The sequence below is a fragment of the Heteronotia binoei genome, chromosome 4 (genome assembly GCF_032191835.1).
Source record: "Heteronotia binoei isolate CCM8104 ecotype False Entrance Well chromosome 4, APGP_CSIRO_Hbin_v1, whole genome shotgun sequence".
Classification (NCBI taxonomy): Eukaryota; Metazoa; Chordata; class Lepidosauria; order Squamata; family Gekkonidae; genus Heteronotia; species Heteronotia binoei.
The window spans coordinates 39264374-39408552 of record NC_083226.1 but is presented as its reverse complement, the minus strand read 5'-3'; the positions used below and the strand labels follow the sequence as shown (position 1 = coordinate 39408552).

At 43.8% G+C, this 144179-nt stretch overlaps 1 protein-coding gene across 1 annotated transcript; it reads right to left on the bottom strand.

Annotated features, from left to right (window-relative positions):
* Nucleotides 1-39448: 39448 nt before the first annotated feature.
* On the bottom strand, nucleotides 39449-119590 carry SUSD1 (sushi domain containing 1). Its single transcript, XM_060237144.1, has 17 exons — nucleotides 119439-119590; nucleotides 111905-112036; nucleotides 109541-109696; nucleotides 107276-107428; nucleotides 98566-98745; nucleotides 95227-95406; nucleotides 92495-92575; nucleotides 89968-90144; nucleotides 79709-79800; nucleotides 79015-79201; nucleotides 73934-74031; nucleotides 68603-68789; nucleotides 61407-61500; nucleotides 54589-54871; nucleotides 49037-49076; nucleotides 44088-44181; nucleotides 39449-39864 (listed from the first exon to the last, which is right to left on the bottom strand). The coding sequence occupies exons 1-17, from the start codon at nucleotides 119548-119550 to the stop codon at nucleotides 39735-39737; spliced, it is 2376 nt and encodes a 791-aa protein (XP_060093127.1). The 5' UTR covers nucleotides 119551-119590; the 3' UTR covers nucleotides 39449-39734.
* Between the last annotated feature and the right edge of the window lie 24589 nt (nucleotides 119591-144179).

The window sequence follows — 144179 nt, the reverse complement described above, 5'->3', positions numbered from 1 at the left end:
TCGGGTCACAAGAAAAGCCAAAGCTAGCCCCGCCCCCAGCAAAGCTAACCCCACCCCCAGCAAAGCATAACCTCTGTTCTGCTTCTTTCCTTCCCCGATCTCTGTTGTGCAGAGAAAAGTTAGCCTTGAAGACTGGCATAGGCTGCAAAGCCTGAGCTGTGTTTGGCTTCCTTCCTTCCCCCATCTCTGTGTTGTGCACAGAGAAGCTGGACTGCCTCTCCTTCCTTCTCCCCCCTCCCAGTGTTTAAGAGAAAAGCTGGAGTCCACTGGCACTTTAGACCCATGAAGTGTTCTTCAAGGTATGAGCTTTCATGTGCCCTGCAGTATGCTCTTTTGGGGAGATTTCCCCGGGAGGCCTGGGCGGCAAAGAAGGGTGTGTGTGTTTTTTTCAGCCGGGAGGGGCGGGGAGTGAGCATTCCAGTAGCTATTTTTTTTAACCAAATGACCCCTGGGCATAATTGTTGCTGGCTGGGGTCATCTGATGGTGAGAAAGGCTTTTTTTTCCTCCTCCCACCCCCTTTCTTTCTTTCCCTGCAAGTGATGCTTTGTCTGTATTCTTGGTGCTAGGAGGAGGGAAGCAACAGTGGGAGGGCTTTTAGTGTCCTGGCCCACTGGTGGACATTCTGGTGCTTTTTGGGCATTGTATGAGAGAATTTTGGACTAGATAGTCCACTGGCCTGATCCAACATAGCTCCTCTTATGTTCATTCTTTCCATGTCTTCTTTTCCTCTCCTTCCATTTTATGCTTTCCCTTTCTTTCTTTCTTACCTTCCATTTTTACTGGATGAAAATTTTCTGTTCATCATACTGCTGTTGCAGACATAGGAGCTCTGCCAATGAAAAGTTGGCACCCCCAGTTGTAGCCCGCTGGCCTTTCTATGAGATTTCTGTGTGAGTGAGTGAGAGTGAGAGGTGTGGGGCAGAGAGATTATTGGAGATGACTGCAATATAACTCAACAGCACTGGAAGTGGTGGTACTATGAACTTGGCACCATTTTACTGGTTCTGCTTTTAACAGCTGTCTGACACCAAAATTAAACTCCTCCTATAGATATTAAAAAGGATGAAAGAAGTTCACTGGCTAAATATCTGCACAACAGGTTTCTTTTAAAGGCATGGGAAACATAGCCGGTAAAAAGCTGCAAGCCCCTCGTAAATATCTTTTTTTGGATAACTGCAGAAAAGCTTGTATGAACATCATATAACTTGAAATTAATTCATTCATTGCAGTACAATTCTCTGATACCTTTCACTGCAATTTCCCAGTGTTTTAGCAAAAAAAAAAAAGTATGAGAAATAGCTGTCAAAGATTTTCTTGAAACCAAGCAAGCTTGGTTATAGTTTGAATCAGGGTTCCAGTAGTAGCAGCTGAAGGAAGGGCCTACTAAATGTTTCAGCATATTTTGAGGTAGAGCAGCTGCCAGGGCCCAGTGTGGGTGATACACAGTGCTGTCATTCCTGATGACAATGGCAACAGCACTCCCAACTGCATACACTTGCCAGTGCTATTGAGGAAGGGGGTGTAGGTGGTGCAGGGAATTGAACTTGGGCATTAGGAGTGCTTGCAAGCTGGAGAAGAACACACAAACACATAGGTGCATGCAGGGGTGGGAGTGGAAAGAAAGGACCGCCCACTTTCCACCCCATTTTGGCTCAGCATGAGTTTCAGAAAAATTTTTCTGGAAATGAAGTTACTTCAGAAGAAGAGGCAGGTTCGGGGGCGTGCCCTGGAAGTGACATCACAGGAAAAGGTGGAGTTTTGGTTCAGTGTGCCCCGGAAGTGACATCACTCAGCCCTTGACACCACAGGAAATGACATAATTCCTGCCTCCAGGCTCCATCCCCAAAGTCTCTTGGCTCCACCCCCAAATTTTAGTGGGCCACAAAGGAGAAGTGTAAAAATAACTGGGCCACAGGAAAGAAAAGTTTGGGAAACCCTATTCTAGTCCTTCCAGGGACAAATGCAATTTCTGTGTCTAGTCCTTCCAGGTCCCTTGTCTAGTCCTTCCAGGGACAAATGCAACTTTATTCTCTGGTAATATACACTGGTTATATTTTTTCCCTCCACTATTGCAAGTGACAATAGTGATGAATGCAATAGATTTATTGCAGGACAGTTGTTAAACCCTATGTTGCTGGGGCCAATGCAGTCACCTTCAGAAGAATTGAACTCTGTGTACGTAAAACCCTTCCCTTTTTATTTTTCTTCCCTCCTTGTTATCTCATACAAGGAGTTTAATGGAATGTCATTTTACATTACTAACACACATCTCTCTTCTTTGATACAGTGTATTCCCCCCATACACCTTTTTTTGACAGACAACAGCATATCATAGACAATAGGGCCTCCTGGGTCATGGGTAATGTAACTGAATGCAAATGAAAGGATTTTTTGAACATGTTTTAATCTGGGTACCAAGCAGCCTTGGGATATGATGGAATGTCAGTTGAGCCTCTTAAAGCCATAGAAGATAATTTGTGGCAGACCATGGAACTGGACATCAAGAACTTTAGCTGCTGCTGAACCACTGGGAATGGAATATACAAAAGTGTCATGTGAGAGCCAGTGAATGTTGTCATTAGAGTATGGAACTAGGATCTGGGAGACTCGGGTTCAAATTCCCGCTTTCCCCCGGGTGACTTTGGGCCAGTCACTCTCTCACACCCAACCTAGCCTACATCACCTAGCCTACAACCTAGCCTACAACCTAGCCTCTCCCCCGGGTGACTTTGGGCCAGTCACTCTCTCACACCCAACCTAGCCTACATCACAGGGTTAGTGTAAGGATGAAATGGAGTGGGGCAGAATAACACTGTAAGTTGCTTAGGGCTCCCGCTGAGGAGAAAAGTGGAGTATTTTATATTCTAATGGTCACCTGTAGCCCAATCTGCGGGTATCTAAATCTGTAGATCAGGGCCACAATGACAAAGCACAGACTTTCTGCAAACTTGGGGGGGCTCCCCAGGTTTCCAGGGAAATCTGAAAACATTAAAAACAACACATTGGGGTCTTAAATCCCCCCCCCCCCCCGTTTCAATATCACTGTTCTCTTCCATCAAGGCAGTATGTGCAGCACCCACTTCTCACCACTGGATCAGTCTCTCCCCCACCATCACGGAGCCACTTCCGTAAACCAGGAGGCCCTTCATAGCTATTAGGCCCACTGTGGCTCCTGACCTCCTTGCTGCTGAGCCCACCTCCCCCCAACATTGTTGCTAGGATATCTGCCCCCCCCTCCATCACTGCTGCCCCCCATTGGCTCTGTCCCCTCCTCTACAATTTCCTTGCAGGTCCCCACTTGTCAATATTTATTTATTTATCTATCAGATTTATATCCTGCCCTCCCCTGACAGGCTCAGGGTGGCTGATTCTTTCTGTTTCAATATATCTAATTCTTGTCAAGTCCAAAGTTGTGGACACTTAAATCCAGAGACTGGAGCCATGAACAGATGGTGCAGATCTTTCTGCAAACCTGAAAAATGCCTCAGGATTGCTGAGCAGGGGGGGATACATCAGGGTGGGGGTAAAACCTCCCCTAATAATAGAAGCAGAGCCTGTAGATTTAATAAACAAATGCCCTCAGTGGCCAATGCTAGGTAACCAGCATTACCAGCCTTTGATTGTTTCTGTCAATAAAGGGCAAAGGGGGAGGGGTCAGGGCCCTTTCAAGAGCTGTTTTGGCCCTGAGGAAGAACTTATCAGGGCCAGGGCCGGCAGCAGCTATTAGACAACTTAGGACCATGAAACTTGCATGACTCACACATGATTGGCTGCCAGGGAAAGGAAGGAGGGAAAGCTGAAGATGAGGGTGCAGATAAAGGCAAGTTGGCTTCTGGATTGGAAGGAAAAGTGGAACAACGGAGGAGGCTATGGAGAAAAGGGAAAGAAGAAATATTGGGGGCGGAGAAAATGAGATACCTTCCACAAATCCTTATGGGTCCCCCACTTGTAAATAACTAAATAAATATAATGAATAATGATAGAGCAAATGGGGAAAGGATGCTTAACTGGCCACTCCTTTTCTTTTACCCTCCCACCTACCCCTCCTGGCTCATGGGCCTGTTGTTGCAACTTCATGGGAGAAGAAGGGAGGGTCTGCAGTTAGGGCCGGCCATGCCACTAGGCAAACTAGGTGATTGCCGACCTTCTGGGTGTGCCAAATTGGGCACCCCCTTCCCGTGACAGTGATGTTAGCAGTGCAAGGAGGGGGGGAGGTGCCAGAAGTTAGCCTTGCCTAAGGTGCCAGACAGTCTAGGGCTGGCCCTGGCTGCAGGAGACAAGCAGTGGTCAGGGGAAGAGCCAAGCACTCATCCCCTCTCTTTACTTTGCAAATCAGCACACTCTTCCCTCTGAGATCTACAAATTTGCCTCCTGATTGAGTCCCTTTTTGCAGACTGCAAGTTTTAGCCTTAAAGTTTCTGAGTCTATACTGTTGTCACTCTGGAAGGTCTTTCGAAGGAGAGGGTACATGTGTCTTGGATTTAATTCTATCAGTTAGAATTGTGGAAAGTAAAAATCTGCTTAGAGATGTTGGGGTGCACGTTGCAGACCTGCTGTATTCTTTCACTGGCATGCCCCTTCCACACTTTGCAATGGGCTGGGATGGTGACGGGGAAGGTTCTTTGCTCACAGAATAGAACTCTCTTCTCTGTGGATTCAGACCTGGAGAACTCTTCCCCCTGTTAACTGAAAGCATTTTGTTTCCAAGTGGATTGTAGATGCATCTGGTGTTTGCCTGATATTTCCCACTGTGCTTGAGCCACTAATCCTTTCTCATGACTCAGACAACCGACTCATGGCCAGCGTCACACATTACTGCTGCCCTCTTCAATTAACAAAAGATGTTATTTAGTGGGCAATTGAAGGCACCACCTGGGAGTTGTGATTACAAAAGAAAAATGTTATTCTATACATGTAAAGAGTGATCGATCTAATTCTCAGCTCCAGGAGAAAACAAAACCTCCTTTTATCTGTAAAAAAAGACTCAATCTGAAAGTAAAGTAGCACAATTCAGGCAAATTATGTCCTGGGGACATGGATTCTAATGACCAATCGACACATTACAAAGTTTTCAAGTTTGCTGGGGGATGACAAGAGAACTTTGTATCAGATGTGCAATGTGAGGTTTGTGGCTCCTAGATGTATGCCAGCCATTTTCTGCTTGCAGTTGTAGAATGTGGGAAAGAATCCGTTTCTGTATTCCCCACCCCCATGCCATTTTTGCACCCTCCAGTAACCCCCTGAAGCAACTATTGATTCTGTTGCAAAAAAACCCCTACATAAATATGTCCAGGAGGCACAAATCTGCCATCACACATCTGATAAAAAGTCCCCAACAAACCTGAGGTCTTTTTATCATTAAGATCAGACGCTTTTAAAAAATTAGCAAGATTAGGCTGGATCCAATCAACCAAGAACAGAGTGGCACCAATTCCGCAGTTGCTGTTGCTCCACTCCCGGACTTCTGCTTTTGTCAGATCAAGCGACTGATTTCCCACCAGTTGCTGCATGGATGCATTTTGACTTGTGGCTCCCTCCAGTTCTCCCCACACCTTCCCAATCTCTAAAAACAAGATTGGGAAGGAGCAGGGAGAACTGGAGGGAGCTGCAGGTCAAAATGCGCCCGTGCAGCAACTTGTGGGAAATCAGTTGTTTGATCCAACCAAAACAAAAGCCCGGGGGCAGAGCAATAGATGCAACCTTTCACCAGACCACACATTATTTTAAGGTTCCCCCGGTCCTCAAGAGAATTATTTTTAAGGTGGTGCAAGAGAGGCTGCAGTGGGAAGGAGCATGGATTTGTTTTGTAAACTCAGTTGATTGGATCAAATGCAACATCTGGAAGTGCAGGAAGACATTGAGCAGAATAACAATTTCTCTCCTTTCTCCTTCAACGGTGCTTGTTATGATTTTATGGTTTTGGTTAAACATTGGGAGTAGTAAAAAATTCCGGAGTGAAGGTTGAATGGTTCCATATTTTCCCCTAGTATTTTTATGGTGGAATAAAAAAATCTAAATATAGCTTTAAAAAAATCTCTTCCATGTCTTTCCAACACAGTTTAACAAGCAAGATAAGGATACTGCAAGTACTAATAATTTCTTGAGACACAGTGTCCCTCATATCTGCCTAAAGTCCTTGTTATTTGGAAGACCTTATTGTTTGATATCTCTCAATGAAAGGCATAACAGCTGTTGCTCTCCTCCAGTTCTGATCAACCTGCTGCAAGAGCTGAGCAGCAAATCAAGAGGGCAAGGCCAGACTGCAAAGCCGATACCCCCACTGTAGAAAATATCTGTACATTATTGTGCTGATAATCAAGAAATTCTTGAGAGATAAGACTGGTGGAATCTTTTCATTTCATTTCCTCCACCCCACGTCAACATTAAAACCATTGTAATTCACTCGGTATTAGTTTTAAAAGCACAAGGCCAGGTTCTCGGCTGTGTATGCATCAACTGTGTATGCATCCAGAAAAGGGCAACTAGAATGATTAAAGGGTTGAAACACTTTCCCTATGAAGAAAGGTTAAAATGCTTGGGGCTCTTTAGCTTGGAGAAACGTCAACTGCGGGGTGATATGATAGAGGTTTACAAGATAATGCATGGGATGGAGAAAGTAGAGAAAGAAGTCCTTTTCTCCCTTTCTCACAATACAAGAACTTTTGGGCATTCAATGAAATTGCTGAGCAGTCAGGTTAAAATGGATAAAAGGAAGTACTTCTTCACCCAAAGGGTGATTAACATGTGGAATTCACTGCCACAGGAGGTGGAGGCGGCTACACGCATAGACAGCTTCAAGAGGGGGTTAGATAAAAATATGGAGCAGAGGTCCATCAGTGGCTGTTAGCCACAGTGTGTATATATGTGTGTGTATATATATACATACATACATATATAATTTTTTTTGGCCACTGTGTGACACAGAGTGTTGGACTGGATGGGCCATTGGCCTGATCCACCATGGCTTCTCTTATGTTCTTATGTCCTTAACTCCAGTGCTCATTTCAACGGTTGTGACGCTTTTGCACATGTTCTTGAGACAGAAATAGCAAGAACACTATCTGAACTCACAAAGCTATATCCTCAACACCCTCAACCAACAATGTATTATTTTTAATGGTAAGGTACCTTTTTGTGCATTTGCTTTCGGGATGTTTTACAAGACAAGAAAAGAAAAATAAGCAGTGATATTGTTTGACTGCTTTCCTCATGCAGGGACCAAACAACAGATTACAGGAGAATGCTCAGCTGCTAAAGTCAATGACAAGAGTTTACATGCCTTTCATAAGTATTAAACTATCAGGAAAACACGTCTCTCCTCTGTTTCCTTGATAACCACTGAAATGAACAGAACATGCGACATTTCATCCCTGAACTCAAGATTGCCTTTCTTGTGCTTTGCTTCAATGGTTGCTGAACCTGTGTGAAAACTGGAGAGACCAAGGAAATACTATGTACAATAATACATTGTTTCTGTCCAGTCAACACAAACTAGCAGTCACCAGATCCCAACTTGCGATTCTTTTAATCTGCTAAAAAACATTTCCATGATTTTGCAAACTAATTCACTGCCCACTCTCTCTATATGTAGGACTACTTTCAATTCTATCCTATTGTATGATGAAGTGTGCTTCTAGCACATGAAAGCTTACATTCTGAATAAAACTTTGTTGGTTTTAAAGGTGCTACTTGACTCCTGCTTTGTTCTACTGCTTCAGACCAATAGGGCTGCCTGCCTGGATTTATGTGCAATCATGTCAGGTTAGTAATCTTATTTAAATAAATGTTACAGAGCAAATGTTGGGGAGAGGGTGAAGGTCTTTTCCCTGCCCCATTAAAATCTAGTAAGGAGCGTAAAGGCTTCTTGGCTAGCCAATGAGGAAGTCCCCAACGCAGATTCCTTCCCCTGTTTAAGCACATCTCTGAAAACTTCCAGCTTTCAGGGTGAAGGGTCAAAACACAAGTAAACTTTGTTTTTCTAAACAGCTGACCATTTGCATCACAAGTACAGCTTTTGTGTCTCTGCTACACTTTTCCAGCCAACACCCCCCAAGTCACGTTTGGCATTAAAACTTTATAATTATTTGGTACTTGTGGCTCATTAGCAGCTGTCATTGAAATGTAATACTATACCAATCAGCAACTATACTGTGCTATTCAACAAACTTCAGTTGCATGCTTCCGGTGGGTAAGCATTTTACAAAATGTTGCTGGCTGTCTCCCAGTTCAATGATAGCAAGAAACATCGGGAATGGCAGCTGAGCTATCTAAAACATCGCTTTTATTAGTTCACACCTGTCCTCCTCCTAGCCTTTGACCCTGTGTAAATGTCAATATCCTTTGCCCAAGTTTCTGATCAGCAGTATACTTTGTAAGTCCTGGTTGTCTGAATAAGAACTTTTAGTACATTGCCATTTTATAGCTGATTCTATGGTCTCTGGCTTATGGTTCTTACAGCAGCAATCAGCAACTAGCAGTCCCAGGCCAAAGCTGACCCACTCCTATTCCTGAGCCCTGAATCACAGTGGCAGGAATCTAGCAATACAGCTACCACCAGTTGTTTTTGAGACACCATAAGGCCTCCGGAGGTTTGGGAGTGGTGGCAGTATGGTGGGCATGACTGAGGAAGGCATGGAGAGTACCCTGTTCATGGGAAGGGCAGGCTAGAAATCCAATAAATCAAATCAAATCAATCCCAAAAGGAGTACAATTGTTTCTGCCCAGGCAAGAATGTTGAAATGGGACTTGTCTGCAGCTCACTTAGGGTTAGAATAGGATCTCCAAGCTTTGATCATCTCCTCAGAAGTAGACTTCTTGGGAAATTACTGGCTGGGCCCTATGGTGTCTATGAAAGAGGAGTCTGTTGTAATATGCTTTATTTAGACTGTGTATACTTTGCGGGGAGGGGGGGGCAGGAAACAGAGACACTAACAATGGCTATTTTAAGTGATGCATAAAACAGGCCCATAGCTAACCAGGGGCCCATGGGGCCTGTCCCCCTGACAGTTTTGGGGGCCTCTCACCCCCATCCCAGGGCCACTCCTTTCCCCCTCTCTCCTGCACAATTTAAATAATGCATGAGGGGCGGTGGGTGCTCCTGCAAGCCCCTCCCATGTGATTTAAATCACACAAGACAGAGACAGACAGCCCCTGACTCTCCAGCTTCCTATTCTCATCCCACTGCCCCTCCCCCATGGCCCCCTCATGGCCCCCTCCCCATAGTCCCTAGCTACAGGGCTGGTGAAAAAGCAGTTCAAGCCTGGTGAATGTAGTTGTTGATACTTCCACACAGATGTTTTACAATCACAGTTTCTTTCAAAAAGACCAACATACATATACTCCAACTTTGAAACATGTTTACTAGACCCTGGTAGGTATGTACCAAGGTAGAAAATCCACACACTGCCCCGCTCAGAATAAACTGAAATTACATTTGTTCCATATGCACAGTCACGGTGGCAGGGATGTAACGTAGCAGTAGTTGTTTTTGAGGCACCATAAACCCTCCACTGGCATGGAAGTGGTGGTAGCTCAACTGCCTCTACACACCATGGCTGGTTTGTTCAGCACTTTTAAGTGTTTTGCTTAATTTGGCACAAAGAGAGCTGTTCCTAAACTGAGACACTACCTAATAAAAGACTAGAGCTGAATCAAATAATCAGGTGAAGAGACAATAACTTCACATTTGCACATGTGCCTTACATTTCTATGCTGCCTTCTGAGTAAACTGGCACACAAGATAGTATACAAAAGATGCAATTAAAAACCAACCTTCTCTCAAAGTTTTCTTTCTATATTGGACAGTAGTATTCTGTATTACTTTTACACAGGATAGTTAGCCCAATGTCTGTCCCAGGCAAATTAGTCCAAACTGTATATTTCTAAACTGTCTATTAGGAATATAGAAGAACAAAGCTTCTTGAGGGAAAATCAGCTTGGCTTCTGAAAAAGAAAGTCCTGCCTTACCAGCATTTTAGAGTTGTTTGAGAAGTGTTCAAACATGTAGATAATGGTGACCTGGCAAACATTTTCACTTGGACTTTCAAAAGGCTTTTGACAAGGTACCTCAACCAAAGACTCCTGAGGAAACTTAGCAATTATAGGATAAAAGGATGGGTTCTCATCTTTAAAAATTGGCTAAACAGGAAGCAGCTCTCTCAATGCAGACAGGCCCAGTGCATGCGGTTCTGGATTTGAGGCAGAACCCCAATGCGTATCCACCCACCCCTAACCCCGGGAACAAACTAAATGTGCATGCGCAAAGTGTGCACATGGCATGATGTCACCTAGAGGTGATGTCATCGCACCAGGCACTCGGCAAAACCCTCTGCCCAGTGTGCTGTGAGTTTGGAGTGCACTGGGCAGGGGAAGCTGTGTTCTTTCTGGACTTTGAGGGATGAGGGGAGCTCGGCACCTTCCCCTGCCCAGCATGATCTGAGTTCAGAGTGCACTGGGCAAAGGAAGCCACATTTTTTCTCTGCTCTGAGGGATCAGGGGAGCTTCTCTGACCTCTCAAAGCCGAGAAAGGCTCAGGGACAGCGGGAGCAGGTACAGGGAGGGGGTGCCTGCCCCCGCCTCTGCTGCGAGCTGGTGCCCCAGGCAGTTGCCTAGTTTGCCGACTCCCATGTGCTGGCCCTGAATGCAATGGGGTCTCACAAGGATTGGTATTGGGGCCAGTACTATTTAATTTGTTCATAAACGATCTGGGACGAAGGGTGAGCAGTGTAACACTCAAGTCTACAGATGATACAAAATTATTCAGGATGGTGAAAACCAAGGCTGACTGTGAAGAGTTCCAGGAAGATATCCAAAAAGTTGGTGAAAGAACAACAATGGACAATGAAATTCAATGTAAGTAAGTGTAAAGTGATGCATACTGGAACAAAAACTCCCAATTTTAAATAGCATATATTTAAAGTTGGGAGTTTTGGGGAGTTGGGTTAAATATATGCTAATAGGGTCTGAGCTTGCTGAGACAGAGAAAAGGGACCTTGGGTCCTAATGGATAGATCAATGAAGGTGTCAACCCAGGGTTCTGCAGCAGTGAAAAAGGCAAGCTCTATGCTGGCAATTATTAGGAAACAGACTGAAAATAAAACAGCTGATCCCATAATGCCCCTATATAAATCCATGGTGCAGCCTCATTGGGAGTACTGATCACAGTTCTGGTCACCATAGCTCAGAGCTGAAAAAAGGGCAGAAGAGGGCAACCAGGATGATTGTTGGAGTATGTTTCCTATAAGGGAAGGTTGAAGAATCTGAGTGTTTAGTTTGAGAAAAAAAGACAATTAAGGGGGGGACATAATACAGGCTTTTAAAATTATGCATGGGGTAATGACAGTGGATGGAGAGAACTTTTTCTTCCTTTCTAAAATAATAGAACTGAGAGGCACCCAATGAAGTTGAAGGAAAGTAAATTCTGAACAAACAAAAGGAAATACTTCTTCAACCAGTGGAATTTGCAAGAAGATGTCATGATGGCCCCAAGCACAGACAGCTTTAATAGAGGATTAGACGGATCTATGGAGGATACATAATCTATCAGCAGCTACTAGTCATGGTGACCATAAGGAACCTCCACATCCAGAGGCAATAAACCTCTGAATGCCGGTGGGAGGCAATGCTAGCAGAAGACCTTCTGGGCCCTGTTGCTGGCCTTCCAGGGAAACTGGTTGGGCTCTGTATGAGAGACAGTGTTGAACTAGATGGACCACTGGTCTAATCCCAAAAGGCTTTTCTTGTGTTCTTATAAGTGATCTCATTCTCTCAGAAATAGTTCCCAGAACTGACTTTCCAAAAAAGGCCATTTTTATATGAGGGGGCATGCATTAGTAATACTTCCCATCTGTAGTCTGAAATGGTACAGTCCATTCTATCATGTTATTCCACTGCATAGATTCAGCCACAGATAGAGCTATAGCTAATGGGAGAGGAATGAATAAGTGTGACAGTTTCAGGTTGCTTTAGGAGCCACAAAGGAGCAAAAAGTGACACATCTCCTTTGCACAAATAGTGGCTCTAATCTGATTTTGGGAGCTCTGCTCTCCCCTTGCACACTGATCTACGGTAATTCCTTGAAATAAAAATGGATCCCAAAATCAACATGTCCCTGTACCTCCTCCCTTATGCACCAACTATTGCATGCAGCTGAACTATCATGCTGCTACACTAAAAACTGGGAAGTATTCCATAACAAAAAATAAAATGTGGGTGAGTTGTGGTCTGGTTGTATGAACAAAGCTGTGCTAAATAACAAGCTGGGGAGAGAAACCTTTTAAAAGGTGCCCCCTCCACCTCTTCTGCTTAATCAGCTCAGAAAGAAGCAACTGCAGCTCTTAGTAAAAAACAACCTGCCAAATAGAGTTGCATGCAGAAGCTCCTGAGGGATCAATTGTTCATTACTGTGAAATGTGCCATCTTGAAATCTTTGGAAACAAAAGGCATCTGTCACATGGACTTTGCACAGGCAACCTCACTGCAAAGCTTAGTAACTCTAATTTTGTAAACCCAACCAATATATATACTTAACATTTACCAATTTCCACCCAAGTTGTTCTCTGCATAGTGAATTCCTGTGGACTAAGAACAAAAAGAACAAAAGGTTCGGTATGCAATTTTATAACAATAGCCAGAATAATAGGAAATGCTTTACCTGGTACAAAAGAATGGCTGATGATAGTGCAAGAAACAGATAACGCTGACAGCTTTTACAACAGGATGAAGTTGTCTTGATGGATTTTTGATATATCATGCAATATGATAAGGTCAATATTTATTTTTGCATTCTTAATGTTTAAAGAAATTAGTATTTATTTGTTTGTGACTTTTGTTTTATTTCTTATGAATCAAATTTTAAAAAAATAAAAGGAGCAAAGATTATTCCAGTACAACTTCTTGTAATCCAGCAAAGTTACGGGTACCCTTAGAATCCTCTAAGATTGTTACATTCATACAGGTTTTCCTCAGCAATGGTGTCACTATAGTCTTACAACTTCCCCACAGAGATCAAACTTAAAACTTCAAATTTCAGAATGTTCTGCTCTTGAGCCATATAATGTTCAGTAATGATCCAGGCATCTTGAACTAATGTAGGATATTGAGAACCTTAATTTAACGTTTTTGGAATCTTTTAAGTAACTTGGGTTGTGTGGAAGCAGCTTCACGTTTTTTAAAAAAAACTTCCAGATTGAAACAGGAATACTGTTCTAAATTAACTTCAGAACTTGACCATAATCTCCCCATCTGAATTGAGAATTTAAGGATGAATTCAGAGAATGAACTTTCACATCACTTTTGCCACTTAAACATTCAAAACCTTTTTCCATTCCTCAACTAAAGGCACAATTATACAAAGAACTTAACATGTATAGGTTATTTATGCCTACAGACCACAACAGCTAGAAATAAATGTCATTAAGGCATGAGAAAACAGTTGTTTCAAGACAACTAGAAAGCTGAGGACTTTTCTGTAGCAGGAACTCCTTTGCATATTAGGCCACACCTCCAATGTAGCCAATCCTCCAAGAGTTTACAGTAGGCCTTGTAAGTAGAGCCCTGTAAGATCTTGGAAGATTAGCTACATAAGAGGGGTGTGGCCTAATATGCAAGGGAATTCCTGCCTATGATTGCAACACAGGTGCAGTGATGAAATGGCAGTGGAGTACATAGGGAAACCAGAGAGACACTGGACTTCCTTCTCTAGTTAAGTTGTGAAAACCCAGAAGTGGCCCTTTGCTTTGGGGAAGAAATACTTCAGATGAGGAGGAAGTGAACACAGGGAAACGTGTTTGTGGACACCATGGTGCCCAAAGACACTTCACTGGGATTACTAGTCTGGAATATTCCATGATGTAGAACCATGACCTACATAATTAACAAACACATTCCCGCAGAGCACTGGCACCCATCACATGAAGACATCTGACTGGCCCTAAAGTTATCTAAGAGTCAAACATAAAAATGACTCTGCTTTTGCCATACTTCCAACACAGCTAGATTTTTACTATAATTAAGGTGCTGAGAGGAGGAGTTTTTTTAAAACTCAGGAACCTGAGAATCAGAGCCCACTGCCTTTCCCACAACTACAGGAAAGCTAGTCCTACTAAACCTCAAGTGAGAGCTGTCCTTTAAGTGGCCATTTCAGTGGATGCATATGACTAGGAGACCCAATCAGAGCAGGACTGTAGCTATATGACCTCTGCCTCTGGAAGGATCCAGCTGAATGTGCCATCTGCTTCCTGGAGCTACTGCTTGACCTGACACCCTCCTTGCTTACAACTCTGCTCTTTTGGCCCTGCTCTTTGAATCAAGCTTTCCGCCCAGTGAGGCTGGTTTAGTCAGATTCAGTTCTGGTTGATCCCTACACTATGGGTTTAAAGCCAAGTGCAGCATTTGTATGGGAGCAAGGACTTTAACTCATGACACGTGAGTTTCACAGAGCCCTTCTCCACGCTAAAATCCTGCTCCTGGTCCTCTCCTCTTAACTAGGAGCAGGATTTCAAAGAGCATTTCAGCCTGATGCAGGAGGGAGGAGCTGTAAAACTCGTGCTCCATGGGTGAAAGTGTTCACACCCAAACACCGGATACCACTCCAGGCTCTCAAGGTGTGATAGTCAGAATACATGGCATGGGTTCCATATCATCTTCATAGGGAGGAGACAGCAGAAAGCCATATTTTGCTGGGTGAACTTGGTTGTGTAAATCAGGGATGTCAAATATGTGGCCTTGGGGACGAATCAGGCCCCCAGAGGACTCCTATCAGACCCCCGAGCAACTGGCTGTCATCTGCATCCTTCTCCCTCTCTCTTGCTTCCTTCGGCATCATAGCTTGCTTTGCCAGGCTTGCTTTGCCAGACTTGCTCAATCACACAGGAGCTACAGAACAAAAGCTCCATTTCTCCATTGGCTGAAGTTCTTGTCTTAGGGAGTTAGGGCGAGGGAGGAGAGGTAACCTGTTTTGCCAGGCTCTCTCAATCACACAGCAAAGCTACTGAGCCAAGCTTCTCTTCCTTCTGTTGGCTGAGGCTCTGCCCCCTCCTGGTCCCCTGGGGAAAGAAGGAAAGAGCCAGAGTTTCCTTTGCCCAGTTCCCTGAATTGCACAGGAAAGATACAAAGAAAGCACCATTAAGACCAACAAGTGCTAATGTTTTAGGCATGTTTTATTTTAAGGTTGTTTTTTAAAAAAATCTTTAATTGTGTTTGTCTGTGTCCTCTATAAAGTTGATATCTCTGCTACCTGGCATTACATTTTATGACACACATGGCCTGGCCCAACAAGGTCTCATTTATGTCAGATCCAGCCCTCATAACAAATGAGTTTGACACCCCTGGAAATCTTCAGCTGAGGTGCTAAGAAACACTGAGGGGATCCAAACAGAAACTAGCACATATTGTGTGTTAAGCGCAGCTGAAAGCCCCTGCAGTCTTTTCAGTAACTGCAGATACCTTGAGAACAGAAAATCAAACTCTCTTTGAAAATAAGAGTGACCTTGCTAGAAAAGTTGCAGGATATTCTGTTCTTGATAAGCACAGCTTCAGCAAGAAGTTCTTGTTTTGAAGCTGGCTGTAGGACATTGCTTTTGTACCAAGGGCAAATTTTCAAAAGAAATGTGCTTGAGATCCTCTGTAAGAAAGGTTCTTTCATCAATAGTTTGGGGAAAAGACATTTTGATAGCCAGAAGCTGTGAACAAGACTTCTCTCATGTCACTTTCAATTGCAGCTTGGCTTTCACAATGAGGTTATATTTTAGCATGCCAAAAATAACCCTTCTGGGCAAGTACAAACAACAAAAACAAAAGGGTACAGCAAAATCTCAGTCAATTAAATGGAGGATTCTTAGGTTATCAAGCCAGCAGTTTTACACAGGATTGATGCTGGTCTCTATATGCATTCCAACCAGTCCAAATAACACAGCAGGGGATTCACTAAGTTTGTGGAAGTGGGTCAGTTTGAATGACAGAGGTACAAAACCCCATGCAGATATGAACCTCTGCCCCCTGGTACTTTCAGTATAACAGCAAACCAAAATGGCACATAGACGCTGCCTCACAGTGCCATCCTAAGCAAAGATACACCTTTCCTAGCCCACTGGCTCCAATGGACTTAAAAGGGTGTAAACTCTGCTTACCACTAGTTCAAAGCAGCTCACTAAAGACCACCTACATAAATAAATGAGCCATGTTGTAAAAGCCAAAAAGCAAGAACAAAATCCATGCAATATCTTTTATTAAGACCAACCCAAAGATACTTGTTATTTTCACATTCAGCCCATGTTTCTCACTGGGACTTAAGACGGATTACAGCTATGATAAAAAAAGACTTTCAATCACTCTGTAAATGGATTATAAAATATGACCAAAACAGTCAGCAGATTACAACGATATGATTACAACATTTGAGCATAACTGCAAAGACTCCTAGTAAAACAAAATAATACATTTGGGCTGAGGTTGTAGAACAAGAGAAAAATAATAAAGAATACATAACAGCGTGCTAGCTTTTGAGTTCTCCAGCAGTCTTCATCAGGCCAGATGTTGCACACTATTAAGTGTCATTGGGTTGGCCCTAATAAAAGGTATTACATGGATTGTGTTCTTGGTGCCTACATAAATGCCCAAGGATCTTAATTGTAAAATAATCCTTCATAAACCAGAAAGGCTATTGGAGCTAGAGGGCTTGAGATCATTACTTGCTCTGCTTTCTGCATCAGTGTATTAGGTCCTTGGGACTAACTCTGGTGAAACAGCTGCAGGCTGTGCTCTTGGGCCAACATTTATTCTGAGCATTTAAATAAGATGACAAAAAAGGCATCAATGCCCTTGATAGGCAGCTGAGGGACTGCTTGAACATCCCTATGATCAGGGCTTTTCTGTAACAGGAACTCCTTTGCATATTAGGCCACACCTCCTATGTAGCCAATCCTCCAAGAGCTTACAGTAGGCCCTGTAAGTGGAGCTCTGTAAGATTTTAGAGGATTGGTGACATAAGAGGGGTGTGGCCTAATATGCAAAGGAGTTCCTGCCTATGACTGCAACACAGGTGCAGTGATGAAATGGCAATGGAGTACACAGGGAAACCAGAGAGACACTGGAGGTTTGGAGTGGGTGAAAAGTAGAACAGAGCTGGGTAACTGTCTGCTTGTCTAGATCAGGATACTCATCCAAGTTTCTATACCACATAAATCTGCTATATCAGTGTTTCCCATTTGCAGGGTTGTGACCTGGTACCGGGCCACAGAAGCCTCACTACCAGGTCACAAGAAAAGCCAAAGCTTGCCCCGCCCCCAACAAGGCTAGCCCCACCCCCAGCAAAGCATGACCTCTGCTCTGCTTCCTTCCTTCCTCTGTCTCTCTGTTGTGCAAAGAAAAGCTAGCCTTGAAGACTGACACAGGATGCAAAGCCTGTGCTCCATTTGGTTTCCTTCTTTCCCTCATCTCTGTGTTGTGCAGAGAGGAGCTGGGCTGCCTCTCCTTCCTTCTCCCCCCCCCCACCTCCCAGTGTTTAAGAGAAAAGCCCACTGGCACTTTAGACCCATGAAGTGTTCTTCAAGGTATGAGCTTTCATGTGCCTTGCAGTATGCTCTTTTGGGGAGATTTCCCCAGGAGGCCTGGATGGCAAAGAAGGGTGTGTGCGTGTTTTTCAGCTGGGAGGGGCAGGGAGTGAGCATTCCAGTAGCTATTTGTTTTACCAAACGACCCCTGGGCAGAATTATTGCTGGTTGGGGTCATCTGATGGTGAGAAGGGCTTTTTTCTCTCCCCCCCCTTTCTTTCTTTCCCTGCAAGTGATGCTTTGTCTGTATTCTTGGTGCTGGGAGGGGGGAAGCAACAGTTGGAGGGCTTCTAGTGCCCTGGTCCACTGGTGGACATTCTGGTGCTTTTTGGGCATTGTATGAGAGAATTGGAAGGGAAGGAGATCGAGACGAGATAGCGCTCGACCACCTTCCAGCCTGCGTCCCATCCCGATGGTGACAGGTAGGGGGGCAAGGCGAGATTACTCGCCTCCGTCACTGGTGTTATGTAATGCCAGGTCCATTAATAATAAGACCTCTATCCTTCGGGAATTCCTGCTCGAACAGGACACGGACCTGGCATGCGTGACCGAGACCTGGGTCCGCGATGGGGAGACCGTAGCTCTCTCCCAGATCGCGCCCCCGGGATACTCGGTCTTTCACCAGTCGCGGACTAGCGGGCGGGGGGGAGGGGTGGCCCTGTTCATTCGAGAGGTTTACTCCTTCCGGGCCCTCCCGGCTCCGGAGATCAAGGGCATTGAATGTGCCGGCCTGGCGTGGGATGTTGGGGAGGGGTTGGCGATCTGGCTGGTGTACCGACCGCCTAACGCACCGGCCAGCGCCTTACTATCACTGATGGAGGCTGCAACAGGGTGGGCATTGAGGCACCCGAGACTTTTGATTCTGGGTGACTTCAATGTCCATGCCGATGACGTGACCTCCAATCAGGCGATGGACCTAGTGTCTTCCATGGCGACACTAGGACTCTCCCAAGTAGTTACGACACCCACTCACCAGGCCGGTCACATGTTAGACTTGATCTTCGCGTCGGGAGTTTTAGTGGACGATCTTGCTTCTATAGCGGTGCCATGGTCGGATCACTATGCCCTCAAGGCTCGTGTGGACGTCCCACCCCAACCCCGTTTGGGCGGCGAGCTTATTTTAGCTCGCCCGCGGAGCCTGATGGACCCGGAACGGTTCCTGACGGCTCTGCGGGATCCCTGCCCCCCTGGCGATTCCCTCGATGACCTGGTGGAGTCCTGGAATAATAGGCTCACCGGAGCCATCGACGAGATCGCGCCTAGGCGTCCTCTGCGCCCTCGCGCAAGGCCGACACCCTGGTATAACCAGGGGCTGCGTCGGCTGAAACGGGGACTCAGACGACTAGAGAGGCAATGGCGGCGTACTCGAGACGAAGCGACTCGAACATCTTATAGAGAGGTTATGAAGTCCTATGAGATGGCAGTCAAGGCCGCAAAGAAAACTTACTTTGCGGCGGAGATTGCGTCCGCAATTTCGCGCCCGGCACAACTGTTCAATACAATCCAGACCCTTACAACGCTGCCACAGGGCAGACCAAATTTTAATGAATTGGAAATTGGCTGTGAGGCTTTTGCGGATTTTTTTGCGGATAAAATCGCATCGCTCCGTTCCGACTTTCCTGCCATATTAGATACAGTTAGCGAACCTGAGGCTCCGTGCCTGTCTTCGGATCGCGTCCTGGACGGCTTCGGCGCGCTCAGCCTGGAAGAAGTTGACAGGATCCTCCTATCTGCACGCCCAACAACTTGTAAATTGGACCCATGCCCCTCCTGGCTTATTAAGACCTGCCGGAGGGAGCTAAGATATCCTATACGGGATATCATAAATAGATCCCTACTGGAGGGGCATTTTCCATCAGCGCTCAGAGAGGCGGTGGTCCGTCCCCTCTTGAAGAAAACATCGTTAGATCCGACCGAATTGGCACACTATCGGCCGGTATCGAATTTGCCCTTTTTGGGCAAACTTATCGAGAGGGCAGTGGCGTTGCAGCTACAGAGCTTCCTGGAGGACGCTTCTATCCTTGACCCCTACCAGTCTGGTTTTCGCCCGGGCCACGGGACGGAGACGGTGCTGGTCGCCCTGGTGGATGACCTTCAGCGGCATCTGGATCAAGGCGGCTCGGCAGTGCTGATGTTGTTGGACCTATCGGCAGCGTTCGATATGGTCGACCATCGGCTTCTGGCGCGCCGCCTTGCCGACGCAGGGATTCAGGGGTTGGCCTTGCAATGGTTTTCCTCTTTCCTTGACGGTCGGGGACAAAGGGTGGCGATTGGGGAGGAACTGTCCCGGAGACACACGCTTGATTGCGGGGTGCCTCAAGGGGCGGTGCTCTCCCCGATGTTATTTAACATCTACATGCGCCCCCTTGCCCAGATTGCCCGAGGGTACGGGCTTGGGTGTCACCAATATGCTGATGACACCCAGCTCTATCTGCTTATGGATGGCCGGCCCGCCTGCGCCCCAGAAAATTTGGACCGAGCGTTACAGGCAGTGGCTAGGTGGTTTAGGCTGAGCGGGCTGAAGCTGAATCCGGCGAAGACAGAGGTCCTGTGCCTTGGTCGCTGCGGCCCGGGAAGGGAAATCCCCCTGCCAGTTTTTGACGGCGCGCCACTAACAGCGTCGGGCAGGGTTAAGAGCCTGGGGGTGCTGTTGGAGCCTTCACTGACAATGGAGGCCCAGATAGCAGCCACTGCCAAGTCCGCGTTTTTTCACCTTCGGCGGGCGAAGCAGTTGGCCCCCTTCCTGGAACGTGACGACCTGGCAACAGTGATTCATGCTACGGTCACCTCGAGGTTAGACTACTGTAATGCCCTCTACATGGGGCTACCCTTGTGCCGGACCCGGAAACTGCAGTTGGTGCAGAACGCTGCTGCCCGGCTGTTATTAGGGCTCCCAAGACGGGAGCACATTCGGCCGGGGCTCCGGGATCTGCACTGGCTGCCAGTAATATTCCGAGTCCGGTACAAGGTGTTGGTTATTACCTTTAAAGCCCTATATGGCCTAGGACCTGTCTACCTTAGGGACCGTCTTTCCCCACACGTTCCCCAGAGAGTACTACGCTCGGGTTCACAAAACCTGTTGATAGTCCCCGGGCCAAAGGAGGCCCGTCTAAAATCCACCAGGGATCGGGCCTTCTCAGTAACGGCACCTTATTGGTGGAACCAGCTGCCGGAGGAGGTGCGGGCCCTGCGGGACCTAGGGCAGTTCCGCAGGGCCTGTAAGACAGCCCTCTTCCGGCAGGCCTATAATACTGACTGACAAGGAAATCTTTTGGATGGAACAAAATGCATCTGTAGACCGCCGGTTTTTATCTATCTTGCTTTTATTAATTTATGGTTTTAATTTTACTTGTAAGTTTTAAATTGTAGTATTTGTATTATCATGTTGTAAGCCGCCCTGAGACACTTCGGTGCGAAGGGCGGGGTATAAATCCCAATATAAATAAATAAAATAAATAAATAATTTTGGACTGGATAGTCCACTGGCCTGATCCAACATAGCTCCTCTTATGTTCTTTCTTTCCATGTCTTCTTTTCCTCTCCTTCCATTTCATTCTTTCCCTTTCTTTCTTTCCTTCCATTTTTACTGGAGGAAACTTTTCTGTTCATCATACTGCTGCTGCAGACATAGGAGCTCTGCCAATAAAAAGTTGGCACCCCCAGTTGTAGCCCGCTGGCCTCTCTATGAGATTTCTGTGTGAGTGAGTGAGAGTGAGAGGTGTGGGGCAGAGAGATTATTGGAGATTACTGCAGTATATCTCAACAGCACTGGAAGTGATGGTACTATGAACTTGGCACCATTTTACTGGTCCTGCTTTTAACAGCTGTCTGACACCAAAATAAAACTCCTCCTGTAGATATTAAAAAGGATGAAAGAAGGCCCCTCATAAATATCCTTTTTGGGATAACTACAGAAAAGCTTGTACAAACTTCATATAACTAGAAATTAATTCATTAATTGCAGTACAATTCTCTGATACCTTTCACTGCAATTTCCCAGTGTTTCAGCCAAAGAAAAGTATGAAAAATAGCTGTTGAAAGATTTTCTTGAAATCAAGCAAGCTTGGTTATAGCTTGAGTCAGGGTTTCAGTAGTAGCAGTTGAAGGAAGGGCCTACTAAATGTTTCAGCATATTTTGAGGTAGAGAAGCTGTCAGGGCCCAGTGTGGGTGATACACGGTGCTGTCATTCCTGATGGCAATGGCAACAGCACTCCTAACTGCATACACTGGCCAGAGCTGTTGAGGAAGGGGTGTGTAGGTGGTGCAGGCAATTGAACACGGGCATTAGGAGTGCATTTAGGTAGGAAAAATCCAATGCATGGTATAGGATGGGGGAGACTTGTCTTAGCAGTAGTATGTGGGGAAAGGATCTAGGGGTCTTATTGGATGATATGCTGAACATGAGTCAACAGTGTGATGCGGTGGCTAAAAAGGCAAATGCAATTTTGGGCTGTGTCAACAGAAGTATAGTGTCCAGATCACTTTACACTGCTCTGGTAAGACCTCACCTGGAGTATTGTGTTCAGTTTGGGACACCACATTTTAAGAAGGCTATAGACAAGCTGGAACGGGTCCAGAGGAGGGCGATGAAGATGGTGAGGGGCCTGGAGACCAAGTCCTATGAGGAAAGCTTGAAGAAGCTGGGGATGTTTAGCCTGGAGAGGAGGCGGCTGAGAGGTGATATGATCACCATCTTCAAGTACTTGAAGGGCTGTCCAACCTTTTTTATCCCAGAGCCCCCCAGCGGCCCCAGAACCAGCGGCCACCCCTGTGAAGCACCTCCTCCCCCCTGTTTCCTCCTCCCTCCTCTGCCCCACCCCCTGCAGCCTTGCCGCCCACCCCCACGCAGCCTCACCACCTCCTGTTTTTACCACTTTAAGGCCAGGGAAGGTGAAGCGCCTTCCAGACTGACCTCTCCCCCCCACCGCAGATCCAATCAGCCGGGAAAACTACAGCAGCGCAGCTGTTTCAGCAGTCACTCACCACTGCTGCTGTGGTTTTCCCTGCTGATTGGATCAGCTGATCAGCAGGGGGTGGGGGAGGTCAGCCTGGAAAGCGCTTCATGGCACCTTCCCCAGCCTTAAAGTGGTATAAATGGGGGATGGCGAGACTGTGCATGGGGACGACGAGGGTACGTGGGGAGGGGAGGCAGGCAGCTGTGCAGCCCACCTGGAAACAGGCCATGGACCAGTACCGGTATGCGGCCCGGGGGTTGGGTACCCCTGATATAGAGGATGGTGTGGAATTGTTTTCTGTGGGCCCAGAAGATAGAACCAGAACCAATGGGTTGAAATTAAATCAAAAGAGTTTCCGGATCAACATTAGAAAGAACTTCCTGGCCGTTAGAGTGATTCCTCAGTGGAACAGGCTTCCTTGGGAGGTGGTGGGCTCTCCTTCCTTGGAGGTTTTTAAACAGAGACTAGATGGCCATCTGACAGCAATGCGGATCCTGTGAATTTAGGGGGACGTGTTTGTGAGTTTCTTGCATTGTGCAGGAGGTTGGACTAGATGACCCTGGAGGTCCCTTTCAACCCGCAGGACTGTCTTTTTCCATATGTGCCCAGGAGGTCGTTACGTTCAGCCTCCCAACATCTGTTAGCCGTCCCCGGCCCAAAAGATGCCCGCCTCACCTCAACTAGGGCCAGGACTGGAAAGCCCTGGTGGAATCAGCTTCCTATTGAGATCCAGGCCCTACCTGGTTTATTAGCCTTCCGTAGGGCCTGTAAAACCGAGCTGTTCCACCAGGCTTTTAGCTGAGGCTGCAGGAATCTATTTTTGATCTGGTTGGCCTCCCTGGCCAAAACTGTCATCTGTGCTAGGAACTGGAATAAAATTGCCATCCCTATGGGATATCATGTTGTGAGATGGCTAGGCTGGTTAATATGTGATGTCACGGTAATCTGAGTGCTGTTGAGTTGTCTGTTTTAAAATGTTTTTATTGTATTTTATTGTTTTATTATATGTTGTACTCCGCCCTGAGCCCTACAGGGAATGGGCAGAATAGAAATTTACTAAATAAATATAAATAAATGATTCTATGATCACATTTTCCCCCAGGTACATCCCCCTAGTTAGGTCACAGAGGAGCCACTGGGAAATCTGTGGGGACCTGGTTTTGATTGACAATGTGGTGGGCAAGGAAAAGGCTTTGGCCATCCCACCCTCACTATTTTTGAAACCTGAAATAGCTGAGGTTGCCAGAAGAAAAAAACGTCCTGTCCCTTTAAATGACATGAGGGATGATTACAGACTGGTACTTTGGGCTGACTTAGAGACATCTTAGAAATCGACCCAAAAATCCTTCCACACTGGATGGGCCATTGGCCTGATCCAACATGGCTTCTCTTATGTTCACACACAAACATCTGCTGCCCATCCCCATCCTATCCTCCTGCAGTCTCAGAGCAGCTCAAAAAGCTACCAGTGTCAAAGTGGTAGCAAATATTGCAGCCACACAGCAGTCGCCTCCTCGACATCTGGAAGCGGAAGTGTGCAAGTGAGGTGCCTTGGTGGTGTGAAACTGCCAAGCTACCCCAAGCTGTTTCTGGCTTTTGTGGGGGGCGGGATAAAACCTTGCCAGAGCGCTTGAGCGCATGACCGCACCAGTGCTTGACTCTTCGGGGGAGAGAAAGAGCAATCCAGCTTCTGAGGCACCTCCTCATCTGAATGCACCAAGTTGCCTTGCAAATGGGATGGGGCCGCCTCGTCAGGGAGCATGTGAAGGCTTCAGGGAGGCTCTTTTTGGGCCGGCCTGATTTGGAATGCCTCTGATGCGCCCCTAAATACCTGTCTGTTAGCAGCCTTAATGTGTGGAAATGGGCTGCTGAAGCTTCTCATGGCATAAAGGTAAATAAAATAATATCCCATTGAGCCTCAGTTAGCCTCAATCCCTTTTTTCCCCAGACAGTTGGCAACCCAAAAACTGTCCTATAGAGCCACTGTTTGTCCCTTTGGGAGGTGCATGGGTACTGATATGGCAGAACTAGTTGGGTCAAGAGGTGGAATCCATACACCTAGACATAATGCTGAAGGGTCAAAGGTACAGCCAACAGAAGAGACAGATATCCAGGGTCTACAGTTCAGTCTCTCTCCCCACCCCCCTCTCCATTACTTGAAAATAAAATCATCTGTGTTCTCCCTCAGTTTGTTTCTATGCTTAATAGAAAGTGATTTTTTTTAATCTTTCAAAGGTTTAAATAATTTGAGCTCAGAATAAGGACTATCTCAATCCCTATACATTCTCCTGAGCTCTGAGATTGTCTGAGGGGATATTTTTTTACTTGTTTTGTTTAGGAAACATATATGCTGCCTTTCTAGAATCCTGTTCAGTAGTGCTGTGAGAACCTACAGTGGTGAAAGTATGTCTTGTGGGGACCCACACAAAGGAATTTTGGGTACCCACTACTTACAGATTTTGGAACTCCCTTCTCTGGAATTACACCTGACGCTTTCTTTTAAAAGCCTTCTAAACGGCAATGGAAGACTTGAAAATATCAGGAGGCCTGTTAAAATTAGGATCTTACCCAGGATTTAAAATTCTACCATTTGAACTTCTATTGTCTTATGTTTTCACTTTTATTGACATTATGATTATATTTGTGTAGTACTGTCATTGTGAGTCCTCTTGAGGATTTTAATGGAAAGGAATTTAAAAAAAAAATCTAAATAATTAAACGAATGGTGGGGGTATTGCTAAGACTTTTCTGTCAGGTTTTCATTTTAGAAGAGAGATAAGATGCTCCCAGTAGAGTAGTGCCCTTCATAGGTCTTTCATCACAGACTCCTCTCAGAGAGCCTTCAGGGTAGATTTAAAAAAATACCTGTAGACCAGCGTCTTTGTTCCTGTGGTACCAATCAGATAGAAGATATTGCTCATGGTATTCTATCCTGTCCATTCTATGGGCCCATTCGAAATAAACTGCTGAATCAATTTCTCACAAAGTTTAAATCAGAAGAGGAATGTATTAAATTTTTATTGGCTGATGCCATTCCAGATGTTACCCTTAAGGTGGCTACTTTCATCTTTTTAGCAACAAAAATAAGGAAGAAGATAACCACAACCATCCATACAAGAATTTTAGCCACGTTATAGTCTTATTCTGTCACATTGTTTTATTATTTGTTTTAAATCTTGTTCATAATTCTGTATTTTACTATGTTTTTAAAAAAATGTTTTAACTTTTATGGCTAGAAGTAAACTGTTTACTTTGGGGAGTTTGCTAGGTTGCTGTGGCCCATGGCTACAACAATAAAATACTTTGAACTTTGGCATAGCAGTCAGGAATGTGAACTCTAAACTGGGAGAACCAGGTTTGATTCCCCACTCCTTCACATGCACCTGCTGTTGTGACCCTGAGTCAGTCACAATTTCTCTCAGAGCTGCTCTACTCAAGAACAGTTCTCTCAGAGTTCTCTCAGCCCCACCTACCTCACAGGGTGTTTGTTGTGGGGAGCAGAAGGGAAAGGAGATTGTAAGCCACTCTGAGACTCCAAGTGAAGGGCAGGGTATAAATTCAATCTCTTTCCTTCTTCACTCAGATCATCTGGATTCACAGAGTGCCATAATATGGGAAGAGTTTTATGACAAATGCCTATTATTCTTCCACTTGAATTTCAAAACAACCTGACTTAAATACATTCTGATGGGAGGGTGAAGTCCTATTCTTCTTTGAGAATCATCTTTCAGATCATGTTCTTGATCAGCTTATTCTGGTCAGGGAGTCAGTGGTCCCGCTTATATCTGCCACAAGTTTTTCAAGCATGGTCCACTAATACCTTCTGGGCCAAGGACTATCTTGCTGTATGTCCAACATGCTGCTTTGTAATCAGGGCTGGCCCTAGGGTGCCAGCCTTCTGGGAGTGCTGAATTGGGCACCCTCATGTGACATAGTGACGCTATGGGGGGGGGCGGAAGTTAGCCTTGTCTGGGATGCCAGACAGTCTAGGGCTGGCCCTGTTTGTGATAAGGGTTGCCAAGTCCCTCCAGGCCACCAGTGAGGGATGGAGAGGAGGCCATCCAGCTGTGCCAGATCCAGGTTGGGAAATTTCTGGGGATTTGAGGTTGGAGGATGGCAAGGACAGAGACCTCAGTGGGGATCAGTGCCCTAGATTCCAACCTCCAAAGCATTCATTTTCTCTAGGGGAACTGATATTTGCAATCTGGAAAGGAGCTGTAATTTCAGGGGATCCCCAGGCCCCACCTGGAGGCTTGCATCTCTATGATCTAAAGATGTTGTAACCTGCCTTCCTTCACGTATTTATGTTTCTGTAGAAAGATACGTTTTGTTGGTTTATTGCATCTGCTTATTTTTGCCTTATGCTTAAGCCTGAACCACTTCTTTTATCTTTTCAATAAAGCCTGTTGCTTTTATTGGTGTGTTCTACTGCATGTATAAGAGTCCAAACCCAGTCTCGTTCACACTATCAGAAGTGAACTTGTACCAGGGTCCGGGGACAGGGGAATCAGTCATTCTTGCAAGGACACAGTGGGTTGGGAAACCCCCATCTTTGATGCTCACTGTAGCTCTGGGGCGTATGGGCAGAGTAGAGGCAAGACACTGGGGTGGGTGGAGGGGTTCCCCAGACCTGGAGTCAAAGGCAAAGAGATAAGAGCAAGCCAGGGCATTTTGTATGGGACTATCATCCCATCCTGAGTATATAGCACAACATCCTGATGCAGGACCCCTGGAGGGAGGCAAGCCCACTTACATTCTGCTAATTTCTTTTTTTCCAACAGCCCCTATCTTGCATGGGTTTTGCCTATGCAGCTCCGATGATCTCCAGCATACCCTTTTTTTGATCCAAGTGGAAACTCTCTTCTGCACTAGCAGAAAAGCTAGTTGGAATGGATGAGGGCTAACAAAATGAAACTTAATCCCAACAAAATGGAGGTGCTACTGGTGGGGTGAAGGTCTGAACCAGGAAATGAGATATCTCCTGTTCTTTATGGGGTTACGCTCCCTCTAAAGGAGAAAGTTGGTAGCCTGGGGGTGCTGCTCTTCCTCGACCCAGGCCTCCTATTAGATAACCAAGTATCCAACAGTAGCAAGGAGAATCTTTCATCAGCTTTGGCTGGGGAGCCAGCTGTGGCTCTTCCTGGCAATAAAGGTCTTATCACTATAGCGCATACCTTAGTAACATCTAGATTAGATTACTGCAGTGCCCTCTATGTGGGGCTGCCCTTGAAAACTAACATGAAGCTACAGTTGCTACAGAATGCTGAGGACAAAGTGTTGACTGGAATGGGTTTCCTGAAGTAGATTATTTGGTGTGTAGAGACAGCTGGTGAAGTCTTCCAGGAGACCCTTCACAAAGGGAGAGATGACAGTAGTAGTATCCTAGATTCTCTGGGAGATAAATACAAAATTCTCTCTGCTTCTATTGATTATTTTAGGTGAAGGAGGTCTCCACCTCCTTTGGGATATTGTAACTCCACAGCAATGTCATTTGATCATTCATATTTAGAAGTTAACCAAATTTTATCCTTTCAAGAATTAAAGTGAAGTCCTATATGCAGAAATTAATTATTGTAGCCTAAGTTCACTGAAATCAATGGGCTCAAACGAGTAACTCTGCATAAGATTGCAATACAATTATTCTCCTTTTGTCATCATAGCTTTCATCTTTATCGGTTAATTAAGCCTTTTGCCTTTTGGACATTATTTTTGGCACTTAGTTGCAACATCTGAGAAAAGCTATTGCATCTTGGGAGCAGGGGAGATTTTCTTTCACAAAGTGGATCTTTTTCATTTTCATCAAATTTAAAACATCGGAAGCATGATTTTCATACCTCTGCAAGCAGGCTAATAATAATTGGTTGAAACTGACATAGCAAGTTTTCCTCTAAATTAAGCTTAAATCTAAATTAAGTATGACCAATGAGGACATTAGCTTTGATCAAACTGACTGGGCAATTTCAGGCTACTGCATGAGGGGGAAGCCAAGAAAGATGTTATCAGTAGATGAAAGTAGGGTTGCCAATCCCCAGTTGGGGGCAGGGGATTCCCTCCACTTCAGAGTCATCAGAAAGCAGGGGGGAGAGGAATGTCTGCTGAGCAGTCCATTATACCCTGTGGAGACTGGTTCACGTAGGGTATAATGGAAAATCAATCTGTGGGTATCTGGGGCTCTGGAGGGGTCTGTTTTTTTAGATAGATGCACCAAATTTTCAGCATAGCATCTGGTGTCTCTCCTCAAAACATCTCCCAAGTTTCAAAAAGATTAGACCAGGGGATCCAATTCTATGAGCCCCCAAATAAGGTGCCCCTATCCTCCAGTATTTCCAAATGGAAGGAAAACATTTAAAAGGCACACAGTCCCTTTAAATGTGAAGACCAGAACTCCCTTTGGAGTTCAATAGTGCTTGTCACAACCTTGCTCCTGACTCCACCCCCAAAGTCTCTTGGCTTCACCTCCAATGTCCCTAGATATTTCTTGAGTTGGACTTGGAAACCCTAAATGAAAGCCCTTACACCTTGGAACCTCTACAATGGAGCCAGGTCATTAACTGTTGAACCTGATGAGTCATGTTTCATGAAACATAGACAGTATTTACAATACTTGTATTTTATTTTTAACAAATTTAACAGGATTGAAAGTGTAGGCATTTTAATTACAAAAGTATATGTAGTCAATTTCCCCCCTTTTGTCCAACCTACCAGTCCATCAATCAAACAATCAGTATCATCATTCCTAACACCACACTTTGTTTTCCTCTTATTCTCTCTGGTTGTGGTGATCAGATGTGTTCTGTGTGTTCCATGCTCAGAACTCAGGGTCGAATGAGACTATTATGTCCCTGAGTCTGCAACAAGGACTTCCTGCCATTCTGGAGCACATTAACAATGCTATAAGGGGAAGGCTGATTTGGGTTGGGACTGCCACAGCACAGTGGGAGGAGAGGTTCCTCCTCCCCACCACTTTCCTGAGCTGAAATAGTTCTGGGTGCATTACATGCCATGGCACAGAGACTCCATAACCACTCATCACTTACCCAGAATAACTTTGGACACCAGCTAAGTTTGTAATGAAAGAGCTGGGGTAACTTCATATTCCATTATTTCACATAGATTGGTATATAAAGTTATTTTTTTTTTTGGTGTGAAGGAAATGATAAATAGGAATTAATTTTTATTTGAAGATATCAGACAACAGATTGCCAGTGACAATGTCCTAAAAAGGAAAACATGATAGAGTTCTTGTGAGACTTCAGTTTTTGTAAGAAAATGACACTTGGGGATGTAGCTACTGCAGACATCCAGAACAAGGCAGGCACAAGAACCCCACCAGAAAAGAATGAACTAGATCAACAATAAGAACAGTTAGTGAATTTGTTCAGATCTTATAAAACTTGCAAAGTACAGTATTGCCTTCTACAAATCTGTTTAAAATCTCTCCCCCCCCCCTTTTTTTATCCTCAGACTTGCCTTTTAATCTCTGCATTTCCTTCTGACTGGAATGTTTTTAAGCACAGTCAAGAGACCTTTAAATTGGGTGACTCTCCCAAATATCCCAGTGTGACTCTCAAATCTGTTAAAGTAATATTTTAAGACCTAGGAATGTGTGTGTCACATGCTAATTAGCCACAGAAAAAACTCACTCTGCTATACCAAATTATGGTTGTTGAACCATTTCAGTAGCTTGACACAAACCCAGTTAAGAAAGAAGGGACTTTGGATAAAAACCTTTGAAGATAAAACATTACATTCTCATTATAGCCAGAGCAGAAAGAAGGCTCTTGTAATATTACAGCAGTGTGGGCCACAGGAATTTCCCCAGGAATGTGAAGGGAAAAAGTTGGATCTCAGAAGTAAAAACAACCATCTGACTTCCATTGTAAAGTAACATTGCCTGTTATAGAATAACCATTTGTCAGTTTATACTATGTGGGACTTTACATTCCTTCAGCAGTAGTGTGAAAGTATATCTAGCCAGGTTAATATTTTGTCCTGCCAATTTGACAGTAGTCTTTATTAATGAATTTATATGCCATCCTGCTTGAGGTGGCTTTCAAGTACAGTCAATATCAATACACAGGTAACACCAAATTTCCTCTAGGAATACATGGAAAATGTCAGAACCTGATCTGTAACCTGTCAACTGACATGTACTGTACTGTAAAGTAATAAATTACTACACTCCTAAGATGCCATGGTAGGTAAGATAGCAACATGTGTCCTTTATATAGTGTGTCTGGAAATTCGAAGCACTCCTATAATAGCCCTGCGTTATCATTTCCATACTGTAGATAGGGAGTTGAAGCTTAGAGCACGGCACATTCATGCCTGAGGTAAAACTCAAAACCACTACATCAGCTCTATCATCAAGGTTTAGCTTCACATAAATGTCGGTTGGTGACCTTGGGCCAGTGGCTCTTTCTCAACCTAAGCTATCACACAGGGTTGCTGTGAGAATAAAATGGAGAGGGGGAACATTATAAGCCACTTTGGGTCCTGCTTTAGGGAAGAAAGTGGGTATAAACAAGCAAAGATAAATATTTGCATATCTCAGTATGTTAATGGAGAAAGAACATAAGTATAATTGTTTCAGATAAATAAGTAAATAGTGCATATAGAGGAAGATGGCACTAAACAGCCTCTTGGGTTGCCAAACCTATAAGGAGTTAGGTTGCCAAGCCTGATAAGGAGGAGCAGACATTCTATATTTTCTTAGTATATTTATTATATTTTCCCAACCATTTTGGGTCTCCATTTCATTGTTGGTTTTATAGATTTGTTTGAACTGCTTATGCACCTTGTTCAGTTTCTACTTGCACATTGTACAGTATCTAAGTAGTAGTAGAAGAAGACCGTAGATTTATACCCCACCCTTCTCTCTGAATCAGTCTCAGAGTGGCTTACAATCTTCTTTATCTTCTTCCCCATGCAATGGTGATATCAGACAGGGATCCTCCTCATTGTCTAGAAATGCAGGAAATGGTAAGGACATACGTTCCATGCTGTTCTTGTTGCCTACTTGCTTCTTCTCCAAAGTGTATATCCTCAAAAGCCAGTCTTGGAGCAGGAGATGCTTCAGAAAAACTTAGAAGTATCACCTATAAGTGCACATGAGGCACCTATTTGGAATTGTCACCATCATACAAGCATGCTTGACTCAGAGCTCCTAACATTCTGTGGAACTCACCTTCAGTTTGCGATTGGCCTCACTCCCATAACAGCCATTTTGTGATTGGCCTTGCCTTCCACAGCAGCCATTTTATTTGTGGCGGTGTAACTAACCAATCTCAAAATTCCAGAAGTGTTCTCAGACTCAACAAGGTTGGAGACACTTGAGCTAAAGAGCAGCCACCAGTCCCACTTCTATTCATTTATTTTATTTTATTTAAAACACTTAGTAGACCCCTTTCTCTTTTGTGAAACTCAAGGTGGCTTTAAATATAAAGAAAACTATTGTAAAAGCACAATAAAAACAAGATGAATAAAACAATTATGAAAAAGGTTAAAAAATTAAAATCTCCATTTAGGATTGCCAATAAATAAAAAGTATATCAATCCAATGCAGTCCTAAATAAAACTGGGACTTTGGGGGTGGAGCCAGGAGCAATATTGTGACAAGCATGATTGAACTCTGAAGGGAATTCTGGCCATCACATTTAAAGGGACTGCACTCCTTGTAAATGCCTTCCCTTCATTGGAGATAATGGAGGATGGGGGCATGTTCTTTTGAGGCTCATAGACTTGGACTCCCTGGTCCATTCGTTTTGAAACTTGGGGGTATCTTTGAGGAGAGGCACCAGATGCTATGCTGTAAATTTGGTGCCTCCACCTCAAAATGCAGCCCCCCCCCCATATCAATTCTCCATTATACCCTATGGACATTCAACCCCCTCCTTACTTTCTGCTCACCTTGAAGGGGGGGTGACCTCCAACCCAGGGGATTCCCTGCCCCCAGCTGGGGATTGGAAACCCTACCCTCTGGGAAGGTTGTTCTAAGCACAGCAGGCCTCATTGTGCACAAGCATTCCTTCTTGGAAAACAAAACTTGAAGGCAGTGCTGTCTCCTTCCTGTGCAGAGATGAAGACTGTAATGACCTCGCCCACTTCTATAATATTTGTCAATAATAAACCTTGTGGAGTTCTGGCACATCTCTCATTGCTTTATCCTTTCAACTGGAGTTTGGGAGCCCTTCTCATAGTGTGTGCCAAACTGGAATGAGGAGAGAGAACAGTGTTGCTTTCCATGTGTAGTTTGCTCAGAACATAACATCCCTCATCCTGAATTTCCAACGGAGTAATTTCGCTAAAGGACAGAAAACAATAGGGGGAAAGTATCATCATACTAGGATAAATGAGTGCATCTGTGCTTTCAGTGCAGTTCTTATCACTCCATCTCACTGGAGAATATAATGGAATTTGGAGGGTGGGGTGCAATACAGACTATCAGCGCTATGAAAAGCCATTAATAAAAGGCTGAAGAGATTAGGACTTGTTTGCTTAGAAAAACAGATTACTGAAGGGGGATGCAATTGAAGCACAGAAGATTATGTGTGGATTTGTAGAAGTGAATTGTGATCAGTCGATTACCTTTTGATAGAAAACAGAGGTCCCAGGCACCCTCCAACTAAGTTAATTGCTTTTAAAATCCAATTAATTTCAGAGATAAAGATGTATTTTACATGCTTTCATGGAGCACTGAAAAGGGAAACCAGCTAATAGTGAATAAATTATGAACAAATTGGGGGTGGGACCAAATTATTCAGTCAGAATTATGTTTAAACCAAAGCTTTCCCCCATCACTCATTGGATGTCTGATGTCTTTGGTGGTGATGGTGGCAAGGGCCATCAAATTGCACTCAACTTATGGTGACCTCGTAGGGTTTCCAAGACCAGAGATGAGCAGTGGTTTACCATTGCCTGCCTCTGTGTAGAGACCCTGGATGTCCTTGGTGGTCTCCCATCTAAGTACTAAGCAGGGCCAACCCTTCTTATCGTCTCAGATCTGATAAGATCAGCCTAGCCTGGGCCATCCAGATTAGGGCCTGATGTCTTTAGTGATGGATAATATGTAATATATCAATTCCCCAAATAATGCCATAGGGAGGACTTGGTTCTGCATATATTAGGGAACTCATCTAAACCCAAATATGTTCCCTCCAGTCACCCAAGGCTCCAAAGATAGCCACCATTTAGGAACCTCAGACCTAAGAGCCTATAGAGTAGGATTTTCTTGGTGACTGATAACACCTTCTTTGGGCTTTCTTAGCCACCATGTAACCTCCTTTAAAAACTTTTAAAGAATGATAAAAAAGTTACTCTGCTCCTCCCTACCTCATGTTTCCTTCATTCTTAATCATTTTATAGCACTCAGGCTGGATACTCTAAGTTTCTGACTGGCAACTATAGCTAATGTGAGTCTTAAATAAAAAAATAGAGCAAGCGCCAAAGATGCTATCTCTACCCAGTCACTGACTCACACGCATAGAAATTCAAGCACAGGCAAGAGAAACCATCAGCCTTCTTACCTGACACTATACACCTTTTTCCTTCTTCTTGCCTGAAGCATGTAAAGGTCACGCCCCACTGCTATGACACTGTGATTCTCTGTTGTACATTCATTGCCACTTCAAATGCAGCAAAGGCATTTACAGGAGCAATGGAGCATCCACATGGAACCTCCTGCCTTACTTTACCTCATTATCCCTGATGGGTGCCATTTTCCTCTCACTGGAGAGCCATTTGCCATTTTTTAAAAAGCCCCCTGGTGGCGCAGAGGTGGGTGGCAGCCATGAGGGAATAATGATTGTAAAATTGCACCCATGTGGGTGGTAAAATCCACACTTTCTCATCTGCACAGCACGCAGACTCACTTTGATTATGATCTTTCCAGGAAAAAACAGCAGCAAAGTAGTTTTGGGAAAGATTGCAGCAAAGCAAGGGGAGAACCACAAATGGATGATGACATCATGCAAATCCTCCGGAAAAAGCCTGCTCCAATTTGAGAACTAAGGTGGAGCAAAACAGTTGCATGGAAGGATCCTCAAAACCAAAAATCTTCAGTAGCTGCTCAGTTAAGAGGATGACATAAAATAATGCCTGTATTTACACTTTTGTGGGAGAAAAGAAAGCTAAGATGTATGGAAAGGGCTTGGTATTGGACTATGCCAGCAGTCAAATAAGGAGCACATCCAAAGGTATTTGGTTGAGGGCAGCTATGGTTTACATCTGGCACTCCCACTTCCACTCTTACTCCCCCGTGAGATAGCAGCACCACTCATACTTGACATCATTTTTGCGGATGACACCCAGCTCTATCTGCTAATGGATGGCCGGCCTGACTGCGTTCCAGTGAATTTAGACCGGGCACTGCAGGCCGTGGCAACTTGGCTTAGGCTGAGTGGGTTGAAGCTGAACCCGACGAAGACAGAGGTCCTTTGCGTGGGGCGCGGCGCTCTGGGAAGGGAAATACCTCTCCCGGTTTTTGACGGTGCGCCGCTGAAGGCGGCGGGCCGGGTCAGGAGCCTGGGAGTCCTACTGGAGCCTTCACTATCAATGGAGGCCCAGGTAGCGGCCACTGCCAAGTCGGCATTCTTCCACCTGAGGCGGGCAAGGCAGCTGGCTCCTTTCCTGGAGCGCCGGGACCTGGCAACAGTGATCCATGCGACGGTCACCTCAAGACTAGACTACTGCAATGCCCTCTACATGGGGCTGCCTTTGTGTCGAACCCGGAAGCTGCAGCTAGTGCAGAACGCAGTGGCCAGGCTGTTATTGGGACTCCCGAAATGGGAGCATATACAGCCGGGGCTGCGTGAACTGCACTGGCTGCCAGTTACATACCGGGTCCGATACAAAGTGCTGGTTATTACCTTTAAAGCCCTATATGGCCGAGGACCTGCCTACCTGAGGGACCGTCTCTCCCCATATGAGCCCCAAAGAGCACTGAGGTCGGCAGGGAAGAACACGCTGACTATCCCTGGGCCAAAGGAGGCGAAATTACAGAGTACACGGGCACGGGCCTTCTCTGTTATAGCCCCGTGCCTTTGGAATCAACTTCCGGAGGAGGTACGGGCCCTGCGGAGTTTGGACCAATTCCGCAGGGCCTGTAAGACCATCCTTTTCAAGTAGGCGTTTGTAGAAGTTGATAGGATGGCTGTTTAATTACCAACGATTTATCTAGTGACCCCTGCCATAATACAAGTGTACAGATAACATCAGGAAGATCACCGCCGTTTAAACTATGGAATGATCCAGACATTTGGAACTGGTTTTAGATTGTTGTTTTAAATCAATGTATAACTTAAATGTTGTTTTAAATTACCTTATATTGTATATTTTATATTGTATAATTTTATCGAACTGTTGTCAGCCGCCCTGAGCCTGCCTAGGCGGGGAGGGCGGGATATAAATAAAATTTATTATTATTATTATTATTATATCATTTTTAGGGAACTGAAATGTTTTTACTGTTTTGTAAATTCTGGTTTGATCTTTTCTGAAATGCAAATTGCTGTGAACTGCCCTGAGCCCAGCAATCAGGAAGGGCAGCCAAAAATTTAATTAAATAAAACAACATTTATATATGAACGTAAGAACTATACAGCCACAAGACTGTTTCAATAATATGAAATACTCATCAGCACAGCAAGTTAGATACTTTGGGAGTGGCTGTAGAGTTTTCCAGAGACAGCCTTAATTAGCATGCTAAACCATTTTTCCACATGACCTCTGGAGGCTGTCCTCATCTCTCTAATCATAATTCTCATTAAGTTCCACAGAAGCTAAAGTAATTTGGAATCTTTCAAGAGTACAAGCTACATGGCAATAACCTAATAATCATTCACTACAGGTGCAACTACTATTTGTTTCCAAAAAAAGATTTCTGTTTCATGAAGCAATTGAAGTAATCCCCCACCCCCCAGTTTAGACACCTATGGAAAAGCTGTAATCCCAAGGTAGTTTGATCTTGTCAGATCTTGGGAACTAAGCAGGGTTGGCTCTAGGTAGTATTCGAATGAGATATCTCCAAGGAATACCAGGGCTGTGATGTGGTGGCAGGCAGGGGCAAACCACCTCTGAACATCTCTTGCCTTGAAACACCTACAGGGTCACCACATATCAGCTGTGACTGGACAGCACTGTCCACCAGTTTGATGTAGTGGTTAGGTGTACAGACTCTAATCTGAGAGAACTGGGTTTGATTCCCCACTTCTCCACATGCAGCTGCTGTGTCCTTGGGTCAGCCACAGGTTCTCAGCAGCACTGTTCTCTCAAGAGCAGCTCTCAAGAGCCCCTGGTTTCTTCTAAAACACCTTATACTCCAGTGAGGTGGAAGAAAGATAGCATTGGCACACATGAGATGAGGCTCTGCTGTTCAAGGGGGGGAGGGGAGCTGAAAAATCCCACATGGCCTACATGATTGTAGCAATTTTACCTCTGTTCTTTCAGCATAATTTATAAGGGTTACTGTAACCGGCACTAGTTTTATTTCTCTATATTGTTTCTGCTGTTAATAAACTTGAACCCACATGGCCTGTCTAAAGTAGCTCCTTGAATCCTAATTTTCAAGTACAAGTTCAATATATTTGTTTCAGCCACAAGTCTGAGCCAAGATAGCAGACAGCACACTGCAGACATGTAGTAAACAAATGACACACAAATAAAAACTTAGAGGATAACTCTGCTGTTCTCTTTTTAAAACAACTGGCTATATATCTGCGCATTGTTAAAATTCATAGCATAATAGTCTATATGTAGCAGAATTTTTCAATGGAGCACGTTGATCATTTGTTTTTCGTCTATCAAATGAGGTTACCAAGGGGCCAATGACTGTAGAATTTAAATCAGTTGATGCCTTCGTAAATGCACCAGTTTGGGCCAAAAATGAAATTAAACTATCTCAGAGGAAAAACAGAACTGATCATTGAACAGCACAAGATCAATGAACAGCAATTATTTGAATAATAAATACTGAAAAAACCATTACGCTTGCCAAATGAGACATTTCTGCGAAAAGATACCATGAAATTGGAGTAAATTGATCATTGTTCTTAATCTCTTAGACTTCATTAATCAACTGCTGAACAAAACTGTTAACAAATACACACTGCTAAGAATCTTTAGAGGTATCATAACCATCTCCCTTAGTCTCTAAGTCTAACTCTAAGGCATGCTTAACAGCCCCAAAGAGACCTTGTGACTAGATGTATGACTATCTCTCAACAGCAGAAAAAGAATTAATGCTCTTTTCAGATACCCTCTTCTTGACGGTGGTGTGTCTGTTTGGAATGACCTGCAGACCAAATACGTAATGGAGAGATTGCCAAGTGATTAAGAGATTAGTTGTACACAGGCAGTGTATGTCCTCACTTTGGAGTTGCAAAATAGCATCATTCTAGACTGACCGTTTCAGATAGCTTTAAAAAAAATGCTGGTCTTCTCTGTCACCAAAGGAACGTCCTGACAAGAGGGAGCACTCAACCTAAACAAGTCTAAGATTGAACAAACTTTGAGTCCAGTGGTACCTTTAAGCCCAACAAAGTTTTATCCTGGGTAAAAGCTTTCATGTGCATGGTCCTTTCTTCAGATATATTGAAGCAGAAATTTCCAATCATTACAAGAGGAGGATAAGGAGGATGTTGCCAGGAAGGGTCAATTAATGTCAAGATGCATAAGTAACTGAGCAGTAACTATAGTAAAAACTGGATGAAGGTAATTGGTAAGACCTATGAATAGCAGCAAAATAGCATACAGCATAATAAAACAGTTTACAAACAAATACAAGAACTGAATGACTTTAGCATGTGCCGTGAGATAAGAAACCAATATTTCTGTTAAGCCCCGGTGGTTCCATTGTCCTGAGTGCTGTAATGACTTGCAACTCAGCAATCTCCCATCCTCGTCTTTTACTTTCAAAGGTTGGGGAGGGGAGCAAGAATATTATCAGTATGTAATACACTTTTAATACCTCTTGAAACCTCATTTCAATATAGCAAGATCACTTATTTGAAACTATTGTAAAAACAAATAGTTAAAAGCAAAAAGATGGATGCCAAGATAGATGAATAGTAGCCTCCTCCACACACACACAGGATTCCAAATGTAACAACCAAGCAACTCAAGCTGAAAGTGCTGAGATGGGACGCCAGAAATTTCTGGCAGAGCTGCTTGATCTGTGACACACAATTTCCTCTCTCTCCAGTTGCATGAACTTGAGGATAGTTCTGATGACTGAGAACACCTTCAAATGCTCCTGTTATATTCACAAATCTCTGACCAAAAGAGCTGTTTGGTCAGAACATGCAAGGCCCCTTTCTGTTTGAAACCAAATAAAGAGATCTCACCACAATGCACATAAAACAGTTTGAATATTTCTTCTCATCCACTGCCAGCAAAGCTAGCCAGATTACCTGCTTGGTGATGTTTTGTTAGCCAAGGCAAGAAAAATGTCTACTGTCAAAAATTGCCTATCGCAGGCTAGCTGCTTTTGTTCCAGGTGACTGTACATGAAAACTTTGTAATATAAAGGTAACATCCATTGAATGAAGTGGGACTTACTTATGCATATACAGACATAGGATTGCTCTGTTTGCATCCTTTGTTAGGACTGTGATATACACACACCTTCACTTCATGGTAGGGTTGCCTGCCTAGCACTGGTAAGTGGCAGCAGACTAGGGCAGCAGAGACCTGGAGAAATGACATCATGCAATGTTGTGATGTCCCTTTCAGCTGTGTAATGGGAAGTGATGTCACTGCATCATGCAGTGCTGTAGAGTTTTTCTGAAATAAGGAAAGTTTGTCCTTTTACTGTTTCTGTAGCCAGCCCCTTAGGACTATACCTTCCAGGATGTTCAAGACAATGTTGAACTAGGTTTTTTTTGTGTGCCTGCTTTTTGTCTAGTGATCTGATACAGCCTCCTGCAATGAAGGACAAGGGGAAGGATTGATGGGAAGAAGCCACTCAAACGAATACTGTATTAGCTGTAACAGTCTCTGAGATGTTAACACTAGGTGTCCACACATTTCACTGCGGACAGTTTCGGAACAAAAGAGAAAGAAATGAGGAAATAAAAACATATCATTTTGCTCCCAGCTACAAAGGCAGTGGTTGACATTCTGTGGATGGATTTGTTTGTTCTATATTCCTGGGTGAACTTGGACGGCTGGACAGTTCCAGGCCCTCTCATGTCTTCTTTCATTGTTGTCCAAGTGATTGGTAGATGTACACATCAGACACGGGAGAAAGTCTGAGTCACTGGAGAAGGTAACATAATAGTCTGCTTGGTGGTAGATAAAAGTCGAACCTCATTGGACAACATCCTTTTAGCTAGAGCAGCCTGTGATGTTTGTACTGCTGTGCTGTACAGATAAGAGCCAAATAACAGGTTAGAGGAAGGTAGTGGAAAGAGGGGGGGGGGGAATCCCCCCCCCAATTACAACTGAAATACTGTAATAGCAGAAGGGCAAAGCTATAACCCCCCTGAAAGCTGCAAGTTCTGTCACTGTAGTGTATCCAACCCTGCAGTTCTTCCAACATGATGGCATTTCTGCTTGCTGATGTGGGGGCAATGGTTTCTGCTAATCCCCCCCTTCCACTGCAGACTCTCACTTCACCCCCTATGCTGTACTAAAGGTCTATTGACCCCTCCTCTCTCTGAACAAACATTTGAGGGAGAGGGCTCAGGAGTTTACAGCAGAACTGATGTTAGGTGCTCTTACTCAGGGGGAGGTGTTATAAAATAACACATCAATAAAAATATTGTGCACAAATAATCCTTGTAAATAATTCATGCAAACAATGCAAGTGTCAAGAGATCTCACTAAAATCTTAATTAAACAAGAAAAACAAACTGCATTTACAAATCATCCCATTAAAAAGGGGGAGAGACCCTATTAATGGATGCTCAAGGGTTCAGCATAGATCTATTATCCTAAAAAACTGTGTCATAAGTTGAAACAGCACAAATATACAAACACATGAGCGAACAAGATGGTAGGGTTTTGAGCAAGTATATAATACTGTGTCATGATACATGCTGAATGAACTAAATTTTTTAATATTCTCCCCTTCCCCAAAAGAAAGCAAGAACAGAAAACCAGAGAGCTGGGCCAGAACCTCTCTCTCTCTCTCTCTTTTATGCAGGTAATTTTTTGTATTTGGGAATGCGTTAAAAAACAGCATCCCTTTCTTTATCCGCAGTTTGAAGCAGCACAGTTTAGAATTCTACCATTTTTTCCACATGGTTAAATGAGGCTTAACTGATAAGTCATCTAGTGGTATAAAATTGATTGAGAATCATATGTATATATCCCTTAAAAGTTATGATATCCTTAAAATGTTCTGAAAACTGCAGGTTGGGTCCCAAAAATGGGACAGAATTCTTTCACAACTGCAGATGGGTCATAAGTCCAGAATGGATGATGAGGAAGAAAGAGTTGAGAGAACACAGTGTTGGGCAGATTGATAGCAAATTTGAGTTTGCCTCTGCACACTCTACAAAATGCAACTGAAATACACCCTGCTCCTCAGTAACACTATGTAAGTACTAAACATAACAAAATAAAACATGAACTTGAACACTGCTAACTATTTTATTTTAGGGAAACACAATGGAGTATGAAGTTACTTGGTAAGCGAGTGCTGAAATGTGCAATAAGTATGAAAGTGGGTCCCATTTCACAAGGTTGGAAGCCTACTCTTTCACTAGATTTTACTGGAACCAGTTGAGTGTGGGTGGTCAATCAGTAGCATGAAAGTCACCAGAGGCAACAGGCAGTTGGAGGTTGTGGCAAGTTTACATGGGAAAAGGTAAATCCACTGGTCTGGCTCTGGCACAGAAACAAGAGTTGTGGTCCTGCCTCCTACTTCTACAGTGTTGTTCCTGCTTTCCAGCTCAGTAGACCAGAAACAAAATGCACCAAGGCATATGCAGTGTACTGGCACTCTAGATTTGATCTGTAGCACCCTTGCCAAAAAGAATGCCCAGCAACAAATCGGATAATGTGCACAGAAGCTCAGTCATTTAGTGTTCTAATGGGTCACTTAGATTTTTTTTCCATTCTGTTGAACAGTTACACAAATTAAGATCAGAGTTCTCAAGAGAAAGAAGCACCTGACCTCATCTGGGCCACCTTCCTGGAGAGCCAACATGACATAGGAGTTACAGTGTTGGACTACTAGGACTGTGAAGACCATGGTTCAAGCCTCCAGTTGAAACTTGAAGTACACTGGGTGATCTTTGTGACAATCACCGGTACTTCCCTGGGAGTAAGCCGCACTAAATAAAATGGAGACCTGTTTCTGTGTAGAACTGCTTTGGATTGCTCCCATTAGCCTGACCTACCCCACTATGTTGTTGTGAGGATAAAATGGAGGAGAAGATAAACATGCACATTGTTCCTTGGAGAAAAGACAGGATAAAAATGTGTTAGGCAGATTTTAATGTATACTTCAGGCCAACCAACTAACCAGAACCAGAAGTCCTTGATAAAAACAACATACTGTTCAGTTAAAACAAGTAGAAATGGTACTGCTAATAAGATACAGGCAGGGAAATCAAAGGTGCAAAGCTTTCCCTCTCCCTCCATTGATTTCCAGATACTTCCTTCACACTAAATGCATCAGTCACTTATCATCTGTACCAAGGAAAATCTTGTCCTGTCTTGAACCACAGTTAAATTTATTCATTGAATAGTCTTTTGGTACCTTAGAGCAGGCCTTATTTTGCAGCCTTCAGGGTTTTATATTTTATATTGTAACAACTACACTTTCTAATCATTGCTACCACATAAACCAATCCTAAACCCTTCACAATTGCTTGTCATTTCTTTAAAGCTCTAATAAAAAATGTTGTAGTGTATTGGTCTAACCTTGATTGCCATCACAACAAAAAACCCAATTTCTGTCACTCAACTAAATAAGCCTTCTACTTAGAATCACCAAGAGGCATCTACAATAAGTGACTGACAAAAACGCCATGAAATTTCTAGGCACCATGGCACCCTGACACCTGGGATATGTCAAGCCCTGTGGTAAAGATTAACTTCTTTATTGTGGCATAAGCTTTGGTGGATCAGAAACGACTTCACTGGATGTTGAATATGTATGATAAAATGGGCTTTGCCTCAGAAAATTTACTTCATTTAGGAAATATTTATCCCATTGTTCTGCTAAGAAGCCATCAAGGATGTCACAGCATATGCCACAATAAATTGATTAGTCTTTTAAGACACTGCAAAACTCTTTATTGTATTGGATGCAATGGACAAAATTGGCTACCCTTCTGGAATTTATCAAGTATACTGAACTCAAGAATTTGCATTTTAAAATAAAAACAAACAACAACCCTTAAAATGTATTACTCCAAAGTTTTTACCCACCTGAAGGTTTTTAATTGTTACATTTATTGTGTAACATACTGCCAGGAGGAAATTCATGTTGCTTTTCTGGCCAATTCACATTAAAAGCAAAATGCCACTTTTGGGAAGTCTGCTTTGGAATTTTCATCATGAGAATCTAATTAACATATTTGTTAAAAATAACAAATAATCCTCTTTCTTCGTAGACCCAACAAAGGTCTGTCTCACACTATGCTATTTCAAATACCAAATGAGCAGCTTAAATTAATGAGCTGTCCATAATTCCCAAGTAAAATCAATGCTTCTCGAGTAAGATGTGAGGATGGAAATGGAACCTCCATCTACATATTTCTTTGTTGGAAACATATAAAGCTGTGGCAGAGGTAGGGGATTTTAGATACTTGCATAAGTATTAACAGAATTATATGAAGACATATTTAAGTCTCCAGATAATTTTTAAATATTATGATCCATGAAAATGAAAAGACTGTTTCTCTTTCACATCTCTCAAATAGAAGCTTCAAGAAAGTTGAAAAATAAGTAATTTTCAAGAGGGCTGTTGCTGTCAGACATGCATTGCTTGACAGCAACCATTGTTCTAGACATGTTCAGCATGGTCAACTAGAACCCTCTGTAATAGGTGGCTACCAGATAGCACCAATAACATCACCGACACATATCCTCTCCAACCAGGCAGCCAATCACCAGCATCACTTTATAAAACGTTTGTAACGATTTTGACTAAGATGAAGGATGATGTAAATATAGTTTGGCTACTTTAATCAAAAAAGACAGTTCTCTTGCAAGACAAAGGGTGGGGCCAGATTGAAAGCTGGCAGAAATCATGGACTGCTGTTCACTCCACCAGCATTCAGCATGATGCTATTCAGGGGCTTTTTGGGTAGCAGGAACTCCTTTGCATATTAGGCAATACCCCAGTGATCTAGCCAATCATCCAAGAGCTTACAGGGCTCTTAGGAGGACTGGCGACATCAGGGGGTGTGTGGACTAATATGCAAAGGAATTCCTGCTACCCAAAAAAAAAGGCCTGATGCTATTGCATGTCTGTTACAGAAGCTGCAAGCTGAGCTTGGACTGTAAGTGAAACACTCACTGTGACTGCCCTTTGAATTCTACAGCTGTCATATTGCTCATTCTTTTGTAAAGACCCAACTCTAGCAGAAAGATGAAAACAGCTGGAGTTAACACTGAGCGTTACATACCGTGCTGCGAAGAATGATAGTAACAGGATGGAGCAAAGAGCAGCAACTGACCCCAACATAACAGCAGTCACATGCTGTGGCTTGGATGATACATCTGAAAGGGGGGGAAAAATTGAATAACTAAAGTGGACAGCTACCAAATTATTCCGCTTAGTCTTGTGATTCATTGTCTGGAGATGAGTGAAATTAAAAATACTAAGGAAAAACTCAAAATACGGATTTACTGCTTCATCAGGCAGCAACGGAACTGGCTAGGCAACAAACAGCCAGTGACCCAGTAAAGAAATTATATTAACAATAGGCTAGAGCTGCCTCATTCTCCTCCTGCTACAGCCTTGTGTGACCCCCAAAAAGCAACTCCTGAAGGCGCAATGAGAAATTACATTTCCCCTGGGTGTGTGCGATCAGGTCCATGCTGAGAAATGGTAATTTCAAAGCATGCACGGTACTGATTTGGATCAGGAGAGGGGGGCTTGTGCCTCCCCTCACCTGAAACTGCCCTAGGGCACTGCCATTTGCTCTGCTGAGAAATTTTAGGTATGCCCCATCAGTACAAATAATTTATTATTTATTTTATTTCATTCGATTTATATCCCGCCCTACCCCACCGAAGCGGGCTCAGGGTGGCTCACAACACAAAAATTCTAACAATAAAATTAAGAATTAAAATACATTAATAATTTACACAATAAAATAAACACAATTCATCAGCGTGCTATCCCACAGTCTTCCTTAAAATATTCAGATGCCGGTCAGTTGTATGCCAACCGGAAGAGGACTGTCTTACAGGCCTAGAATTTGCATTCTTACAAAACATATCTGCTGCTTTAAGAAGAATAAGGAGATATTGGATCTATATCCCGCCCTCCACTCTGAATCTCAGAGTAGCTCACAATCGCCTTTATCTTCCTCCCCCGCAACAAACACCCTTGAGGTAGGTGGGGCTGAGAGGGCTCTCACAGAAGGTTCCCTTTCAAGAACAACTCTCCGAGAGCTATGGCTGACCCAAGGCCATTCCAGCAGGTGCCAGTGGAGGAGTGGGAAATCAAACCCAGTTATCTCAAAGAGTCTGCACACTTCACCACTACACCGAACTGGCTCTCTATATACATTCTTGAGTGCAAGGTGAGTTGCAATTAATCTCTCCACCATACAAAGCATTTAACCTTAAAACCTCTCCATGGTGAAGGGGAACCTGAATGAAGAGGAGGTGACCACAGGGTTTTAAGAATATAAGAAGAGCCTTGCTGAGTCAGACCAGTAGTTCATCTAGTCCAGTATCCTATATCACACAGTGGTGTTGCCTCCTTGCACTGGTATTCAGTGGCTAGTAGCCACTGATAGATCTGTCTTCTATAAATCTTTCTAATCCCCTTTTAAAGCCCTTTATGCCTGTGACCATCATGACACCGTCTGGCAGCAAAATCCACATGTTAATCCTCAAGTAACAAGCTTTATGCTAAGTTTGCTCCAGAAAGGAAAGCAGTCCTTGCACTCTCTCCACAGTACTTATTCACTGATGGTGAGTGGTCTAATGGGCTGGTGGGGGGGGGCACATTAAATAGCCCTGTCTTGCAACAGACTTTTGGAGTAGATGGACAGCTGGTATTGCCTAGTTCTACAGTGCAGTGGGGGGTTGGACTAGTAATAAAACATTGATTGAAATCTGAACAAATGGCTAATCAGGACAAAATTACAATATACTTCTGGACAGATACATGCACATCTCTCCTGAGGCAAAATACTGTACAATTTATTTGAAAAAAAAACAACAACAAATGCCATCTGCATAAAAACCAGAATTTATCATAAGCATTGAGCTCCCAGACTTGGAAGTGTGCTGAGCTTGCTAATGATGCCTATTTGTAGTAATGGGGAATAAAAGCTGATAAAATGAAAAGATGCCTGAAAATCTGGTTTCTCTTGGGTACCCCCCCCCAAAAAAAGCAGGGCTACATAATGCAGTGTGGGCAGATGTAGCATTTTTCTTTATTTCTGCTGAATCTGTCTCTGGGAAGAAGCCTTTTGCCAAGAAACAGTGCTTGCATGCAACAATAACAGGGCAAATGCCAAACTACAAGCACCGTATAAGTGTCTTGTCCAGAAATATTCCTCTGTCAGTATTCCTCCCCCCACAAAAAATGGGGGAAAGACCAGTAACCAATTACTGTGTTTTCTGGCTAGTGTTCTGAGAACATCTGAAAATGGCTGATGGCTACATTATAAATTACAGGTCTAGGTGTTCCCCCATTGCCCAGCTCTTTTTCAAGTGCTGAAGCAGCCCTTCCCATGGTTGTTTTGGCACTTGAAAAGGCATGCAGGGGGCCTGTAGTTCTGTGGGTCCTAAGGGCCTTTGTGGCATTTTTGAATGCTCAGAGTTCAGAGCTAAAATAGTGGCAGCATTCATCAGAATCATTGGATGGGGCTGTGGCTCAGGGGTAGAGCATCTGCCTGGCATGCAGAAGGTCCCAGGTTCAACTCCCGGAATCTCCAGTTAAAAGGACCAGGCAGTAGGTGATGTGAAAGACCTCAACCTGAGATCCTGGAGAGCTGCTGCCAGTCTGAGTAGACAAAACTGCCTTGGAGGGACTGATGGTCTGATTCAGTATAAGGCAGCTTCTTGTGTGTCCATGTGACACAGTAATGCTTAGTTTGGCCCTGAGAATGGTGGCAACTTCAAAAGAAAAAAGCTGATTCTGCCTCCTTCTCCTGGGGTTTACTGTCCAAGCCCCCATTCTCAGAAAACTGAGAAGGCTTTACACTTTTGTCCTTCCAAAAAAACTGTGGATCTCAGTTTGACTGTGGGCTGAATTATTCAGTACGCTTTCTTTGGATAAATCCTTGGATCAGCTGGCAGGTATGTTCTGGGAGTTCAATGGTTCCAAGGTGCATGAAGACCCAATTTCTATTGGATATACAAGGAGAGGGGGCTTAACTCTTTCCACCAAGTTTTCCAGACCCAAAACAGCCCAGGACAGCTGCTGTTTGCCCCACTGGGGAAATGTACTGGCTCCCTGGTGCAACTTCAAGTAGCAAAAATTGTACAGGTGGGAAACTGAAGCTCCCTCTCCTTGCACAGTGTGCTGCCAATAAAAATTGGGTCTATATGTGTATGAGAAGCACAAAATTCCCTGACCATGGCCCAAATCCATTCAAACGATGAAGACACTTAAGTTTTCTTAAGAAGGGAGTGACAATTTTTACTAATCCCCCTCTTCCACTATAGACCCTTCATTCTGTTCCCTCCCCCAAGGGTTCACTGACCTGCAGGAAAAAAACTGGGGAGGGGGGTGTTCAATGAAGTGCAGCTAGAGGAGGGAATCAGCAAAAATAGCTGCCCCATCTCAAGAAAACTTAAGGGCACTTATGATTTCTTGATAATGATGATAATGATATTGGATTTCTATCCCGCCCTCCACTCCGAAGAGTCTCAGAGCGGCTCACAATCTCCTTTACCTTCCTCCCCCACAACAGACACCCTGTGAGGTGGGTGGGGCTGGAGAGGGCTCTCACAGCAGCTGCCCTTTCAAGGACAACCTCTGCCAGAGCTATGGCTGACCCAAGGCCATGCTAGCAGGTGCAAGTGGAGGAGTGGGGAATCAAACCCGGTTCTCCCAGATAAGAGTCTGCACACTTAACCACTATACCAAACTGGCTCTCCTCTCTTCTTGTGAAGTTGGATACAGACCTACGCTTGACAACAGCCAGTATGGTATTGTGGTTGGACTAGAATCTGGGAGACCTAGATTCAAATCCCCACTCTGCTATGGAAGCTTGTTGGGTGACCTTGGGCCAGTCACACACATCAGCTCAGCATACTGATCCATACTTAGGAAGGTCTGGAACTTATGTTTCTCAATCATCAATTCTTTTTGGTTCAGAGCAAACTTCTGCTGAAACTGGGGGAAGTTTTAAAAGCAGCTTGTGATAAGGCATTGGGTGGGCAGTTACAGTGCAATGGAGAGGGGGCAAAATTTAAATGTTCCACTGGGCAAGCATTTCATAAACATCGAAAGTCCCAAGAGCCTATCTATGTGATAGATGGGATGTAAGCCAGGTCAGGAATCCCATGACCAAACTCCCAGTCATGCATACCATCAGTGACGTGCCATCAGGAGATATACAAACAGTTGCTCAGTGTGGCTCCAAGGGCTTGAAAGTGAGGTAAAAGGGCTTCTGCCTTCTCTCCTGTGCCATTTTCCCTAGTGGAAACAGCCAAAGAAGGGTCCAGGATACACAGAGTCCAAGGAAGGGACAAACAGGCACTAGGGCAGCTGTTTCTGCTACAGAAAACAGTGCGGGGAGGGAGCGGAGAAGGCAAAATACCTTTCTGCCTTCTTGTTGCACTTGGAGCCACACCAAGTGATGGAGTATCTGAGCTGAGTTAAGTGTTCTTGTCACACTTAACATATAGAGCGTTTTCGCACTCACCTTCAGCCGGCGCGACGCCCCTCTTCACCGCGCAGGATCTGCGCGGATTTCGCACTTAAAGCCTCGGAGCGGCCGAAAGAGCCGGAAACTCCCGGTGCAAAAGCCGCGCAAACGGAAACTGCTTTTTGGCAGTTTACGTTTGCGCCGCAAAAGCGCCGGGAGTTTCCGGCTCTTCTGGCTGCTCCGCGGCTTTACGTGCGAAATCCGCACAGATCCTGCGCGGTGAAGAGGGGGGTCGCGCCGGCTGAAGGTGAGTGCGAAAACGCCCATAGTTAGGTCCTAAGAGTGTTGTTGATTTAGTAACTCAGCCAAACATATTAGCTATATTACCATCACAAACATTAGTGTAGACCTTCCAATTTGTTCTGTCCCCCCCTCATTCATCGCATTTCCAGCTCTGCCTCTTTTGTAGTGCAATGCAAAAATCAAAAGCCACAAAGTCTATTATTTTTATAGCAGGATGTAGCTAGCAATGCCACTTTTTCAATAAACTGGAAAAAACCTCCAACAACACGTACCTTTAATTTCGGCCCAGGCTATGCAGGACTGTGTTCTCACCTGAGAAACAAAAAATAAACAATCTGCAGCACTGTTTTCCTAAAAGGCTTTTAAAAGTTTTTTTTTTAAATAAACATCAGGAAATCAGATCCTAATTCTGCATAATGTTATTACTGTGTAAATCTGACCCTGGGAGAAATTTTTGCAGGTAGGAAATGTTATTGTGACCATCTGTCTTTTGCTGCAACTTATTAACGGCAGCTCAAGTCCTGTTTATTCAACAGGCAGAGCTATAATCTTCCACAGTTGATACACCAAAGGTCAAAACAGATGAGACACTGGGAGATCCAGGAACAGATTGCATCCAGCGTTTCAGAGATGTTCACCGCAGCTGGGAGGCTTGACTTGGCTTGGGGCTGTAGAAGAGAGTTTAACTCTTTGTACCTCACCGCCGTACCCTGTGGTGCAGAGTGGTAAGCTGCAGTACTGCAGTCCAAGCTCTGTTCACAACCTGAGTTCAATCTCGGTGGAAGCTGGGTTCAGGTAGCTGGCTCAAGGTTGATTCAGCCTTCCATCCTTCCAAGGTCAGTAAAATAAGTACCCAGCTCGCTGGGGGTAAAGTGTAGATGACTGGGGAAGGCAATGGCAAACCATCCTGTGAAAAGTCTGCCAAGAAAACATCATGATGTGACATCACCCCATGGGTTGGTAACAACTCAGTGTTTGCACAGGGGACTACTGTACCTACCTCACAGTTTCCTCAATCAAAATAGTTCCTCCATGGCATAGTTATTTGCTCTTAGGAGGGAAAAAAAAGATAGGTGCCAGTCTTTTTTCCTTTCTTGAGGAAAAAAACCCTCACATTCCAAAAATGTTGGGAGATTCATGATCTCAGTCTCCTTTGGTATGACTCTAAACATGCTAATGATGTACACTGCTAAGTACAGTGGCAGCGGCCAAAGTGCTACTATTGCCATCTGCACCCCAGAGCTTGGGTCTGCCCATATATATTTTTTTTTTCTTCTCAAATTGGTTTCCATTGAAATGTCAGACTCCTTGGCACATCACAAACTGTTCTGGGAATTCTTTTAACTGTCAAATGGGATTTGCTATACATAGGACACTGCTCAAAAAGAACACATCAGGAACTCCCTTGGACATCCAGAACTAATTATGCTAATCCTTGGATCCAGGCCATGCAAACATCCATACTTGGCAGGCATGTATTGGAAGAATTTTACTCTCAAGGAATTCAACTTGCTTTGATCCTTCTGCTAAATGAAGAATTTCCCTTCTGTAAGCTGGAATGGAAAAGTCTCTCACTTGGCAGATGGGAGTCTCAGGATCCACCCAATTCCACTGGCACTGGCACTGGCACAGTATCTTCGCTTTTTTTTTCCTTTGAAAGAAATTAAAGGTTACAACCAGGGCTTTTTTTTTGTAGCAGGAACTCATTTGCACATTAGGCCACACACCCCTGATATAGCCAATCCTCCAAGAGCTTATGTTGTTTACATAGGCTGATAGTATTTGGAGAAAATAATATCTGAGGCGTCTTATGTAGGTGAAAAAATACAAGTGCTGGAAGTGCAGAGCAACTACAATTGCCTACATTTTGTTCTAACTCATAGCATTCATGCTCTCCCGTCTCATTTAGGCCACATATCTAAAGAAATCTCCCCTGTAGGAAAGAAAAACTGTACGCATCATTGATTTTATTTGCAGAAAGCATTTCATCACCCAGAATGGTCTGCAAAACAAATAGTTCAGCCTGAAGGAGTTATACTTGGGTGGACTAAGAAAAACTCTTATCTTAAAAGCTGTTCTGTGTGCTAGCTACTATTTTAAAAACATGGCTCACGTTTTTTAAATACTAGTTTAGAGAACCAACGCAACTTCTTGCACAGAATGAACATAATGTGCTCCTTGTCAAAAACTGTTTGAAACACTTTAAATGGAAATCTAAAGTCTTTTGAAGCACTTTTAATTGAAAATTCCAAGCACTTCAATCGAAACACTTTAATTGAAAATTAAAGTCTTTGTGACAGGAAGATGGGCACAGAGGAATTGTAACTGAATTTCTGTAATTGTGCTAGAAGACACAAAATGTTTCAGTATGCACAACAGAATTTTTTGGTTTATATTTTGAAAGCTAGACCACCGTGACATATCACAAGTCCTTTTTGGAACTTGCTTCTGTTTCAGATTTGTCATGTGGCAAGGCAAAACTGAAATTAAGTCCAAAGGGTCCTTGACATGAGGAATTAGCTACCCAGCATTCTGGATCCGGACTTATAAAATAAGAAACAGGATAAAGAGAAGAATGAATTGGAGAATATAGTAATTTGGTGTACAAAGCCCACAGCCAGATCAGGCTTCACACATTTTTAAAAACATTCAGCCGTTCAGATTGTTCCCAGCTGTGTGCTTACTTGAGCAAACAATTAGGAATGTGTATGTTTTCCCCATTACTATTTCCTTCCTGGATTCTGAGATTTACAGTCATCTGATCTTCATGCTGAAGCAGTAGCAATGCTTTAGTGAACTGTTATTCTTCATTTTTTGGACTGGTACAGGTGTACAATACAACTAGTCACAGTTTGCAATCTGTCATTTTCCCCTTACAGATTACTGATGCAGGCCATTCAGCATAAATCTGCACTGATGTTTCTTGCAATCTTAAACACAAGCCCATTGACTCCAACTAAGATGCAACTCTTCCAACGTAAATCATGCACCAAGAAAAAAAACTTGATAGCATCACATAGGTACATTAAGATTTAGTTTTTGTCCTGTTATTTAAATAATGTGCTCATGTGCTGATACATATCAGAACCTATTTAAAACAAACAGAAAGACATAATCTGTTAGCTACAGCAAACTGTACATGTTTTTGTTGTTCAGTCGCACAGCCAAGTCCCTTTGAGACCCCATGGCCAAAGTCACGCCAGGCCCTCCTGTCTTCCACCATCCTCCAAAGTCTGCTCAAATTCGTGTTTGTTACATCAGTAACGCTGTCCAGCCATCTCATCTTTTGCCGTCCCCTTCTTCTTTTGCCTTCTGTCTTTCCCAGCATCAGGGTCTTCTCCAGTGAGTGCTCCCTTCTCATTTGGTGGCCAAAGTATTTGGGCTTCAGTTTCAGCATCTGACCTTCCGGGGAACAGTCTGCGTTGATTTCCCTTAGGACTGATTGATTTGATCTTCTTGCAGTCCAAGGGACTCTCAAGAGTCTTCTCCAGCACCACAGCTCAAAAGTATCTATTCTTCTGGGCTTGGCCTTCTTTATGGTCCAGCTCTCACAGCCATACATACTACTGGGAATACCATCGCTTTGACTATATGGACTTTTGTTGGCAGGCTGATGTCTACTTTTTATTATACTGCCCAGGTTCGCCATAGCTGTCCTCCCAAGGAGCAGATGTCTTTTAATTTCTTTTAATTTCACCATCTGCAGTGATCTTGGACCCCAGAAATGTGCCGGTTCTAAAATTCATGTTAGGAATTCTCTGAATGAAACCAGCAGACTGATGGAGGGCAACAAAGCCATGGAAAGCACAATATCTCAACAGAGCCAGTGTGTCATAGTGGTTAGAGTATCAGACTATGATCTGGGAGACCCAGTTTCAAATCCCTACTCTGCCACGGAACCTCACTGGGTGACCTTGAGCCAGTCACACACTCTTAGTCTAACCTACCTCACAAGGTTATTGTTGTTGTGAGGATAAAGTGGAGGACAGCAGAAATGTGTAAACCAAATGTCTCCATCAGAGGGAAAGGTGGAGTATAAATGAAATAAATAAATAGTTTGTGAACCAGCCAATCACAGTATTCCAACTGAGCTTTCAAAAGCAACATATACTCAACTTATTATGTGAAACCATGAACATTTCTTTCCTAGGACTACAAATTATCAAGGAATCCAAAATACAAGAGTCCCAGGAACAATTCAAAGAAAGTAGGAAGGTATTAATATGATGATAGTAGGGGACCCAAGTGGAGTCAGTTCAGAACCAATCTGTTGTATTAATAATCTATTTTGTAGCTTTTTCTTCCCCAACAGCAGCAAGAAATGCTGGTCCTAGCCTTTGAGAAATGGAAACAATAGTTGTCTTGGAATGAAGCAAATAAATTCAGAAGAAAGAACCAGACAATTACCATCCACTGTTAGTCAAATCTTCACATCTGTAAACCTAACATATTAATAAGATTTTACTTTCAGTTTTTATTTTATTAATCCTATTTCAGCATATAATGATGTGTGCCTGGATTCATGTGATGCAGATTTCCAAAACAGCTACTAAGGGTCAACCATGTGAACAGGGTGACTGACTTTAGAAGAATTAGAAAAACCTGACATTTCAAAAAAATGGAAGTTTTGGTTTAACCTCGGGACTAAACTGCCATCCTCGGCAGAGTTCTGATTTAACCTGAGTCTAAACTGTGCCATCTTGAGCAGAGTTTCACCCTTCTAAGATGGTTGAAGTCAATGGATTTAAGAAAGGTACAACTCTTTTTAGGACAGCACTGAGAGTGGGGGCTGATTTTTTTGGGGGGAGGGGATGGCCCTGAAAAAGGGCCTGCCTCCTCCCCCAATTGAATCTTCACAACTGGGCACAATTACCTTTCTCTTTTCCATTTGATGCCTGCACTGAGCAGAGAAGGAAGAAATATTTTTTCCCCACTTGTTGCTCAAGCAGCATCCTTTTATGTAGTACATTTTGCTTTTGAAGCACTCACAATCCTTATAGATGACGTATAAGACAAATGGCAGGGAGCTCAGGAAAGGCAGGAAAGACTGATTCTTTGAATTCTTCTTCTGGATCCAACCCTAAATCTTGGACTGGTTTCAAAATTAAAAGTGGGGTAAAAGTTATCTACCACAACTCATTTCAAAAGACAGTTCAGGCTAAATTAGTTAATGCTCTTAATGCATAACATCTTATTAAAACACACACAAAAAATAAAAGAAAGGACAGCTTTTAAGTTATTCTGCAACAATGCTCCTGTCTGTCAGTTATTCTGTTCCATCAAATGATGGGTGAAAACTGTTGTAACATATTTTTTAAAAGATATAGTGGGTCTCCTCAGAAGCAAATTTCTGTTAGCTTTGCAACTTAAATGGCACAAGTGTGTGTGAATGAATGGAAATGCTGGCTCAGCTATCAATTTTGCCTATCTCCCATGACCCAAGTAAGGTGACTGTCTTTAAAAAACAATCTGTATACATCTGGCTAATTAATTTTAAAACCACTTTTTTAAAAAGAGCAAACTACTCCAAGCACTGATGGTAATAAAGGGTTTTGGGTGACATCTCAGTTGCCATGCTGGATTGTGGCAATGCATAGCTGACTTCTCCTGCAAAACAGCTCAATGCCACTAGGAAGGGTGCTCTTTTAAAGGTGCCCACTTCTTCATCAACATTACATCAGTCTTCATCTTAAGTGTTTTTTATGTAGTTCGAAAGTCTGGAAATGCTTGCACTATACAGTATTGATTTCAGAGTATGTCTATATAGATCACTTTTAAATATATTTTTGTTGTTCAAAGCCAAGAAACAGAAACGAGGTCCTACCTTGTCCCATTCACTGATGATCCTCAGTATAACACAATAATCTTTTTCTTGTTTCAAGGGAGCATTGTAAAATTTTCCATAATAAAGTCTATCTCCAAGAGCAAAGACAGACCCGTTGTTAATTAGGACGTTTGCTGGGAATTCAGCTGCCACGTACCCATCAGAGTCCGTGCCATTGCTGAAGTAAGTTTGAGTAGTCAAGGAATAACACTTCACGTTGCATCGTGGGCCCCAGGGAACATTGCATTGTGAGCTCCAGGGAACGACAATCACTTGGTAAGAACTAGAATGAGATAGAAAAGCATCATGAAAAATGATTTATATTCATTTGCCATTTGATGTCTGGCACTTATTCCCTTTGGAACACTACTTTGTTAACAAGTTCCCTATCATTAGCCCTCACTGAATTGCTTATTACAACTCATAAAACAAAACAATGTTCAATCTCAAATTATTAAACTGTATTCAGAAATATTATCATAACTCTGGACTTGTTCTGTTCACATCATTAGATTTGGAGTTCTGCTACTCAGATAATTAGATTACATGATATGCAAAAGCGGCAGCAGTGTTAGAACTTCATTACAAATCCACCTTTGTGGCTCTGTTGTGAAACTTATGTTTCACAACATAAAACATGACTTTTACAACAACCACTCCATGGGGACATTTGAAGATGTTAAGACAGCAGGGCGGGGGGTGGTTCCTACAGCCATGCCTTCTTGAGTGATGTTCTCATGAACAGAAAAGAACTTTGTAATGAGAAGATTGAATCTCTTGTGTACTATACACAGAGTGCTGCACTGCAGCTACCTTACAAAGGTTCCATCTCCATTGAAGGCTGGGACACCTAGCATCAGAGACAAGTGTCCCTGCGCATATTACTCCCCCCACCTCTCAAGAGGAAGTGATAGTTATGTGAAAGGCAATATGCTGGGACACTGTTAGGGTGCTGGCTAATCCTGCCCCCTTGCCTCTGGTAAACCTGATTTCTTGCGGGAAGTAGATTTCCCCCTAAACATAGTCTATTAACTTTGATCCATTCAACTTAACAGAGACTACTGAAATCAAGCACACATCCTCATCTGCTTAGTCTGGGAATGATTATGTGGTCACATTACAGTATACTGCTAAAGCATGACAAAAATACAAACCTAGAACTGACTTATAATATGCATGGTACACAGTAGTAGAGTTTTTAAAAAGAGAGAGAGAAATTCCTCAGAGAACTCCTTGGGACAATTAAGTCACTACTTAACATGCATTTCTGCCAGTTAAGCAGTCAATATGTCTAAAAGCAACCATTAGAATAAGAATAAACAGAAGCCTCTCTAGCAAGTTTTTACTCCATCGCCATCTTGTATGAAAACTATTATATAATTTCTTAATCAGCTACAGTCTTGATAATCTGACATGCAGGGGAAGGAAACATAGTGCCATGTCCAAGACAATGAAGTCCATTTGTGAATGAGGTGAGCCAAATTTGGCTCTCCCCTTAGAGACTAGGCCAGAAACACAATCTGCAGGCCAAACGTTCATTAATATTTAAATGCTTGTTAATATCCTTTAGCTATCCTACTGTATTCACAACTAGAGTGAGTGCTTGTTTGTGATGGAAGGGAGACTCTAGGGTGGCCAGACCGTCCCGGTCTCCCGGGACATTCCCGGATCTGGCCACCCAATCCCGGATCCCGGGCTGCCTATACCGGGACCATTAAAGGTCCCGGTTTAGGCAGCCCAGGAGCCGGTGGGCCGCGGGCGCGGGCGGGGAAGGCGGGGAGTGAGGGAGGGAGCGTCCCTGCGCCTGCGCAGGGCCCCTGCGCACGCGCAGGGACGCTCCCACCCTCACTCCCCGCCTTCCCCGCCCGCGCCCGCGGCCCGGCGGCAGTGGTGGAGGCCTCTCCGTGGCCTCCGCTGGTCGCTGGAAGCCCTCCAGAGACTCTGGAGGGCCTCCAGCGACCAGCGGAGGCCGCGGAGAGGCCGCGGGGCACCCGGCGCTGGTCCCGGAAGGCCTTCCAGAGCCTCTGGAAGGCCTTCGGGGACCAGCGCCGGCCAGCGAAGGCTTCCCCGCGGCCTCCGCTGGTCCCTGGAGGCCCTCCAGAGTCTCTGGAGGGCCTCCAGGGACCAGCGGAGGCCGCGGGGAAGCCGCGGGGCACCCGGCGCTGGTCCCGGAAGGCCTTCCAGAGCCTCTGGAAAGCCTTCGGGGACCAGCGCCGGCCAGCGAAGGCTTCCCCGCGGCCTCCGCTGGTCCCTGGAGGCCCTCCAGAGTCTCTGGAGGGCCTCCAGGGACCAGCGGAGGCCGCGGGGAAGCCGCGGGGCACCCGGCGCTGGTCCCGGAAGGCCTTCCAGAGCCTCTGGAAGGCCTTCGGGGACCAGCGCCGGCCAGCGAAGGCTTCGCCGCGGCCTCCGCTGGTCCCTGGAGGCCCTCCAGAGTCTCTGGAGGGCCTCCAGGGACCAGCGGAGGCCGCGGGGAAGCCGCGGGGCACCCGGCGCTGGTCCCGGAAGGCCTTCCAGAGCCTCTGGAAGGCCTTCGGGGACCAGCGCCGGCCAGCGAAGGCTTCCCCGCAGCCTCCGCTGGTCCCTGGAGGCCCTCCAGAGTCTCTGGAGGGCCTCCAGGGACCAGCGGAGGCCGCGGGGAAGCCGCGGGGCACCCGGCGCTGGTCCCGGAAGGCCTTCCAGAGCCTCTGGAAGGCCTTCGGGGACCAGCGCCGGCCAGCGAAGGCTTCCCCGCGGCCTCCGCTGGTCCCTGGAGGCCCTCCAGAGTCTCTGGAGGGCCTCCAGGGACCAGCGGAGGCCGCGGGGAAGCCGCGGGGCACCCGGCGCTGGTCCCGGAAGGCCTTCCAGAGGCTCTGGAAGGCCTTACGGGACCAGCGCCGGCCAGCGAAGGCTTCCCCGCGGCCTCCGCTGGTCCCTGGAGGCCCTCCAGAGTCTCTGGAGGGCCTCCAGGGACCAGCGGAGGCCGCGGGGAGGCCGCGGGGCACCCGGCGCTGGTCCCGGAAGGCCTTCCAGAGCCTCTGGAAGGCCTTCCGGGACCAGCGCCGGCCAGCGAAGGCTTCCCCGCGGCCTCCGCTGGTCCCTGGAGGCCCTCCAGAGTCTCTGGAGGGCCTCCAGGGACCAGCGGAGGCCGCGGGGAGGCCGCGGGGCACCCGGCGCTGGTCCCGGAAGGCCTTCCAGAGGCTCTGGAAGGCCTTCGGGGACCAGCGCCGGCCAGCGAAGGCTTCCCCGCGGCCTCCGCTGGTCCCTGGAGGCCCTCCAGAGTCTCTGGAGGGCCTCCAGGGACCAGCGGAGGCCGCGGGGAAGCCGCGGGGCACCCGGCGCTGGTCCCGGAAGGCCTTCCAGAGGCTCTGGAAGGCCTTCCGGGACCAGCGCCGGCCAGCGAAGGCTTCCCCGCGGCCTCCGCTGGTCCCTGGAGGCCCTCCAGAGTCTCTGGAGGGCCTCCAGGGACCAGCGGAGGCCGCGGGGAGGCCGCGGGGCACCCGGCGCTGGTCCCGGAAGGCCTTCCAGAGGCTCTGGAAGGCCTTCGGGGACCAGCGCCGGCCAGCGAAGGCTTCCCCGCGGCCTCCGCTGGTCCCTGGAGGCCCTCCAGAGTCTCTGGGGGGCCTCCAGGGACCAGCGGAGGCCGCGGGGAAGCCGCGGGGCACCCGGCGCTGGTCCCGGAAGGCCTTCCAGAGCCTCTGGAAGGCCTTCGGGGACCAGCGCCGGCCAGCGAAGGCTTCCCCGCGGCCTCCGCTGGTCCCTGGAGGCCCTCCAGAGTCTCTGGAGGGCCTCCAGGGACCAGCGGAGGCCGCGGGGAAGCCGCGGAGCAGCCGGCGCTGGTCCCTGGAGGCCTCCAGAGGCCAGCGCCGGTATCGGAGAGGCCCGGCGCTGGTCCCTGGAGGCCTCCAGAGGCCAGCCCCGGCAGCTCCCTCCCTCCCTCGCCGCGAGGCCGCCGCCGGAGGACTCCCCGCCGCCACCGCCGCTGGATCCGCCGCCCTGGATTAAGGTAAGGGGGCCGAAAGCGGCGGGGGGCGGGGGGCGGCCTTCCTTTCTTCCCTCCCTCCTCCGTTCCTTCCTTCCTTTCTTCCTTCCTTCCTTCCTTCCTTCCCTCACTCCCTTCCCTTCCTTCCTTCCTTCCTTCCCTCCCTCCCTCCCTCCCTCCTCCCTTTCTTCCTTCCCTCACTCCCTTCCCTTCCTTCCTTCCCTCCCTCCTCCCTCCCTTCCTTTCTTCCTTCCTTCCCTCCCTCCCTTGCCTTCCTTCCTTCCCTCCTCCCTTCCTTTCTTCCTTCCTTCCTTCCCTCCCTCCCCCCTTCCTTCCTTCCTTCCCTCCCTCCCCCTTCCTTCCTTCCTTCCCTCCCTCCCTCCCCCTTCCTTCCTTCCCTCCTTCCTTCCTTCCTTCCTTCCTTCCTTCCTTCCTTCCTTCCTTCCCTCCCTTCCTTCCTCCCTTCCCTCCCTTCCTTCCTTCCCTCCCTCCCTTCTTCCTTTCTTCCCTTTTTCCCTTCCTCCCTTTCTCCCTTCCTTCCTTCCTTCCCTCCCTCCCTCCTTATGTTGTTATGTGATGCAGAGTGTTGGACTGGATGGGCCACTGGCCTGATCCAACAGGGCTTCTCTTATGTTCTTATGTGACGCAGAGTGTTGGACTGGATGGGCCACTGGCCTGATCCAACAGGGCTTCTCTTATGTTCTTATGTGATGCAGAGTGTTGGACTGGATGGGCCACTGGCCTGATCCAACAGGGCTTCTCTTATGTTCTTATGTGACGCAGAGTGTTGGACTGGATGGGCCACTGGCCTGATCCAACAGGGCTTCTCTTATGTTCTTATGTGACGCAGAGTGTTGGACTGGATGGGCCACTGGCCTGATCCAACAGGGCTTCTCTTATGTTGTTATGTGACGCAGAGTGTTGGACTGGATGGGCCACTGGCCTGATCCAACAGGGCTTCTCTTATGTTGTTATGTGACGCAGAGTGTTGGACTGGATGGGCCACTGGCCTGATCCAACAGGGCTTCTCTTATGTTGTTATGTGATGCAGAGTGTTGGACTGGATGGGCCACTGGCCTGATCCAACAGGGCTTCTCTTATGTTGTTATGTGATGCAGAGTGTTGGACTGGATGGGCCACTGGCCTGATCCAACAGGGCTTCTCTTATGTTGTTATGTGATGCAGAGTGTTGGACTGGATGGGCCACTGGCCTGATCCAACAGGGCTTCTCTTATGTTATTATGTGACGCAGAGTGTTGGACTGGAGGGGCCACTGGCCTGATCCAACAGGGCTTCTCTTATGTGACAATACTGACTTTGGTGGACCCAAGCACTGATTCAGTGTAAGGGAGCTTTGCGTTTGTGTCTTCTAGTGCAATTTTGTTCTCAGATCCTGTATTTACTTCATCAGTATATGGGATAAGGCACTTTCTCAACTGTGCTGCATAATGCAGCCTATTTATTTTGTCCTGTTGGCTCTGTTGGCTCTATCTGCGCCACCTTCATCACTTTCGGGGTGTGGATCCCCCAGTGGAGTGGTCTCCCGACTCCCTCCGCCGGCTGTTTCTGATAGCCCTGCGCCCCCTCTTTCATTTGATATGTGTCCCGTGCGGGTGCCACCGTGCGGGTGCCACCCTCCCGCCGGGAGATGCCGCAAAATGAGCCCCCTTGAGGCTTATGGCGGCAGGGCTCGGGGGAAGCGAGCTAGACTGCTAGACTGCTGTTCTTTTGAGGGGTTATAGAGTGTTTCGAGCCCGTCCCTGTGGCATCGGTCCCATCATTGTGGGGCCCAGGGGGCCGGCGCAGCGGCGCAGCGGCACGCTGAAGCAGCCTGTCGGTCACTTCCAGGTTCCTGTCCTGCATCTTGACCGGTGTTATTAGTGACAGGCTGCTTCGGCGTGCCGCTGCGCCGGCCCCCTTGGTCCCACAACGATGGGACCGATGCCACAGGGACGGGCTCGAAACACTCTATAACCCCTCAAAAGAACAGCAGTCTAGCTCGCTTCCCCCGAGCCCTGCCGCCATAAGCCTCAAGGGGGCTCATTTTGCGGCATCTCCCGGCGGGAGGGTGGCACCCGCACGGGACACATATCAAATGAAAGAGGGGGCGCAGGGCTATCAGAAACAGTCAGCGGAGGGAGTCGGGAGACCACCCCACTGGGGGATCCACACCCCGAAAGTGATGAAGGTGGCGCAGATAGAGCCAACAGAGCCAACAGGACAAAATAAATAGGCTGCATTATGCAGCACAGTTGAGAAAGTGCCTTATCCCATATACTGATGAAGTATATACAGGATTTGAGAACAAAATTGTTTCCGGCGGTGATATTTGGGGGATTTTTGGGGACGTCACAGGAAGTGCTGTGAAGTCACTTCCTGTTTCCGGCAGGTGACGCGGGGGAAATGATGTCACAGGAAGTGATGCCACTTCCTGTTTCCGGTGGTGGCATGACATCACCGGAAGTGACGTCACCGGAAGTGACGTCACTTCCTGCACCCCCCCCCCCCCCCCCCCAGTGTCCCTGGCTGGCCTTCAGACATTATGGTCACCCTAGGAGACTCAGACCCAGGTTAATGATTGCAAGTGTGGAACTGGGAAGCATTACCTTTTGTATCTTCCTGGGTTAACTAATACAGCAGCAAAGTTTTTACTAGGTGGCATAAAATACCATGCTTAAGACATCACTGGGTTTTTTAAAGTTCATAAAGTAAATAAGCAAACCAAAGTAAACCCACATGTGGTAGGAAATTACATCCCCTGACTTGTCATGAAATTTAGAAAGACAAAATTCAAAATAGCCGGGTGTAAATATCAGATATTCCCAGCTTGTTGATAATATGCAACAGAAAATCCAAGGACCTTATAGGTCCATTACTTTCTTCTGCCTTCATCAGGTTGAATACCGGAGAAGAACCTTCTGCTGATATAAATTCCACTTCTGGGCACCGTGGATCTAAAAGGCAAGCCATATATCACCATTATTATTGTTATTGTGGTAGAAAATGCTTTTAATGTACAAAGTGCCTCATATGGTTTGAATCCTAAGCAGCGTGGGCAGCACTGTGCTAGAGAAAGTCAAATACCCTGCCTCCACCCTCTCACTGCTGCCTTCTGGACCTCTTGAAATTGTGCCTCAGTCAGTGTCCCCCCTCAAAGAACTGCTGGGAAGGGCAACAGTGGGATAGAGGAATTAGTGAAATTCACCCTCCTCTCTTCTCCAAATGGAAATACTGTTCTGTTGGCAGAACTGTTTTTATGCTGATGGAATGGCAATTCCAAGAATATATATTTAGCATTTTTATTTGCCGTCAACATCAATCTGGTTAAGCAGTCTGTTTTTAATGCTTAATTTACAGATGAGGAGAAAGAGGAGGATGTTGATAAAAGTCCTTGAGATTTCAATCTGAGAAGCAAGTCTGGCCACTGAACAGATGGCTGTGCAAGAATCTGAACATAGTTGACCATGTTAAACCCAGACAACACTGGTTCTAGGCAACTGGGCATGTGCGTACCGTGGCTTTAAGAACATTCCTCCTCAATGAAAGTGACCCACAGGTAACAGGCTAATTAAAAATCTAATGTTAAATACAAGGTTACAAACTGAAATTCATACCTAAAACCAATACTTTCAACACATAAATAATATTAATGACAAATGTTCAGAAGGAGATTTTGTTGTCTGGTAATTAATGCAAAAGCAGCTCACTGAGAATGTACAATAATAATTAAGTGCTGTCAAGTTGCAAATGACTCATGGCAATCCATCAAGGGGTTTTCAAGGCAAGAGATGAGTAGAAGTGGTTTGCTTGCCATTGCCTGCCTCTGCACAGCAATCCTGGACTTTCCATCCAAGTACTACCTGGGGCTGACCCTGCTTAGCTTCCAAGTTCTGATCAGGTCAAGCTAATCTTGGCTTTAAGGCTCAAATGTTAACCAGATATTATTCAGCTATGCAAATATCCAGAAAAGTGGCTAGTCTATGAAGCTAATTCTGTTCCTCTAATGCCGAAGCGGCAAACAGCCAAGGTGTCAAACAGCCTTTTGCCAGTAGAACACTGCCTCTTCTTCTGAAGGAAAGCCACTTGCCCCTGTGCTGGAGGAATGCTCTTTTATTTGTGACATGGAACCTTAGGATCCACCCCATAACGTTTTTAATAGTCCTGCTCTGCCCAAAGACACCTACATTAGTTATCTATGGCATACTAAAGTCCCATAGAAAACAAAATCTCTGTCCTCCAAAGCTTCGTTGCCTGAATACCTGCTGGAGGCAATCCTTCCATGCCATGCCAGAGGCTGTCTGGCTGCTCCTTATAAACCTGTTTTATATTCATGTTCAAGGTAAATAAACAAAAGTACCATTTTAACTTATATGACTTTCCTCAGACGTCACATACAGAAGGGGAAATATGTTTGGAAGCATGCACAAAAGCTTAAAAAGATCTAAATGGAATCAGACACATCCCAGTCACGACAAATTTCCTTTTTCTTCACATTAAGTTCCCTTCCAGAAATAATTCTTTCACATCTTTCAGGCCACCATGTAATCAGTGCTTAAGGGCAGATTACAAGTTTATATAAAAATGCATGTTTTAAAAAGCCTTGATTTTGTGGGGGGAGGGAAGTTTTTTGGAAAGCAAAAGCAGCTTAGGCGGGCGGGGGGGTCAATTATGTCTACGTGTTTAGATCCAAGTGTTGGTCTGTAGCAATAGAACAAAGAAGTGTACAAGTTGCACCTTTAAGACCAACTAAGTTTTATTCAGAATGTAAGCTTTCGTATGTTCTAAGCAGACTTCATCAGACAAAAATGGAATGGCAAGCAGTCCTAAATATAGAGAAAGTGGGCAGTGAGTTGGTATGCAGAATCATGGAAATGTTTTTAGCAGGTTAAAAGAATCACAAATTGGGATCTGTGTTTGTTAGTTAGTGTTGTTAACTGGGCTAAAACAACAGTGGAGGGTGATAAAAAGTGCTTAACCATTTCATCTTGATGCTCTCTACACAAGAACACTGTTGCTTTAACAACAACAAAGGGGCTTTTTACAAAGAATGAGTGTTGCAGCTTTGTGGTATGCATTTGTTTTAGTATGGAGTTAGCCAATAATATTTGCTTCAAGAAATAAAAAGTATTTCATTCTAGTTAAAAAGTTGATGAGGCCCTCAGCAGTTTAAGCATGGAGTGCTGAAAGGAAATACAGGGAGGTTATGCATTCATTAGGATGCAAAATGAGCAGAATGTTTATGTATTTAGCCTAATTATAGTCCACCTTTCTCACTCAGACTCATGAATGACTAAACTAGCGGTAGCCACTCCATGGCTTTGAGATGCACATAGCATTTTTACATGCCACCTGTGATTCTAATTTTGTGTTCTAGCATACCTTTAGCTGAATGCTGAGAAATAAACAGAGGAGCACCAGGAATGGAGACCAGGCAACGTTAGAAGTAACCCCCAGCAGAAAAAAGCCCTTCAAGAGGACATCTGAGAGAATGAAGCAAGACAGGAGAGTGAATGGAAGCAGAACAGAAGACAGAGGAGCAGGAGTGGAAAGAAAAAGGCCAGAATACATTAGTTATGTGGCTCTTTTGGTTGATGGTGATTACGAATGCAGCACTTCTTAAGCTGTGGAGTTAGTACCACCGCACTAAATCAAATGCAGCCCTCTAAATACTCTTAACATATTCTATTTGCACTGCCAGTCTGGGACTGCAAAAATGGGGGCAGAGCATCATACATTTTGTAGGCTGTGATATGACTCCCAGGGAGAAAGTCAACTTGTTGAGCCACAAATGGTGCAGGCCTGCACTACCATCTGACAAATGGGTGAATAGTTTAATAGACTGCTATAAATGGCCAAAAATGAGTACACAGGAGAAGCATGGTTCATATCACACCAATCTTGGCCCATCTACACTGGCTCCCAGTTTGTTTCCAGGTACATTTCAAAAGTGTTAGATGGTATGGGACCAACATGCCTAAAGGTAAAGGTAGTCCCCTGTGCAAGCACCAGTCATTTCCAACCCATGGAGTGAAGTCACATCATGATGTTTTCACAGCAGACTTTTTATAGGGTGGTTTGCATTGCCTTCCATAGTCATCTACACTTTACACCCAGCAAGCTGGGTACTCATTTTACTGACCTTGGAAGGATGGAAGGCTGAGTCAACCTTGAGCTGGCTACCTGAACCCAGCTTCCGCTGGGATTGAACTCAGGTTGTGAGTAGAGAGCTTGAGCAGTACTGCAGCTTTACTACTCTGCACCATGGAAATCCTTCAAAGAACACCTAGTCCCATACGAACCTACCCAGCTGCCACAGTAGAAATGCCAACTTTCAGGTGGGACCTGGGGATCTCCCAGAAGTACAGCTCATCTCCAGACTACAGAGATCAGTTCCCCTGGAGAAAATGGATGCTTTTAGAAGGTGAACACTATAGCACTGTATTCCACAGAGGTCCCTGTCTTCCTCAGACTCCATCTTCAAATCTCCAAGAGTTTCTCAACCTGGATCTGGCAATCTTACAAAGCCCCCCCGCCCTCCCAATTGCCCACTGGTGGCCAGGGAAGACTTGGCAGCCCTTTGTTATAGTTATCCCCTAAAGCCTGTTTTGGGTTTTCTGAAGCTGGACAGGTAGCAACCCAAGAAAAAGCCTTTTTGATCAGGGAGTGAAAATTATGGGATTACCACCCCAGGGTGATTCGTTTGTCTCTTTCTGTTTCTGTCTTCTGCCAGCAGGTGAAGTATGTCTGGCATCACCTTAATGACTCCTCCCTTCCTAGCTCATGTTTCAGTTTGCTGCCTAATACTTATGCATTAAATGAAATTAAATGTATTAAATGAAATTAAAAAATGCTTGTTCCTTGGGAGGACAGCTATGGCGAACCTGGGCAGTATAATAAAAAGTAGAGACATCACCCTGCCAACAAAAGTCCATATAGTCAAAGCGATGGTATTCCCAGTAGTAATGTATGGCTGTGAGAGCTGGACCATAAGGAAGGCCGAGCCCAGAAGAATAGATGCTTTTGAGCTATGGTGCTGAAGAAGAATCTTGAGAGTCCTTTGGACTGCAAGAAGATCAAATCAGTCAGTCCTAAGGGAAATCAACCCAGACGGTTTCCTGGAAAGTTAGATGCTGAAGCTGAAGCTCAAATACTTTGGCCACCAAATGAGAAGGGAGCACTCACTGGAGAAGATCCTGATGCTAGGAAAGACAGAAGGCAAAAGAAGAAGGGGACGGCAAAAGATGAGATGGCTTGGCAGCGTTACTGATGTAACAAACATAAATGTGAGCAGACTTTGGAGGATGGTGGAAGACAGGAGGGCGTGACGTGACTTTGGCCATGGGGTCGCAAAGAGTCGGACTCGACTGTGCGACTGAACAGCAACAAACTTATGTATTTCAGTTCTGCTTTTTAATTGTTTCTGTGTGTGTGTGTGTGTATGCTTCGAAGTCATGGCGACCTCTGGTGACTGATCCCTACTGGGGGCATAAAATATATTCAGAGCAGTGGCTGAATAAAGCTACCTCTGCCTCCAGGCTCTGGTATTCCAAGTACTCACCAGTGTTGATCCTGATTAGCTTCCAAGATCTGACAAAATTGGGCTTGCCTGGGCTATCCAGGTCACAGTTCTTTTAAATTGGTTACATGATGAACGCTATTAAGCTGTTTTAATTGTTAATTATCTTGGTGGTCTTGATTGTGCAGAAGACAGGGTATAAATGTTATAAATAAAATGAATAACAACAGCCTCCTCACTGAGTTATCTTTGGAAAGGGGATTTTATTGTGATTTGTAATAACATAACATCTGGCAAGAAGACAGGCCATCAGTCCAGGTTTTTTAGCATTTTCACCTCAGCTACACTGAAGAGGAGGAAAAGTACCATAGCGGTTAAGGGAAAAAGTTGAGGACTGAAACAGCTTATCAGCTGAAGTTCAACAGCTTCACCTAGTGGATGATTATAGATGGTGGGGAGGGGAGAGAGAATGTAAAAATCCTCCAAAAGCTTCCTTTGTGTTGCTACTGGGTTAACATTAAGGGCATCCTCAGCTAGTACACTTGTTTCCACAGTGTGTGCACAGGTGAAATTCACCTTTGGGGAATTTTTTTGTCATGTGATCATAGCACATAACGTGTCACAGCTTGGATCCTATGCATGAATGGATCTGTACTGCATAAGGCCTGTTTCCTTCCACACTATCTTCTGTTCCTTGGGTTTGTGGACCTTCGGGAACATAGCAGGTCAGACACTAACAGGCTTTAGGGGATAACTATAGCAAAGGGTTGCCAAGTCCTCCCTGGCCACCAGTGGGCAACACTGTGGGAGTTACATTGTGTTGCAAGCTGTAGAGAACGGGGGGGAACTGACAAGAGCAACCTTCCCGGCCTCTTCTGTGGGCAGAAGCATCTACTGCAAGCAGAAAGGCTACTTAGATCCAAGTCAGCATTTTATGTCCTTTTTCTCAGCTTCACTGCGGTTTGTGTTAAATTCTCAGAGCCCTCATTGCCATTTTGTTTGCCATGTATACTGAACATTAAAGTATCTAGAGCTTCACATGTTTTACCAAGCTGGTTAGCACAACTCATATTGGGCAGATTATTTTAGAATGCTGCAAAGAATAAGTGTAATCTGTAGATGAATCAAATGGAAGGCATACTTGATTACTTGGTTTTTTAAACTTTTTAAAAACTTGTTTTACTTGTTTGAGGGGGGTTTTTTGTCACTGTGTGACACAGAATGTTGGACTGGATGGGCCATTGGCTTGATCCAACATGGCTTCTCTTATGTTCTTATTAATATGGGGGACAAGTTAGGTCAATGAGAGCAAATTTTAATTAACAGGCCAACACAGACACTTCTCTATTCAGAGGCTGCTTTACATTTGGTCAGTATGATGCTTTGAAAGGGCATGAAAAAGGGGGGAAAGTGCTCATTCTGTTTAACAAATTGTAAATTGTCTTTCAAGTTATTTAAATGAAATCAGCTAACTAATAAATGGAAACACAATTCTCAGCCATTTTTTATTGTGTTTACTGTTGTCTTTTACTGACAACCTACATTGCCCAGATAAGAAATTCAGGCATGCTTACAATCCAAAATCTTCTAATCCAAAGTGCAAAAGACTTTGTTTACCATTGCATTTGCACAACTTTGCACAAGTGCTATCTGAAGAAGTGGCTCATGAAAACTCATACCCTACCACAAATTTTGTTAATCTTTAGGTGCTCCTGGACTCTTACTCTTTTGTCTTTTCTACTGCTACAGACAGACTAACACGTTTGATTTAGTGAGTACTGCTGCACTAAATCAAATGCAGCCCACTAAGCACTCTATACACATTCTATTGCACTGCCAAGTCTAAGATTGCCATCTTGATCTATAACCTTGCACACAGCATGCGTTGATCCTTTTCCTGAACATGCTCTGTGCATGCACCAGAATGAGTTGACAAAACTGATTGAACCATTTAAGACTCTGGGCAACAGATGCCTCTTCTGTTACCCAAAATAAAAACTCCCTGCATGAAGGAAATTAACACATCAGGGAGGAAAGGTTCTAGCCCAGCCATCTCCAAGCTCTGCTCACTTCCTGCTCAGTTAGCTATACTGATTCAGCCCAGATGACAGAAGTAAACAGGGGAGTCATTGCATCCATGAGTGTTCTATGTAGTCATGACAGCCACTGAACTGCAGTAAGTGACTTGCCTACAGCCATTCAGTGAGTCTGTGTGAGAACAAGTATTTGAATCAAGCCTAAATTCAATGTTACTTCCAGTTCTACCCCAGCAAGATGGCTCTACTGCAAAAAGAGAGAGAGAGCTAGAGAACCATTCATATCTTATGTTCTGTCAATTTGCTTTAACAGTGGCAGGGTGATATATTTAAGTCCCCACCCCATAAATTATCATCTGAGGTTATTATGCAATCCAGAAAAGAAGGGTTTCCCAATGGACTACAGCAGCAATGGCAAAGAAAGGTAGATCACGTCTTACATCCTGAACTTTTGCTCTGTTATAAGATACAGGAGAGGAAACAAAAAATAGAGAAACAGCTTACAAGTGATTGGGGTCGTTGTGTAGACTGTGACACTATGTTCGAAATTTGCTGTAGAAATATTAACAGTATAATTGCTGCCTGGGAGTAAATTAAGGCACACTGTTGGACTCCGCGAACTCTCAACAAAATCAAGTTTCATAGAATGTAGGAATTCCTTCTGATACCAGCGTAGACCCCATACGTGAATCTGTAATGAAGCACAAACAAGGCTGTGAATTTCAGATTCCGACAGACTTGAGTCAAATTAATAACTTTAGAATCACTGCAGATAATGGTTGACAGGTCCCATAAACGCTGGACATCAAGATATGAAGGAGACAGCTCCCTGACTCCCCCAGATCGATATCAACAGCTAAAGGAAAGAAACGTCGTCTTGGATTAACCCTTGCCTAGGGTTAATGGGCATAGACCCCCTTCAAAGAGGTCTTTAATACCCTGAACAGTGAAAATAAAATCCCCCTTTGTTAGGGAGCTGCAGCCTGTCTTCCAGCCAAACCGGAAGCCCACACAAGGCTGTGAATTTCTAATGATTTCACACGCTCATTAATAGACTCTCTTAATTTAAACAGACTGAACAAATATTCTGAGAAGAAAAAGCAGTGTATGTAACATTTAACATATTAGTTCACATACCAACTGAAACACTTGCTTCTAAGGCCAAGTTAATACAGAATAAAAAGGGAATAGGGTCACCAGTTCCTTATGTTATCATAGAGGTTTTCCCAAAGTGATAAAGTGTTCCCCTGGCAACATGCTCAGCATCATAACATCACTTCTGGGTGGCATCATTGCACTGGACACACTAGTACTCTTTGAGGAAGGGCTCTCCCTGGTGGCCAGCTGTGTGGCAGTGGGTTTGGGGTCCCAAAATTGGGGGAAACCTCAACCCCAGAGAGAAGCTGGGAATGCTAAAAGGGAATGAGGTCGTAGAATGAACTGTATTACTTTAGGTTACAGGAGGGGGAATACTGTTTCCAATGCTCTTCCATATAAAACATTTCCGGCAAACAAAATATTAAGACATTCAGCGACAAGGCTTTCGTTCTGACAAATGCATGTTGCGTTCATCCTGTAGAATGATTGCTACAGAGGACCATAAAAATGTGATCTTCTCTCTCTCCCCTAGGGTATAAAATGGTATAGTCCATTCTACCATTTTAGAACACTTTAGAACTTTATTTCCAAATGGATGTTTTGCAGGGTAGACTCTGGCATCATACCCCACTGAGGTCTCTTGCCTCTCCAAAGTCTGCCCTTCTCAAGCTCCAACCCTCAAATCTCCAGGAATTTTTACACCCAGAGTTGGCAAATACAAGAAAGCACATGCCTGGTCACTGAATTAATGAAAGCTGAAAATGTAGGGAAGGGGCTTGAAGATTCCTAGCAAACATCTCCATGGCTACAACCCTGGCACTCAATAAACATTCACATGTCCTATGTCTATGCCATAAACAAAATCTCTTGATCCCAAAAAATAAAGAAGCACAAGAGAGGGACCAATGAGGACCTGTAGGGGAAACGACATTACATTTCCACTAGTGCTGCCAAGCCCCTGGTCAGGGTAGCGAAGTCCATCCCTGCTCCTGTTGCCTGTGCTTACTCTGGGCAACAATGGGGGAACTGAGGGCTGTGGTGTCATGTCCATAGGGTAGCTCCAGAAATCCCCAAACACTCTACAGTTTTACCATAGAGTTTCCAGCAGTTCCTAGAGCTACCTGCATCACTTCTTTTTTAACTGGAAATGACATGACATGACTACACCATACCGCCTCTCACCAGGCAACCTTAATTCCTACCCTGATTCATGCCTCTTTGTTCTGGCTCTGCTTCCTACCCTCCCTCCACTACATCCCCATTACCCCATCCTCTTTTGTTCCCCGCAGTCACCCACCCTATTTCTTCCTCCTTGTCTCCTCACTCAACCATTTGTTTAGTCTTTTCTTCCCACTGCTGCTCACCGATCCATCCCCCCTCTTCCATCCACCCCGTTTTTTCCTCCTGCCTGTCCTTCCCCTGCAGCTATTCCCTTCATCAAAGCACCCTACTTTTCTGACTTTTTTTAGTCCATTTTCTTCCCCCTCCCACTATCCCCATGGTCTCTCCTTTCACCTTCCTCCCCACGCCTGCTTGTCCTACTGGTCTCTTTTTGCGTCAGCCACCATGTTATATATAGTTATAGTTCAGTGTCCCCCCCCCCCGCGAGATATGTAGGTACTGCAAATCTGTTTTGGAGTGGGGGGGGGTGAGAGCAGTTAGCCCCTCATTGATAAAAATCTTTTCATATTTTTTTTGACATTTTATAATTTCTATTAGTTTAAACTACTAAAGAAAAAAGCAATACAGAGAGTACATAAAAAGGGGGGGAAGGGGCATTGACAGAATGGGAAAAACAGAAAGCAGTACAAATATATCAATTATAATTCTACCTCCCAATAAAATACTCAAGTCATTCTACCTGCAAGTGTAAAAATCTCCCTATATTTTACCTTCCTTTCTTTCATTACCAATTTTTTAATAAACTAGTAATAGGAATATGAATCTAAACAATTCTTCTTAAACACAAATAAGTATATCAAGTTCTATCTCAACGCCAATTTTGTCTGATTTAACTTAACCCTATTATAGGCACAAATTAGATTGTTGGTTTAATAAAATCCTTATTAAAACAAGCACATAAAAATCATATTTTTATCCTTAACTAGCTCTGGCAGAGGTTGTCCTTGAAAGGGCAGCTGCTGTGAGAGCCCTCTCCAGCCCCACCCACCTCACAGGGTGTCTGTTGTGGGGGAGGAAGGTAAAGGAGATTGTGAGCCGCTCTAAGACTCTTCGGAGTGGAGGGCGGGATATAAATCCAATATCTTCTTTAAATCCAATAACTTCTTAACTAATTACATAAGATACAATTTAATGTCTATCTCAGTCTAAACAGTTTCTCCAAAAGAGCATGTTAGAAACAAATCTAGCAAGTTACCAAATCTACCAAGTTACAGAACATTTATGCTAACTGCCTTTTCAACCATTAATCCAGCTCTTACATCAGTATGAGCAATTCCACTAAATAAGCATACTGTAGATACATCTACTATATAAAAAAGAAAATATATGTTATCTGTACTCTTTAGCATAAATCCAAATTGACTATATATTTAATTACAATTTTACCCACTCTAATTTCTTCAAAATCTCCCTTATTCTTTTAAAATCGGATATCTGTTCATTATTAATAGTTGCATGTTTGTTTACCCACAACCCCCCCCCCCAAAATTCAGGAATCCTTCTTCCCAAAAATTAAAAATTTTTGCATTCATATTACATCTGAGACAGCCCATTTAACCACAGTTGCCTTTTAAAATCGCATACCACTTCTTAATCATGGTTCCATATCCAACCATTCACAAAACTGAAAAAAAAAAAAAACAATCAAAATCCTTCTTCCGGAAAGCTTTCTATATCTTAATTTGTTGATCGGAGTGTACCTTTTCTATTCTCAATGTGGCCTGCCCCTTCAACAGTGGGAGGAAGAATTCAACACCATTTTTCCCTTTCAGCATGACTTCACAAGATCTTAATTTCTGGTCTTGTTTTAATACTGCGACATATGAGACATAGGAGACCATTTTGATTTTCCTTTGTGTGTTTCGGAACATTTCACTTTCCCATTCGAATTCCACAGACATCAGCAGGCTCTCTTTAGCACTCAACTTCTGTAGATTTGCAATTTTGTTAGCTTTCAGCATAAAACAACTCATTTGATCTTCAATAAGTTGCATAAATGAGGCAAGATCCTGTTTCATAGAGATATTTAATATCTTTTTTATAAGACATTTCGCTAGGCAGTGCCATTTTTCTCTGACAGCAAACTCAGTCTCTTAGTTCAAATTGTAAAATAGCTTCGAGCTCCTACTAATCCACATTCCATGACAGCTCCAGCTGAGATTTCAAATGGCATTCTTTCAAATACAGTCAGGCGATGGAGACAGATCTCTCTAGAATATAGCTCCTTTATGTTCAGATCATATTGCAACCTAATAATAATCTCTTTAATATATGTCCAATTATAATCCGGGTCGATTTTAGTGGTTGTATTCAATCCAATTTAAAGTTAAAGCTGCTCGTAACTATTCGAGGCCTCATTTCTCTTCTTTTGAGTTAGTCTTTCGTTGTTATGTAAAGTGACCCATCAAGCATCGGAATAGGAAAACACCTACTTGTCAAGTAGAATCATCATATTAGGAGTAGAAAGACGCTACGAAAAAGGCATACTGGAGAAAACGAAAGCAAGAAAGTAGTCGGGCGTTCTTCTTTTTCTGCTGGTGCGCCAGCTTTTCATGGCTGTAGAGCCTCAGGACATACAGTAAGCACAGGGGCAGCCGCCGCTGAACCCCTCTCTCCCTGTAAAAGTCCCATGCTGAAGAAAAAGCCTCTTCCGGGCTTTTCTACGGGGTCATCACTTCTGTGACACCCCTCCATCAGCCAGACTCAAAGGTGTCGCAGGAGGACGATCTGTAGACACCTCTGAAGCCAAGATGATGGAGCCCGGAAGTCCCTTTTCATATTTTTCTGCAAGCTCTGAGTTACCCACATGGTGGCTACATCTGTCTATTAGATATATGATGTTTATGATCATTCTGTATGCTGCCTTCTGAGATTCTAGTGGGTATTTTTGTTTGCTAGTTAGCATGTTTCTAAACCAATCAAGAAGAGGAGATTGGATTTATACCCCACCTTTCACCACCCAAAGAAATCTCAGAGCAATTTACAATCTCTTTTCCCTTCCCCTGCCCACAACAGACACAGGGATAGATGGAGCTGAGAGTGCTCTCCCAGAACTGCTCTTGAAAGGAATAGCTCTGCAAGAACTTTTGAATGACTCAAGGTCACATCAGCAGGTGCATGTGGAGGAGTGAGGAATCAAACCCATTTCTCCCAGATAAGAGTTCACACACTTAAACACTGCACCAAACTGGCTTTCAGTTGCCTACATAAGTAGACGTTGTTGCTGTTGTTGTGTACACACACAGGGTTGGATCCGACCAGCTTTCCCACAAAATGGCTAAACTGAAGCCTGTGGGACCTGCATGGACATAAGCCAAGTGGGACAGGGGCTGTAAGGAGAACTGGGGGCTGGCAAGATCCAACCTGTTGTTCTGCCCCCCTTCAACTATTTCATTTTCAAACGGGTTTTTGAGACATTATCTGAGAGGCAAAAATGTGATGAACATACACATCATAGGCAACTGTATCTCTCTACTATCACTTCAGCAGTGGAAAACAAGCAAGCAGGCTGATTCCAGAACTTTCCATGCATTCCAGAAAGGCACTTTCACTTACCACATAGATTTGCTCATATAATGTTCTTCTTGATTTCCTCTGCCATTTAATACAGTTAGTATTAAATACGGAGATGTTGCCAAATACAACTTCTTTTTCTGGGGCAGGTGCGAGGAGAGGAATAGCAAAAAAAGAAAAGAAAAAGACACAGGAACAAAATAATCACAGACTGTGTATCAACATCATTTAATGAGGGAATGCTGTTGTCTGAAATGGGTTATACAACACTAATAAAGTAGCTATTGGCAGCCAAATAATTGGCTGGTTAGTTCAAATCAATATGTGAAATTCAGCCCCACTGCCCACAGTTTCTTGGCTTCCTTCAGGCTGCTAGCTCACAACATTGGAGAAGCCACAAATGACAGATAAATCTAATCCTGGGAAGGCTCCCTCTAAGATGTGGAGTCTTTTGAGCAAAAATTCTACTTCAGGAGCTACTAGCATTAAAGTGGTGAGCAAACAATTTGGCTATTGCATAAATTAGTTTGCTCTGGAGTCATCCTTCCTGAGCTAAGACAAAAATGTGTGAGCTGGAGGCTGAAAACTGAGCTAGTTCACGTTGACTCAACTTAGAAGGAACACTACCTAGGACTATGATTATGACTATTCCTCTTCACTTCCTTCCTGACAAAGGGCACCGTGCCCGCCCCTCTTTCATATCTTTTATCCATGATAAAAATTGTATATGGTGACAGTAAACTGTTGAACAGCTTCATGTTTTCAGTGAACTCAACAGTTCTTCATAACAACAAAGTTTATACTATGATTGTATGAAGACTCTTTCTGAGCCAAAGTAATAAATCTTGGGTTGGATCCAGTGGTCTGTGGATGCAAGGACTGCAGATCTTCCTCATGTTCCTCCCAGCAGACCTTTCAGACCCTGTGTAAATAGATTCCTGGGATCATGGAGCCCAAGGTGATTAATGGCCATGCTAGTCAGGGGGCTACACTAAGGAAAAAAAACAGGGCAAATTTGCAATCTCGTGCAAACTGACAATTTTGTCTTCCCTCATGGAAGCTGGACTGCAAGCTTGTTTAGTTCTCTGACCAGCAGAACATTCTAAGTTTACCTCAGCCTATCAGTGCTGGAGGCTTCACTGCCATAACTATGATAATGATCAGAGACCCTGCTCTATGTACTCTACCTTCTAAAATTAGGTGAGCAAATGCCAGAAGACAAGGATTTCTCTGCTACAGCATCCCTGGTGTCAAGCTTACTGAGTTTTAGGTAACAGATTAATGCTCTTCCAGGCTTTTTGTTGATTTTGTAGTTGTTTCTTTTGATTTCTCCTCCCTTATCCAAGAGTGCCACAGTGGATCAAGTCTTGATTCTTTAATGCTGCCCTCAGGTTGGTAGCTTTTGGATTGTTAGGCTATACTTTTTGTATATTTTGTTTATTGCTGTATTTTTCATTCACTCTTTTAGTATTAGAAGGTGCAGTAAATAATACTGAGGAGGCTGGAAGCCAACTAATTTAACTAAATAACTCCTAGATTTAAAAAAAAACCAACGGTGTAGTTTTTGCTTAAGAATAACTCACTCCTGCAACTCACCTATAAACAGAAACTGTAGATTTGGCTCTAATGTAAGAAAGACATTTACACAGCCTCAGAAAACTGACTGTTTTCTCAAGGTCATGTAATGTGTTGCCATTTTTAGTCATGGGGAGTTTTTAAGATACTGATCAGAAAGCCATTCCTGTGGGAAATTTTATACAGTAAACCCACGCTAAAGACGTCAACTGATATAACAGGCACTCCTCCTGCATTGGGAACTTAGGAAATTATAGTTTTGTGAGGGAAGGGTTAGCAATATTGAAGGAAAATTTATCTACCTCCCCAGAGTATAATTCTCAGGATTTTTTTGAGAAAAGCCGCAACAGTGAAAAGGGACACTAAAACTGACAGACTGGTAGATAGTAAAATAACTGTCACAAGAAAAAACAGACAAATTGCTACAAAATTCTTGGAACACTCATGATTTCTTCATAAGTAGTCATTGTGTAATTAGAACAGAAACATATGCAGAAAAAGCAGCTTTACACATACCTTTAACAACATGGCTGCCACTGCCTCCAGGATTGTTCATATACCAGTCCACAATGATGTAAAGAGTCCCACACATTTTATTTATTTTATTATTTTTTATCCCAGCCTTCCATATGTGTAGCATATGTGATTCTCCTCTAATTTATCACAACAGCCCCGTGAGATAGACTGACAGAGAGTGACTGGCTCAAGATCACCCAGTGAGTTTCATAGCCACTAATATACTCTACTACATTAATGCAAGCGATAGATCTGCCAAGTGGCCTTGTGTGATATATTAACATGGGCATCAGAATCAGGGCCCATGGTGGGTTTCAGGGATCTCTGGGGAGTTAAACCACATGATACATGGGCAGCACAATAAGGTGTTGGCAAAGTAATTAACACAGCAGTGGTACACAACCTGATTAAAGAGTAGATAAAGGTTTATTTAGAAATTAACATACTTGATGAAATAGGAGAGACAGAGAAAGGATCCTAACTACATCTCTAGCTGAGAGGGTAAGACTGAGTATGGCACTTTTGAAAAGAAGAGAGATTTTGCCCTAATAGTAGCAATTTGGTGACAGAAAAGGTATGATATTTAACAGGAGGGAAGGTGCTGATGAGCACTATCCTACCTAATTCTCTTCTTGGCGCCCTCTGCAGGGTCTTCTCTTCTTTGTACGCCAGACATTGCCTTTTCCAACATAAGAATGGGCCCTGGTTCTGATGCCCATGTTTATATATCACACAAGGTCACTTGGCAGATCTACTGCTTGTATTAGTGTGTTTCAGGTAAAACAACTAAAAACATGGAACATGACACACGGAAACACAAATGAAAAACATAATATAACATGTGGACAGTAAAAGAGACATCTGAATGAAGGCTAAATGGAAAATACAATGTGGACAGTAAAAAGAAATCAAACAAACAGAAGAAGATTACATAGCAACAATACACACAATAGCCATTCTCCCAATGACCTTCAGCCTATCTAGTTGACAGAGCTGGCCCTCCCACTAGGCAAACTAGGTGGTTGCCTACGGTGCCAAGAGGCAGGGGGCAGCAAATTGGGCTCTCGTCCCCCCTCTGGTGCCCCAGGCAAGCACTTAGCTTGCCTCCCTCACCCCTCCCCACCGCTAGCCCCCTCTGGGTCGCAGCTGCTCACCCACCCCCCCAGTATGGCATCCTGCCTGCCCCCCATCCCTGCCTGCCCCCCATCCCCCCATCCATTCACTCCCTTCCCCCTGCTCGCTGGCTAAAAGTAAGCTTAGCCAGCTTTACAGCTTGCGCCTGCGCGTTTGTCTCTTAACAAAACACGCAGGCGCGGGCTGCAAAGCCGGCTAAGCTTACTTTTAGCTGGCGAGCCCCAGGGGGGAGTGAGTGGAGCACCACCGCTTTTAGCAGCGGCCGGCAGGCAAGCGGAGCACTGGGTGGGGGGGTCAGGCAGCAAGCAAAGTGCTTGCCTGGGGCACCGGAGGGCATCAGGCCAGCCCTGCTAGTTGAAAGCTAAAGGCCTAACTATTTGTGACTTGTGATACAAGTCAGGTCAAGGATCCCCCAACTCATAGTAACACGTAAATTAGGACACTCATGTTTAAAACAACTCTATTGCTCATTAGGGCTACAAGCATAGACAGCTTCAAGAGGGGATTGGATAAACATATGGAGCAGAGGTCCATCCGTGGCTATTAGCCACAGCTTATTGTTGGAACTCTCTGTCTGGGGCAGTGATGCTCTATATTCTTGGTGCTTGAGAGGGCACAGTGGGAGGGCTTCTAGTGTCCTGGCCCCACTGGTGGACCTCCTAATGGCACTTGAGTTTTTTAGCCACTGTGTGACAGAGTGTTGGACTGGATGGGCCATTGGCCTGATCCAACATAGCTTTTCTTATGTTCTTAGAGAACTACAGAAGGGGAGGGCTTCTGACTTCACTCTCACACTATTTTCCCCAGCAGAAATGGCCATGACGAGTGCTGCTTATCCCTTCCTCATGTGACTGAGGATCCATGGAGCCTGAGGAAGAAGAAGATGATACTGGATTTATACCCCGCCCTCCACTCCGAATCTCAGAGCGGCTCACAATCTCCTTTATCTTCCTCCCCCACAACAGACACCCTGTGAGGTGGGTGGGGCTGAGAGGACTCTCATAGCAACTGCCCTTTCAAGGACAACCTCTGCCAGAGCTATGGCTAACCCAAGGCCTTTCCAGCAAGTGCAAGTGAAGGAGTGGGGAATCAAACCTAGTTCTCCCAGATAAGAGTCCATGCACTTAACCACTACAAGCAAACATGACCCCCATGCAGCTGTTTCTGCTAGAGAAAATAGTGCAGGAGCTGAAGGGAGATGCCCCCTCCCTCATAGTGCTCCAAGTTGTACCAAGCAATGGACTGGTTTTTAAAGAAAATCCCCTAATACATGAATGTGAATTGGACAGGGGACATCTGACCTGACTCATCCCACATAACATGTACAGCTGACCCCCATCTGTAGGAGAGGTGAGAAACTTTTCCTGCTTATTCAATCATCAAAATTTATTATTTTCTTTCTGAGGATCAACACGTCAGCATTTTCCAAGAAAACTTCCTTCCTTTTCCATCATATTCTCATCAAGTAAACCTTAATTGTCCATCTCATCTTTACCACCATACATTGGTGTATGCAAGGCCATTTGGATCATCATTCAAGCAACTGTGCTGCCCTTCAACTTTATTATACTTCCATGCAGGGAGACCACAAGGATTGCAGAGGGCAGGGAATCATTTTCCCCCTCTCACCATTTCCTTTTTCCCTTCCCTGAAAGCCCATGCAGTCTGTCCCCTTTTCCTGTTTCCTTCTCTCCATTTGACCCAGTGGCCAACCCACATTTATTTGCCCCACTGTCTTTGGCTTTCCCTCCTTCCCTCCCACCGGCAACCTCTTCCTTGGAAAACTCTGTGAAGTTCCTGCCACTGGGTTCTTTGTTCCCAGAACCAGAAAAATTCCATTTAAGTTTCCTACATCATTAGTTATTGATGTGGACACTTTCCTTAAGTACAAAACCTACCAGCTACTGGATTTAGTAATGAGAACCTTGAAACCAAATTGCTGGATTCCACTTCAATTTTTATACTGTAGTTTGTGTTTGGATGAAATGGCAAGCATATCTTTACAGCCTCCTCAGCTGTGGTTAGGTTAATCTTCAATTCATTGGCAGTTTTCTTAAATTCATTCCCTAGCACCCTCATAGTAACCTGTAAAGAAAATAAAAAGGAAGTCAACCCACAGTGTGTTAAGAGTTCATGGCATATCTACAATACTGACTAAACAGTCTAATTCCTTTTCCCTGGGAAATTTTGGGGACTAATTTTGCAAGAACTAACAAACTACAACTCTCAGAATTCTTAGAGGGAACACTTAGCCTATAGACCTACACAGATTTGTAGTTAAATAATTTGAAGTGGCAATATATCAGTCCAAGTTTAAATCTGTATTAGAGATGCAGCTGCCCTGAACTGGTCTCCTGAGAACTACCCCAGGCTAATCAGAAAGCAGAAGCCTATCTTCTGTACACACAAAATAAACAAAGATCTCTGCATTTATGGCAAAGGTTCTTAACTTGGATCTGCTTTGTGCCATTTTTAAGAAACTTTGGGCATTCAAGTCAAATGGTTGTAGAGACTGCTTTTATTTGGCCACATTTTAAAAAGGATCTCTCATACATACAGTATTGCCCTCCCAGCATCCCAGGTCTGACTCACTCGGTAAGTTTCGTTTACACCCCCACTTTCAGGGGGCCTCCTCCATGTCAAACAAGAATTGTTCACGGCAAAATCAATAAATGGCCGTATTTCTGCAAAAACAAATACACAAAAAAACCTTTTTAAAGCAATACTGGATGACATGCCTTTAGCCACTTGGTGCTTTGAAGGAGGAGAGATACTTCCTTTTTTTTCTGTTCAGCATCTCATGTCACATGATTAAACATAACATGCATATTATAGACAGAAAGAACCTGATGCTACAAAAAAAATGTGGCAGGCAATCAAATGGGTAAGAAAATTATTTCTTGAATGCTGGAAAAGTTTGAGAACCATCTTCTCAGCTAGCAGACATTATCAAGATCAAAATTATTTCTCTGTTTACCAAAGGACATAGTGAGTAAAAGAATTCAAGAAAGATAAACTGACAAAACTTTACAATGCAAACACAGGAAATGCTTAACTTTAAAGCAATTTTTTTAAAAAAATCTTTCACCTGCCAAAATGACAACATAACCTCTTTCTTGCTGCTATTGCTACGCAAAAATAATTGCTCAATCTCATAATCTCTTCTTGGCACAAGAATTTCAGTTCTTGCATGGAACCTTAATTCACACACAAGGACATCCTTTTCTTTGACCCAAAAGACTATGTGTATTCTGTGAAATTAAGGAGGAATCTTGCATGCAAGAGCTATGTGTAATACTACTTGCCCATACACTTTTGTGGCTCATACATCAAGCTGCCTTATACTGACTCACCTTACTGGCCAATCAAGGGCTATGTTGTCTACCTTAACTGTCTGTGGCTTTTGAGTGTCTCAGCTAGATGTCTTTCACATCACCTACTACCTGATGCTTTGCACTGGAGGTGCCAGGGTTTGAATGTGAGACCTTCTCCATGCAAAGCAGATGCCCCTAATTCCTATTCTTTGCTCATTTATATTTGCCATCACTATCATATTCTCCTCACGCATGCTGTTACTGAAGAAGGCCACTGGATGTCACTGTTGTTCCATTCAAAACTTTGAGTGCAAAATCATTTGGGGGGGAGATCCTCAAAGTTCCTGCAAGGTAAATAGGGGGAGGGTGGCTGAGCCGAAACCAAAAATTTGAGATGGTAAAGAGTGTGTGGAGGCATTGTAGGATACCAGTACAGCTTACAAAATACTTCCCAGTGGTACACAATAATGCACAAGGAATAAGAGTTGTTGCAAAATGGATGGATATAGCAAACTTGTCGGATACTGGCTGAGAAACTCATCTGACCTAAGAACCCCCTCCCCCAAAAAACCAAATACTTTCATCTTTCACTGACTTGATAGCTCATTTCTATATTTAGTCTAGGCACATCCAACCCAACCCATTGTTTCAAGTGCGCCACAAAGGGCTTTTAATGATAATTCCACATTTGCCTAAACAAACCTGCCAAATCTTTAAAATCATTTTTAAACCATTAAACAAGCCAAAAGTTCATCCAGGAGGGCACTGCTTCATTAATTTTGCAAGCCCTACTAGCTTCTCCAAGCATTTTCTTCTCTCTCCTTTGGGAAGGGCGTGCTTGTTTTGTTAATGTTTTCACATTTCGTAGTCTGTGACCCACCATTTCTAAGACACCCAGGCAACCATGTAGCATGGCCTGTCACAGTCCATGATGATGTCTAATGTTGCCCCGTTTTTCAGGGCCAGACAATCAGGAAATATAGCCCCTGTGACAACCATGTCTGACTGCTGGGCTGAGCCTGCCTTCATGTGTCACAAGTAATGTGGGTCTTGAGGCCTGCACTCTGAACTTATTACGAAGACATGCTGCATACTTTAGGATGGAGACTTCCAAACCTGTCCTTTAACAGGAAGCATCAGTCTTGTACCCTTTAACCCAGCTACCATATGCTGAAAAAAACTTCACATATTGTTCTTGGGGATATATTCATACCCCCAATTCAAATTCAAATGTACCCTGGGGTAGGAAGCAGGGAAGGAATGTGTGGTGGTTGAAGACATAAAGAACAGAAAAAGTTCCCTATGGATCAGACCAGTGGTCCATCTAGTCCAGCTTCCTGTTTCACACAGTGGCCAACCAGTTCCTCTGGTGCTCCAGCAACGTGGCCTTCCTCTGGTGTTGCCTCCAGGTGCTGGTATTCAGATGTTTACTGCCTCTGAACATCGAGGTCCCTTCAGCTACCACAGTTAGTAGCCACTGTCCTCCATGTGGCACTGCATTTCACAGTAACCAAATACCCGGAGCCAGAAAACACATGAGGCAGAAAATAACAGCATTCATAGCACTTATTGCACAGTTTGTTTGTATTAGGTAGGGTTAGTACTCCAAGAACAGATTTCTCTGTAGTGAGGCAGTATCTCTCCAAAGGAATTTAGAAAACTGTTTTCTAAGGAAAAGGCTCATGTGGTACTTTTTAAAACTCTAAATATGATTTTTGGGTTGGGGGTACAAATAAGCACCTCCAAAAGTTGAAATCAGTAGACTTCTGGATTCATTTAGAACATGTGAGTGATCATCCACAGCCCTTGTTTGGGGTTTTTTGCAGGTTCTAATGGCAACGCTGATGTGCTAAATGAATACAGCAATTCAGTGCCATATCGACACCATAAGAAGCCCTGGTCTCTCGGCCTCATTTACAATTCCCCCTTCCTGACTGCAGCACACAGTTCCTTTCTCATTCATTAACAATAACTAAGGGAAAGCCGCTCTGAGCCCGCTTTGGTGGGGGAGGGCGGGATATAAATCAAATAAAATGGAAAAAAAATGAAAGCCACCTGCTGACAGGCAAATAGCAAAAGCAGAACACAACTGTTTTCCCCACTCTGTCTCCCAAAAAACAGCTATAACTCTGACAGTGTTTTATGGGTGGGGGGAGAGATGAAGAGGATTTTTCCCCCTCTTCTTTGCATTGCTGAGCTGCAATTGGGGGCTCCAGAAGGGGGAACTGTAAATGAGGCTGAGAGGCCTCGGTTATTTTATGGTGTTGCTATGGCACTGCATTGCTGCATTCATTTGGTGTCTTAGTGCTCCCATCAGAACCTTAAAAAAAAAATTTACAGAAACTGCTATCAGGCATTTCACAAAACACCCCACAGCATTTCAAAAGCAGAAGGATTTGAAACCAGAAGAAAGGCAGTTTTCATCAACAATGGCTCAGACACACCTCCTGAATGGGACACAAGCCAGTTTGTCTGAAAAGGTAAATATATTCTTAGCAGCTGGTTACAAAAACATCTGTCTGAAATGACAGAAAATAAATGTCAATAACCAGTTACTAGAATGGAATAGATATAGGCAGGGGTTGTTTTGTAGAAAAATAGGCGGTGGAGCTCATCCAGGAATTATTATGCAGCTGCACCTACTATTCAATGGACAAGGAGGTGGACCTCTCAGAAGGAGGCGGTGGAACTCTCAGAAAGGTTCAGGAGCTGTGCTCCTGTGAGCTCCCACTGAATCCGAGGCCTGGATATAGGCTGTCTGAAAGGGTCTTTGCGGGGACATTGTGCTGGTGACAATATCCTAAAAAGACAAAAGTGTAGAGCCACTTTCCCCAAAAAAGTGCAACCAAAGTAAAAATTCACTCCCCCTTACCCAGGGTTGGTATTAGGGATCAACAGTTGTACTAACAGGAGAATTTCAATCGGCGCTTCTATGCCTTCCTCTGAAGCACCATAATAGAAAGAGTGCTGTTCACTGGAGTTATTCCTTCTATGTGCAGCTATTAGAGTTGTAAGAGCTCTGTCTGGATACCTAGAGGAAGCAGCTTAAACCTGTTAGCCACCTCCCCTCCAAATATACCAGAAATTCTCTCACAGGAACAGTTAAGTGGAAAATTCGTGCAAGAAGAAACAAAGACTGAGCTAATGATTTACTGCTTTCTTTGGTCTAAAAATCCAAGAGGAAGCTATCAGGCTAAAAAAATTAAAGTGCTAAAACTGACTGCCAAAGGCAGTGGTGGGAGTCCCAACAGTGACACTGTTCAAAAGAAAAAAAGATTAATCATAGCTTGAGGTAAAGGGAGTCGGAAGTAAACTAAAAATGGGGCCCAGCTTTCTACACAGCAGGAGAAACCTCTTACTCTGTGAAAGTTTGATATTTTAGGTTAGAAATCTTATAATTATTAACATATTGTAAACACATGAACACGCACATAAAACTGAACAAGCAAGTTGGATAAAAATCTAGACAATCCTTGTGGAGATAAATCTCTTTGATCTGAGTAATTCACGGTACATAAATTCTCTCTCAACTGGCAGTGGGCAGCCTTGTTATCTCTTCCCATCTGCAGCTAGTGACTTACAACACAATCTTAAATTTGTTCTCTTATGCATTACTATGCAAGCCTATGTACATCTACTTGGGAGTACATGTCACCAAACACAGTGGTCTTACCTCTGAATATACACACAAAGGACTGCCCTATACAACTTCCGAAATTAAATTATGGCACATAAACAATTTTCCATTTAATCAGTAAAATCTTAAAGAGCAATGGCAAATCTTCCTTCATCTCAGTTCATTAAATGCCCTCTTCTTTCTGAGCTTTCTTGGAGAATGCCAAGAAAGCTTGCATTCCCCTCTCCTGGTCTGTAATGTTGCTGCATACAGGCCAACAGTGTTTCACATGTATGTGTGTGCCATATCCAGAAAACCAATATATGCTGTTTAGTTCACTCTGCAATCTGCACCACGCACCAAGCAAGGTACCCATGAGAAGTCCAACACTGACTCTTCTCCTCACCTTAAATCACCTTTCCCTTTCATTCATGGTCCCCGCTGCTTCTCTCCTGAATGCCTTCCTTCTCACCTAACCTTCTCAATTTACCCCATCTGACACTTCCTTCCTTTCTCTTCCTTCACCTTCACTCTCCTCAACCTGGTCTTTCCTGCCTGATTATTCCTTCTTTTGCCTCACTCAGCTCGTTTCAAAGTGATACTGTGGCCAAAGCAATCCAAAATGGCTGCAAGGATCTCATAAGAAAATTTCAGCATTTTAGAGGAGTTTTAATTTCCTTTCTTTTACATTTTTCACTTTTAAGATCTTAATGCAAAGTCGGGGGTTTCCAAGTTTGCAGAAACATTCTCTGTCTGTTCCATTCTCAAGAGGTATTGATCAAAAGTTTACTGTCTATTTACTATGCTAAATTCTATGCATTTACTACTATTTACTTTAACTGTTTAAGCATAAGGATTATTTTGTTGTTGATTTCTGGAACTCTCCTGTATGCTGTGTATGGATGATTTTTCAGCTTTAATTTAACCATGCTGCATAACCATGTGTGTGTAAAGTGCTTGTCAAGTCATAGCCTGCTTATGACAATCCCATAGTGTTTTCAAGGCAAGTGGTTAAGCATTGGTTTGCCATTGCCTTCCTCTACAGTCTTCCTTGGTGGTCTCCCATCCAAGTACCCTGCTTGACTTCTGAGATCTGACAAGATTGGGTTATACCAAGGGTGGCCAAGCTGTGGCTCAGAAGCCACATGTGGCTCTTTCACACATATTGTGTGGCTCTCGAAGTCCCCACTGCCTCATTGGCCAGCTTGGAGAAGGCATTTGTCTCTTTAAATCACTTCTCCAAGCCAAGCCAGCCAGTGGCTTAGAGAACACATTTAAAGTTAAAGTTACTTTCTTTCCACCTTTCTCTTTCCTTCCTTCCCTCCCTCAAACATCTGATGCCCATGTCTTGTGGCTCTCAAACATCTGATGTTTATTCTATGAGGCTCTTACGTTAAGCAAGTTTGGTTACCCCTAGGCTATACTATACCATTCCACATCTCCATGCTGCATAATACTGTTTTGTAAATTACATGTTGACCTCACACAATTCACTGTTGTTGTAGTGACAGTGCAGAGTTAATTAGGAACACTTTTCACACACACACTATGCAGAAGTGGACTCTGGACTCATCTTCTAAATGCAGATCAGAAGTTAATTCACAGTCTTAGGAATGTGTGTGTGTGTGAAAGAGACTGGAATGAAAGTTATTAAGTAACATACTATCAAGAAAAAGCCTTTTCTAGCCTAGCTTTTCTTGATTTCCAAAATCCCAAATTAGGCTTTAAGGCCTATGTGCTGTTGGCTGAAATTTAGTCCCGCAGGGGAGGGCCATTTAAGAACTAGTAAGGACTATAAACTAACCTTGGGCTCCCACACTGCTAAGATAAGGCTAATTGCTAGTAGGCTAATGTGGACTTACCTTATTGGCTATCACATTGTCAACTGTCAATTGCAATTATGTGATCCTTATGGTTGGGCCTGACTGCAGCAGCTTCAGCTAATTACTGATCAGGTAATTTTGCCAAGTCATCTAAATTGGGATGAGGTAATGGATGAGCAGCCCCATAGGGCAAATCTGGAATGCTCTTTAGGGTTGAAACACTCAATGACTCATAACTTTGCGTTGATGGCGCCTGTGGTGTGGCAGAGGGCAGCCTGCCCTTTTGCTATATTGCATGACTCAGACCAGCAGCAGAAAGCCTGTCCAACTGAAGATTCAAGGAGCCAAATGTGCATGGTAACTTTGCCTGTCCAAATGCTTTAATGTTTAGTTAGCTTTTGTTCTTAGTGTTTTTATTTTCTTGCTCACTTGCCTTAATTCTGTAACTGTCATTTTGCTTTTAAAATAAAAGCCTTAATATCTTAGCACCAAGCCGTATGTTGGCTTGTTAGAGTTCTCCAAGGATGCAGTGCTTTAGAACCCTTGGTAACATTTCTGCCATACATTGGGTGTGTCTGCAGACTGCAGGTGGGCTACCTTGCAGGGCTGTAAGTTGCTTGGTAAGGGCAGGAGGGTTTCTCCTTTTCCTCCCTATGGCCCCAGACCAGCAAAAAGAGTGGTGGCGGGCTACCAGACATGCTTGTTTGTACCCCCATCAAGGATAGGGTGGGTTAGTCTGGGTCAGGCTCTACATTTGGCTTCAGACAAAAAATACAATACCCCCCCAATAAATCTACGATACATACTAATTACATTCATCACCTGAGTTGACAAATTACCCAGCTGCATTAGCCTCATGACTCCAAGGTTCAGTATTCTATTTTTTAAGCGTCCTTTAACTGTACGCTACAATTATTCAATTTCACTGTGAAACAATATATTACACAATCACTGATGATCATTTTCATCATGTAATCGTATTTTGAAAAGACACTCTGTACATTACCTGGTTACGATGGCAACAATCGGCAAAACCAGCACAAGCCTTCACTTGCTTGTGCACAACATGATCTATGGCATTTGAGTATGCTCAGCTGCAATGCCTATAGCCATCTGATAGATACCAATCTCTGCCTGTAAGCGGATCAAGCTTTAAGGCTACAGAGAATTCCCCCCCCCACACACACACACAGTCCTGGAAGTACTCTGAAAGAAACTTCATTGTTCTTGGTGTGTTTGCTCATCTTACTGCTTATTTTGATGCAAAAGTCTTGCACAATCTCTTTCACCAGAGTCAAAGATAAGACAAAGGCTGTGTGTATGTTCACACCATGGGAGTTCTACAATGAAGCATACGTTATGCAAGGCCAGTTTGACAAGTCTGATTTCTCATCAAGGTTTGCAGATTGTAATGATGTGTGCGTGTGTGTGTTCTTTATTTTGACTTTCACATTTTCTGCTTGTTTTATGTGCCCTGGGCCAGTATTTTACCAATCTATGCACAGAAAGTGTAGTTTCTCTATGGTCCTTTTAATGGCTGCTGCTCTTTCAGACCCTCATTTCCCTGGTTGTGGGACATATATCAAGGAGCAGCCACAAAGACTGGGGAGGCTAGAACAAGGAGGGATAAGGAAGCGAAATAGCTCCTCCACGTTCCACAAGTGCAACACCACCAAGACAAGAAGGCATTTCCCTGCCTTGTACATACCTCCTTGCTCTACCCCCCTGACCCTCCCCACTGTCCCTTCGCATAGATCTTGTCAATGTTCCCTCTAAGTTGCAGAGTCCTGTGAGCAAAAATTCTACTTTACGAGCTACTGACATTAAAGTTGTGAGTTCTGGCATTAAAGTTGTGAGCTACTACATAAACCATTGTGCTCCGAGGACATTTTCCCTGAGCTAAGACAAAAATCTGTGAGCTTGAAGGCTAAAAATCTGTGAGCTAGCTCACGCTAACTCAGCTTAGAGGGAACACGGCTTGTGACCCCCCATGAATGATCTTTCCAGGGTGCTGGAAAGAACTGCAGCCAGTAGCAAAGATGAACATGGGGAAAACCCATGTGCCTTTTATACACACACAGTAGAATATTGTCCACCATTTTCAAAAAGCATGAAAATTTAAACCCTTGTATACATAATTATTTTTACAGTACAGTTTTTAAATTTAATCATTCCACTACCCATATTTCTATTGTGTGCCTAGCTTACTGAAAAGGCGAATAAAGGGGCTTTTGGACAATCAAAGTAAGCAACATAGAGGGGAAATGGGATTAGGCTGCTGCAGAACATAGGCTGGGAACCTGGGAGCAGAACAAATGCAAGAAGAAAAGAGTCCTGCTGGATCAGACTAAATGTCTATTTAATCCAACATCCTTTTAACAAGATTGACCAGCCAGCTGCTTCTGGAGGCCCAGGAGCAGACCTTGAAGGTAAAAGGCTGCCCTAGTTATGGTTATTATTGTGGCTAACAGGTGCTGACAGCCTGCCCCAACCTGAATTTGCCTGATTACATGAGGGAGGGATTTGCCTTTCCCTTACACTTCATGAAGCACTGCTTGGTAGTATCTTCCAAGCTGTAGCGAGTCCTTTCACACAGCAATACTTGAAAGGGAAATTAAAGCCTACCAAACACTCTGCTCAACACTTCAGCTCTTAGCCATATTCTCCAGGGAGGTTTATTGACTTTTTCCCTGCCATTTTAATTAAGACTTGGTTGTCCCTTTGGTTGTAAGGGAAAAATGTCTGTAACTAGCTCTGTGAAGCAGAATAATTTTTTAAATTGAGTTGCATGGACTTTTTATATTAATCTCTACTAATCTAAAGGCAACAGTACAGATATAGAAACAGAAACAAGAATTTTGGTTCAGTGTGAAAGTCCTCTGGGGCCTCTAAAGAGAACTGCAAACAGAACAATGAAACATGAGGATATTGAACTCTTCCTTTAAAATGCCTTTCTAATTATGGTAGCAGCTTAGGGGAAATGCTGTAATCATTCTTTACTGCAACACTCCAGGTATGTCCCTTTTTTACAGGCAAGGCAGACAATACAATGAACAGCCTGTCAATTTGTAGACAAAGGTTCAAGTCAGTTCTTTTAAAAATTCTTGTATATACACTCTATGGACAAAACTGCTTCAGTGGTATTTTGACACAGGACAGGAGAACCCCAACTTTGTGAATTTCTTACAAGTTCCCAAAATCAGTGGGACTTAACTTCTCCATATGTCCGACGTACCTAGTGACTGTTGCAATTCTGTAGTGCAGGGGAAGAAAACTGGGCCTAGAACATAGCACAGGCCAGAATTTAACTTCCTCTGAGAACCTGTTCTGCTAAAAAAAGAAAACACCCTGGTTTCTAGTCCTGTGAATGTGTGGAAACAATGCCTGTTAAATAAAAAGCCAGAGATGTCGTTGAACAAGGTTTCCAGTTGTTTGAGCAATGCCCATTGCAAGAGGAATAAATTATGCAAATCAATAGCATTACAAAATGTTTTCTGCAAAGCAAGGGATGATGTAAATTTGTTCACTTTCCATGTTCTGTATGGCCCTCAGCATTCTATTTTCCTTTTGTTCAGAACTATGATTAAGTTGAGTACACAACTGGAGGAGGGGTTTAGTGTGACATGTATGCAGTGCTGCATAAGGGCTGAGTTGTACGTAAACAACTTGTTTGATTTCTTTAACTAATGTATACTATCTTACAGAAAGTTCAGTGTGTTTCTCTTGCCAAAAATATGTGAATTAGACTACTGTGGCACATGGCAGCTTCCTGATCCGCGTATATTAGTAGCAAAACAAAAGACTCACACTGTACTTCATGAGACAGTGGAAGTAATTCCGTCTCCAACCCTAGATATGCAGGTGAATCATATCAAAGTGAACAGATAAATCCAATCAATTAATTGATTACTCTGCCAAAAGTGAATCGATATATCCTAACAATTCAGTCAACTAAATCAATTGAACAAATCTCCACAACTGATTCCAGCAACCAGTTTCTGAAACATCTCACTCTCACTTGTAACAGGGAGAAAAACTGTTCACAATACCAAATAGTTTGTCTTAAATGCGTATTTCATAATTTTATCATATGCTTACTTTTGCATCTTAGATCCAGGATTTCCCATGATCCATTACTGGTACAGTGAGAAAGGGTTTGGGGGCTTGTGGCATAGAAACCTCTGTTGCACTTGTATTCCACAACACTGCCCAGCTGAGAGGTCATGTCCCACTTCATTTCAGAGTTGGGTAGCAAAGCAGGGTGTCCACAATCCACTTCAAAACATAATTTAAAAACTTTATTCAAAAATACATTTGTTGGCATCAAATTGCATAACATGCCACTGTTTTCACAGGAATGGTGAGTAGCTCATCATTAGTCTTGGCCCCCTTATGTCTTCTAGACATTCAAACAGATAGCAGTAATCTAGACTATTATTTATTTAGTAGTTGCCCTATCCCAGTTTAAACCAGGCTTTGGGAGATGTACAATGGGGCATAAAATCATAAAACAAATATACAAACCAGTATAACATTAAACTACAAGGGTAGAAAACTTAATAAAACCAAAAAAGACTAATTAAACTAAGTTCCAAGATGGCATTCCTAAAATTTACATCCCAAATTTCTGGACCACCTGGACACTTTCTGGGCAGGGGGTAGAGGAAACACAATTAGAGGTTTTTGGGGGAGGAGGAGGTAGGTGCCAGCCATGTTGGGAAACCATTGATGTCCTTAACCAGAAGCCTGCTGGAACATCTCTGCCTTGCATGCCCTGTGGAATTGTAGAAGATCCCACAAGGCTGTGGCAGTAATAGGCAGAGCTCCACCAGGTTGGGGCCAGGACCAAAAAGCCCTGGCCAAGGACTATTAGACATCTTTGGGGCCAGGGATCACCAGCAGGTTGTTATCTGCAAAGCATAACACTCTCCTGGGGACGTACCAGAGGAGACAATCCCACAGATACATTGGTCCCAGACAGCTCAAGGCCTTGAAAGTCAATACTAAGACCTTGAACATGATTTGGTACCCCACTGGAAGCCAGTGCAGTTGAAGCAGCACAGGTTGAATATGAGCCATCTATGGCATTCCTGTCAGGACCTGCACCACCACATTCTGGATCAACGGGAGTTTTTCAGTCAGGCTGAAGGGTAGGCCAGCGTAGAGCAAGTTACAGCAGCTTAGCCTAGAGGTGACCATTGCATGGATTACCATGGCTAGGTCAGGGCACAACAGAGAAGGAGCCAGTTGCTGAAAAACTTGGCAATATGTATGACCTGGGCCTCCATAGTTAAGGAAGCATCCAAAATCACACCCAACCTCTTTGATGGATGTGCATGCTACTGTCTTGGAAAGAGTTCATGAGTAGGGCTGCTAGGCATGGCATGGCATGGCGATATGCTGGAAATGTGAGGAGGCAGATACTGTGGAGTGTGTGTGTGTGTGTTTGTTTGTGTGATCTTTGTTGTCACACAGTGCCATCGCTTCTGGCATGATCTGGAAGTTCTGGCATCATACTAGGCTGACCATCTAGTACTTATTTGCAGCGACTGCTAAAGCGTGACCTCAGCGTGATACCTGTGCTTCTAGGTTGTGCTGGAAGTGACATCACTGTGCAGTGACAAAGACTGCTCCCTCCACCATTTTGCCAGCCTGTTTCTGCCCATCAACCAGATGAGCATCTGCAACAATTGCCAGGAGTTTGCCTGCCATCAGCAGGTATGTGGTAAGATTAGTTCATGAGTATTTAAATTAGGATACCCTCACCCATCAAGTTTTCATGCCTCCAATTTACAGTACAATCCAAAAAAGAGTTACACCATTCCAAACCCACTGACTTAGAAGTATGCAACTCAGTTTAGGATTGGAGCACTAAACTGAGAGCTGTGCTTTTTAAAATGTTTATGCTGTTGTTCCAAGTACACACCAGAATTTAAAACTGGAAGCCAGTTGCAGCAACTCCTCATCTGCTCTGATTTTTCATTGGTCACAAGAACATTATGGATTAGCATGAACTATGGTGCAAATATAACTTCAGGAACTGAATACTTGTGATTTATATTGTTCATTCCTTAAAAGTTGTAACCTGCCTTTCCCTCTGACTGGAATCCTAAAGCAGCAAACAACCCCACCCTCAATAAAAATCCTATATATAACAATAAATATTATAAACGGTGGGGTACAAAATGTTATCAGCATTCACGGCAGGATGAGAATTTCAGATCTGCAGGAGCTAACTGGAATTAATTAGAGGATATTTTAACTTTTGAAACAAACATTTGTTTATCTTTAAGTCATTTTGACTGTGTGTGTTTTACTGTAATACAGACATTTAAAAGCATTTAAAACCCTCTACAACTGTACACTGTTTCCATATCCACTGTTTCCATTTATTAACTCGGTTATCTCAAAATTACACTTAGCATTGAAATTTTGGCATTATGTGGATTTTAATTAATCAACTTGATTAAAAAGAGGATGATTAATCAATTGTACAATTCTTTCACTATCTGACAGCCATATGAAAATGAGTCTGATTAAAAAGTACAACTGTAGTCATTAACACCACATGACATCTCAATATCTATCTTCTTAAAACTTGCTGAGGGAAGAAAGAGGCACTCACCCTTAGAATAAGTGGGTTGCCATTTTGTCATTTCAACCACTCTTGGCTCTTTTAATCCTTCATAAGGCCAACTCTCAACAGCTAAAATGGAGGCAGAGTGAGAGATTTCACAAGAGGGAAACTGTATCACAAGCTATTATAGTTCACAGAAAGTATATTAATGTAATTATAGGAGCTTAACTAGAGAACAATTTATGCTCGAGCAGGAATAAAACTTTTTTAAAAATCCCACTGTGTAAATCAAATTCCTAGGGGAAGCCTCAAGTACTTATCTGGATTATAACCATCTACACTTCTTGTAGAACAAAGTTGGAGCCCAGTAGAACCTTTAAGACCAACAAAGGTCTATTACATTTCTCCTCTCTCTTTTGTATTTGTAATGGAAAAATTCTCTCTTAATAAAATTTTGTTTAAAAGACCAACAAAGTTTTATTGAGAATATAAGCGTTTGTGAGCTAAAAATACATTTCATCAGACAGAGTTTGATTTTCATTCTCATTAAAACATTCTCAATACAGCTTTGTTGGTCTTAAAGGTACTATTGGACTCCAACTTTGTTCTATCAGACCAACACAGCTGCCCACCTGGATCTATCTGCACTTCCTGTACTTGGTGATAAAGCAGACACATAAGACCTGCTTTACACTTACATATGAAGCCACAGAGATGTCTCTCACATATTCATTTGATTTCATTTATACCTCCCCATTCTCCAACAGAGACCTAAGGTGTCTTACGTAATTTGCCTCTCCTCCATTTCATCTGAATAAACCTGTCATGCAGGTTAGGCCCATGGTCACTCAGTGAGCTTCCACGGCAGAATGGTGATCTGAACGCAGATCTCCCAGATCCAATCTGACACTCTAACTGTTAAACCACACTGCCTCTTGTGCCATGTAGTGCTCTCTCATGCAGCTGCAATGTGGATTCTTTAACCATGGGAACAAGGCTGACTGTCCCAGTTGGCATCCTCAGAAAGATCTAAATGAGGGGCCATGCCCAAATGGTTCCATTATTTATATACAAGCACAGCCACACACCAGGTGGCAATGCTTCCCACATACTTCTGTGGGGGTATGCACGAGAGGAAAATGACACTGGATTTGGAGAAATTCAACCATTCTGATGGTCCAATGTCATCACCTGTCACTAATGGCAAAAATGGTGTTTCAGTGATATTCATTAGTGCTAGAGATTCTGTGTTTGAAAGGTTAAACCACATCCCTGGGAAAGAACGCTCAGTTTACATTTTGTATTTTGTATGGAAATTAAAGTTCACAGAACAGGTTCTCGTCATATGCAAAGGCAGGTGTGTGTACATTTCAAAACAGTCCTTTAAAATCCAAGGAGCTGACACAAATACCCAAGTACATAGTAATGAATTTCTCCTCAAATGTTAAGACCATGAATGTGAACATACAGGCCTGTGGTTCAGTGGTAGATAATCTGCTTTGCATGCAGAAGGTCCCAGGTTCAATCCTCAGTACTTCCAGTTAAAAAGGACTGCGTAGTAAGAGAGGTGAATAACCTGAACCTGAGATCCTGCTAGTCAGAGTAGGCAAGATGGATCAATGGTTTGACTAAGTATAAGATGACTGCCTGCATTTGTGTATCTCAGCCAGCAATAATAGAAGAACTGGATCAAGGATATTTAAAGGAATGTACTGAAATCTACATTTGCTTGACAGGAGCCCTCTACAACTGCACACTCTGTTTCCATATCTAAATATAAAATGTAACTGAGAACTAATCCTTAGAATGGATGAGATACCAAACCTCTTCCAGGGATGTAGATTAACAAATTGAACTACTCAGACACTGAGCTCACTTCTAACCAACATTTAACCAGGCTGCATGGACAAGCTTGGCTTGTTGTGCCTCCCTCTTCCCTTCTTGCATGGAGAATCCTGATTAGAGACTAATTCTGGTTACTTATGACACATAATTGCAGATGCACATGCTAACAAGAGTCCCTCCCCCAAACTAGGATTCTAAGCCCGGGAATCTTCAGGCTTTGGGGAGGGGGAATTTACTCAAGTTAAACTGCCACCTTCTTTCAATTGTCTCAGATTAAAAAAATTAGTCTTTGACCAGGATTTCCCAATTAAAAAAAGAAAGAGCAAGGTGGGCACACCAGCCCCAAAACAATTCATATCCTTCAGACAGGGCCGGCGCGTGGCAGTTGGCCAGGTAGGCGGCAGCCTAGGGCAGACCTGGGAAGCTGAGAGTGGTGGGGCGGCATGTGCTCTCCTCAGAGTCCACCTTCCCTTGCAAGTGTCTGTGCAGAAGGCAAGCTCTGAGGAGCGCGCAAGCTGCTGCCCTGCCCTTGCCTTCCCAGGTCTGCTTGGGGCAGGGGCGGGGTCTAAGGCACCAGGAACTTTGGCACCAGCTCTGCAGGTGGAGCTAGCAGGAGTAATAAATTCGGACTAGGACAACACTGGTTCACTGAAACTGTGGCTGACTCCTTATCTCTCAGTCTGATTTACCTCAAAAATACTAATGAAGATAAATGGAGGCTAATGAAGATAAATGGATAAATATGAAATAACCTTTTTTAAAAATGTAATTTTAAAATAAGAACAGAAAAACAATAATTTTTTGCAACAAGAAACAATAATTTTGGAATATTTAGAAAAGATATTTTCCCCCCTACAGTAAAAAAAATCATTCATGGTCTGTGATTGTCCATAAATAAATATTTCCATGGAAGATTCTAAATATAATATATTTACCTTTGCATTCAAAAGTAATGTTCTCCCACTTTTTAGTTTTTGTACATTGTGAAAAATTACGTTCTCCAACTGAATGAAATCCTTTCTTGCATTTATAATATACTATGCTGCCCAAAGCTGTGGTGTTATCCCAGACAATATCTGTATTTGGAAGCGGCAGTGGTTTTCCACAGTCTATTTCTAGGGGATGAGAGAAAGAAAGACACCAATGTTAATGAGCAAGGTTTCATCTCCAGTTTTAATAAGGAGATAAAATAACTCTCATCAAGTCCCTTCACAAATTCAATTCTTACATTTTAAGGCAGCAGTTGCCTTTCAAATGTTGAAATTAAAGTTGTTCAGATCTACCAAACAGGATTTCAGATAATCTAGACAGGATTTGTTTCCACAATAATATTCTTCAGGCCCAATGAGCCTTTCTTCAGTGCAAAATATACTTCGCTGATGGAAGAACATTTTGATTGCAAGAAGGCTGAACAGAGCAGTAGGAAGCAAATCGATATAAAATGATGTAAGCATGCATGACTTCTTTCATCACAATAGTTACCATAACAAAATGGAAAATGTAGGGGCTGACCTTTAATGTTTTCCATGGATGACTAGACAGAGGCCTAGTACCACAAATAGCAGGAATTTGTGGCATAGCTGAACAACCATGAACTACATGAGCATTATGCTACTGCCTGTTCCTAGAATCAATAAATTAGAGGCAAAACTACTCCAGATACCAGAGCTCAGTGTTCTACTTTGGACATGACTTGCAGTGCACAGAGTTTATTGTGGTCACACGTCCCTTATTGGGAGGGTGATATAATTCAAGAAAGAATTGGCCCTTTGAAAACAAAAAGGAAACCCCTTCCTTGTGAACATGTTGAATTTTTAGCTCTATGCATAACAATCAACTTCAAGACTCCCTACCCTACTTTTCCGTGGCGATAAAACAGCACACGTCTTATCTTATTGCTTGTACTGACTTACACTGGAAATCTCCTTTGAGTCTCAGTGAGAAAGGTGGACTTTAATTAAATATGGTTACCTGGAACTGATGTTCACTGACATCTTCTGTGCAGACACACACTGGAACGACACTTGCACAGGTCTGCCCTGGACAGATTTTTTCCTCTAGTTTAACATGATCAAAAGGGGAATCCCTCCCCCCTGGTGCCAACGTAACAGTCTTTTCATGCCCAAACCATCAAGTACTCAAAGGGTGAGTGCCTGCCTCACCCTCAGTTCCTGCAAAGCTGCTGTGAAACTCTCAACAGAACCAGAAAAATCCTGGAGAGCTCACAGTGGGGTAGGAGGAGAGAATGTGTGTCTGCAAAGGACATGTCCATGAACATTAGTTACATGTAAGTGAAGCACTGTTTTCATCTTCAGTGCAGCCCCACACTGGGATTTTAATGAGCTACTAACCAAGAAGAGGGACGGGTGATGCTCTCACTGAAAACAGTGATTGCAGGACCACTTTGACAATTTCTGCATCCTTCCTTGACTGCAGGTCCAACATATAGTGCTTGATGAATCTCAGCTGCACACGTCACAGCTTTACAGATCTCCATGACGGGTGCTCTGAGATTAAAAGCTGCCAAGGACCCTTACGCCCTCGTGGAGTGAGCTTTAGCACCAAGTGGAAAGGGCTTGGTGAAAACAGGACCTAATGGCTGCCACAACCAACCAGCTATGGACTGAGAAGAATCTGCCCTACCCTTCTTAGGACCTGCTTAAAAGACAAACAGACTCTTGTTTACTCAGAAAGGTCTTGTCCTGTCAAGATAACATAAAAGGACCCTCATCTAAAGGATGTAAGGCTTTTTCAGCCTTGGAAGTAGGAGATAGGAAAAAGACAGGCAAAACTATCTCTTGAGCAAGGTAGAACTTGAACATCACCTTGGGCAAAACCTCCAAACTAGGGTGCAACATGACCCTCTCACTGAAGTTCTTCAGGAAAGGCAGGTCTACTCTGTGGACCGTCAATCCACTCATCCTCCTAGTAGACATGACTGCTATCAGAAATGCCACCTTCCTGGACAGCAGTTCCAGTGTGCAAGATGCCAAAGGCTTGAAAGGTGAACCCTTGAGACTTGACAAGACCAGAAAGAGAGAGAGATCACTGTGGAATTATGTTAGGAACAAGGGGGTGGGTGGGAAACATTAATCAAGCCCTTGAGGAAGTATCAGGACAGCTGTGGGCAAACAAAGAACCTTCAACTAAATCATGATATGCTGAACTGGCTGCCAAGTGTACCTTAATAGAGGACACTGCCAACCCTCTCTGTGTTAACAAGAATACTTGAAAACTAATGACACCAGGCAGGAAAAAGGTGAGGCACTCCTGATGCTGCGCCCGTTCCTCAAACAGTGACTGCTTCCTAGAGTAGGAATATCTTGTAGAAAGCTTCCTAGCCTGAATCAATATGTTATAAACTTCAGAGGCGAACGTACAACCCTGAGCCACCTCACCACCATGAAGAGCATGTCCCTCAGCAATCCAAACAGGACTAAAAAGCTAAGAATTGTCATGAGAAACACAGAAGCGAAGCATGGAGCAATCTCTAGAAGAACCTATCAATGTGGTGGCAGAAAAGAAACTGAGGGTGAGGGGGTGCCCCCACTTAGAGCATGTGGCGGTTTGGGTGCAAAAACACTGTCTTGTCCCCTCCAAGGGGAAGGGGCTCCCTCCTTTGATTGTGTTAAACTAAAGGGGGGAAATCCTATCCAGGGCAGGTCTCTCTGTGTCTCTGTCTTTTCTCTTTCATTTTCCTTCCTAACTCTGTTGTCATATTTTCAGTTCCCCTTTTCTTGCATGACAGACATTTATTCCTGTTTTGCTACACTCTACATTTCCAAGAATATAGAGAGACGGGGAACATGTTTATCAAGAGGGAGAACGTTAACAGAAGGAAGGGCAGTATTCTATGAGGACAAACATCAATTATTGTAGTATGATCAATATGGAAACTGTGCTTTATGTATAATATAAATAATATACTTAAGGAACCCATGCTATGACTTCATATGCCTCCCTGAGCTTCTTGAAGGAAGCAGGATAAAATGTAACAAATTAATACAAATGAATAGCAATTATAATGAAGTAGGACATGTACAAGGTTGTTTCATGTGTCTCCTGGACTGGAGGGGGTGACAGTTCAAATAAACTGTAAATTAGAGGTTGGAAATGGATTATTTTTAAGAGATCTGAGAGAGGTTTCACCTCTTCTGATATTATACACTAACATTTTTTTGTCCCTAGTCTGCCTTTGGTCAAATAGATCATACAAGCGCGCCCCCCTTCCCATTACAGGGGAATTAACACACAACCATCTGTAATTTCTTTACCTTTGCACACTAGGTTGACTCCTTCCCAGTAGCCTCTGGAATTACAAACTAAAGTCTGATTTCCCCTTTCAATGTCATACCCTGGTAGACAAATATATTTGACTTTGCTTCCATAAGTTGTTCCATTGACAAGGGTCAAATATGCATTTAGAAGAGGAGGAGGATGACTACAATCCACAACTGCAGCAAAGGAGAAAGGGGGGGAAAGGCATTGTAAAGGCAAACCCATTTTCTTTTTGGAAAAAGACCCAGTTCACATATCACATGGCAGAAATTCCCAGGTTTGATGAAAAGTGTATACTGCAGTCAATCCCAGCTGCTTGTATCTCTATGGGTCATGTTTACAAGCACATATCAACATTTGTTATATCCGCATTTTGCTAAATATATATCGTGTTCAAAAGGATTAACAGGAAACTCAATACTGATGTTTTTTTAAAAAAAACAGAAAGCAGTTTTGGACAAGGGTGATTTTGCACTGAGAAATGGAGGGGAGGGAATGTACTCTTTTCCCTGCTGTTTTTCTGCATAAAATTATGTTCCGCCAAGAACTTGTTTTTCAAACACCAAAATGGCTGTGGGGGTGGCACAACCATTTTGATGCTTGGCAATACACGGCGGGGGGGGGGATGGAGAGACAAGAGCACCGCAGGCCACTACTCTGCCAGCTCAATTAAGATTAGGCCCTTGCATCGCTTTTTAAAGACATTTAAATAGTGGCAGTGTCCTTGCGGTGGCCACAAGAATACCATCACAGGTAGTTTGGTTCTAAGTAATTCCTGCTTCCAGTGGCCAACACTAGTGGCATGTTTTGCAGCATGATGCAATAAAAATTAATCCCAGAAACCATTTGTTCAATGAATCCCACATTCTATGATTACTAGAAATCAAACAGAATGGCATTACTAGAAATTAAACAGAATGGACCTGATCTTTGGGGCAGGGATATCAGTGGCTCTGATGGCAGCAAATACTGTCCCATGGTCAGACCACTATGCCTTGTAAGTCTGGCTGGACCTGCAATTTTCACCCTGTTTAGGCGGCGAGCGGATTTACACTTGCCCGCGGAGCCAAATGGACCCAGAGCGGTTTCAAGAGGCCCTGCGGGATCTGATGCCCCCTGGTGGGTCGTTAGATGAGCTTGTGGAGGACTGGCACTCCCAATTCTCCACTGCCATTGATGACATTGCCCCCCCGCCCAGTGCCCTCTTCGCTGCTGTACCAAAGCAGCTCCCTGGTACTCCTTGGACCTGCTAAGGATGAAACAACAGCTTAGACAGTTAGAGCGAATGTAGCAGCGTACTCATGATGAAGAGTCCAGAACCTCGTATAGAATGCTTATGAAAGTCTACGAGAAGGCTATGAAGTCCGCTTAGAAAAACTTCTATGTGGCCTCCATAGAGTCTGCAAAGTCGCACCCAGCTCAATTATTTAGAGTGATTCGGTCTCTGACAACTTTGCCATCGAGCAATCAAAAAGATAGGGAATTGGATATTGACTCTGAGGCTTTTGTGACATATTTTGCAGACAAAATCTTGACTCTCCACCAGGATCTCCCAGCCACAGTTGATACAGTATGTGAACTGGATGCCCCTTGGCCGCCGGATGATCCAATACTGGACCACTTCAGTCGACTCACATTGGAGGATGTAGACAGGATTCTGGATGTGGTGAAGCCTACCACCTGCCCCCTGGACCCCTGTCCATCCTGGCTTGTGAAGGCTTGCCAGGATGATATCAGGGGCTCTCTGGGTGATATTGTTAACCTGTCCCTGACAAGTGGGACATTTCCAGAGATGTTAAAGGAGGCTACAGTACTAGCTAACCCTAGAGTACTAGCTAACTACTGCCCAGTTTTGAACTTGCCGCCCTGGGAAAGGTGGTTGAGAAAGCAGTAGCAGAGCAGCTGCAGGTTTTCCTGGATGAAACATCCACCCTGGACCCATTCCAGTCTGGTTTCTGCCCGGGCCATGGGACAGAGATGGTATTAGTTGCCCTCACAGATAACCTAAGAAGGCATCTGGACCAAGATGGTCAGTGCTGTTGATTCTTTTTGACCTATCAGCAGCATTTGACACTGTCAACTACGACCTACTGACCCACCACCTTGCCGGTGCGGGGGGTAGCTTTGCAATGGTTTTCCTCCTTCCTCCGGGGACAGGGACAAAGGGTGATGCTTGGTCAGCAGACCTCCCTGCGGCACCCACTTATATGTGGAGTGCCGCAGGGAGCTATTCTCTTGCCCATATTATTTAACATCTATATGCGCTCCCTTTACCAGATTGCCCGAGGTTTTGGACTGGGCTGTCACCAGTATGCTGATGACACCCAGCTCTATCTGCTGATGGATGGCAGACCATCTTCCGCCCCTGAACAGCTGTCCGAGGCGTTAGGAGCTGTGGCTGGATGGTTACAGCAGAGTCGACTGAAGTTAAATCCAACTAAGACGGAGGTCCTGTGCCGTTCTAGTACCAACCCAACAGGTACTGGGGGTGATTCTGGATACTTCCCTCTCCATGGAGGCCCAGATCACAGTGGCTGCTGGGTCTGCTTTTTTCCATCTATGGCAGATCAGGCAGCTAGCACCATACCTATCCCCCCAAGATGTGGCTACAGTGACCCTTCCAATGGTTACTTCCAGGCTGGACTACTGTAACTTGCTCTACACTGGCCTACCTCTGAAACTAATCTGGAAACTGCAGCGGGTGCAGAATGCGGCAGCTCGCCTGCTGACTGCATCACCTGTATGGGTGAGCATACGGCCAGTGCTCTGCGACCTGCACTGGCTGCCTATAGAGTACTGGATCCATTTCAAGGTGTCAGTTCTTTTAAGCCTTGCACGGCCTGGGACCAACATACCTATGGGACTGTCTCCTCCCATATATGCCCTGGAGGTCACTTCGTTCAGCCTCCCAAGATCTTCTGATAGTCCCTGGCCCAAGATATGCCCGTCTTGTCTCCACCAGGCCAGGACTTTCTTGGTCCTGGCCCCGACCTGGTGGAATCAGCTCCCTATGGAAATCCGGACCCTTCCTGGCTTGCTGGCCTTTAGTAAGAACATAAGAACATAAGAGAAGCCATGTTGGATCAGGCCAATGGCCCATCCAGTCCAACACTCTGTGTCAAACAGTGGCAAAAAAAATTATTTATATATATACACACACACACACACACACTGTGGCTAATAGCCACTGATGGACCTCTGCTCCATATTTTCATCCAACCCCCTCTTGAAGCTGGCTATGCTTGTAGCCACCACCACCTCCTGTGACAGTGAATTCCACATGTTAATCACCCTTTGGGTGAAGAAGTACTTCCTTTTATCTGTTTTAACCCAACTGCTCATCAATTTCATCGAATGCCCACAAGTTCTTGTATTGTGAGAAAGGGAGAAAAGTACTTCTTTCCCTACTTTCTCCATCCCATGCATTATTTTGTAAACCTCTATCATGTCACCCTGCAGTCGACGTTTCTCCAAGCTAAAGAGCTCCAAGCGTTTTAACCTTTCTTCATAGGGAAAGTGTTCCAACCCTTTAATCATTCTAGTTGCCCTTTTCTGCACTTTTTCCAATGCTATAATATCCTTTTTGAGGTGCGGTGACCAGAATTGCACACAGTATTCCAAATGAGACCTCACCATCGATTTATACTGGGGCATTATGATACTGGCTGATTTGTTTTCAATTCCCTTCCTAATAATTCCCAGCAAGGCGTTGGCCTTTTTTATTGCAATCGCACACTATCTTGACATTTTCAGTGAGTTATCTACCACGACCCCAAGATCTCTCTCTTGGTCAGCCAGTTCACACCCCATCAACTTATATTTGTAGCTGGGATTCTTGGCCCCAATGTGCATTACTTTGCACTTGGCCACATTGAACCTCATCTGCCACATTGACGCCCACTCACCCAGTCTCAACAGATCCCTTTGGAGTGCCTCACAATCCTCTCTGGTTCTGCAAAACAGAGCTGTTCTACCAGGTCTTTGGATGAGGCAGCGGGCATCTATTTATTGACCGGTTGGCCTCCCCCCTACTGTTCTGCTGCTTTACTGCACTACTGTACTGTGATGCTGTATTGTGGTACTATTTTGTGCTATGCCACCTTGCTGTCATGTCATCTTGCTGAATCATCTTGCTGCACTTTGATTAATATTGTAATTGGTTTTATTATGATTTTTTTTTCTATTTGCTGTACTCCCCTCTGAGCCCCCAATGGGGAATGGGTGGAATATAAATTTTAAAATAATAATAATAATAAATAATAATTCTCCCACTCCCAAACACAAACCATATGGATTTAAGATTATTTCAATCTTTCTATGTTTTACATTGCTTTCAAACAAGTATACTCTCATTTCCTTTACAATCTTATATTTCTCTCATTTCCTTTACAATCTTATGTTTGGATTCCTTTACAATCTTATATTGCAGGAAGAGCTAGGGTTAAATAGGTGGGCATGACATCAGAAACAGTCAAATTTGCATTATCTGCTTTATTAGCTGGATGAATAAATTGATAAAAATGAAAAGATTCTATGTTTGAGCCTGATACCCTTGCTAATGTAAGGGGGTGGGGCAGAAATCATCAAATTGCAGAAGGTACATTGCACATGCAAGCACAGTTATGATTGGAATGAGGGCTATGTGGAAAGAGGAGACAGGATGTACCCTTTCAACTTGTACTGAAGGCCAGAGTAGATGATTCTGTGTCCCCAAGTCCACCGCAGGGATGCAGCACAATTTGATAGCCAGGATGTTTACCTTTCAAAGCACTAGAGGGGCCTGACCCTGCTGGGGACCCCTGCTCAGGGGTGGGGAAGAGACACAAGGGCCTCCTATCTCCCCTCAAGCATCATTTCCATGAGTCGAAACAGTTGATTTGGCTCTTGAAAATGGGGAAGTGGGGAGGTAGGAGTCACTCATTCTCCCATTCTGCAATCCCCAGCAAAATTGAGCCCGCAGAACATTTTGAAAGGTATAAATCCAAGCTGTAAAATGGCACCACATCCCCATAGCAGACTCAGAAATGTGGTATTGTCTACTTTCATTCTGAGTTTCTTTAATCAAACTGGGTTTCCCACATTTCTACAATTGCATTCAAAGGGAAAAAAAATAAAACTGAACTAATTCATAAGTGACACACAAGCAGAATTAGGGAAGAAACTGAATAAGTTACAGTTCCAAACATCTGTATCTCTGCTTGTGATGCTATAATACTGATGCAGTGCCTGCAGAACATCCCATTTAACCATCAGCAGTTCCATGATATTCTCCATCTATAATAACACATACATGGAACTGCCTTATACTGAATCAGACCATCAGTCCATTAAAGCGGTATTGTGTGCTCAGACTGGCTGTAGCTCTCCAGGATCTTAGGCAATGGTCTTTTACATCGCCTGCTGCCTGCAACTTCTAACTGGAGATGCTGGAGATTGAACCTGGGACCTTCAGCCTGCTAAACAGAGGCTCTTCCACCGAGTGTGGTACTGGTGTGTTGGTTACAACAAACATGACAAATGGCAGTCTTCCTGGAGTATTCTGTAATATGATTTTTGTTACTACATTGTCAATCTTATTTTTATTCTGAATGCCAGTGTTTAGGACGTGATATCTTAGTTAAAATAAACTGCTGGAAGTTTACCAGCTTCAAATGGTGAAGCTGTTAAATTCCAGTGTTTGTAGGAACACTGATATTTAGCTTCATGGGTTTAAATTTTCCTCAAACACAGCTTCTATAGTATATACTATATTTTCCCTTTTGATAACTGTTGCAATAGATATATTATTGCATGGGGGTGGGGAGTGATAGAAACTTGTAGTTAAACAGCTTGCAGTTCTCCTTTTAATCTCACACTCATTTATATTACAAACAACCAAGTGTTAAACCATAGTACACCCCCCCTCCAAGAAAAAAAGCAAGGATAAAAAAAGCAAAGGGCAATGAAACTTGGAACGAACATCTTCCCAGGACTGAACAGGGATATTGGTTTTTTATCTCATTATATATGCTAAACTACCTTTCACAAAGTATGGCTATATATCCACAGTATTCCAAGAGAGCCAGTTTGGTTAAGTGCGTGGACTCTTATCTGGAAGAATTGGGTTTCATTCCCCACTCTTCTACTTGCACCTGCTGGAATGGCCTTGGGTTAGCCATTAGCTCTGGCAGAGGTTGTCCTTGGAAGGGCAGCTGCTGTGAGAGCCCTCTCAGCCCCACCCATCTCACAGGGTATCTGTTGTGGGGGGAGAAGATATAGGGGACTGTAAGCCGCTCTGAGTCTCTGATTCAGAGAGAAGGGCGGGATATAAATCTGCAATTCTTCTTCTTCAATGTATTTCTCTTTTAGGATAGTGTATCAGAATAATGGTTTTTGTATTGACATACTGGGTGGCTGGGTGGCTCAGACTGAGCAGGCTGAGGCTAAATCCGGCGAAGACAGAGGTCCTCTGCTTGGGTCGTCGGGGCCCAGGAAGGGAAATCCCCCTACCAGCTTTTGGGGGTGCGCCGCTGATAGCAGCGGACAAGGTCAAAAGCCTGGGGGTACTATTGGAGCCTTCCTTAACGATGGAGGCTCAGATAGCAGCCACTGCCAAGTCCGCATTTTTTCATCTTAGGCGGGCAAGGGAGTTGGCCCCCTTCCTGGAGCGCGATGACCTAGCAACAGTGATCCATGCCACGGTCACCTCGAGGTTGGACTACTGTAATGCTCTCTACATGGGGCTGCCTTTGTGCCGAACCCGAAAGCTGCAGCTAGTGCAGAATGCCGCGGCCCGGTTGTTGTTAGGGCTCCCAAGAAGGGAGCACATCCGGCCGGGACTCCGGGATCTGCACTGGCTGCCGATAGCTTACCGAATCCGGTACAAGGTGCTGGTTATTACCTTTAAAGCCCTATATGGCCTAGGACCTGCCTACCTGAAGGACCGTCTCTCCCCACATGTGCCCCAGAGAGTACTGAGATCAGGAACTCAGAATCTCCTGGTTATCCCCGGGCCAAAGGAAGCCCGCTTAAATCCACAAGGGACCGGGCCTTTTCTATTACGGCCCCCTCCTGGTGGAACCAGCTGCCGGAAGAGGTGAGGGCCCTGCGGGACCTCGCCCAGTTCCGCAGGGCCTGTAAGACACCCTCTTCCGGCTGGCCTATGACTAGCTGTTACAAGAAACAAGAAACTGAGTATAGTTACACTGAATGTCTGCTGTCCCTAATGTTTTAAATGGTCTAATATTTTAAATAGTTTAATGTTTTAAAACTTAAATGTATTATTACTCTAATGTTTTATGCTTAAATGTTATTTATGCCAGATTTCTGTGAGCCGCCCTGAGCCACTTGTTGGGAAGGGCGGGATATAAATAATAAAATAAATAAATAAATAAATAAATAAATAAATAAATAAATAAATAAATACTCAAGCAAGGGATATTGGCTGTTTATCTCATTACATATACTAAACCCTTCCACTATATTTTAATGTATTTTTTTCTAATGGCAAACTAGAATGATGTATATATTTATGTTACATGTTAAAAGGTAAATTAGTTGGACAGGAAAAACTTCTGGGAAATAAATGCCCTCATTTTGACCCAGGCTTATTAGCAATAGAATAACAACAGACATTCTCACATTCTGATATGTTACTGTTTTATTGGTTTCCCACGCTAATGCAATCCAGATCAAAGGTTTTCTGAACTTGTTAATTTTACTATTCTGCTATTAGATTTTAGCTTTGTACCACTTTGCATTCTAAACCACTGCCTACCAGCTATATACCAGCTTAATGTACCTCATTCCTTGTCTGAAGAAGTGTGCTTGCACATGAAAGCTTACATTCTGAATAAAAGTTTGTTGGCTGTAAATAGTCACTATGGATGATTATGCCACAATTATGTTGTGGCTGTTGCCCCACATCTTGTTTTAGTTTGGTTTTTATTTTTACTTGCCTTTCTTTGTCTCTCACTTATCTCTGTATGTTCCTGTGATGCTGTTTGCATCTTTCAGGCACAGACATAAATGAAGACAAGAGCAGAAAGTGTAAGAGGCACAGCAAGGAACAACAGAAGGCTACAACTTTACTGTATCACACCAATGGATCTGCTTGTGATGGTCTCCAGCCTGTAGCTTAAAATGGTATGAAGGTCCCTTGTGAGTGGACTTACAATTAAGTGGAACAGTTTGCCATTTCAAGTAGCAAGATTTTAGAAATGACAGAAGGACTCTCTTTGCTGAGGTACTGATTTCCTTGGATCAGAAATGGAGCCTTTGGCAAGGACTTCACTCATGGACTGGGTGAGAACTGCCCAGTTATTGAAACTGTGCATACTAAGCATCTGTTATGTTAATGAACTAGGTACTTCATTCCCAAGCAGAGCACCTGCCATCCTCCTAGAACAAGGCCTGAACCGGCCACCAAATCTTGTTTTACAAGTCGTCATTTACCACTATCTCATAATCCATCTAGCCCAGTGCTATTTTACTTTGACCAGAAGCAGTACTCCCAGGCCTGAGGCCTACTCTGAGACTGTTTGTTTTAAATTGCAGAATCAGGACATAAAATCATTCCTGACTCTTTGCTACATTCGTTAGCCAGAACACTGGAAGCCAGGAGTAAGTTTATTACTCATAGATGGGTAGAAGGGTCTTGAATTATTCTTCTGATAGCTGTTAGTAAAAAGGCAAGAGAGCTACTTATTCGAGGCTACAATCTCTCACCTTCGCATGAGGTTCTATCTGTAAGTGGATGGAATGTTTCAGCTCCATTTTTTGTCCTATATCCTTCAGCACATCTGCACTTATAGCTTCCCAGAGTGTTCACACACAGTCCTCCAAGACCACAGAAGTCCGAGGCTTCACATTCATCGCTGTCTGCAATGCCCAATACAATTAATTTAATTACAGAGCACTGGTTACTATTATTACTTGTTACAGCAGTGTACAGAGAGTGTCATATACCAAATAGGAAGGCCTCTGTCCTAAGAACATTACAATCTAGATTTTGACAGATTGTGACAGGCCTCAAAGAAGGGAGGGGAGAGTCAGAATAAGAGGTCATGGAGCAAATGCAGTTACAGCTACTTAATGTCTGCTGTTAGATTTGTGTCCAGGGGCACCTAAGAGACCAACAGGAATTTCAAGGCATAAGCTTTTGAGTGTCAAAACTCCCTCTGTCAGACGCAGTCAGTTTCTGCTGGGAAGTGAGCACTATGGAGATAAAGCCAAAGACTCCATAGAAGAGCTGAGTTTTGGAAAGAAAAAAATAGCACCACATAAGCGTTTCATGAAAAAGGGATGGCAAAAGAGAAAGGGAACAGGAAACTTTTAGATAACTGGTGATGGTAATGACAAGAGGAGTGAAAGTCACATGCAGGAACACATCAGGAGATAAGGGCAGAAAGATGGGGTAGCACAAATTTAGCATGGTGTTATGGTTAAGACCAACAAACTGTAACCAGGAGAACTGGATTTGACTTCACACTACCCCACATGAAGCCTGCCTGGTGACCTTGGGCCAGTCACAGTACTCTCAGAATTCTCTCAACCCCACCTACCTCACAAGGTGCCTGTTGTGGAGAGGGGGAAGGAAGGTGATTGTAAGCCAATTTGAGACTCCTTAGGACCAACTCTTCTTCTTCACAAATTCATGGAAAGCATTCAAGTTGAGGACAGAGGCATTTGTGCTTGATTTGAAAGCAGAGGGCAAGCCAGAAAGGAGTTGTGGAGGGACACCACCACACAATCAAAATTTCAGAATTGAATTGGAAAGGCTTAGCTTCATATTCACCACATACCTTCACCAGAAACTCTCTGTCCAGTGTTGGGTAAGTCATTGTCTCTCTCACATAAATTCAGGCCCGTAGCTATGAGGGGGCCTGTGGGGGGCCCTGCCCCTGACTCCTGGGCTGGGCCCCCCAACTCAGGGCCCCCAACCAGCTGCCAGGCCTCTGCCTTCTTCCTCCCCCCATGATTGAAATCCCTGCAGAAGGAGTGGCAGGAGTAGCAGTGGGCCTTCAGCTGGCCAGCTGGGTCTTTAAATCACATATGGAGGCCCTGGGCACATGGAGGCCCGCCAGGCTTGAGGGCTGCTCCTGGTAGCACTTTACACATACACACACACAAATGGAAATAGTATTGGGTAAGTCATTGTCTCTCTCACACAAACTGCATGAACAGATACATGTACTTTGTGTGGGAATCACTATACATAAAGCAGACACATAACAGAGGACAAAACACACTATATATACATAAGTGACTAGGGGTGTACATTTGGATCTGCTTGAAGCAAAAGTCTACCCGAAAAATATGTTACCAGTATTTTTGGATAAATTTCAGCATCCCAAAGGTGTCCAGGTTTTCTTAGGAAAAACACACACACACACTCCTGGATATATTCATTAATTACCATGCAGATCAGAAAACAGCAGACAGGCTGAAGCAGATTGCTGTCTGTTGCGCTTCTACTGCAGTAAGACAGCCTGAGGGTCAGCTGTGCCAGTGGAGAACAGACAGTTCCTGCTGGTTAGGCTTGGGGCTGGCTTCTTATGCATTCTGGTTTAATCCAGGCTGCAAAAGAAGCTAGGCCCAGGATCTGCTGTGCTGCCTCTGCTATGCAGAGAAAGGCAATGGCAAACCACTTCTGTTAGTCTTTTGACTTGAAGACCCTAAGGGATTGGTGCAAGTTGGCTGAAAGTTAGTGGCAGTTTACACACACACATACATGCACACACAAGTGGAAACAAGACCTCAGCCTTTTCCTAACTATTGCTTTAGTTTATTATGCCACGAAAATGTCAGCTACATGAGCATCAACAGGCCCCAAAAGGTCTGGGTATTTTGAACTCCATGATCACTAATGCAGAACAAAATATAAAGAGATAGTTTAAAAACAAACCAGGTGTGCACTCTTCATTTCCTTTTTGAAAAGGAACAGAAATGACAAAAGAAAGAGTAGAAACATATTCTGGTTACTTTGCTTACCTATACAGTGTGTGCCATCATTAGGGATAAATGCACTGTTGTTATTAGATGCTTTGTAGCCTTCAAGACAAACACAATAAAAACTTCCATGTGTATTATGACATGATGCATGCTCTCCACATATCTCACTGGTCCCAATCTGGCATTCATCTTTATCTGGTAACACATTGAAAATATATCACTTAGATTAAAAGGGGGGGCTGGGGGAGCAAAAAAGAACAGGTACCATGACTTACAATTTTTAAGAGAATTCTGACTAGGGTTGCAACATCCAGATTCATTAGTTAACTGCCAATTAGACATTTCCAGTATTCTTCAGATCAGGATTCTGAAGAGGCAGCACAGAAATATTCTGGCTCAATCATAAACGGCTGATCAGTTAAAATGGTGCCCCCAATTAAACAGCCAATGCATTTTATATATAATCTTAATTAATGTATTCATAAAATCATAGGTGGACAGCATCACCTTTCTCATAAAGGACATCGTGCCTCTTCTACAGTGGTGGCTATACTCAGAATTTTGGGGAGCATCTAGGGCAGGGATGTCAAACATGCAACCCGGAGGCCGAATCAGGCCCTCAGAGGGCTCCTATCAGGCCCCCAAGCAACTGACCGTCATCTGCTTCCTTCTCCCTATCTCTTGCTTCCTTCTGCATAACAGCTTGCTTTGCAAGGCTTGCTCAATCACACAGGAGAGCTACTCAGCCAAGCCTCTCTCCCTGGGGAAGGAAGGAAAGAGCCACAGCTTCCTTTGCCCAGTTCCCTGGATCCCATGATAGAAATACAAAGAAAGCACACACAAGTGGAAGACCAATGAGTACTAACAGTTTAAGCATGTTTTAAGTTTTTTTTAAAAAGTACTTAATTGTGTTTGTGTTCTTTATAAAGTTTATACCTCTGCTATCTAATCTTAAATAAGGAAAACACATGGCCTGGCTCACATGGTCTGGCCTGTCAATCCAACATGGCCTGGCCCAACAAGATCTCATTTATGTCAGGTACAGCCCTAATAACGAATGAGTTCAACGCCCCTGATCTGGGGTAAAGGGGGAATTATGCTGCCAAGATGAAAATCCTTGGGGTCTGTGGAAATGCAATACTGGATTCAAATTGGTGTCTGTTGCAACACATGGTTGCTCTAACACTAAAGAAAATACGCCTTTTTCTTTGGAACCGTTGCTTTTGGACCTCTGATTCAGGTCTACCATGGCTAAAGTAATTTCAGGTGCAAGGAATCCTTCCACTGCTGCATATGCCTCTTCCGTCAAAGCAGACCACAATCAGAAGATCGAAACCAATTTTTTTCCCTACACAAATTTATGTCGGATTAAGTCATTATAGCACAATCCTAAACAGAGTTATGCCCTTCTGTAGCCTATGGACTTCAATGGACTTAGAAAAGTGAGGCTGTGCTTGGACTGCATTGTTAATCAAGCAACTAGTACAATTAATTGAGGAGCATCTTTTTCAGCTGGGTGACAACCCTAATTTTGACTGATATAGTACCGAAAAGCATGCAACTGGAATGAGGCTGCTGTTCCAATTAAGGGAGAGAAAGAGAAGGAAGGATAAGCAGACAGAGATTTCACTGCTCCTGCTGCCTGTATAGCACTACCAATTTTAGTTTTTTTGTTTTTTTAAAAAACCAAGAACAATGGACAGCAATAGGAGCTGTCTAAAGATTTACAAAGGGGACTGAAATTTATGTTTGGCTTTTATGTAGGCTTTCAACATATGCTTGACAAAACAGATTTTTTTGCCCCAGCACTTGCTCACAGGGAAAGACTGCAAAAAGCAAGCATAAATTAAGGTAAGTGAATGGCGTGTGCTCATCACTAGGATCATTTATTTAGTTCACAAAGGTACACTGAGAGCCTCTAACATGACTGTCTTTGAAGACCAGCCAACATACCGTGAGTGGTAGGCCAAGTTCTGTCCCATCGCAAAATTACCAAGTGTCCTTTGGGGATGCATGTTCTAATAAATACCGCTAGCCATTTTAGGAGGAGTTACTTTAAAAAGCTCTCTACCCTTCACAGACAGGAAGTGAGGGTTAGAAGAGAACAGAACAAGAAGCTGAGAGTTAGGATAGGCAATTTTGCTGTCTGCTCAACAAAGTTATGGAGGAATTAAACACGTCTTCACAAGCAATGGTGTACCTGTCAATGAGAATGGAATTAAGCAATCACTCCTGCCTTTGGCTCACTCCTGATCTCTTAGTAACATGACACTTGTACCAGGCCTGTGAGCTATTATAATAAACATCCAATATCATTTGCGACAAGGATTACAATGTTATTTTCGTAGGTACAGCTTAGTCAACTGTCATTAAGCACATGCAGTCGTATAAATTTTCACTAACCTTGACAATGAGTCCTTCCATTACCCACAAATCCATAATTGCAGATACAGGCAGGTTTGCCATCTTGTTGCTGACATGTTGCATCAGCATGGCAAGACTGACACACACTGGGAAGGAAATCACCAGTGGCACCTGTAGAAATACAGTTTAATACAGTGCAAATACAGTATAAAATCCTACACATTAAAGTTTGGAAATTAGTTAACACTGGTCAGCAAACACTCTGATCTCACCAAAGTTAAGCATATTTGAAGCATATTAATTTTAATGTGTCACAAACAATGCAATCCTGAACAGTGTCATACCCTTCAAACACCACTTAAGTCAATAGGCTTAGAAGGGTGTAACTCTGATTAGGATGGCACTGTTATGCCCATATTTTTTCCCATTAATACTAAGGGCACTTAAAGTACTTCTGACTGGGCTGAGCCTAATTTAAGGTATGTCTTTTAATTCCAAGACCTGATTTCAAGAACAAATGTACTGCCTAACATATGGGAGGGAGCTTTGGTGCATTATTAAAAAATCCAGATTGGTAGGGGGAAAACCTGATCAGCAAAATAAACCAAAGTTCATGACCCAGGAAATATCACTGGATAATCTAGACTTGTACAGCAAATTGCCTGCTTGCTTAGAGAAATGAGAACAGCCTCTAAAACAAAGCAGATAGGGTAGGTAGGTTTTGTTTTGTAAAATGGATGGAACTGGGATTTTTTTTCTTCTTCTAGGCTGTAGCCTTGTGACAAATAGGCCCTTGTGAACAGGTGAACTAGCACATTTCTTTTGTGTAGATCAGGGGTGGCAAAACTGTGACTCTTTCACTCATACTGTGTGGCTCTTGGAGGTCATGAAAGAATTTAAGGTTCTCAAGACCCATAGATAGGTGATTATTTCTGCCATGTGTAAAGCAGGGAAGGAGGGGGATAGGCAGGCTTTCAAGCTCTTCTCCTCCACCATAGAGGTCGCCCAGAAACCTAGAGTGGGAAAAGAGAATGCAAGAGCTGAGGGGGCCACTGGAAGGAGGGACAGACTTAAAGAGGGCATTAAGGGGTTCCCCCTTTGTTTCATAACTCTTGTAGGAGCTGTATTTACTAACCTTGGTGTCAAGACAAAGAGAGATGCATAATGATGCAAACGGTGGCCAGTGATTTATATGGTACATGTGTGTTTCCTTCTCCCATTGGTACCAAAAATAATTCCCTAACCTTTCTCTATGCTAGTCTTATGGGGACTGCTATTCCCAGCTTTTGTTTTTTTTTAAAGTCTCCTTCTAGCATGGTTGTGTTGTAAAGTGCATGCATATGTATTTTATCTTCCTGTGCAAAAAAATATTAAGAGCTTTAATAAATACATGTGTGTAATACTTGTTAATGTCTTGTAGCTCTTATACAGTTGACATTTATTCTTTGTGGTTCTAATGTTAAGTAAGTTTGGCCACCCCGATGTAGATAATTTGTAAAGCCCAATCTTTGCGGAATAAAACCAATGGATTCAATATTTTGTATTCATTCGTTTATTTAGAAAATGTATATGCCTCTTTTTCAGATATCTGCTCAAGGAGACTGACAAAGTAAAAACAACAATAACGTCATAAAAAGAAAATGTTATGTTGACATTAAAATAAGTTATTAAAAATAAGCCAGATACACCTCATTAAACAGCTTAAAAATGTTATATACAGAAGAGCTCTCAGACTGGAAGCAGAAAATGAAAACTGCATAAAAAGATGGAACACTTCAACTATAAACCTGGGAGCCTGGCTTATCTTCTTTTCCAGCTTTATGTAATTTCTAATGCTCTTCTGTGCTTTCACACACACAGTCCCTATAAATGGAACACCCACACAGCAGGCAAAAGGCTTAGAGAAACTTTCCTGGATATGACAACTTTCTGTTCTCAGGAAAACCCAGCCATAATGAGTGTCATCTATACAAAAAGAACCAGACTGCCATACAATTTGTGCAGAAGAAATTTACAGAGGCTGTACCCTAATTTCACTAGTAAAAAATTAGGTTTGTTCTGTGGTTTGCTGTCATAGGAGACAAAACCGTTTTATTTTTATCTCTCTGTCATTAACTGATGCTTTTCACTGTCACAGTAAAAATGAGATATGAATGTTATAAATAACTTATCAAATTCCTTTCCATTTTACCACAAGCACCAGTTTTCTCACAGAAAAATAAACATTACAGCAGCAGCACATATTTGCTTTGAATTCTTGAAACCACACTGTATCCTAATAGTGTTCTTGCTAGTCCTTGCAGGTTCTCCACCATACAACTGGACTCAGCCTGGCTGGCACCACACAGCTCAACCCAGTCTAGTGCCTGGCATCTAGGGTTGCCAGGTCTGGCTTAGGAAATACCTGGGAACTTTGGGGGTGGAGCCAGGAGCAAGGTTGTGACAAGCACTACTGAACTCCAAAGGGAGTTCTAGCCATCACATTTTAAAGGACTGTGCTCCTTTTAAATGCCTTCCCTTCACTGGAAATAATGGAGGGTGAGGCACCTTCTTTTAGGGCTCACAGAACTGTGAGGGGCCTCCCAAACAGGGGATCCCCTGCCCCCAATTGAGGATTGGCATTGCATAATTAGGCCAAACTTTTCTATGGAAATGCTGCCAGGAAGGGAAGAAAAATAAGCTTAAGATGGAGCAGATCAAGGTTGGTAGGCTGATGGAAAACAAAGAGAGAAAGAAGAAATGGGGGAGGCTATAGTGGCCTTCAGGGAAAGGAACAAGGAAAATGAAATGCTTTCCGTAAGTCTTTGTGGGTCCCTTGCTTGTAATAACTAAGAACAAAATCCTGAATTTTAAAACACAGTGGACACTTGTTCCCTTTAGAGGAATGGGGGGAGGGGTTTTAACACCAAGAAATGTTCAAATATGTATTTAAGAAATGCACATACTATCAGGGCCTTTTTTTGAAGAAAAAGCCCAGCAGGAACTCATTTTCATATTAGACCACACCCCCTGGCATCACCATTGTTTAGCATACAAAAAGCCCAATAGAAGCTAATTTGCATATTAGGCCACACCCTCTGGTGCCAAGCCAGCCGGAACTGCATTCCTGCTCAAAAAAAAGCCCTGCATATTATTATTAGTTTATCTGAGGAGAAAGCTATACAATGCAATATAGTGGAAGTGCGCATTTTGATTAATACAGCCATGGCTCCCAAAGTGCAAAACAGGCCTCCGTGGAGAAATGTGGACTATTATCTGGGGAATTGCTGACTACAGAGCCAGCAAAGCAGCATTGAATCTGCGAAGCAGATAAATATTTTTCTACAACTGGGGACACAGGGATGACACCATTTTCCTGTGGGAGAGACCCTGGGACGTGAACATGGCTGGCCAAAATTTTAAAATAGTGTCACCACATCTCCATGCCAGAAAAAGGCTACACCCACAGTACTTCTATCTATTTATGTAACATTTAAAGACATAGAATCTCTGTTTGCTGAAAAATAATAATACTACCAAGCTTATAGGAACACCATGAACAAGTGAAGATTACTAAATCCTGGGTAAGTTTCAGGATGTCAAGAAGATCTTGACCTACAAAAAGTATCCGGCACTTCAAAGGAGTGTTTAAATTTGGACTATGCATATGTGGCATAACAAATTAACCTCTGAGATTCGAGGAAGTCAGCAAAGAGAACCCCTTTATTAATATATTTTGAATGTTTTAAAGAGAGATAGTTGTATACTGAAACAGCAAAAATTCTAAATTAAGGCATGTCTTAAAATTCTGTCTACATATCTGACAAACTAAGTTACAAACTGGGCTCCATGTATCTACATTTTGTTTTGGTCTTTCTTGACAGTGAGCTCAAAGGATGTAGCCAAGCAGAACTTTGACAGGTGCAACTTTCTCAAAAATTTGCTACTTAGCAGGACTTTTTTTTCTCAGCAGGAACTCTTTTGCATATTAGGCCACACGCCCCTGAAGTAGCCAACCCTCCAAGAGAAGAAGAAGAAGAAGATATTGGATTTATATCCCGCCTTCCACTCTGAATCTCAGAGCAGCTCACAATCTCCTTTATCTTCCTCCCCCACAACCGACACCCTGTGAGGTGGGTGGGGCTGAGAGGACTCTCACAGCAGCTGCCCTTTCAAGGACAAGCTCTGCCCGAGCTATGGCTGACCCAAGGCCATTCCAGCAGGTGCAAGTGGAGGAGTGGGGAATCAAACCCAGTTCTCTCAGATAAGAATCCATACACTTAACCATTACACCAAACTGGCTACAATAGGCCCTGTAATAAGAGCCCTGTAAACTCTTGGAAGACTGGCTACATCATGGAGGTGTGGCCTAATATGCAAAGAAGCTCCTGCTACAAAAAAAAGCCCTGCTACTTAGGCATCTGATGGTTTTTTTGTATGATTCACTAATAAAAGGCATCATGTTCCCCCAGCACATTGTTGCTTAATACAAATTTTGTTATTTGTAACTATTCAGGCTTGTTGTGCTTGGCCAGCTCTCCCCGTGTTGTTTGGGGCAGGGCTGGAGAGCTGGCATCTGTAGATTGTTTGTTCTGTGGCAGGGAAGCTGGCACCTGGGTGAGAGACCCAGAGCCAGCATGCTTGTTGTGCTTGTCCAGCTCTCCCCATGTGTTGTTTGAGGCAAGGCTGGAGAGCTGGCATCTGGGTTTGCTGCAGCCAGGGATGCAGAGCAGACCTTGAGGAGATTGTGTTTTGTGTGGCAGTGACGTTGGCAACTGGGTTTATATTGGTTCCAGGCCTGCAGGGTTCATAGAGTAGATAGAGGGATGTAGTGCATTTGGGTCCTATAGAGATTCTCTGGTGTGAAGTTAGGTTTGGCTTTGGGTGCCCCAGGAATTGGACCCCCTGGTCCAATTTTTCTTTTTTTTGGCCTAGTGGGTTTTGTGTGGGACAGTGCCCTGAAGCTGCACAGCAGTTTGGGGGGCTCTCCTCAAAACCTCCTGCTCCCCAGAGCCACTTTTCCCACGACAATTACAGTAAGAAAGTGGCTCTAATTGTTTTTTTCTCACCATTGGGAGCAGTGTTCCTTTTGGGGTGCCCACAGATGGGTGCAGTCTTTTTGTGCCAGGGGGGTTTCATGCTGGAGAGTCCCCTGAAGCTGCCCTGCAGTTTTGGGGCCTCTCCCTCAAATTCCCCTCTGGCCAGAGCCACTTTCCCCACAGCAATTATAGTGGAGGAAGTGGCTAATTGGGCTTTCCCCATCATTGTTGGCAATGGGCCTTTTGGGGAGCCCAAAGACAGGGACCCCCTGGCCCAAACTTTTTGGGACTTGGGGGTTTTGTAGGGGAGAGTCCCCTGAGGGTTCCCTGCAGTTTTTGGGGCTCTCGCTCAAACCCTCTGCCCCCCAGTAGCCTCTAATTATGCCATATGTTGCCATTGATTTCAATGGCCCATAGGGTATAATGGGGCCATATATTCAGAAATAGCCGCGCATCTACCGTATATGCGGCTATTCCGACTATGGCATTCAGAAATATACGGGATTCCGTATTTTCCCCCCGTATACTTCCGAATCTGCGTACTTCCGAATTATTATTTTTTTGCACATTCCTAATCTGCGCCACGGGGCTCATACGTGACCATATAACTTATCAGTATTTTAAAACAAAATGACATTTAAGAACTTTGAAGTGTCATAATTTTATTAATATTCAGCAGATTGTCAAAAAGTATATATTCAGGTGGGCAGCCATGTTAGTCTGAAGCAACAGAACAATGTTGGAGCCCAGTGGATCCTTTAAAACCAACAAAGTTTAATTCTATATAAGCTTTCTTGTGCATGCACATTTCATCCGATACCAGATCATGAATATAGTCTCTGGAAATTTCTGATTTTTTAATATAAAGTTTTAAACCAGAAATGGGATATAATAAAGGCCTGCATGTGCCAAAAAGATAAGGTACAAAGGTATGATGCTGCAATATCAAGGCCATTTTTTCTCTGATTCAGCCATTTAAAGTTGTGTCCCCCTCCTGAAACATAGCCAAATTACACTTCTTTTGCATGCAGATTCTCTGTGCCAAATTGTCTGGATTTTATATAAAACAACATAGTGTTGTTTAGATTCTGGAGATGCTCCCAGAAGACCACAATGTTGAAGGAGACACCTGCACACAGAAATGTGTACTTCTTGGAAAAGCTGCAGAAGAATTATATTGCAAAACAGACTAGCATAGAGAAAACAGGAAAAGGAAAGGAGAAATCTACATTACCAAACGGTTGTGTGACAGATCTGATAAGGCACATATCCAAAGCCACACAACACAGCTTGGTCACCTCTTAGCATGCCTTAACTATCTTTTGCTACTCAGAACAATATATCACAAAATAAAAACCAACCTTAAAAGCAGAGCAAAACATAGTAAAAAGGTAAACTAATCTGCCTCCCTTGCTGCCTTAAAGTTGCTGAAGAATATTAGTACATTATAAAGCTGCAGGGAGTAGTTGTTGTGGATTCGATCTTCCATAAGGTAGGTATGGTCTAGAAATAACAAAATTGTGCCAGTGTGGTGTGGCGGATATGGAATGAGGAGACCCACTTTCAAATGCCTTCTAGCAATGAAACTTACTGGGTGGCCTTGGACCAGTTATTCCCTGTCAACCTAGCCTACCTCAAACAGTTGTAAGGAGAAAATGTCTCAAGGTTGCCACTTCTTTTTCCAAGGAGCTTCTCTGGTTCACCTGCACAACAACCACAGGTTATGCTGCAAGGTCCCAGCTGGCCCAGAGTTTCCTTCCTGTCCATTCCTGAGGTGGAGCCAAAACACAGGCTTGGAGCTCCCTACATTAGTTATACCAGATGCATGCTGTGGGCTGGGTGTACACAGTGTTATGTGCAGGCACTCTGTACGGGCCTAGAGACACTAGTATTCCATCTTCATCCACCAACATTATTATATCTCATCCACTTCAGGGCTAAATGCTGGTATTAAATGATTTCCAGGACTGAATGTTGGATATGGTATTGGCCTCACACTAAAGCAATCATCCCAACTGCTAGACCAGGGGTAGTCATACTGTGGCTCAGGAGTCACATGTAGCTCTTTCACACATATTGTGTGTCTCAGCCAGATGGGAGAAGGCATTTATCTCTTTAAATCACTTTCCCAAGCCAAGCCAGCTAGTGGCTTGGGGGATGCATTTAAAGTTACTTTCTTTCCACCTCTCCCTCCCTCCTCCATTTATTTTCCTCCCTCCATTCCTCTCAAACATCTGACATTTATATCTGGCGGCTCTCAAACATCTGACTTTATTCTACCTGGCTCTTATGTTAAGCAAGTTTGCCCACTCCTGTGCTAGACTGTCTTGTGCAGACGGAAAAACTCATTTGCAAATGTTTACCACAGGGCAAAAATATAGCAACCAACGTCCAATCCTGACCGCATCCACAAGTTCCTGCACTTTGCGCTCAAGGAAATCATTCTCAGATGGATATTTCCCAAGGCAACGGCAATCCAAGTGATGAATTATTGCGGATCGAACCTCACGAAATTCTTCCTTGCTGCGAAGTGGCCTCTCTAGGTTGGCACTTACCCCACTTCTTATCTTCCTCTGGCGCCTGGGAGAGTAAAGGGGACGCCAGCAAGAGCAGCAGCAAAACTAAAAACAGAAAAGGAGAGCGCCGTCGGCGAGACAGCAGGCTCATGGCGGTTCCCGCGCTGCTACGAGCTTGAGGTTTGAGGCTGGCCCCAGGCTAGCACCCACCTTTCCCGCCCCCAAGAGATCCCGCTATCTGTGGGACCAGGCGGGAGGGGCGCGCGACAGCCACGCCTTTGCTACTCGGTAAACCGCTTCTCTTTCCGATCCTCTTTCTTGTGTTTGCCCGCCTTGAGGGGCGGCTTCGTCTTTCGAGGGGCCGCGCCGCAGGCAATTTTCAGCCCCGTTTTAACGTAGGAAGTGGCCTTATTGTACGCTGCAATCCCAGCAGATGGCAACAGATAGAATCAGGTGGGTAGCCGTGCTGGCCTGAAGCAGCAGAATAAAGTTTGAGTCCAGTGGCACCTTTTTAAGACCAGTAAAAGTTTCAAAGTATGAGCTGTCGCGTGCAAGTTTATACGCAGATTAGACCTTTGTTGGTCTTAAAAAGGTGCCCCTGGACTCAAACTTTGTTTAGATTGAAATGTTGGCAACCCCCTACAGCTCAGAAGAGCCTTCTCGCCTGCTGTGTGCGTTTTTCACTCCCTGCAGTTTTCTTTCCTGAGCTTCTAAACAGTGAGCACTGTTGGCCACTGTGGGCTTTTAAAAAATTTTTTTATGCAAATCAAAAATTAATGCAATAAAAAAATGCTGAACCAGTTGCTTACAGGGCAAGCAAATGCAGTTACTCTAGTCGAAGCCAATTGAGATTAAATTTGCATAGGATCGCACTGTTCACTCTCAGGATGGACCTTGTATTTATATAGGATATTTACAGAGTTACCAGCCCCTGTTTGTGAAATTTATGGAGATTTAGGAGTGGAGCCAGGGGAGGGCAATGTTTGGGGAGGGGAGGGACCGGACCTCAGTGGATATAATGCCATAGAATCCACCCTCCAAAGTAGCCATTTCAGCCAGGGGAACTGATCTCTTGTTTGGAGATCCGTTGTGATTCTGGAAGATCTCCAGTGCCCACCTGGAGGTGGGCAACTCTAGGAGCAGCAATAATTGCCATTATCTGGATAAGCAGCAGAAGAGGGTGGGGGAGAGCAGCAATGCCCTGATCTTTTGCAACTGTGAACATGCTTTGGCACAGTCGCATGATAACTCTCATACACCTCTCACTCTTTGCTCCCCCACAAACACCAGAAATTCTTGCAGAAAGCTATCAGCTGTAGGACTAGAGGGACGTGGGAAGGATGTTCCCTTGGTGCTGGGCAGTATGCAGGGGAGGGGTGGCTCAGCACTTCTTGGCACATTTCAGTACAGAAAATAAATAACCTGCCTAAGAATGTTTTTCTTGATACTCTCTCTTTTAAAAAATCTTCCATAATGGGGCAAAACAGATGGTCTTATAGCCTATAGGAACATTTCAGTTCCAGAAAAATGGTGCAGTCCCAGATAACCGTTATCAAAAATCATCATGGTGGCTGGGTGGCAGATATGAGGACTTTTTAAAGTGTGAATCAGCCATTCGGCTAATCTTAAAAATCCTTACAACACCACCCCAAGGTAGATCTAGCACCATTCCCCCCATATTCCAGATGGGATGAGTGGGGGCAAAGAGTGAGAGGCCATGTCAGTGACTACCCAACAAATATATCTTTGAGTTCTAGTTCAAGTGTGGTGTGGTGGTTAAAGTCCTAGATTAGGGTGGTCTGTGTAGTCAAGTTCCTTTCTCAGTCATGGAAAAGAAACCCTGAAAGGTGCAAAAACCTGAAGAAACTAAAGCAAATGCGTGTGCTATTTGTTATTTTTAAAAAGGCATCTCCCAGATCTTTCCAACTAGGTTTTTGTCAGTAATAAATAGAATATAATTGTAGCATTTGTCATAACAAACTGGAGAAGAAGAGGAAGCATAGCAATTTTGGCATACTATTTGCATATTTGCCTTGTTTCAGATGTCATATTTTCATATGTCTCTTTTATTGTACGCCTACTGGTTTCATCTCCATTTTCTCTTGTGTGACTTTGTGAACATACTAGTCCTCCTTTTTCTAATCCCCTCCCTTTTTTTTGAGTCATACTGAATTATTTATGCATCTAGTCCACTATTGCGTACTACAGGCCAGAACAAACAAACCTTTGATCAGAGTGCTGCATAAGGGTCACTTCATTTGAGTGGGAAAGCCACATGGAGGAAGAGGGTGTTTAACCTTGTTTGTCCTGCACCATTTCTCCTCTGTGTCTCACATGCACCCCATTCCCAAGATGCTGCAGCAAAAGTGGCCAAACTTACTTAATGTAAGAGCCACATAGAGTAAACATCAGATGTTTGAGAGCCGCAAGACATGAATGTCAAATGTTTGAAAGCCTCAAGGAAGAGAGGGAGAGGTGGAAAGAAAGCAGTTTTAACTTTAAATGTATTCTCGAAGCAGCCAGCTGGCTTGGCTTGCAGAAGTGATTAAAAGAGACAAATGCCTTCTCCAAGCTGGCCGATGGGGCAGTAAGGGCTTTGAGAGCCACAACACAATGTGTGTGAAAAAGACACATGTGACTCCCGAGCTGCAGTTTGACCACCCCTGAGCTACAGTATTACCCTTGCTAGAGTGGGGGGGGAGTACACTTTTTAGTGTCTGCATTTTGCTCCTGTGAGCTTAATAGCAGTGGGATGGGGGTAATTTAGAATGGGAAAGGGAAGAATAAAATGTGTCTGTTTTGGCCCCAACTAGCAGCACACTTCTCAGGGTCTCCAGCAGACCTTCCCAAGAACATACAGGGGAAATTTCCCTCAGTACACATACATGGTTAATTTTCGCTTCAGCTTGGGCACTTCACTCTTAACAAAGCTAGAAGTTAAAAGCCGATGTGGGTGGGAGTGATTGGCAATTGGTCCTCAGTAATAAGAGAAATGTTGTCTGTACATGCCCAAGAACACCCTGTTTTTCATTATGACTTCACATGCTGCATCACAGATCTTTGCCACAGTGAACTGGTTTGTGAGATCAGACCTAGAGAAAGGTCCGTTTCACTACATAATTTTTAAATGATCTACAGAGCTGGAAAATGCTAGGAATTTAATCTGCTGTTCCCCCTGCCCTTCGGCCTGTCGTGCTGTCTCATCACAATCTACCTTGCAGGACTGTTGTAAGGATAAACTAAGAGGAGAGGGCAATGATATAAGTTACTCTGGATCCCCAGGGTGGAAATAGGGAAAGGAAAGTATAAATAAAATAAATAATATTCCATAGGTAGGGTGCTGAGTGCTGAAGATAAAAGCCACAATATGTTCCAAGTCCTTTGCTTGTGAAAATATGTTTTAAAATTACTATAATCATGAAAACACTCAGCACACAGTTGCAGAAATCATAATAATTGCTATTAAGAATAATATAAGCTCATGACTTTCAGCAGAGCTCGGGAATCATGGGGCCTATTTGGAGGTTTCAGTTCTGAACTATTCTTTCTTTAATGTCATTAATCTGCTTTCTGTCACCATTTGAGAAAAACACACACAAGTGGTTGTGCTGATAAGGCGGTGTTGGTTTTTTTCCCCCTACAGCAGAGTACCAAACATATGATTTCACACAATAAGCTGGTTCCTTCTCATCCCCTTTTCTTTTTTCTCTACAAACTCTGAAATTGTGCTGTTGTAACATGTGAATCCAAGGTAAGGGTCTGGGGAAAGTATGAGAATTATTGCCTCTATTTAACAATATTACTTAGAAAATTAAAGTCTGTGACTTGGGTCCTGATGATACAAAAGGAAGGGCCCAAGTCTGCAAGTTCTAAATAGCTGCTAACAGAAGAACCTGGAAATGCACCCAAAAATGTAAATATGCTGGGTCAGAAATAAAACTTTGCTAACTGCCATAATACCAAAAATGTGGGATCTCCTTCCAGAAATTGGTTTTTTTCCTTAGTTTTCTGGTTATGAAAACCAGCATTAAAAACCTAGGATGAACTTTAGCCAAAGAAGAATTAAAACCTGATACAACTGAAATAGGTACCCAAAGTGAAATGCCTCATACAAAGAACTGAACTGATCCAAAAAGATTTCTAGGAATGGTCATTTTGTCTGACAAAATATATTGGAAATGTGACAACAGCAACAACAGTATTAAGACATTTTATTAGCTCAGGATCATAAAATCATAGAGTTGAAAGGGACCTCCGTGGTCATCTAATCCAACCCCCTGCACAAAACAGGAACTTCACAAATACCTCCCCCACACACATACATCCCCAGTGACCCTTGCTTCATGCCCAGTTGAGTTTTACTGGGTACCAACAAAATAGCTTCAAAACAGCAGGAGTCGCGGCTAATCCGAACACCTCTGTTGAAGTGTTATATGAAAGAACTGTCAGTAGATGCCAGTTCTGTAGAATTAATATACTGCTGCAGAAAGGCTTCCAAATCACTGACAAGTACCTAACAGAACTTTGCTCACACTAACAACAAAAATTTTAGCAATGTTATGTGGATGCAAAAGATTTTACTAGTTCATCTGAAGAAAAAACAGCAATTGTAAGAAGACCAAAAACTGTTGGATTGTTCAAAAACTTAGATAATGAACTGCCCAGTTGTCAATGATGTGCATTAACACAACATGCACAGCTGCACTAAGGTTGTATAGAAACCAAGCAAAAGCTAATTACAGTAATTGTTGCAAATGCTCTATCCCTGCAGGATAACCAACCCTACATTTCTTCACTTTCTCCACTTCACTTTCCAATAGCTACTTTTTTTGACATACCTTGAGTCCCTTTATCTTCCCTTTCCTTCCCAGCCATGTCACTCACCCACAGCAAATTTCTACTGCCTGTTGTATTTCTCTCCACAACACGCCTTATTACTAAAGGGGAAGTCTCTCTTTTTCTGATTCATTACTATTTAAAATATATATAAATAAGCTTGTTTGCTTCAGAACATCCCAAGTTTATTTAGATTTGTACATAGTTTTCTCCCCACTAGAGATACAAAATAGTATACAGTGTTCTCCCTTCCTCCATTTTATTATCATAATAACAGTACTGTGAAGTAGGTTAGGCTGAGAGAAAGGCTGGCTCAGTGTCAACCAGCAAGCTTCCATTTCTGATCAGGGATTTGAAGCTAGGTCTCTCATATCCTAGTCTAACATGCTAACCACCGCATGACACTGGACCTCTGTAGTACTGTAAAAGTAGATTTGCAAGCTGTACTGTAGTAGAAGGTGTTGTGACTGACAAACAACATCTTCCAGTTTACTTTAGAGAAGGTTTAGAACATCAAGACTCCTGTTATTGTAGAGACACCAAACAGTAAGAATACCTAATATATAATACCTGTTATTTTATATAAGACAGCAAGTGTGGTGTAGTGGTTTGTCAGACTAGGATCTGGAAGACCCCGTTTGAAATCTGCACTCTGCCATGGAAGCATGCTGGATAGGGTTGCCAGCTCTGGGTTGGAAAATACCTGGATAATTTAGGAGAGGGAGCCTGAGGAGGAAAGGCTTCAATTAGATACAATACCATACTATCAACCTTCCAAGGCAGCCATTTTCTTTAGTGAATCGATCTCCGTCACATGAAGATCAGATGTATTCCCAAGAGATCTCCAACCACCACCTGGGAGTTGGCAACCCTAAGACTTTGGGCCAGTTACCTACACTCAGCCAAAATTGCATCATAGGGTTGTTGTGATGATATGGAGGGGCAGAGAACAATATACGCCACTTTGGGTTTGCATTGGTAAGAAAAGGTGGAGATATACGGTAAATGCAGTAAATTATATCATAGTTATACAGAATGTACTTTTAAAAAAAAATAAGGCAGATACAACAGAATCAAAGTATTCCATGAGAGGGTCCTTGGAGAACTCAAACAAAGAGGAACAGCTGTTATGAGATCAGTTGTAGTAAGAATTGCACAATATTGTTCCACATTTCAGCTACTTACAGGCTTTTCACAATGTCTACAGCAGCAAATATTGTAGCAGTCATGATCAGGAATGAGAAACATACCATGGAAGCTGCTGGCATAATATTTGATTAGTTTCTCAGTGATGTGTTAACCTCATACAAGTAAGCCACATACATGATGAATAAAAGAGAAACTGAGTGGCTTGTTGCAACCGCAGAGGGCAAAAACGAAGGGTCAAAATTACACAAGACTTTTAAAAACCAGACTTAGACCCGACTTGCTTCCGTCATAGCCTCACAGCAGCTGTGGGGAGTGTTATTTTAAAAGTCTGTGGGGCTTCAAAATGCTTCAAATAACTCCTCCCTGTACAGTTTCAACTCAGGAAAAGAGGGGGAGAGACCCCTTCTCTTCACTCACCCCGCAGATCATGGTCCCAAACTAAATCAGGGCCCTGAAGACTTTATAAATGATGTAGCAGGGCAAAAATAATTTGTTTAAAAAGTTTTGAGTAGTTTGGCCCTAAGATATATATGGTAAGCTGGAAGAAGAATTGGGTTTTATACGTTGTCTGCTATTCTCTAAGAAGTCTCAAAGCAGCTTATAATTGCCTTCCCCTCCTCTCCCCACAATAGGTACCTTGTGAGGTAGGTGGGACTGAGAGATTTCTGAGAGAACTGTGACTGATCTGAGGTCATCCAGCAGACTTCATGTGAAGGAGTGGGGGAATCAAACCTTGATGTCCAAATTAGAAATCTGCTGCTCTTAACCACTATACCTGGTTAGCGCTAGTAGCGTTTTGCAGTGTACTCACTCTGTTCTCCCTGAGGTGTGTTTTCAGTTTTGCTTGTTTAGAACTTAGGCATTTATATAAATATGACAAATAGTATGATTTTGTATGCTAACTAAATAATAAATGGTGCATTATATGTTGTTAAAGCAATAAAATTCAGTGAACACAATCTGGATCTTTGTAAAATAAATACCTGTCCACATTATCTTTTATTTTAATTAACTACATTGTTTCCCCTTGAAAGAGCCTTAAAACACTCTTCAAAATCTTGTGTCACATTTATTTCAAGCAAAAAGCATAAAGGCATAATCTTGATATTTAGAGACATGAAAGTAAATTCAGAACAGACTTTGATGCCTTCCGTATATAGTAGATATTCTTTCTAATATGAGAACCACCATTCACCAATTAAGACACATGTAACCAAGCTCAGTGAATACAGATTATTCATTCTCACTGCAATTTACATTTATTTTTATATGCTCTGTTGACAACTGACTGCCTTCTGAACAGCTAATCTATGAGGAGCTGGCATTTGATGGAAGGGCCACCTTTGTATGATCTCCGGAAAAGCAAATGTTGTCCTTTGAGCCTAGTTGCAATCAAATTAATTAACAATTGTCTGTCCTGTTAGGTGACAGGAAGAGAAGAAGCAATAAAACTTGCTGGAGCAGAAAGAATAGTTTCCCTCCTGGTTCTCTGGCTCATCAAAATGCTTCAGTTGTTATTGAGCAACAGAAATATCTTTTCTGTAATGAGACTTTTTCTGCAAAGAGAACACAACAGCGCTCATGGGTATTAGCAGTGTTTCTGTTCCATATGCCTTTGATTTTGATTTGTTGCAGTGACCATGAAACTATTAAACTGATCTCTGCCCAAAGTGATACATGTGTTGCAACTTTCAAACACAAAAGCCGAGTTATACCTTTTAATTAAAACCAACCAGAACACCTGACTGCATCCATAAAGTTCATATCTAACCAGTCTAGGGTTTAGTATGAAAACTGGGATCAGGGTTTGATACACACACAAAGAACAGGAGTATTCATGACCTCATCCCATTATAGCTCATTGTGATGTTTCCTAGCAATAGCAGATTCTCTGTCTTGAGGCACCTGAATCTGGAAATCAGCAAGTTCTGAGTGCACAGATACATGGGATTCTTTGGGTCCCAAGCAGGTTGGGTTTCTTGTACACTCTGGTCTCTCAACAAGTTTAAAATCTGATGCTGTGATCCAAAGAATGTTCTAACAGGAGTTCTACATGCACGTGATTGTGTTTTGGAGCAGCAGTCCTATGTCATTCCAAGCCACTTATGGAATTCTCTTCAGATGATCATTTGTCATGAAGTATCCGCTTTATGGAAGCCCAGCCCAAAGGACCATTGGCCACGTAGAATTAGTTGAATAGCTCTTTGGCTCCTGGCCAAATCAATTTGTGTCCCCCTGAATTTGTGTCTTCTTTTCCAGAATACTTTCAGATGGCTCTAAATTCAGATTTTGGGGTACCATAATTCAGGCTAGATCATGGGTGTCAAACATGCAGCCCAAATGCCGAATCAGGCCCTCGGAGGGCTTCTATCAGGTCCCCAAGCAATTGGCTATCATCTGCTTCCTTCTTCCTCTCTCTTGCTCCCTTCTGCATAATAGCTTGCTATGCAAGGCTTGCTCAATTGCACAGGAGCTACAGAGCAAAGTCAAAATTTTCTCCATTAGCTGAGGCTCTTCCCTTGGGGAGTAAGAGGGGGAGGTAGAGCTTGCTTTGCCAGGATCTCTCAATTGCACAGCAGAGCTACTGAGCCAAACCTCTCTTCTATCTATTGGCTGAGGCTCCTCCCCCCTCCTGGCACCCTGGGGTAGGTAGGAAAGAGCCAGAGATTTCTTTGTCCGGTTCTCTGGATCCCATGGGAGAAACACAAAGAAAGCACCTTTAAGACCAACAAGTCCTAATGTTTAAGCATGTTTTAAGGTGTTTTTTTTTTAAAAAAAACTTTGCATTTATCTGTCTCCTTTATAAAGTTTGTATCTCTGCTATGTAATCTTAAATAGGTACACATATGGCCTGGCCAGATCTGGCTTAGCCCGACAAGATCTCATTTATGTCAGATCTGTCCCTCATAACAAATGAGTTTGACATTCCTGGTTAGATCAAGATGGGTAGCCATGGTAGACTGTAACAGTAGAAAACAACAAAAGTCCAGTAACACCTTAAAGACTAACACAATTTGTGGCAGGGTGGGAGTTTTTATGAGGCACTGCTCACTTCAGGATGCTCCGGCCTAGCATGCTCCACAATGAGGAATGGGTGGGAGGCATTGGATGCATATATCTGGCTTCCTATTAAGCATACAGGTGTCCTAGGACAAAAAGCTGCTTACTCCTTTCCTAGACTTTTCAAAGTCATTACAATGGTTTTAGTGTATGTGGCCTCTGTCTTAACGATACAGCAATGAGAAGAGATGTTCTTTCAGCATGAGGTCTGGACATCATATGCATTCACCTCAGAGGCACTAAATATTCAAACTGTATCTTACCCCACAAAAATTGTATAATTTCCGTAGAAAGACTCCAAATGCACGTTGGAAAAAATGTAAGCAGGTGGGATCTTTCTATCATTGCTGGTGGCAATGCCCAGCCATTCAAGCGTTTTGGAATGAAGTGCTTAACAGTGATTCATACGATATGTAATGTAAAGTTATAACTAGATTCCAAATGGTTATTATTGGATTTACCTTCTCATAGGGATATTGATACACCAAAGCTTATTTGAGCTTTATTGGCAGCTGTACATTTGTGTATTACAACAAACTAGAAGAAGGATTAGCATCCATCTTTAACACTGAGGAAAGTTGGGACCTTATGGTTATGGAGATCTCTTTAATGGTTAACCCTACAGATTTAGGTTCAAAGATCTCATTTTTTGGATGTGGATGCCTCTTATTTCTTATTTGGAGGGAATGAATGTCATAAAGGTGGGGAAATCCCCTCCAAATATAGGTTCCTTTTTCATAACTGTTCAATCTATACTTCCTGAAACTGTATTTTGTTTGCTTGCTTTGGTGAGCATGGGACTTGGCATCATGTCCGTGTTTTTTCCTTAGCCATATTTGTTGTGTTCTGTTTGATTTTGTGTATGTTGGAATTTGTTTTGTTGCTGGGATGCTTGTTTAAAATTTTTTTTTTTTAAAAAGAAATGTGCTTTCTGAAACATTCCATTTTTACTCAGTAGTAAAAGGAAAGGTGTATAAAGCATATTTACTTCTTGTCACCCGTCAATATGTCATTAAATATACTATCATTGTAAGATTGTTTGTTATAGCACCTGCAATATCTTACTGTTTTAAATATATTATGTTTATATCTGTTTTGACTGGTTTTATGTAATGTTTTATGTAATTATATGTAAGCCGCCCTGAGCCTGCTCCCGTGGGGAGGGTGGAATATAAGTCAAATATATAAATAAATAGTAATAAATCAATATATTCCATCCTAAACATTACAGGTTTTGAAAGTTAATGGAAACATGCTACTTAATTAACAAGGAGCCTGAAACTGTATTTAGTAAACTGTATTTTGGCACCCCTAGTCTAGATGGAGAGACCCTACCTGAGACACAGTTTTGCTTTATTGCTTTAGATCAAAGGTGTCAAATGTCTGGCCCATGGGCCAGAACCATCCCTGCCCAGGGTTTTAATCAGGCCCACAGCTCTTTTCTCCCACTCCTGTCCTCACCCTTTGAAGCTCTCAGGCTGCTGAAGTTCCCAACTCATTCTGCCTTGTCTTTGCTGGCTGCAGGCCAGCTCTTCTGGGCTTGCAAAGCTGCAAAGAAAATGTGGAATGGATTTTCCATTAAGGTCTCTGTGCCCAGATAGAGTATCTATCTGGGCCCAGAGACCTTAATAGAAAATCCATTCCATGTTTTCCTTGCAACTGTGGCTGTGCAGCAAGTGTTTCAGTGAAGTTGAACTCAGTTTCCTTTCCAGCATTCCTATGGCCAGCTGAAAGTATTGCTTCCTGGAGTTGTGTCCTTGCAAACAAAGTGTTAATAATTTGAGCTGGCTTGTCTCTGCTGAATAGACCTAAGAACTGGTGCCTAGTGAGTGCTCTAACCTGGGAACCTACAGCCAAAGGGAGATATTACACTGGGGGAGGGGTAGAGAAGTTTGCAATGCCCAGCCATTTAATGTTTTCCTAGGCTCAGAGCATTTTATATTTTTAGTATCCTTGTGCTTTTTTTGATGTTTCATTTTTAAAACTGCATTGCCAAATCCCGCTATTCTTCCACCTTTCCATTTTAAATAAAATATTGCAAGAGTTTAAATAAAAATTGTGTTTTTCTGTATCCTTTATAAAGTTTATATTTCCACTACCTGGCATTACATTTTATGATACACATGGCCTGACCCCACAAAGACCTATTTATGTCATATCTGGCTGTAGTAACAAATGAGTTCAACACCCTGCTTTAGATTGTTTCTATATGTATTTTTAAAAGCTTACTTGAATGGTTTGATAATTCTCCTTAGGGACCCTAAGTTGGATGGAAAAGCAGAATAAAACGTTTTAAATAAATAGTTTATATTTTCTTGAAATCTGAATTTTCCCTTTTGTATTTGTTTTCAATAGATGCAGCTCAATATTCCTTGTATTAGCTCCAAAATAAACAATTATTTTCTTGGATCAGAACCTTTACATATTTGGACATCAGACTACCTATTTCAAAGAAGATACTACCTCACATATGCTAGTAAAAAAAAAATGTTACATTATTTCTATTAAAATAGGTAGTCCTCGGATTACAACATGCTTGAAAGTCTTCATGTAGGCTACCGTTCCAAGAGCATTCTTGGAAATAACACAGAAATCAAGGAGACTTTTGAATAAATATTTTTCTTCATTTGCCACATCTCATTTTGGCAGGTTGGTTAGCTCCTGATGAATTGTATTTTAAGTACGTAATGGGTTTTATTGTGCGGTTTTATGATGGAACCTGCCCTGAGCCTTCTTGCAGGGAGGATGGGATATAAATGAAATAAATGAAGATGAAGACTTTCTTCATTCTTGAAATCCATGGTGCTGCTCATACAGCTCCAACACTGACCTTTTTAGCGAAAGATAAATGCCATCCTCTAGTATTAACTGATTATAGACAGCGCCATTTGTCTTCAAATATGGGGTTGGGTCCTGTCAGCTCTTCTGCTGGCACAAGAGAGAGAAGAGACAATCTTGTGCAGTTTCTCTCCTTACTGTATCCCCATCCCATGTGGGTTTTTGTCCATGTGGGTACCTTGAGCTCCATCATATTTTTTGGAGGAATCAAAAGCCGCTGCCCTCTCCCCCCCCCGGGTTGCAGAGCAAAAAACCCTGTAGAATGCGAGATGGAGTAACAATATTTTAAATACTCATGAACTGATCAGTATACCACATTGAAAAAATTATTGCTTTCCCCTTTGTGATAAATGCTATTTCATGCAAAACATTTTTTACAGCTGCAGTTAATATAACTCATTACAAATGCCACAGTAGTAGTGTACCCAAAATTGTGGATAACAGCAAGTACAACATGGTTTAAGTTTTTGCTCTATTCTGTTTTAATTTTGCTCCTGAGTTCTTTTTAACCAAGACTGTTTACTAGGTATAAGTGCTTTGAATTCCTGCAGGAACTCATTTGCATATTAGGCCATACACCCCTTGCGTCGCCATTGTTTCACACAGTGCTTTTTTGTAGAAAAAGCCCAGCATGAACACATTTGTATATTAGGCCACACCACCTGACACCAAGCCAGCTGGAACTACATTCCTGCCCCCAAAAAGCTCTGCTTTGAATAAACACATATGTAGCAGCCTAAATGTGCCACGCTAAATAAGCATAATATACTAATTTGCATAATTTACTTACATTATCATTTTGATGTAGAATTTCTGTTCTACTGAATACACAGCTAGTAATACTACACAATGATCTTTAATAGGTGTACAGATGGAAGACCTTTATCAGGTGATAAACAAATTCATAGCAAACTATTGAGGGCACTGGCATATCACTCAAGGTTAAGTGCTAGAAGCCCTTTGACAAATTTGCACCTAAGTTTTATACGTAGGACACAGTTTGGAGACAATCATATTCCAAAAACAAAAGCGGCAAAGGATCCTTTTTAAATAAAGTCCAACAAATCAGTATGCACGCTTTGTTTTTCCCTAGCAATTGGTGCAAAATGCAGACCCCTATCTATTATTTGGGGCAAGCACAATTACCATATTATATTATGTGATCTTTGCATTGGTTGCCTATTAGCTGTTGCGAAGTGCTGGTGCTTTTCTGTAAAGCTCATCAACAAATACTTGAAAGACTCTGCTATGAGCCTTCGTTCAGAACACCACCATCTTTTATTCCAGACCCTGAGGGTACATTTTATTGCTGTCTGCTTGTGCGCTTTCTGTGGCTGCTTCAGTATTCTGGACTAGTACCTTGGTCGAAGGAAATAAGAGGACTTCTAAAACAAAACATTTAGAACAGCCTTTGGCTCCTCAACTTGACTGCTCTGTAGGTACTGTGACAGAAAGTAGTTTCTATAAGATGTTTTGGTTTTAGATTTGTGTTAGCTAACAATGAAATTACACTTTGGGTTCAAGTTATGAGTTGAAACATGGACTTATAAATGTTTTAAGGTAACCTGAAGGTAGAGGAATGAAGGACAGTGTCCCTTTCATAGATGAGGCTTAGACTTATAGGAATATCAAGACTGCAGGGATGGGGGATCTACAGGGCCATAGCCAGTGGGGGAGGGGGCACAGGGGGGGAAGATTGGGTGGCGGTGCTGCAGATTCTATAGGGGGCACTGCCATAGCCCGGGGATCTATGAAGATAACCTGCCCCCTGAAGGGATCCAGATAGATCTTCGTGGTCTCTGTGCTTCATACTCATGGGATATAGTGCCTGCGCTGATCCCCCGAATTGGTACCTAAAAAGCCCGGGATTTTTCACGCTTGGCACCAGTGGGCATGCGCAGGTGTCCCAGTATGCATGCTCACTGGAGCCAGCGGGCAGATCCCGCCAGTTCCTTTTTGACCGCCGCATTGATAGGATCTCCTTTCGATTGCTCCGGTCGGTATTGGTAATACTTGGATTTTTTCAGTTATATAGCCCGTTTGTTGTTTTCCTAGTTAGTAGTTAAGTGTTATAGTTAGTTGTTGTTGTTAAAAGAAAAAGACTTGTTGTTGGACTTTGCCCTTTGGGGCTTTGTTTTTTCCCCCATTCCCTCAGAAATCTTTCTGTGAGGTTCCGGTGCCTATGGAAAGACGTTGGGGTTTTTTTAAACGTTGCCGCAAGTGTGGTAGCAAAATTGCACCTCCTGACGGTCACTCCCTCTGCTTATTGTGTCTGGACAAGGGACACCGAGTAGACTCATGCCCACATTGCTCGAGCTTCTTGAAGCAAACTTGGGAAAACCAGGCGGCAAGGCTATCAGCAGCTCTTGTAGAATTGGTTCTTCATCCGCCAAAAATGTCAACAAGCCCATCAGTACCAATGGGGGAAGCCACCCAGGCCACAACGGTTACATCGGTCGACCCATCGTGACCAGTGCAGACTGATATTTATTTATTTATATTAAGATTTATTAAGATTTATACCCCGCCCTTCTCACCTAGGTGTCTCAGGGCGGGGTATAAATCTTAATATGCCAACCGAGCGAGGCCGACCCACAAAACGACCCCCTGAAGGGTCAGTGGTGACTCCAGCCAAGAAATGTTGGGACGATTCAGGGACCCAATACATTAATGTCTTTTTAGAATTTTAATAGATTTTAATCAATTATAATTAAAATATTATTTATTATTATTATTGTACAATGTATGCATTAAATTTTGTTGTTAGCCGCCCTGAGCCGCTTCGGCGGGGAGGGCGGGATACAAATAAAATGTGACTGACTGACTGACTTCCCGAAGAAGTCTTAAGTCAAAGGAGAAGCGGAAGAACAGACTTTCCCGCAGTCCTTCTCAGGATGCTTCAGTATCAACGCAAGCTCCACCCTGGAAGATCCTGGCGTCTCCACATCCACGGAGTCCTTCGGTGTCGAGAAGCAGAGGTTCGCAGCCGATCCGTCTGTCGGGATCTGAGCAGGAGATAGACCTGACCCAGTGCGCCCATTCATCGAGATCGAGATCGCGTCGTCGAAGCGACAGTGGTTCGGTATCCGAAATCAAGGTTTCGGTGCCAAACAAACCCCTGGCTCTTCTTCCACCGACTATGGGTCGGAGAGAGCTTGAACCGGCTATGATGGTTTGATGTTTTCCACCACCTCTGCCGTGGGATCAACGTCAGTGGCCTTGTTCCTACAGATACCCGTACCCGCCATACCAGTAGTACCCTCCACATGACTTCCCAGAATGGGATCAGCGGTCGGAAGCCTCGCATTTCTCGAGGGTTTCACATCACTCCACGCATCGTGCATCGGCATTGGTGTCGATTCCTTCCGAGAGATGCAGAGAGTGGGTGGAGGAAGTGCAAGTGCAGTCATTGGTATCGCTCCGGTCACCTGAGCATGCGTCGACCCCGATACTTTCTGAGCACTCAGTGAGGAGAGTTTCTTCATCATCAGACTCTGAGGTCGGTACTGATGATCCTGACAGGGCAGTGGAAACTTCGCCAGAGTCGCATATTGCTGAGGACCTTCCCATATCTCCATCGGAAGATCTGAAGTCTTATGGGAACCTGGTGAAGCAGATGGCACACTCCCTCTCCCTCTCATTGGTTCAACCACAGCCAGTCGTCGATGACACCGTCTTCGATATAATGCAGAGAAACACATCGAATGCTGTGGCCCTTCCAGTGACCAAAGTTATCCTGCAGGTGGTGAAGGACCCCTGGACAAAACCGGCATCTACACCAATCAATTCGCGAAGACTGGACCATATGTATCGTGTCCAGGAGGCTGGTGCTGAGCTTTTGTTCGCCCACCCTAAACCCAACTCGGTGGTGGTCTCATCATCCTCTAAGGCGCACAACACCCATTCTTCCCCACCTGACAAAGAGGGCAAGAAATTAGACAATGCGGGCAGAAAATTCTACTCAGCTGGAGCATTGGGAGTGAAGTTTTCCAATTATGCCGCGTGCATGGCTCGCTACCAATACTCCATTTGGGAGCAACTCACGCCGTTATTGTCTTCCTTGAGCAAGGAGAAGTGATCTTCGTTTAGGAAGCTGCAAAAGGAGGGCTTAGCTATGGCTAAGCAGCAACTGTCTGCAGCAAAGCTCATGGTGGATGTATCAGCTAAGTCCATCACTTTTCAGTTCAACCACTGACAGTGTCCTTCAAGAGATGGACAAAAGCATAAAGACCTCAAGAAACCTGGGTGTCCCAGCTTCATCTAGGGCTGGCAAGCCTAAGCAATGGCATAAATCTTGGCCCAAGAGGCCCTACCAGAAATTCCCCCCCGACCAGCCTTGGAGACCTCGCTCTTTGCAAGCAGAGAGTAGGTCTCCCTATAGGAGAAATAACAAAAACAAATTTGCTTCAGCATTTGCAGCCACCGGCAAATCTAAGGGTGCCCACCCACAGAAGCAGGGCCTTTGACTTTTCTGTAGCACGCATTGTCGCCCCTCCTTCGTCACATATCCACCTCCGTCAATATCTTCCGGCTTGGAAGTCCATCTCCACGGCCAGGTGGGCTCTTTCCATCATTGCAGAAGGATACAAGATAGACTTTTTTCAGGTTCCAACTCAGTCAGTGATTGTCACCACACCCCCTTCCCCACCTCTGCTGGTGGAGGTGAGCAACCTCTTGCAGAAACAAACCATAGAACCGGCCCCATAAGAGGCCAGAACGGGGGGGTTCTATTCCCGTTACTTCCTGATTCCCAAGCGGGATGGGGGATTGAGACCAATTATGGACCTTCGAAATCTGAACAAGTTTATCGTGTACCAGAAATTCAGGATGTCTACCCTGCAAACAATCCTTCCTCTCATCAACCAAGGGGACTGGATGGCAACATTGGATCTCAAGGATGCCTACTTCCATGTCAGCATCCATCCTTCGTACAGGCATTTTCTTCGTTTTGCAATAGGTTCCAACCATTTTCAGTTCAAAGCCCTTCCATTCGGCCTTTGCACTGCACCTCGGGTGTTTACCAAGATGATGAGTGTTGTAGCCGCACATCTTCGGCTTCAAGGCAGAGTCGTTTTTTCGTATATCGACTACTGGCTCTTCGTGGCAGAGTCGGAAGAACATCTATCCAACCATATTGCAACTACTCTTCGTCTTCTTCACACCTTGGGTCTGCAGGTCAACATGACAAAGTCTCACCTTACACTTTCATGGACAGTTCAATTTATAGGGGCCTTGCTGGACACAAGCCTTCACCGTGCCTTTCTGCCTCAGCAGAGAGCGAAGGACATTATCAATCTTATCCATCTTTTCCAAAGTCGGAAATGGGGCACAGCACAGCAGCTGCAGCGGATGCTGGGGCTGATGGCGATGACTACAAGCGTGCTGCTGTTTGCAAAATTGAGAATGAGAGGTCTTCAACTGTGGTTCCTCAGACAGTTTCGGCCTTTACAGGACTCACCTCAGAAGAGGTTTACAATTCCACCCTCAATCCTCCGGACCCTGCAATGGTGGAAATCCAGGGACAACATCTGTCGGAGCTCCCTTCCATCTACCTGTGATGACAGTTACGATCACCACAGATGCGTCTTTGTGGGGCTGGGGTGCTCACATAGATTCTCTGTGTGGGGGGGGCCCGTGGCCTCCACAGCTGAATCGTTGCCACATAAACTATCTGGAACTGTTGGCAATTCATTTCGCCCTTCAGTCTTTCTGTCCCATGGTGGCAGGGAAGGCTGTAGCCCTGTCGACGGACAATACTACAGCCCTTTGTTATGTCAACAGGCAGGGCAGCACAGTCCCTCGATGGCTCTGTGCGCTAGCAATAGAATTGTGGATGGAGTGCCTGGAGCATGGCATCTACGTAAGGGCTGTGCACCTTCCAGGGGTGCTCAATCTGCAGGCGGATTCGTTGAGCAGAGGAGCAGCATCTCTGCACGAGTGGGAGATGCAGTGGCGCTTCCTTCAATCGGTTTTTCAGCTCTGGCGGCATCCTCAGGTGGATGTGTTTGCCACAGCCAGGAATCGGAAGTGTCCTCTGTTCTGTTCTGGGGGGGGGATGGATCCAGAGTCATTGGCAGACAGCCTGATGTTTCCGTGGAACGATTGGTTCCTATATCTGTTTCTGCCTCTGCTGACAAGAGTTGTCAACAAAACTGCGAGGGAGAGATTGCAGTGCATTCTAGTGACACCGTGGTGGCCTCGGCAGAACTGGTTCCTGATCTTGCTTCAATTAGCGAGGGGGGTTTTCTATCAGTTTCTGGCAGAACCGGACCTTCTGTCGGCCCAGGACGGACACGTGTTTCATCACAACGTGCCTCATCTAAAGCTGACGGCATGGTTCATTGACCCTGTGAGTTCTCCAGCAGAGTCCAACATGTCTTTCTAAATAGTAGAAAGTTGTCTACCCGTGCTTCTTATGACAGGAAGTGGGGGAAGTTTCTTCAGTTTTTGGCTGACCCTACAGTCTCATCCCAATGGGTGGGTCTGTCGGTGATTTTTGATTTTCTGATATCTTTGGTGGATGCTGGACTTTCTTTTTCTTCTGTTAAAGTTTATTTATCAGCAATATCAGCGTACCATGAGCCTGTTGAGGGGCATTCTGGTTTTGCTCATCCTCATTCGAGGAGGTTTCTAAAAGGACTGCTTAGATTGCATCCTCCATCAAGATCACCTCCTCAGTTGTGGGACTCGCCTTTAGTATTGGACAGGTTGACTCGGCGTCCCTTCCAACCAATGGCAACCTGTTCTCTTTAACTTCTGTCATGGAAGACTGCCTTTTTGGTGGCTATCACGTTAGCATGCCGTGTAGGAGAGATTATGGCTATGCGTTGTGACCACCCATATTTAGTTTTTTATGAGTCTGGAGTATCGTTGGCTCCTGATGTTTCTTCTCTTCCTAAGGTGGTTTCCCAGTTTCACCTTAAGTTGGATGTTTGGTTACCCATGTTTTATCCCACACCTTCCTCGGATGAGGAACGTTGGTGGCACGCTTTGGACGTTAAGCATGCATTACTGTTTTATTTGAGTCATTCTAAGAGTTTTCGCCAGGACCAGCATCTTTTTGTTTCTTATGCTGCTCCTAAGTTGGGTTCCAGAATTTCATCTCAGCGGCTTTCGAAGTGGCTCACTGAGACTATTAAACTGTGCTACTTGCTGGCAAAGAAGCCGTTGCCTGGGCCCATTCATGGACACTCTTACTAGAGCAATGGCGACATCGGTGGTGTTCCTGAAGGGTGTTTCCTTGATGGATGTGTGCAAGGCCACCACCTGGTCTTCTCCACATGCTTTCATGAAGCACTACTCTCTGGATGTGCATGCTCAGCAGAGGACTCTGGTGCTGTGGTGCTGCAAGCTGTCTCTTCTGGTTGACTGTCTTCCCGCCTCCAGGTATGTCTTGCTTGCTAATCTCCCATGAGTGTGAAGCACAGAGACCACGAAGAAGATAGACAGGTTGCTTGCCTGTAACTGTAGATCTTCGAGTGGTCATCTGTGCATTCACACTACCTGCCCTCCTTCCCCACGGCTGACAGTCTCCCTATGTTAGGGGGCTTCCAGCGGTCAAGAAGGAACTGGTGGGATCTGCGCGCTGGCTCTGGTGAGCATGCATACTGGGACACCTACGCATGCCCACAGGTGCCAAGCGTGAAAAATCCTGGGCTTTTTAGGTACTGATTTGGGGGATCGGCACGGGCGATCCCATGAGTGTGAATGCACAGATGACCACTCGAAGATTTACAGTTACAGGTAAGCAACCTGTCTTTCTTGATAGGTTTAGGGAATTTTATTGATATGGTCAGCACTCCTGACAGTGTCTGATTGACCTCTGGAATAAAGTTATGCTCTAAGTGGCTGACACAACTGCTTCTAGATACCCTGTCTCAGGTCTTAGAGTCTGGGCAACTTCTTTGTTTACTAAGGGGCTGTAGGCAATGAAAAGGCTAAGGAGATGACTGGAGCAATAATGGAAGAAGACTTGAGATACACCTGACAAGAAATGGGTGAAAGCTTAGTTTAAAGTCTACTCTGACCATGGTAACAAATAAACAGTGCTTCTCTGCCAGTGTTGTGTCTGCACACACAACATTGGCAGAGAAGCACTGTTTCTTTGTTACCATTGTCAGAGTAGGCTTTGCCACTGGAGTTGTTTGGGTTAGGCAGAGGCCCATTGGGAGGCAGTGGCATGCTGTGAAGAGTTTGACGCTTTGCTGATAAAAACTCCCACATCCAAATTTTGGGATAGATGAGGGGCAATAAAGTGAAGCTTAGTCCCAGCAAGACACGGGTGCTACTGGGGGTGGGAAAGATTGTCCTGGGGTTTGAGGTGTTTCCTATGCTGGACGGGGTTACATTCACTCTAAAACAACAAGTTCACATTCTGAAGGTGCTGCTGGATCCAGGCCTCTTTCTGGATGAACATGTGGCAGCAGTGACCAGGGGCATCTTCTACCAGCTTTGGCCTTTCTTGAATAAAAAAGATCTTGCCACTGGGGTACATTGCCCTTGTAACATCTAAGATTACTGTGATACTTTTTCTGACTTTGCAGTGTCCTTTTAGAGACAGTGACCAGAACTGTACACAGGAAAGTATTCCAATTGAGGCTGCACCACAGATTTGTACAGGGGCATTACAGTATTGGCAGTTTTATTCCCAATTCCTTTCCTAGTAATCCCTAACAGTTCGCCATTTTTACTGCTGCAGCACACTCGGTTGACACTTTCATTGAGCTATCTACTATGACCCTAAGATCCTTTTCCCTCTCAGTCTCAGCAAGTTCAGACCTCATTAGCCTATACTTGAAGTTGGGATTTTTTTTTTGTCGCAGTGTGCATCACCTTACACTTACCAACACTGAACATTTGCCACATTGTTGCTCACTGTGACGGAAAGCAATGGGTTAACCATAAACTGAAGACGCACAGGGCTGCGTCAGGTGACCTGAGGGTGGGGGCAAAGTGCTCAGAGCTCTCAGGGAGGGAAAAGAAGTGGAGAAAGAGAAACTGCAGAGGCAGTCAGTCAAGTTGATGTCTGACAGAGTGGAGGCCTGTCAGAGAAGTCTGTCAGTGGGGACCTGACAGAGACTGAGAGGGTCAGTTCGAGCCTGCCAGAGAGGCTGAGAGGACAGCTGATCCTGTGAAGGAGCTTGAGGCGGAGACGGGGAAGTCTTCCAGAGGCTGCAAGCTCGACAAAACCAGCCAAGAGGGCTCTGTGTGTGTGAGTCAGTTAAGACCGGAATGGTCACAGACACCTAGAGACTACTCTGAAGATCTAGAGAGGAGGTTGAGGGAGTGGATGTGGGTCTGAGACACCAAGAAGGGCTGAGAGGAGAGACTCCAGTCAAGGGGTGAGACTAGACACATCAATCCCAAGAGGCCAGACCTCGGCTAGAGGTGGAGAGTGAGTTAAAGGGAAACTGTGAACTGTGTAACTGTGACTCAAGAAAAGATAAAGTGAATGTAAAGCCTGAACAACTGAACAACGTATTAGCCTGTGTAAATATCTCCCATATCCCCAAGTTAAGAACTTTGTGTTACAATAAATCTGTGGTTTAAGTTAAAGTTCTCAAGAGCCTATATTGTGTGGGAAGAACAAACAAAGCTGCTGTGGTCCCATCAAATAAACAAGTAAAATACCCCGAAGAGACTGAAATAAAGAGGTCCAGTGAGGCCGTGAGGTGGGCGCTGCTATACTCACTCACTCAGTTTGTGAAGGTCCTCTTGAAACTCTTCACAGCCAGCCTTGTTTTTCACCATCCTGAGTAATTTGGTGTCATCTGCAAACTTGGACACTATTCATCCATAGTTTCAGATCATTTATGAATTAAATAGTACCAGTCCCAATACCAGGACCCCACTGCTTACTTCCCTTTGTTTTTAGAACTATCCATTGATTCCTACTCTGTTTTCTGTCATTTTAACCACTTTTTAATACATGTCAGCAAACCCGTCCTCTTATCCCTTGATTGCTAAAGTTCATTCAGGAATTTTTGGTGAAATACCATGTAAAGAGCCTTTTGAAAGTCAAGGTATGTAATGTCTTTCAGGCTATAGTCATCTATATGCTTGTTCACTTTCTCAAAAAGCTTGGTGAGGCAGGAGTCAGACTTTTCTTTGCAAAAGCCATGCTGATTTTCCCTTAGCAGGCTTTCTCTGTGTGCCTAATAATTCTATCTAGTTTCTACAAATTTGTCTGGGATAGATGTTAAGGCTGATTGGCCTGTAATTTCCTGGTTCCTCCTTTTTAAAAATTGGGTAAACTTTTGTTTCGCTACTCTCCAGTCTTCTGGTTTACCAGTACCCTAATCAACTCCCAAGGCAAGGGAAATTGGTTCTGAATTGCCATGGCAGCACCTTGGTGGGTTTTGCTGGGGCTTTAGAACTTACCTGCCATAATTTTCCTCCTGTGCTGCTTTGTGCCAACAGCTGGTCTCTGCAACATGTGGCTGTTCTCTCAAGGGCAACTTCTCGGTTTGCTAAGGGGCTGTGGGCAGTGAAAAGACCAGGGAGATGGCTGGAATAGTGGAAGAACTGAAATACACCTGACAAGACATGGGCGAGAGCGCCATTTAAAGCCTATGACAATGGTAACAAAGAAACAGTGCTTCTCTGCCAATGTTGTGTCTGCACAGTGCAGGCCATTGGAGATGTTTGGGTTAGGCAGAGGCTTATTGGGAAATGACCTTAAAGAGGCAGCGGCATGCTGTGAACAGTTTGCTTGATACTTTGCTGATGAAAACCCCCACATCCATATTTTGGGATAGATGAGGGAAAATAAAGCGCAGTTTAGTCCCAACAAGACAAGGATGCTACTGGGAGTGGGAAGAATTGTCCTGGGTTTTGAAGTGTTCACTATGCTGGATGGGGTTACATTCTCTCTAAAATAACAAGTTCACATTCTGAATGTGCTGCTGGATCTAGGTCTCTTTCTGAATGAACAGGTGGCAGCAGTGGCCAGGAGTGCCTTTTAACAGCTTTGGTCTTTCCCAAGTAAAAAAGATCTTGCTACTGGGGTACATACCCTGGTAACATCTAAGTTAGATTACTGTAATAGGCTTCAATTGAAGAGGCTCTGGGAACAAACAGTACAGACTGCTGCTGTCTGGAGTGTCTGCAAAAGGATTATATCATACTGATCTTGTTCCACCTCCATGGCTTTCAGTATGCTTGCAGGCCCAACTGACTTTCAAAGCCTCATATGCCCTGGGACCGGCAAACCTTAAAGACTACCTATTCCCATGTAAACCTATTAGATCATTAAAATCATAAGAACCGCCCCCCCAGATGGATCAGGCCAGTAGTCCATCTAGTCCAGCAACCCGTCTCACACCATGGCCAACTAGTTCCTCTGGAAGGCCAACAGAGCAGAGGCCAAGGCCTTCTCTTGATTTTTACTCCTGGCTCTGGCAGTTCCCCTCAGTCACCATGGTTAGTAACCACTGATAGACTTACTCTTCATGAGACAATAGCTAGCCATTGATATTCTTCAGTGAGACACTAGCTATTGCCCTGAAATCAGGAATGGAACCAGCCATGGAAAAGCATTCTCCTGAAGCAAATTAAAACTTAGTGTGTAACCTAGTGTGTGCTTGTTTGCCAGACATGGATCATGAGAAGCCACCATCAGCATCTTTTTCTGGAATATTAATTTAATGGCAATGCCAATCCTAAGCAAGAACTGGAGCACTAATTAAAGTCAATCAACAAGAGGAACTGGGTTCAAAATACCTATTGAACCAGTTTCCTGCATACTATTTTCAATAGTACCCAGTCCTGATACAGCAACTACCACTCTCTCCCTGTCCCTTGATGATCAAGTAGGCTTCCCAATCCCCAGGTCCCAGCGGGGGATCCCCTGGTTTTACAGGCTTCCCCCCTCCCCCAGCCAGCTGACCAGGGGGGGAAGCCCCACCCGCACAGCTTTTATGCACCTCCATGAACTATTCCCATAGGGAATGATGGGGAATTGATCTGCGGGTATCAGGGGCTCTGAGGGAGCTGTTTTTGGAGGTAGAGGCACCAAATTTTCAGTATAGCATCAAGTGCCTCTCCCCAAAATACCCAAGTTTCAAAAGGATTGGACCAGGGGGTCCAATTCTATGAGCCCCAAAAGAAGGTGCCCCTATCTTTCATTATTTTCTATGGAAGGAAGGCATTTCAAAAGGTGTGCTGTCCCTTTAAATGTGATGGCCAGAACTCCGTTGAAGTTCAATTTTGGTTATCACACCCTTGCTCCTGGCTCTGCCACCAATGTCTCCTGGCTCCACCCCCAAAGTCCCCAGATATTTCTTGAATTGGACTTGGCAACCCTATGATCAAGCCTTTATCCATTTGTGTATAGCATCTTATAAAACCTATTTGCCTCCGTGTGAGTTATAATCAATTGCAAATGAAAAGATGAGGAAAATGTGCTTGAGTGCCAGCATTCAGTAAGTGAAAGTAAAAAATGCAATGACTAGAACATACAAAGAAATATGGAGAAGTTGATTGCCACAAGTGTTTCTCAACTTGACGGAAGTAAAGGCACAAAGGGGGGGGGTAGAGAATTGCACATGTATTGGATTAAGATATTGTCTGCACAGTTGTGTTATATCAACCTACACTCCCTGTACATTAGATTTAGAAAAAATGAACACATAAATTAAAATGAAATAGCTAGTCTCAACACAACTCATGTGAAAGTTATTTGACACAGGTCAAATTCGTTCCTTGCTTTTCAGTGCACTAGAAATAAAGCCACTCTTCTCTGTACAAAACTGTGAAGCAAATTATGTCATAAGGATGTACTATGAAGATGTGATTGTCAAAGACTTAACACAATCCAGAGAGAGCAAGTGTAGAATGGCCAATAGAGGGAAAAGAACACAAATAAAAACAGACAGACATTAGCTTTACATTAGAAGG

Coding starts and splice junctions, on each gene's coding strand:
- SUSD1 (XM_060237144.1), bottom strand. CDS start 119,550: ATGAGCCTGCTGTCTCGCCGACGGCGCTCTCCTTTTCTGTTTTTAGTT. Junction 92,576..95,226: donor CATTACTTTTGAATGCAAAG/GTAAATATATTA, acceptor CCTCCATTTTAG/CTGTTGAGAGTTGGCCTTAT. Junction 90,145..92,494: donor GCAACCCACTTATTCTAAGG/GTGAGTGCCTCT, acceptor TATGTTTTGAAG/TGGATTGTGGACACCCTGCT.